Here is a 121,232-nt window from a genome sequence, read left to right on the forward strand (position 1 = left end):
AAACAGCATCGGTTTGATTCCAAACTGGTGTTGTTTCAATACTTCTCTGGTGTGGACATAATAGATTCCGGGCTGGTGTTAAATCAACACCGGAGTTTTTGTAGTGTAAGTCCGGTTTGTAAGGCATGCCTACATAATATCTTGCTTTGAAATCTGCCTATCGTAATGAAAGAAATGGTCATTTATTTTGACCAAAAATTGCCCATGAAGTAATTACGAAATTGACTATTTGAAGTGATTTATTCTACTGCGAGCTACAGTTCGTATACATACGAAAGTCCAAAACTTCACTTCTTCCATCATAACAAAGGATAACAGATTAACAATAACCAAGTTAAAAATTATTTTTCATTAAATGATTTTCTTTATTAGTTAAGCCAATATTTAACAACAGATTTTAAGAGATTATAAGAGTTCACAATGCAACATTTTTGTTCACAATTTTGATTTATTTTTCTCATCATAAGAGACAATTTTGCTTTAACTGTTTGATTGTGTTTAACATCATAAGATTCTTATTCAAAATAAAGAGAATAAAAGAACAAAGGTAATTCAAAATATTTGTTAAAATTCATTCAGAATATGCTTTTTAACATTTTGTGAATTTTCTTTCTTTTTGTTTTTACTAATGGTAGTACTCAATATTTGGTCCTACTCCCATCCAGTGGACATATGTGCATGGTGGAGCTACAATCGCAAAAACGCCGGTGTTAATTTAACACCAGCCTGAATGGTATCTATATCGGTCCACACCAGAGAGGTGTTGTAACAACACCTCTCTGGTGTTATGCTAACACCAATGTGGCATTTAAGCAACATCAATTAGTGTTAAACCAATATCGGTTTGATTCTTATCTGGTGTTGTTTCAACGCTTCTCAGATGTGGACCGATATAGATACCGGGCTGGTGTTAAATCAACACCGGAGTTTTTGCAGAAGACACAGTGGTGGTTATAATCTCCTTCAAACTTAGAATTAGAAATGGGGGCGTAAAAAAGTATATAAAAAGGTTATAACGAAGAAGGATATGGCGAAGAAAAAAGGTGTGGATTACAACAAAGTATGTTTGCATGTGCAGAGAGGCTTTGTAAAATGTGTTTTCCTATTCGTACCTTTGTATACATTTAGGGTATTGGAGGGAATTTATTTATGTATGTATTTATTTTTTCATTTATTTATTTTATTTATAGATATATACACATTGTAGCATTTTCAGTTACTGATCTAAACAATGAAATGAGTCCATTAATAAGTTGTTCGAAAATCAGCGTCTGATCAATATGGGGTATACTTCCTTGCCTTGAGGTACGCCGAGAGAACGGACTCTGTCTTGATGAATTTGTAGAAATTAAGAAGAGATGGATAAGGCATGAAGTAGTCTTTGATGTAGAAAGCGCCCTCGATGAAGAAATCCATGATATTAAATATTACTAAATCGGCGAGAGTGAGCTGTGTGGAGAAGTAAATTTATATTAAAATTACAAGGATTTTATAATCACCTTTGGAGACTAAGGTTCGAAGTATTTAATCTACCTGATAGAAATTTAGAATATGTATGTTTCACGTACGGACCACATAATTGCGTTTAATATAAGCACATTATCAATAAAAATGAATGTTACTTAACAAGTTTTCGATCGGTGTTCAACATAATCATCATCATCATAATCCACATCCGTTCTCCATGTTCCCCTTGTAAATTTATTTCATTGAAGGATTTCATTTTGGAAATGTATGATACACGAGCAGTGCAAAAAAAATAAATAGCTTGCATGCACAAATCTTAGCAATCATCATAGAACAGTATTTTACGATTGGCTGTATTGGCCACAATGTACAATAAATCGTTGAAAATCACGCGAACGATTACTGACTATAACCTTTGTGCACAGCAAAAACTGTAGTGTTAACCGGTGTACATAGAGGACCACACCAGTGTTAAATTGGTGGTGTTAGTTTTACACCTATAGGTGTTATTACAACACCTTTTGTTGTTACATTTACACTGTTTGGTGTTATGTTTAATCTCTAGGATGTAATTTTAACACCGCAGGGTGTGGTCCTTTACTAACACCAATTGGTGTAAGTTTTAACACCGCGGTTTTTACAGTGTGTTAGGGGACACAGGAATCGAATTCCAGACGTTCGTGTATGTCTAGTCAGACCACTCGGCCACTGCACCTCCAGCGGAGTTTCATGAAAGTTTTCAGTACTGACAGAGGCCAGTGCTCCTGAGCCAATAAAAACGAAGAATCCCACTGAAATGGCAATCACTGGTAATTAACTTTCATGAAACGTCACATGACCTCTAAACTGAGTATCCTTCACACGTAACATGGTCTTACCTTGTTTCCAACGTAGTATATACCTCCTGACTTGTGGAGAGATTCCTCGAAGAATTCATAAAATGGTTTGAGTTTTGTATCTCTGAGCTTCAGAAGACCAGCTACCTGAATCATGAATCAAAGGATATATCAAACCGAAATCTTCATAAATACGATAAAGATCGATGATGGTGGTGGTGATGATGATGACGATGATGATGATGGTGACGATGATGATGATGATGACGAAATTGATGATGACGGTGATGATGGTGACAATGGTGGTGGTGGTAATGATGATGACGATAATATGATGATGATGATGTTGACGATGGTGGTAATTATGATGATTATGATCATTTTAACGATAGTAAAACTGGTGGTGATGATTATGATGGTGGTAATGATGATTGTGATGATGATGATGATGATGATGATGATAATGATGACGGTGATGATGAGGATGATGATGATGATGATGACGGTGATGATGGTGACGATGGTGGTGGTGGTAATGATGATGATGATGATTATGATCATTTTAACGATAGTAAAACTGGTGGTGATGATGGTGATGGTGGTAATATTTTTTTTCCGGCCTCACCATAAGTTTTCTAAAGCAAGGGTAGCTCTGGGGAACTTTGATTTAAGGTACGCCTTCCAACATTCTCTTCTCTTAACGGATCCAGGGGGGCACATCCCACCCGTACCCTCCCCCCTTTGAGATGAATAAACAAAAATTAATGTAAATATGCCCTTTTTACACAAGTGTGCCCCCTTGAAAGTTACATATTTTAATGGAATATGTCGTCCATACACAAGTGAGGACCTTTATTTATTTTTTTATTTTTTTACTTTTGCTTGTAAAGTTTTACGTGGATGAAATGACCTTCAATTTTAGGTGAAAACCTTGGGAAAACGTGCCCCCCTGGAAAATCTTTGATGAGCCCCTGATTCTCTTACCCCATTCTTTCACTCTCTTACATAATATTATTAGTGTTATCATTATCATCATCATTATCATCATCATTAATTTTCTTAAGTCATCACGATTTCATGAATTTTTTAAGACTTAGGGGTATATAGGACGCTGGCACGATGAGTTAAAGCATGGACCTATTACAAGGAAACATCGAAACTTATACTTACCCTCTTGTCAGCATCAGGCTCATCAAATGCTGTTGCCATGGCAACCTCGAAATCGACAACAACTCCTAGTATTTCATCAATTGCGGATGATTCTTTATTGTTATTTCCATAATAACCTGTCAATGATCGATGGTATCAGAAACGGTCAAAAAGACATAAAAGGGAAGTCCAAATTGAAATATAATTGGTATTTTCTTGACAGAGGTTACACAATGAAATATCATTCATGTTTTTGGTAAAGAGGAGTTTAACCCAAATGAAAAATTTATGTTAATTAAATAAGAGAAGCTAATGACAATAAAATCAGAGGAGCTAATGATGTCCAATTTCGAAAAATACAAAATTAAAAAAGAAAAATTATTAAATTTAAAAGTTCTGAAATGCTGTAACTACTTGACCAATGGAAATTTCAAATTGTCCGTCATCAGCTGACATCATTATGCTGTATGATTTGTCAATAAAATATTGCTCTAAAATGATTTACTGAGAGTAACATTTTTGTTTTATTAGGATATGATTTTTTTTTATATAAGCTTTAGTTTAATTACCATCCAATGAGAAATCAAAGATGCACACGACAGAGAGAGTTTCCCTAACACTTGTCACAAACACTCACCGAGTTGTCACTTGAGTCTCAAATTGACAACTCGATGCATGAGACAAGATTCTTACTGCCTTATAATCTTGTCTTATTTCTAGAAAGCCTTCACTCACTTGTTTTCAGTATTTTTGCCCTGTCGCACAGATTATAAGGATGCATTCCCTCCTACATCATTCTTACCGAACTCTCTCGCTAAATAACGCCAAACTGCTCTACTCTGACTTAGAATTTTTCCATCGATTTCTAGGACGGGGAGCCGACCAAGAGGAAACCCTGTATTGTAATATAACACAAAAATGTTTGTAATACATTAATGAGAATGAAGATGGTAATTATACAGTATGACGAATAACAATGATAATGTCATAATGATAAAACATGATGATGTTGATAATGCTAATAATAATAATCATCAACATCATTATAATAATTATCATCATCATCATAATTATCATCATCATCATAACCATCTTCATCATCATCATCATTATCGTCATCATCATCATCATCGTTATCATCACCATCTTCATTATTATCATCATCAGCAGCAGCATCAGTATCATCATCATCGTAAATAATTGATAATCATCATTATCATACTCGGCATAATACCACTATAATAAGTGAAAGAATGAGAATGATGATCAGCACGATAACAACAGTGATTACGGTAATAAAATTGATGATAATGAATATGATAATGCAATATTAATAACAAAGCTAAAATCAAAGGAAGACGTTTTACCCGAACACAAGGCTTATTCCGAAGTGAATTAAAAGACTCAGAAACGTTCAACTCGGTCAATATTTAATTTCTTCGGTCTCATCATCATCGAAACATTAAAGGAGCAATAAATTTGTTAGAAAAACAAAGAAGTGATCCTTACTTGCTTTGTCGCCTTTAACTTTCAACCATTCTTGATCTCCATAGGCAAACCGTACATCTTCAAACTCTTGTCCTTTCAATGCAAAGAGCATTCGAGCTGGTTCACCTCGGGCACGTGCATCAAAGTATATTAGCTTGTAGCTGGGCATTTTGTTAAGATAATGATTCTAATACTCAAAATTCAATGAAATCTATCTTCTTGCAAATCAATGATAGTCTGACCGGAAAGGAAAACACTATTTCTATCAATTTAAAGGAATCTAACCTTTACTGAGCATTTTCTACTATCCAAATATTTACTCTCGAAATCAATTGAACTATACTATTGACTTTCAGAGATGTTGAGTAGCGATAGACCGTCGTGTTTGTGGAGTATGTACACACTTGGTTAGGCATACTTTCGAAATGATTGTGTTGGCCTATTATATCCTACTCTAAATAATTGAAAAAAATATGAATGATTAGAAGAAAGAAAGGATAACGCAAACAAAAAAGAACACCCCACCCTCTCTGACCCGTTCTACCAGCCCTTTGAAAAATAATATGACAAAAACTTGAGCTTGATTAACAATGATTTCTTGTGCGAAAAAATGCAAAATGCAGAAAATTTTGATGGTATATCAGTAGTTTCAAAATAACGGAGTAATCAACAAACAAGCCAATTAACACACCATCACTTACCAACGTCATTGTTGTTTTTTGTTAAATGGGAGGGGGTCAGTAAAGGATTCTACGAAAACTTCCCCTTCTAAGCTTGTGATAGCCGGTGACTTCGATATACACTGGGATGACCAAGCGAATGTTGAAACCAAGAAATTTGCTGACATGCTGAAATCTCATGACCTTCTTTAAAATGTATGTGACTTTACACATACAAGTGGGCACATCTTGGACTACATCTTATCTAGAAGCGATGAGGACATTGTTAAGTCAGTAGAGGTATCTACCTTCCTTAGTGATCATGCAGCTGTACACTGTGACCTTAAGATCTGTAAGCCCATATCAGGTCGTAAAGAAATAGTGTACCGGAAACTGAAAGCAATAGATCATGATGCCTTCGCTAAAGACCTCGACTCATCTGACCTCTTTCAGGAACCAGAGACTGACATCAACAAGTTGATCGATCAATACGACGGAACTCTTTCAGATATTCTTGACAAGCATGCTCCCGTTAAGCGTTGTGTTGTTGCCACACACCCGCCAAATCCTTGGTATTCGGAAGTAATCACTGAGGCAAAGAAGCTGAGGAGGAGGTTAGAAAGGAAGTGGCGAAAGACCAGACTTGAAGTGGATAGACAGTGCTTCAAAGTTCAACGCCAGGTTGTCTGGGACATGGTAAAACATGCAAAGGCCTCTTATTACGAGAAGCAGATCTCAGAGTGCTGTGGACATAGAGAAGTGTACAGAGCCATAGACAAGATGCTTCACAATCGCGTCAAATCTATTCTACCTACACATCGCAATGACCAAGAACTTGCGGAAAAGTTTTGCCTATACTTTTCCACAAAGATTAAGGACATTCGAGAAGGGCTTGATGCTGAAATGGTAGCTGGCACTAATATAATAACTGATCATTCTGCTGGGAAAGATGAACATCTTGACACCTTTGATTTGGCTACTGAGGAGGAAGTAAAGAGGATTATTAATAATTCTCCATCCACTTCTAGTTCACAGGATCCAGTTCCTACGTGGATTCTGAAAAAACATCTAAATCTTGTTCTGCCAAGCATTACACTTATCATAAATAAGTCACTGGAAACAGGCATTTTTCCCGATTCGTTCAAGGAAGCTGTTGTTCGTCCTATTCTGAAGAAGCCAAGACTGGACCCGGAAAACCTGAAGAATTACCGACCGGTGTCCAATCTCAAGTTTATTTCAAAAGTCTTGGAAAGAGTTGTAGCCCAGCGTCTTCAAGATTATATGGAACAGAATGATCTTTGTGAACCGCTCCAGTCAGCTTATAAGAAGCATCATAGCACTGAATCTGCCCTTGTCAAAGTTCACAATGATATCATTCAAGCACTTGACCAGAAGCAGGCTGTCTTCTTGGTCCTTCTCGACATGTCGGCAGCCTTCGACACTATCGACAAAGATATTCTAATCAGAAGGTTCTGTTCGATAGGCTTGACTGGATCTGCACTCGCATGGATTTCTTCGTATCTAAGCAACCGCTCGCAGATTGTTAGGATCGGCGATTGTGTGTCATCTGAAGCTGAACTTCCGTACGGAGTGCCGCAAGGATCCGTCCTGGGCCCATCATTCTTCAGTATTTATGCAAGCCCTCTTGCCAAGATTGCAAGATTACACGGCATCAGCATACATCTTTACGCAGATGACACCCAGCTCTACACACCGTTCGATCCATCGGATCCTTTAAGTGAGGCCTCTTCTAGACGTAAACTTGAAGCTTGTATTGATGATATGAGGGCATGGATGACAAAGAATAAACTGAAACTGAATGATGATAAGAGTGAATTTATGATTTTTGCCTCTAAAAGCCTGTGTGCTAAGGTCCGTAGTAAGTCAATACGCATTGGGTGTGTTGAAGTACAATCTGTGTCCAGTTGTAGGAATCTCGGTGTTCATTTTGACTCTGAGCTGTCAATGTCATCACACATCACAGCTACTTGCCGATCAGTATACTTACAATTACGTAATATTCATAGCATAAGGAAATCTCTGTCATCTAAAGTTGCAGCATCTGTGATTCACTCATATGTAATATCTCGTATTGATTATGGAAATGCTTTATTGTTTAAGATCACATCGTATCAACTTGCCAAGCTGCAACGTGCTCAAAATTCTGCTGCTCGGGTCCTCAGTGGAACATCTCGTTTCACCCATATCACTCCAATTCTCAAAAATCTTCACTGGTTACCGGTATCTAAAAGAATAGAATTCAAAATCCTACTCCACACATGGAAAACATTGCATGGTCAGTCTCCTTTATACCTTCAAAATCTAATCTCTGAATACATTCCCGTAAGAAATCTCCGATCCTCTACTAATAAACAGCTAAATGTACAAAGAACGAATTTAACTCTGGGAGAAAAGGCATTCGCCTCATCAGCTCCATCTCTCTGGAATGCTCTTCCACTGACGATCCGATCAGCAGAATCACTTGAAGCATTTAAAAAATACCTAAAATCTTATCTGTTTTCTTCTTATTTTTGTTAAATATTGTTAGCTAATTTCATTTATTCATGCACCCATACATATGCAAATTATTTTATCTGTAATTCCCAATCCCTCTGCGCCTCGGAATAGTTCACTAGATAGATGGCGCATAATAAATGCTGTGTTTATTATTATTATTATAGCAATAATTTTTAGCAATACTGGGAGTAATTCTGTGATCTAAAATGTGCAGAGTTAAGGTGAACTTTTAAAAATGGACTTAGACCGAAGGTGCACCTTACAGGATGTAGCAGTGGGTTGCACCTTTTAAAAGTGCCAAGTTTTTTTTCCTTGGAATATCCAAACTGCAAAGAGTGTCACTAAACCGACACCTCAATGGTTCAATTTTCCGAAACTATCTATTTCAGATATTAAAAGCAAGCACAGCAAGCGAGCAAGAAAAGTTTGTGTTAATGGTGAATTCAAAGCACATATGAAATAACCTATAAAATATTTATCATATAGCACTAGCGTACCTATGGGGGGGCTGACGAGAAGTTGAAGACTTTTTTTTGCTTGCTTGCTTGTCATTTTTTTCCCGATTTTGCCCCTTCCCCGTGTGGAAAATCCTAGGTACGCCACTGTCAATATAGGCCTACTTCGTGAAGACATCGTGAATTCTACCGCACTGCACTACGCTGCATGCTCATCTCGCCATCCTTCGTAGCAGTGTTATTAGCCTGATTGGATTAGATTATGTGACGTCATCTATCTATTCACGTGACCTCATGTCGAAGGCGCCATCGCTCATTGTGTAGCAGGTAGCTAGGCCTACTACGTGGTAAAGTATTGGGACTGCGTGGGGTTGGATTGTGGATGACTACTGCAACAATACGGGAGGAGAGACTCTTCGCCTTCCAGGCAGAGGTGACGCCAAATTAAAGTCATGGGCCTAATAACAAACGCTTTTGACATCTTCCTATGGAAAGGCATTATAAGCCAAAACATATCTACCTCTCCTGAAATTGAACTAACAGAATCCCCAGATATGTATGTATGATGTAATCATAATCAGAATATTTCGTCTCGGAATCTAGGTTAATCCAAGTTCATGACCTTCCCTCTTACCCCCCTCCCATCTTCTCCTCCTCCCTCTCTCCGATCTTCTCCTCCCTCTCTCTGTTCTTTCCCTATCCCCCCCCCTCTCTCTCACTCTCTCTCACACTTTCTCTCTATCTACACATTTTCAGAAAATATCAACCATCCTGGACTAAGATCCATATTCGTTTTATATTCTTTTGTTTTAACCAACCGTCTGTATGTCCACAAGCTTCATCCCATACTATTTATGAGGGTATGCCATTATATTAAAGTCCAAGTATTTTATGTGGGCATTCCCTCAATCTGTGTTTATCCCTCCTTAGTCTCTTCTCTTTATCCTTCATCTCCCTTTCTATCGATCTCCTCGTTCTTTCTATCCCTGTCTATCATAGCTTCACATATAAGAAGCATAGAGTTATTTATACCACTCTATGGTAAGAAGACAGTGATATGGATAACATCAAGGCACGCTCCAACTACGTCATGTACGTTGTCACTAATACTAGTGCGCGATGCGATAGTCAGTGCAAAATCGTCATCAGGAAGCTTCCACTCCATCTCAACCGGACGTTGTCTAGTTTCCTCTCCATCACTTCCATCTTATTCTGTGACTCTCTAATCCAATTCAAAGATGTCTACCTACAAACTGACGTATTTCGATGCCCGTGCCAAAGGGGAACCTGCCCGGATGCTTTTCGAACTAACTGGACAGAAGTATGAAGATATTCGGTATGATTTCGAGGGACAGGAGTGGCCACAGATCAAAGGGGACAGGAAAAGTATGACGTCATATTTTCATTTCATCTCATTTCATCAGTGCGAATGTGCATTATCATCCATTAGATAATCTATAGCTGTGTGTATGGTGTGCACTACTGATCGATAGCAAACAAGCTGTGTATCATTCTGGTGCTGACGTATCCATGTGTATCCTTGTATGATGCTATATAATTCTATATAGAGCTGACTTTTCTCAAGTACGCTCATATTTTTTACCACCATTCTCTGTTATGTGTGATTTTGTATACAAACTTGTGCCCACTGCTATTCATCGATATATCATGGAGCTATAGCTCCATGGATCATCATCGATATATTATCTTCGGCTTGAGCTTGGCAGTGGTGTAGCGGTTCTGACTCTCGCCTCAATCCGAGAGTCGTGTGTTCGAATCCCACCATGGCGTAGCTTCCTAGCTTGGCCAGGCGTCAATCCACACTTTGCCACTCTCACCCAGGTGCTTATTGGGTACCGGTAGTAAACAACCGTCATTGTGGCTGGGTGGTTAGTGTGTGCCTATAGCGGGGTGTTAAAAGCTATAATCTTGTGACCGGGTAATAATAAGTGTAAATCTAATTTTGTGATATATTTTGGCCTAATATTCAGAAAAAAGTATTAGACGTCACCCTTTTCCCTTTCCCCTCTCTCTCTCTCTCTTTAGTGGGGGAGGGGGTGTCGGGTCCAACAAGTAGTTTCATGATAAGATCGTGGGGATTCGTCGTGAATGTGATCACCGTTGGAATTCAAGAACACAATTCAATGCAATTAATGCATGGTTATCTACTTAGATTTAGATTTATTCATTTTCCGTTCACAAAGCACAACAAAATCAAACAATACATAGTCAAATTTAAAGTACAACATCAATCGAAATAAGGTATAAATAATGAGAACTAATGCAAACTAAAGTAACTTCGACTGTAATAAGTATATAGTTATATCATATAACTTATAAATAAATACTAGCTTGTCTCTTTGTTTGTTTTGTTTTATCATTTTGTTCTTTATTACAAACGTATGATATGAAGTTCGTTTTCACAATAATTATTTTATTTTGTATTTCAATAAAGATAAGTCCGGTTCCTAAAGAAGTACAGGTATCTTAGATTGTTGCATTCGTCTTCTAAATACAGCTCCGTCGACAAACATTTCACATTTGATAGGCCTATGTCGTTAAAAAACATCACTAATGACATTAAGAAGAAAAAAGTTCAAGGATTGTTTCAAAATATTGTAACAAGTGTTGACATTATTCATTTGCAGGAGCGAAATCATGATTTTGTAAGAAAGTGATGTGCATTACCATACACCGCAAAAACTGTGGTGTTAACCGGTGTACATAGAGGACCACACCAATAATTTTACACCCGTGTTTAATGGGCCGTGATAGTTTAGCACCTATAGGTGTTCTTACAACGCCTTTGGTTGTTAAATTTACACTCTTTGGTGTTGTGTTCAATTTCTAGGGTATACTTTTAACACCTCAGGGTGTGGTCCTCTATTAACACCAACTGGTTTCAGTTTTAACACCACACTGTTTTTTACATTGTATGCGAGTCCTTTCACGAAATTTGGAAACCTGCGTAACATGCAAATAATTTGGCAAATTGCGATGGGATGGATTTCAGCCAATTCTTTAATTAAGATGCTAATATCTTGAGTTTCTTTATCTGTTCATATCTAGGGTTCCCCCTTGGTCAGCTACCCGTGTTGGATGTAGACGGCAAGCTCCTGTTCCAAAGCAGGGCTATTTACCGCTTTCTAGCTCGTCGCTTTCCAGGTGGTAAGTCAGACTTAAATTTGTTTGCCGTAAGAGCATCGCCTCCGCCACCTCTCCTTTTTTCACACAGAATACAATCTTGATTTGATCTAGACGTATTCCTATGATATGATATTAAAAAAAGGAGAATACGATATTGGAGGCTAATGGAGGCTATAGGCCTATAGGGAAAATAAGTTTTAATGAGAGATGATAGAAAAAAAGCAGCGTTTTTTCTTAAGTTCCAAAATGGAATGCAAAGTGACAAGGAAAGACAATCATAAGAAGGCTTAAAAAGTTAGCTTGAAAAGTCGCAATTTAGCCTATCACTTTCTATGGCGTTTGACAATGTTGCAAGAGCTTTTTGTTCAAAACTCCATAATTATGACTGTTTTGTACACAAAATAAGTCACCGCTACTCGGCATGGTGCTACTTTACCGCTCAAGATAATTTGAAACAACATTCACTTAAAGACAAGTAGCAACTGTAGTAATTGAAAATGCACTCCACCCAGGTAGTCATAATGAATTTTCGCAAAAGCTGCGTACGTAGACGCTTTCTGGAACGTAGATAATATATTGACAAGTGCCCTCAGTGGTGTACCTAGGATTTTCCAAGGGGGGGGGCAAATTCGTCCGCCAAAATAATTGACAAGCAAAAAAAAAAAAGGTTCAAAGGAGGCTCGTCGGGGATCAGTTTTGACTCGTCAGAGGGGGGGGGGGAGTCTGCAACCCCTGCCCCCCCCCCTTAGGTACGCTAGTGAGTGCCCTTCATAAGAGCGAAGTCCTGTGAATCGAAACAACACCGTTTCGTCCGTGACTCTGGACAAAAGATATTTGCAATTTTCCGTCAGCTCCGAAACGTCGGATGAAGATACTGTTCCGACTCACCAATTTTCGACAAAGACTTCTCAGGTTTTCATTGCAGTATAGTTACTTGTATTTACAGTGCATAAATTGCAGCGTATAACACGTTAAAAAGAAATCTGTCAAAAATGACCAGCTAATAGGGTCAGCTGGATGCAACTGCATGTTATTCTAGTCGTATTTTACTAGAATTGAGTTATTTCTGACTAGAATATATGTCAGAAATGTGACTAGACTATCAGTTGCACCCAGCTGACTATTTGTCTAGTCAATTGATTGATTTGTTTTAAGAGTATAGGATTGATTCTGCGTAACAGTGTGAAAACTCCGTAATTATAATCAGTGGCGTAACTACGGGGGGGCATTAGGGGCACGGGGGGCACGTGCCCCCCCCCCCCCCCATCGGCTAACAAAAAAAAAACGGGGAAAAGGAGAAAAAGAGGGAGAAAGGAAGAGAAACGTAGTGGGAAATTATTGTTCATTATAATGTTATATTATAATTATGTAATTTTATATTATATTACATAAGAAACAATTTTTTAATAACTTCATGAAACATAATTTGCTCAGGGCCTATATCCTCATTATTCCTGGTGCTCGCATTGTCTGTTTAACGAGATATGTAATCCTGTTGTACTAAAACCTCCTTTTTTTCAAGTCAATATACACCAAATATATTTCCTCGCACTTCGTGTTATTATTGTTTTATTTAGTGATATATGCTTCTTTTTCATGACTACTTAAAAGATTTCCTGCCCGTGCTTACGTTCGCATTAGTGGATTGGTGAGATATATCTGCTCTCCATGGACTAAAATCAGTCCTTAAAATGTCTCTTTACTGATATGAATATCAAAAAGTTTCAGCTCGCGCTTCGCGCTCGCATCATTTGGTTCGTGAAATACGTATGATCTTATTGATTTCCTACAAACAAGCCTTAGGATCCCCCTCTTCGGGTCTGAATTTCCTAAAGTTTCAGCGCGCGCTGTGCTTCTTGTATTTAGATGTTATTCTAACAAATTCAGAAAGCACTTTGCACTCGCATTAGATGACTTTGGAGAGATATGTACATGTATACTCTTTATTAAAGGATTCCTAAAATATAGTCCTTAAAATCTCCGTTAGGGGTCAATATATACAAAAATTTCAGCTCATGCTTCGCGCTCGCATTGTTTAGCTAGACGGTACGAATCATGATAAGAAAAATATGATTATAATGTCACTTTTTATGTTTGAATGTCAAAAATTTTCAGTTCGCGCTTCGCGGTCGCATTATTTGATCATTGAGATACATATATGTTTAATGGCACTGTCCTTAAAATCTAGTAGTTCGTTAAACCTGGCAACTGAGCGCGCTTCGCGCGCTCATGGGGTTATTATTATTATTTATTTGACCAATATAAAAAGTACATACACATTGCATTAGAATGAAATTTACAGTACATTAACATGCAAAGAAATGCGGGAACGGCATGTGGGTAAGGGGGCACAAAAGCGAAATACATCACTGTTGCCCGAAGGCATGAGCCCCCACACATGCCGCTCCCAAGACATAAATAAAAATATATAAATACTCTTACACAAAATATACTCTTACACAAAAAATTGACTAATTTTTTTGCTAGTGCCGCCCCCCCCCCCCCCCCATGCCATGACCCACGGTACGCCACTGATTATAATATATGAACGTCAATGTTGTCGGTCTTAGCCAGTTGGAATGACTTGACCGCAGAGAGGAAAGATTGAACATTATTAATTGTTTAAGGGTAAGCCTGCCAGAATCCGACAGGGGTAATAAATTTTCAGACGTCGTTCCGATGACATATCTTGTGGGTATATAATAATAGGTAAATCTGTTTGTATCTTTACGATGTTGTGTAGATTACTATGGAAAGAACGATGATGAACGTACCCAGATGGATGTTTTTATGGGAATAGTAGCGGACATCGAGATCGCAGTCCTGCCAGCTTTCGAAACACCAGACGCTGCTAAAAGAGTAAGTATGTACATTATGAAACAATAATGCATGCAGAACGGTGATGAAAATAAACAAATTTTAGGGTAAAGTGGGGGATGGCAGAACCTTTTCCTCCGGACTACAACATGGCGATTTTAGACACTAAATTCCCAAATAAAGTAGACATCTTGTGACAGCTGGTATCATTTTCATTGATCATTTAGATAAACTAAAAATTATAGATAAGTATGTGTGTCTATTATTAGAACCACAACGCGTTATTAAAACAATCAGGACTAAACATTCTTGAATAGAATATGCTACACCTGATATGAACACCATAAAGGCAACATCCCTTAGTACTTCCGACGTTTATGTGAGACCTAACTTAAATTTTATTTTCTCTGTCTGAGAAGATGCGATGCTCTTGAGATGGTCTAGATGTGAAGTTAAAATGAGAAAAATGATGGTCAGACGTTTTAAAAAAAGTTGAATATGAATCAAATTCAAAATAATGCTCCTAACATATGAGATACTACATGACATGACCCCCACCTATCTCAGTGAACTCCTTAAATCAAAATCACCCACCCAGTCTTACAGGCTTCGTAGTTCCCATGACACAATGCTCCTCATTCTCCCACCAGGTAAAACAAAAATTACACTAGGTGACCGTGCCTTTATCATTGCTACACCCAAACTCTGGAATAGTCTCCCTTCCTCAATAAGAAATGCACCCTCTGTCAATTTATTTAAAACTAAACTGAAATCCCACCTCTTTCAAGAGAGTTTTTATAAATAAGTCACCTTTTTGTTATGTATTTTTTTAGAAATAATTAATCTTCACTTATTTTTCTTCGATTAATTTAGCAAACTTAAATTTACTTCTAAAATTTTTGCATATCCTGTTAATAATTGTTTTTCTGCTTATCTGTTATGTATTGTAATGCGCAGTTGAGTATATCCAAATAGAAATTGCGCAATATAAATTTACAATTATTATTATTATGTAATGGCACACCGATCGTTCGCGATTTTACCCTACACTGCAAAAAACACCGGTGTCGATTTAAACACCAACTCGGTATCTATATTATTGTCCACACCAGTGCAGTGTAAGACAACACCAGTTTGGTTTTGGTCTAACACCATATAGGACAACACCAATTAGTATCAAAACAGCATCGGTTTGATTCCAAACTGGTGTTGTTTCAATACATCTCTGTTTTGGACAGGGCTGGTGGTAAATCAATACCGGATTTTTTTATATTTTTTTTTTTTGGGGGGGGGACAGTGTACATCATTCAGCTCTGGTGGGATAATCTCGAATATCACTTATAGTGTGGAAACTCCTTGTTAATATTTTTTGTCAAACTTGCATAAAGTCACTTTATTGTTTAACCATTTTATGTTGTTAAATAGCAAATAACGACCTACCTAAGTTTGGAAGGATGAAGAGTCTTAAAAACAAACGTTTTCTTCTTGATGATGTAGGAAGCAGACCTCGTCAAGGTTAGGGACAGTACTCTGAAGCCTTCATATGAGTTCTTCTCTCAATCTCTTCAGAAAGCAGGAGGAAAATACTTCATCGGAAACAGGGTAAGATAGTATTTTGATTGGCTAGTTGTTGCTAGTCGGCAAAATCAATAAAATCATTTGGTGTGATCATAAGGTTTAGTGAAGGTGGCATTGACTGACCTTCAGGACTGTAATTTAGTTTCGATGTAAAAAAAAATATAGAAAAGAATGAAAATGTATATCCATAGTTGATTTGAAAAGAAACGACTACTATAGGTTCATTTAGAAAGGAAGATCTGATAGTCTTTGTCGACGGTTCCGCAGCTAACTTATGAGAAAATTAGGAAATTACTAATGATTTAAACTCGCTACATATACGTTTGAGCATAAAAAGAATGACTTATATTATAAAAACAGACAATAACAATTATGACTCAGATTGTAGACGTTCATTTTTTTTCGCCCTATCGATGCCGTTGAGATCAAGGTAGCGGGAATGATTTTACGGAGATATAATATAAAAGATAGATAGATAGATATATAGATAGATAGATAGATAGATGGATCGATAGATAGATAGATGGATAAAAAGAAATAGAAAGAGAGAAAGAAAGATGAAAGTAAGACTATAGATGGAAAGATAAAAAACAAAACAGACACGAAAATAGAAAGAAAAATAGAAGTAAAAAAATGAAAAGAAAAATAAGAAGGTTGATTGATTGATTGATTGATTGATAGATTGATTGATTGCAAGTTTGCAACAGATATATTATTATTTAAAAAAGTACAATATATCGTCCGTTTTTCCCCTAAAACTGTCCATGGTTGTAGTCACTGTGGAAACATACGTCACCCTTCCGTCTTCTCGTATTTTTATCATGTCTTACTGTCTTTGTTTTCATTTCAATCTTTCTCGTCAGATGACGTTAGCCGATCTGATCATCTTCAATCTCATCGATTTCTTCCTGGACAGCAGTGTTGGTCTGAAGACATATTTTGACCCTTACCCAGACCTGGTCAAGTACTACGAAACAATCAAGAATGACTCTCCTCTCACCGGATATCTTAAAACAAGAAAATACACCCCTTATTAAATCACAATTGAATAATCAGTACACTGCAAAAACTCTGGTGTTCATTTAACACCAGCCCGGAATCTACAATAGTGTTAAACAACACCAGTTTCGTTTTTGGTCTAACACCAGATAGGTGTTTATACAACACCAATTAGTATTAAAACAGAATCGGTTTGATTCCAAACTGGTGTTGTTTCAATGCTTCTCTGATGTGGACATATATAGATTCCTGGCTGGTGTTAAATCAACACCGGAGCTTTTGAAGTGTATGAGGGTGTGTCATAAAGATTTAGATGTAGATTTATTTAATTCCGTTAAACAAAGTAATATAATTGAAGTAACAGTATAAGTAGGCCAACATGTTCAAAATTATACATTCAGTTAAATGACAATTCATTAAAAAATACTGAAGATAAATTAACTGAAGATAAATTAACTTGCCAAGAAAAGCAGAACTTAGTTTAAATAGTAATTGGCAAAACCTTTACAACTAGAGACGGACGGACAACGAGCTTAAAATAAGCTACCAAATACCAAAAATATTCAAATATTTAGATATGACAATAAGTCGCACGAAACTGTTTGTGATACAACCTCCAGATTCGGATCGAAAATAGATAGTATTTAATCAAAAAGTAAAATGGAAATGTATGTCGTGTCATTAACGATGTAAGAAAAAACATATTTCCTTACCATCATGACTACAAACAAGTTTAAAACAGAATCATTGGTTAAACAGGGGTTTGCATGTTTGTTTGGTAAAATAGCAATTATTGTGTTTGATTCAGGAGCCGTGGAACATGGGACTGAGGGGGGGGGGGCTTCAGCCCCCAAAACGTTCATGGCCATCCTTTTTTTGCATGGTCACCCCCCCCCCTTTCAAAACCTTTCTGCAGCTTTTGAGACTTATCATCATTCTGACCAACAAATATGCGGTTTCATTTTAACCGGATATTTGACAAAAATTGTATTCAACCTTCTTTTAAAATGTATGTAGTAGATGCATGAATATCTTGTGTTGTTATTATGAGTAGCCATTGTACTGTAAATAAAAGCGCTATTAGATTTTTTTGAGGGGTTATACATGTATAACGCTGTTTCCCATATAAACCTTACAGTAGTTGTTTAAACAAGAGTTTAAAATCTTAAACAACCATGTTTAATTTTTAAGATATTTAATTTTCAATAAATTAAGCATGGTTGTGTAAACTATTTTTTACAACTACTTTGAGGTGAACATGGTTAAAAAAATCAATCAGCGTTTGAAGTGCTCTATACCAAAGTGGACATCTATGTCAGTTCTCGATCGAACATTCCATTCTTGTTATTTGATGAGTGAGATATTTAACTAAAAAGTCTAATGCCAGTATTCATTTACAAAGAAAAGATTGGGATCCCAATAGTTGACTTCCTCTTCCCCGTCTGTCTGTCTATCTCTCCCCTTCTCTCTCCCTCCCTCTTCACCCCGCCCCCTCTCTCTCCTTCTTCATTCCCATCTCTCTCTCCTTCTCTCATTTTCTCAATGGTTGTACCAATTTAGGCATTCCTACCATTGTATCTGATATATTTTTGTGGATTGAAGCAATAAATGTTTTAGAGTTTGTAGAATTTGATGAAGTTTCACCGTCTATTTTTGTTAAAGTTGAATTAAGAAGACGATTCAAAATATTGAGATATTTACATTAATAGCAACCTTACAACCCACCAAACACTAAGAGGTGATTCGACCCCCCATTTTCTTTTTTCAAAATAGTGAATTTGAACGATTTATCCCTACTCATTTTCCTCGACTCGGAGTTCGCTCCTGCAATGCCTACCGAGACGGGTGTTCTTTGACTGTGACGTCACCGGGGGTATCGTAGTAAACAATTGGCAGTGCTGTTTTGTGTACTATGCACGTACGCCTTCATATTTACTTTTGTGTCAAAACTTCATTTTATCGCTATTGATTTTATGTGAACGATGTTGAAAGGAAGTAATAATTATCATAAGACATATTGTCAATAATATGACCCTACATTGTTAAAACTGTTCTTCTTTGTAGCAATTTTAGACGATTTTAATGCCTTGTTTTCGTTCCGGACTGTGTCCGTGGCGAAACAATTGAATAAACTGCAGTTGAAGTTGTATTTCGAGCCGGAGAACTTGCAAAAAGGAAATGATTAAAATTATATTTATGGCCATACTATTATTCCAAATATGTAAATTCCCTCATAATGATACCATAGACCCTAAAGGAATAATTTCAAGACGAATAATATGAAATTTGACCAAGATCTTCTCACCAGTCGATAACGTAGCAGACGTGTTATCATGATATATTTATCCGCGTGTGACGCGGCTCTTGCAAAAAACACAGTTGGTTGCGGAATTGCTTTGTGCCGACCGGCCACCCGCTCCGGCGCAGCTAGCTGTCGAGCTGCCGGACCGCATACCTTTCATGCTGTCTTGAACTCACTTGCGAATTGCATATGTATGTTTGACGGTGACCTCTAGCGTAATTAAATATACATGTAGAAAACAACTCGGGAGGCCGAGAAGAATAGTAAGTTGATTCAAGATTGTTCTGTGGAATGAGCCATGAGTGGAAATGATCCACAGGATATAAAAATGGAGTCAAAGACAAAAGGAAAGAAGAAAAAGACGTCAGGGGATTGCTGCATGGTCATGAACTGCGGTTCGATCATAGAGATATATATGGGGATGGTCTGGGGGTCGACATACCAGAGCACTACCCCACTACAGTGCAGTACACTCAATGCCTGGGTGTACTTGAGTGTATTGTATATAGCATATAGGCATGCAGCGCGCGCAGAGCTGAGCTAGCCGCCGGAATTACTTTCCAGCTACTCACTTGATGGAACATCGTGATAAAATAAATGAGAAATAGTGAAAATATCATTCAATAACTCACTGTTTTCAATCTTTCATCATGATTTAAGAGTTCATGATAGTTATTCATACTGTTCTTTATACAGGTAAAGTAAAGATTTGTACATATGATTCCTATTTGTTTGATTTGAGTTGCTTTGACAAAAAATTGTAAAATCATCTTTCACTCTCTGCATAGCATTTCTGTATTACACCCAGGCACCTCTTACACTAAATTCCCTCCGGTGACGTCACACTCAGAGTGATTTTTCTGTACACTCGTCTCTCGGGCTCTGACAGGTGGCTAATTTCATAGACTTTCAAAGCAAAATATCGAGAAGGCAGAAGATTTTTGTGACATGCTATTTGTTTGAACAACTGATATATACTTTATATCATGTGTGGAAACCATATTTATGGAAACTCACCCCCTTCTTAATTCAACTTTAAATGATTGTCACGGTAATCCATACCTTCAAAACATATGGGCAGGAAAAACCAAGATGATGATAGTATTGTGATGATGATGATGATTACGATGGTGGTTGTGGCAGCGTTGATGGTGTCGATGGTGATGACCATGATGATGGTGTTGGTAGCAGTGAAGATGATGATAATGATGGTGGTGGTGGTTTCGGTGATGAAGATGATGGTGATGATGCTGGTGATAGTTGTGGTGGTATAGCGGTGGTGATGATGATGATAATAGCGATGATGATGATGATGAAGATAATGGTGGTGGTGGTGGTGGTAGCGATGATGATGAAGAAGAAGATGATGATGATGATGAAGATAATGATGGTGGTGGTGGTAGCGATGATGATGAAGATAATAATGGTGGTAGCGGTGTTGTTGATGGTGATGATGATAATGAAGATGATGATGATTATAGTGATGGTGGTACCGGTGATGAATGTGGTGATCATCAATAGTGATGACGATAGTTCTGCTGCTGCTGATAATGATGGTGAGCTCTGGGCTCCGTCACACAAAGATTAGCGATCAATCGCTAAATGAATTGACCAATCAAGATCAATGTTACACGCGCATGTGTTTCAAAATACTGACTAGGAACCAATCAGAAGTGTTCTTTCATTTTTGCAATTCATCGCAAACCTTTGTGTTACGGAGCCAAGATGTGTTTGCTCGGTGGTAGATGGTGGTAGATACCGTGCATGGGGCGCGTTGTGGAAGTTGTCAGCACTGTCAAACCGTTAGTTTTTACTGGCTGAGTAGTATCTCTGACTGCAACTGTCGGAGATACACAACTTCCCAGGTATTACAACATGTAGAAAGGGCTCACTCGTAACCATGAGTATAGTCTATACTAAACAGGTTGATGAAAAGGGAAATGGAATAGATTGAGTATCATGAATTGAAAGGTGATGAAGAGGAACCTATACAGATTCGTAAGATACGATAATTAAGTCCTCTAAGGCGGTAGCGGATCTAGCTCTTTTGCTATAAGGGGGGATTTTACCTGTTGACTTGGCCCAATGATAATGAGCTGATACACTCTAAAAAATATTCAGTAAAAATGCTCCGTGAGGGTAATTATGTATTCAACCAACACTAGGCATTTCTTTTGGGCATTTTTATTTATCCAGTGCATGTGATGAAAATTTTGCCTATTCTAAAGCAATTGCTGCTTATTTTTAACTTTACTGGACAATATGCTTCCCGCATTGGTTAAAATACTGCCCAAAATTGGTTGGACATATAACTACCCTCATGCTGCTTAAAATCTACCCAATATTTTTACAGAATACGTACGTGCGCCCACCCCCCAGATCCGCCACGGCTCAGTTCTCCTCAGTTGCACCAACCTCGTCAACAGGGAAAGGGTGTTGGAGTTAACCCGTAACCCCTCTCCTTCCTCCCTTATTTAGTATAAAGGGAACCCAAGGTCCAAGGAGGTAGGGGTTGAATCCCTGACCCCACACGTGATCTCTAGCATCTCTTCATTTTGTTGTATCTATATCCCCTATATGGCCCTGTGAAACTGGGGTGCTGCGGTATCACTGACCTCACACCTCACGACTGGTCCAAAATCTAATTTTGGAACCGATTTCATTTAGCTCGATTTGTGAAAATGTGAATGAAAGATATGCTTTCATTTGAGTTTGATTTATTTATTCACGGATAAAACATAAAAGCCTGCAATTCATCAAAAAAAGACTGCTTTTCAGCAAGGCCGTGAATTAGAATAAAATACAAGTTTAAAAACATTAAACATATTAATTGTAGAAAACAAACAACACAAATTGTGGGAGGGGGAACACAAAAATAAAGGAAAAGAAAATAGAAAGATGAATCATTTGACAAAACAACTAAAGCATTTGAGAAAAGGCATTTAAATTGGCGATTGCTCTTTTTTCTTGAGGCAATGAGTTGAAGTAATTTGAGGCACAATACAATGGGCTCCGTTTCAAAAAATTTGTACGAGGTTTTGGCAACTGGATAAATCTTTCTCTATTTCTTAATCGATACATAGTATCCCTTAGTGTTATACGAAAATGTAAAGAGTCAGGTAATAACTGATTTATTGCTATGAAAATTATAATAATAGCAGATTTTCTCCACCTTTCTTCTAGCCGGTCAACACCAACTGTAGGCCTATTGTACAATGCTTCTTTATTATACCGAGCATCCACTCCAAGTACAACACGAAGAGCTCTATTTTGCAATATTTGAAGTCTTTGCAAATCAGTGGAATTTCCATTCATCCAAATTATTGAACAGTAATCGAAATGTGGTTGAATAATTGTCTTATAAACCAAAAGGGCAGTATCATAGTCTATAAACGTTCTTACACGTTTCAGCAATTGAAAATTTCCATTTGCCTTAATCCTGACTTGATTGATTTGAGATTTCCAATTAAGGTTTTCATCAATTTGTACCCCAAGATATTTCAAGCATAATACCATTAATATTAATACCGATATTAGTAATTTACGTAGTGCTGACTTTGTACCAATAAAGATATATTTAGATTTGTTGACATTCATGCATAATTCTAGTCACAAAATTGAACATACGTATTCGAACGATGATTTTGAACATTACACAGTGAGATGTTCCATGTCTCAAAAATAACAAAAAATTCTACTACGTTTTATTCCCATATCGGGTTCGGCGAGCTTAAGGTGTGTTTAAAGGACAAGTCCACCCCAACTAAAAGTTTATTTAAAAGAGAAAATTCCAACAAGCATAACACTGAAAATTTCCATAAAAAATCGAATACAAAATAAGAAAGTTATCACATTTTACGGTTTCGCTTATTTTAACAAAACAGTTCAATTCAATTTCTTTTATTTCATTTTCAACAGAACAAAGTAATGTGGTCGAAATAATTACAATAAACTTATATAGAGACAAAATAAATACACATTCTGGTCGGTATGCAAATATGGAGACTGATGGCGTCATTCACACACTATTTCTTTTGTATTTTATTATCTGAAATATGAAATATTATAATTTTCTCCTCATTGTCAAGTGAAACAACAATTAATTCCTCTCTGAACATGTTGAATTAATATTGTTTAATACTATATATGGTCCAGTGAAGTTGTTCCGCATTGTCAAATTTGTAAAAAAAACATGAAATATTGTATAATTCAAACTATAAAAAAAAAATAAATAGTGAGTGAGGGAAATCATCGACTGTCTCATGCCACTGAGTTGTGCATATCACTGTTGTGAAAAATAGGCGAATCTTTAAATTATCATAACTTTCTTATTTCACATCCGATTTCGATGAAATTTTCAGTGTTATGCTTGTTTGATTTTTCTCTATTCAAATCAACATCTTTCTGGGTGGATTTGACCTTTAACCATTGACAGCACCCCCTGGAAATCAAGGAGGCTCCAAAAAAAGTATAAATTTAACCCAAATCATTTTCATTTTATAGTGAAACCTATGTTTTTTTTATTGCTTGTTAAATAAATTTTGCTTCCAGCACCCCTGTTGAAAAATCTTTCCCAGGGACCTGCATGTCTATCATAACTGTATTGTCCCACGTCCGAATAGGATAAGAAGAAGTAAACATCGATATAGGGTAATGTCAATAGTATTCGACGTTTGCATTTCACGTTCGAACAATTCGGCGAGAGGTCAAGTCCCAAGTCCTCAAGTACAATATTTTGTGCGCGATATTTTCAATGTTCAGTGCAGTCGTCTTTGGGAGTATATATCATCTACCAGTACCTCGATAACACACAGTCTCGTCTCGTTATCATCTGACGCTCTCTGCTATCCTCTTCCCCTGATTTCTATAATCAAATTAAAAGATGTCTACCTACAAACTGACGTATTTCAATGCTCGTGCTAGAGGGGAACCTGCCCGGATGCTCTTTGCTCTGGCTGGACAGAAGTATGAAGATATTCGGTATGATTACGAGGGACAGGAGTGGCCTAAAATCAAAGGAGACAGGAAAAGTATGACGTCATATTTTCTTATTTTTCTATGATATATATCCTTCAAAGAATAATTAATTGCGTGATCTGAGTCGAGTGGCGTGCAATTGTTATACCTAATAGCAAACAAGAAGTGCAGTTATAATTAATATTCTACATTTCTTTACACCCCTTCCAATGCTGTGCACGTTATCTACTTGCCCGGGGGGGCACTCAGTACATAATGCATAGTGGGTATGTGCCGCGGAGGGGACCCCCATTTTCACACTCAAATTTCCGTTCCAAGGCATAGCATTTTTGTCTTATTGAGAAAAAGAACAGAGAAAGCCGCTCCAAGGCATAGCATTTTCTTCTTATCATGAAAAGGGAAGAAAGAAATCCGCTCCAAAGCTTCGCATATTTTCCGTTACGGTCGCATTGATCTGCTACAATGAGCCGCAATTTTGGTGAAAAGCGGCCGCTGAGCGATGTCCGACCATTGCCGATGTGCTAGCGCACCCGGCGCCCGTGCTGCCAGGCTAGCTACATGCACGTATGCCCGTTCCATAGGGATGCATATACGCACTCACATGCAGGCGACCCGTTCCAAGGACCCCGTTTTCACAAACAATTGTAGTTCCGAGGACCCTCCTTTTTACAATTAGCCCGCTCCAAGGCCCCCGTTTTTTGTCTCCCGCGGCACACCCGGGGTGTGACACCCCCACCACTTTTTTGGTCGAGTGCCCCCCCCCCCGGTCTACTTGAAAAAGCAAAAATGCTGAGTAATTCTATTCGGAGCAGTACATTGCACTTTATTTACAATAACGTATTTGAACAAGATTTCTATAAACATTGAGATCATTCGTGAATACGTGCACGAGCTCACTGTTCATGCTGTTGGAAGTCAACAACGTTAACAACTGTGAATTGAGTCAAATCAATTTCATTTCATTCGATCAGTAGTTCACAATATCCTATTAAAAATGAAATGACAAAAATGGCACATTTGTGTTTTCATTCGTTTCAATTCAGTGACTAAAAAAGTTGCTTTAAGCCGCGCATTGTTGAGGGGGAGGGGGGTCAGCATTGGCGGCGGAAGCCACAAATTTTAGGAGGGGACAACCCAAAAAATTTTGCAAGGAAAAAAAAAATGTTTTCAACCCAAAATTTTAAGAGGGGACGTAGGAAAATAAATTGACAAGCAAAAAAACAAAAAAAAAAAAAAAAAAAAAAGGTCATCAACAACAAATTTAGGGGGGACCGTCCCCCTCCTCAAATTTAGGGGGGGACACGTCCCCCCTGTCCCCCCCGCTTCCGCCGCCTATGGGGGTCAGGGTCAACAAGTCCGTATATAAATGAACAATTCCCGGATAACAAAAATTAGTTTTTATCATCTATTTCATACAGCAGTGCACAGTGGCGTAACTACGGGGGGCATGGGGGGCACGTGCCCCCCCCAATCGGCTGACCAAAAAAAAGGGGAAAAGAGAAAAAGAGGAAGAAAGGAAGAGAAACGTAGTGGAAAAGAAGACATTATTGTTCATTATAATGTTATATTATATCATAATTATGTTATGTTATATTACATAAGAAACATTTTTTTTCATAACTTTATGAAACATAATTTGCATAGGGTCTATGTCTTCATTGTTCCTGGTGCTCGCATTGTCTGTTTACCGAGATATATAATCCTGTTATACTATAAAACCTCCCGTTTTCAAGTCAATATACACCAAACTGCCAAATGTATTTCCTCGCACTTCGAGTTATTATTGTTTTATGTACAATAGTATGCTTCTTTTTCATGACTACTTAAAAGTGATGGCCCCATTTAAGGTCTTAATATAAAACATTTCCTGTCTGTGCTTACGTTCGCAGTAGTGGCTTTGTGAAATATGTCTGCTCTCCATGTATTCCTAGAATCAGTCCTTAAAATGTCCCTTTTTCTGATCTGAATATCAACAATTTTCAGCTCGCGCTTCGCACTCGCATCATTTGGTTAGTGAACTACGTATGGTCTTCGTGAATTCCTACAAATAAGCCACATGCCCCCCTTCAGGTCTGAATTTCCTAAATTTTCAGCTCGCGATTCGCGCTCGCAAGATTTGATTAGTGAGATGGGTATGTTAATCATGATTACAAGTGCTTTATGTGCATGTTTAGATGTAATTCTAACAAAATAAGCAAGCGCTTATGGGCACTCGCATTAGATGACTATGGTGAGATGTGTATACTCTTAATGGATTCCTAAAATATAGTCCTTAAAATCTTCCTGTTTGGAGAGTCAATATTTAAAAAATTTCAGCTCGCGCTTCGCGCTCGCATTATTTAGCGAGACAGGTACGTATCATGATTACAAAAGACTGATTATAATGTCCCTATTTAGGTCTGAATATCAAAAATTTTAAGCTCGCGCTTCGCGCTCGCATTATTTGACCAGTGAGATACATATCCGTTTAATGGCACTGTCCTTAAAATGTCTCTGTTAGGTCAGTATACCTGGCAACTGGGCGCGCTTCGCGCGCTCACGAAGTGACTCAAAATTTTTGCTGGTGCCCCCCAATGCCGTGACCCACGGTACGCCACTGGCAGTGCACTTAGAATTTATTAATATGCATTTAACTGATCGCGCGATATCGTTTTCCAGGAGATATTGGTCATTTAAATTTTAAAATCTCACAATGGAGTTTATAGAGACACTGGAGAATTCCCTCAGTAATAACCACTCAAATAAATTCATGGTCGAAACTATTTCGATTTTTATCATTCCAATATTTGTCATGTATACTTTTGATTTCTTTCTAGGTCAAAGATGTTCTTAATTAGCTTAAACACTCAAACTTTTTATTCTAAATTTTGTTTACTACATGATAATTCAGGAATATCGGAAACATAAAATCCAACCTCCAAAACTAAAATAAACCATAATCCTTATTTGCATTATTCTGAACCTAAAACTCTATTACAATCCGAACTCAAACCCTATATGCCCTCTGAGATATTAAAGAGGAATAAAACCTTTGGAACAAGTTAGTTTGTGTCGAAACAGAAAAAGCAAAGAATAAGAACAAAGAAAGTTTGAGAAAAATCAGACAAATAATGAGAAAGTTATGAGCATTTGAATATTACAATCTCTAATGCTATGGACATCCTCCCATTGGCAACGCGACAAGGATGTGTGATGTCACTGATGAACAACTTTCCCTTTGATGGACTATGAAATACCCTCAAAATGTGTCTTTTTGCTTTTTTGTATGGTGATACAAACTCTTTATCCATGATGTATTCTTTAAAAATCTGTATTACATGCCCTCCTATAGAAAGAATACATGTTCTATTGATAGATGTAATAAAAGAGGCAATTTAAGTGAAATATGTACTTAAGTAATGGGGAGAGTTGTTCAAGAGTGACATCACACATGTTTGTGCATTGCCAATGTGAGGATCTCTATAGCATTAGTGATTACAATATTCAAAAGCTCATAACTTTCTCATTACTTGTCCGATTTTTCTCAAACTTTTGTTGATCTTTTTCTTTGATTTTTCTGTTTTCACACAAGCTATCTTGGTCCAAAGGTTTCATTCTCCTTTAAGATCTGAGCAAATGTCGCAGGAGCAAATGTCACAAATCGCATTAAAGGACAAATCCACCCAAACAAAAAGTTGATTTGATCAAAAGGGAAAAAAACAAGCATTACTATAAAGGAAAAAAAATCATCAAAATCGGATGTGAAATAAAAAAAGTCATGACATTTTCAAGTTTCGCTTGATTTCACAAAACACTTATGCACATCCCGGTCAGTATGCAAATGAGCAAACTGATGACGTCAGCACCCACTCACTAGTTCTTTTGTATTTTATTATAAGAATTGGGAAAATTTCGATTTTTCTTCTCATTGTCATGTGAAACAAAGTCCTATTCCTCACTGAACATGTGGAATTCCATTATTAATGGTTAAGTCAACCAGAGCTTAATGTCAAATTGTTATGTAAAATTTGAAATATTGTATAATTCAAACAATAAAAAATATCGAGTGAGGGATATCATCGACTCTCTCATATTCATATCCCTGAGTTGTACATATATCAGTTGTGTGAAATATAAAGCGAAACTTAAAAAATGTCATAACTTTCTTATTTCCGATTTTGATGAAATTTTCAGTGTTATGTTTATTGGATTTTTCTCCTTTTATTTAATCAACTTTTATTGGGGTGGACTTGTCCTTTAATAAAACAGTCCAAATTCAGACTGGGGATACTCCTTATTGCGAAATAAATGTTTTTAAAAAATCACGTAATAAACATTTTGAGAGCCGTGTACCATTGTTGATTTTAATGTTCAAATCAAATATTATAGAGTACTCTCACTAGCTGTCTGAAGACCGTAACGTTCAATAATATTTTAAAGAATGCAAAATCATGATCCAAAACGCAGTATTACAAAAACATATTTATACCGGTAGGCATAAGTGAATGGAACTGTTTATCTCAAATTACTCGATCTGCTCAATCATTCATAATATTCAAACGACTTCTGAATTCTTAAAAATATTCCCACGCCATTTGTATCTTATTTGTAAAATTTGTTCTCGCTTATATCAATATGTAATCTTAATGTTAAATTAATTATTATATGTTACAAGTAACGAGTCTGCAGAGTGTGATGGGTGTGTGTGTGGGTGTGTGAGGGTGGGTGGGTGCTTCTGTGTGTTTGTGTGTTTCTGATGAATCTGATGACGGCACAGAGGGTTGGGATTTTTAAAGATTTATTTCTTGTATATTTTGCATATCATTATGTACTTTATAATTTGTATGTATTTGATTAACAGGGCCCGATTGCAAACCAGCTTTTTATCTTTGTTAATGTTTTTTATCGTGTATAGCTGAATTGGTTACCCTGTATTAAGATGTGAAATAAATAAATAAATAAATCTTTTATCTGTTAATATCTATAGGGTTCCCCCTTGGTCAGGTACCCGTGTTGGATGTAGACGGTCAGCTCCTGACTCAAAGCAGGGCTATTTACCGCTTTCTAGCTCGTCGCTTTCCAGGTGGTAAGTCGGACAGTGAATGGCATGTTTAGCAGTGAACTCACTGTATATTCTTTGCTTAAACTTTCCACATTATCTTTCTAAGTTGCAGCTTGTCTAATTCTTAATTCAAAACATTATGAGAAAAATTTCGCACCAGGGGCGGCGGAGCGAAGTTGAAAGTGGGGGGCACAGGGAAAAATGCGCCTTTTATTTCGAAAAGGGCACTATCTTAAATGAAAGAAAAATAAAGAGATTGGATTTTCGTTTTAAAATGTCAAAATTTTGCTCTCTTGCTTCGCTCGCTCGCAGCTTCTTATAGATTACATGTGATACAACATATCTAGCCCCTCAAAATTGTTGGCTCATTACACCACTTTAGGTAAGTCTGACTTACCTAAAGTACCTCTGTATGCCATTGCTTATCTACCCTACTCACATGACTCATGAAACTTAAGGCACGTAGGATTATTCTTACAAGTTTTTTTTTCCTTCATAAGTAGTAGCAAACAAAAATTAGAATATTGTTTTCTTGTTTGAAAGGGGCACTCGTTAACACATAAAACGGGTCCTTCTCAGTCGAAACGGGCACAAAACGCGTTCATGAGGGGCACTTCTCTTGGGTAAAATATGTAAGAAGGGGCACTGATACGAGAAAGGGCACCTATTAGAAAGCAAAGGGGCACTTGCTTATGACAAAAAAACGGTCCTTATCAGGTGAAAGGGGCACAGAACACGTTCGTGAAGGGCATTTTTTTTGGGGGGGTCAAAGATTGGCACTGATACAAAAAGAGCACTTGGTAACTCCTAAAACGGGTCTTCCTCAGGTGAAAAGAGAATAATTAAAAGTTCATGAGGGGGAATTTTTCTTGCGTAAAAAAGGGCACTGTTCGCAGTGCTTGGAAAAGTGTGGGGGCACTGTGCCCCCCAGGATCGCCGCTCCTGTTTCACACAACAGGTAAGAGCTCAGTGCCTTCAAGACAATGAAGTTACGTCAGGTACACATAATTCACATCTTAATTGGGTTGACAAAAGGGCAAAGTGGATAAATATCTTGCTGATGGAAATCACGCCGTGCTAACATTGGCTAGGATTCGAACCCACGCCCTTCTGACTGAAATACCAGTCAGAAACACCAGCCCATTATGCCACCGCGTACGTAAGCCTACACATGCAGGCCCCGGGGGGGCCACTTCCATTCACGAGTGGATACCATGCGCGACCATGGGGTCTCGAAAAGCACCCTAAACACGTAATTTCCATATTCTGAAAATGCACCCCTTAACAAGTATTGGGTTGTCAAACCCTACCCTTAACAAGTATTGGAAACAAAACGATAATCTTGGAAAATATTCCCTGAAATGAACCCCTAAACAAGTACAGGAATGTTTTATTGTTACGGGTCCTTCGGTCGTCGGCTTTACCTTGTTTGGTTTAGTACGACCCCACCTTCTACACCTCTCGCAAATCGGACTCTAAACACGAAGTGTTGGGGAAAAATGGACATCCTTTATAAAACATTTTAATTTTGTTTTATCATCCCCGCAAATTCGACCCTAAACACGTAATTGTCCTAGCGAAATAGATACCCTTTTTTCATTATTTTTGTGTTTTTGACACCCTTATCACGTTACGTACGTAACGTGCCCTATCGTGAAAAAGACATCCTTTTACGTGTTTTTTTGGTCGCGCATGGTATCCACTCGTCAATGTAAGTGGCCCCCCCCCCCCCCCCGGGATGCAGGCTTATGTATTGTGGCGGCGTCAAGGGGTCAATAAAGGGGAAGCTCACCCTGACAAAGGTTTATTGTTAAATACCATAAAATATGATAAACACAGAGATGAAGGTTTGAGAAAAAAAATCCATCAAAGATTCAAAAGGTTATTAGAATTTTATTTTTTTGTTTGTGATGTCATATGCGAGCAGCATCCCATCTTTCGTGTATTCCAAATAATCAATGAAATGTCATTTTGTCAAAAAAAGAGAAAATAGTTGATATTGTACCGTCAGTATATCAACAGACAAATTATTTGACACCCGCTGTAAGAAAACAAATTTGAGTCATTAGGGATATTTTAAAAATTGAAATTTATGCATGTTATGTGACATCACATAATTATTGAGCAGCTGCTCGTTTATGACGTCACAAATCCAAAACTCTGAATTCGTATGACTTTCTCAATGATGGATTTTACAAAAACCTTCATCAATGTTTCATAATTTTTTTCTTGTATTTTTAGAAGCTTTTATGCAGGGTGAACTTTCCCTCTGTGGCTTATACCGTGCACTGCAAAAACTCCGGTGTTGGTTTAACACTGTCAGTCCACACCAGAGAAGTATTCATTCATTTATTCAATTTTTCCAACTAGAGTAGTATTGAAACAACACCAGTTTGGAATCAAACCGAAGCTGTTTTAATACAAATTGGTGTTGTATAAACACATTTCTGGTGTAAGATCAAAACGAAACTGGTGTTATTTAACACTAAATCTGGTGTGGACATTTATAGATTCCGGGCTAGTGTTAAATCAACACCGGAGTTTTTGCAGTGTGTGTGTGTGGGGGGGGGGCGTAAGCCTGTTTATTATATCATCGATGTTTTGTAGATTACTATGGGAAGAACGATGATGAGCGTGCACAGATAGACGTCATCCTTGGGATCATAGCGGACATCGAGATCGCAATCACACCAGCTTTCGAGACACCAGATGCTGCCAAAAGAGTAAGCATGTACTATGGGGAAAATACATATAATAATTACAGAACTTTAGGGAAATGTAGGGACAACGGAAACCTTTTCCTCCCCACCTATCATAAGAAATTCCTATATGGTGATTTATTAAAACTACAAAGAAATATTTTCATTGATATTTTCAATAATATTGGGGGATTTCATTTGTATTATGTCCGATTTCCTATGGGGGGGGGGCTTCCTGAGCAGATTGTCTCTGTTGTGCCTTGACCAGTTCGTAAAACGAGATAAAATTTGAAGCCATGCACACAAATACGAAAAGACTGCATTTAAAGGGATGGTTCGGGTTGAATATTTATATGTAAATAAATATAGTAAAATTCACAGAGCAAAATGCTGAAAATTTCATCAAATTTATGCACATCGTCATCAATATTCATTAGATGGACTGATGATGCCACATCCCTATTTCCTTTTTCTTATGTTATTACATGAAATTATAAAAGTTTCATTGTTCCATACATGTGTAAATGATGTGTATCCATTATGGTGAAATAGGTTGCGGTAATAAATAACTAATACACTTAATCAGTTGTCAATCCATTTGTTTTAGTTCTTGGTAAAAAAAAATTGAATAAACCTTATTTCATATAATAAAATACAAAAGAACAAGTGTGGATATGACATCATCAGCCCACCTAATGAATATTCATAAAGACATGCCTAGAACTGTCTCACCGGAATAATGCAAATATTTAAAATTCAATAACTTCGTATTTGTTATACGATTGTGATCAAACTTTCAGCATTTTGCTTTGTGAATTTTACTCTATTTATAGACTAGAAATATCTCCAGCCTGGACATTCCCTTTAATAATTCCCCCCCCCCCCCTACAAGATGATGGAAATGAAAAAAAAGCGGATCGTTTGCGATTTTACCCCTCACCTGCTCCCATGTTTCAAAATTTTATTTCTTCAAATGAGGATAACTCCTTGTTTGTTTGATCAGATTGGTCAGATTTTCACAAATTACATTTGGCATTGTTTCGCATTTTCATCATTCATCGTTATTAATTTCAATCATCATTTCCCTCTTACGAAAGATTCTCACACCATGATGGTGACACTCCCTCCTTCCACTTCTTATACCGTCTTGAGCATCCTTCTCGTTCAGGCACTGACATCTTAAAGGAGAATGAAACCATTGGAACAAGATAGCTTGTGTGAAAACAGAAAAATTAAAGAAACAGATCAACGAAAGTTTGAGAAAAATTGGACAAATAATGAGAAAGTTATGAGCATTTGAATATTGCGATCACTAATGCTATGGAGATAGCAAATTGGCAATGCGACAAAGATGTGTGATGTCACTTGTGAACAACTCTCCCCATTACTTTAGTATATATTTCACTAGAATTGCCTCTTTTATCACATCTATCCATAAATCATGTGTTCTGTCTACATGAGGGCATGTAATACATATTTTTTAAGAATAGATCATGGATAAAGAGTTTGTATCATCATAAGAAAAAGCAAAAAGAGACATTTTGAGGGTATTTTCTAGTCCACCAAAGGGAAAGTTGTTCATCAGTGACATCACACATCCTTGTCGCATTGCCAATGTGAGGATCTCCATAGCATTAGTGATTGCAATATTTAAATGCTCATAACTTTCTCACTATTTGTCCGATTTTTCTCAAACTTTCTTTATTCTTATTCTTTGATTTTTCTGTTTCTACACAAGCCTATTTGTTCCAAAGATTTCATTCCCCTTTAACTGCTTTCCTTCAACACCATACATATTTTGGTCTTTCGTTTCCTCTCGTGCCATCAACTTCCATATATCCAATGCTCCTTTATCAGCACTCCATGCCCATCCATCTCAAACTACTTCTGTTCAATTATCAATTCATCAGTTCCATGGTCCAGATTTGTGGAACTCTCTACCAGAGCCTGTTAAACAATGTTCGTCTCTTCATTCATTTAAGGCAAACGTTAAATCTATGTTATTATCAGAATACTTGAAGTAAATTTATGTGTCGTATCCTTTATATCGTGAATTTATTCCTCCTTCGATTTAGTCATTACCAATATCTTCATCATGACCACCATCATCTCCATGGCCTTCATCATCATCAACATCATCATCATATCACCGTCACCCTCAGCTTTATCATCTCCATCTTCATACTATAATATTGCATGAATTCATGTTTCGTATTTGAAAATATATGCCCATTCTGCTTTATAAATGTATTAATTAATTCAATTAGTATAAGTTTGGGATTGTCATTTTTTTTTCAAGCAATCTGCTTTAAGGACAATCCTTCTCCTGCAAATTGTGAATATCATATAGTTAATCATTTTTGTCTGGAGTTATCTTTTTAGTACTCTTTATTTATGATTCATGCCAAAAATGCTAACATATTTTGTTTATTATGTTATGAAAAATGTATTATACAAATGTTATGGATGCAGAAGAAAACAATAAATCAAATCAAATCAAAATCATCATGAGTTAGGAAGTTCATTCGCCTTTAAGATGAAGATCGGGTTTTTTTTTCTTCTTCTTGATGATGTAGGAAGCGGAATTTGTCAAGGGTAGGGACAGTACTCTGAAGCCTTCATATGAGTTCTTCTCTCAATCTCTTCAGAAAGCAGGAGGAAAATACTTCGTTGGAAACAGGGTAAGACTGTCTGTCTCTTGATTAAATTGTGCAAGAAATGTGCATTTATCGATCTTCTCTATGTAAATGTACAATAGATAGATAGATAGATAGATAGAAAGACAGACAGATAGATAGATAGATATATAGATAGATAGATAGATAGACAGACAGACAGACAGATAGATAGATAGATAGAGAGAGAGAGATAGAGAGAGAGAGAGATAGATAGATAGAGATAGATAGATAGATAGATGAAACGAAGTTCAAATGCAATGTATTAATAAAAAAGGTAAAAAAGATATATGATTCATTAATATAAAGATTAATCTTAACTACAAAATGAATTACCAAGAACTCATCATCCTTCTCAAACCCACCATGTTATCACTTCAATCTTTTTTTTGTCAGATGACGTTAGCCGATCTGATCATCTTCAATCTCATCGATTTTTTCATGGACAGCAGTGTTGGTCTGAAGACATATTTTGACCCTTACCCAAACCTGGTCAAGTACTACGAAACAATCAAGAGTGACTCTCCTCTCACCGGATATCTTAAAACAAGGAAATACACCCCTTATTAAATCACAATTTAATAATCAGTACACTGCAAAAACTCTGGTGTTCATTTAACACCAGCCCGGAATATTTAAATATCTAGATATGACAATAAGTCGCAAAAAAACTGTTTGTGATACATCCTCCAGATTCGGATCGAAAATAGATAGTATTTAATCCAAAAGTAAAATGGAAATGTACGCCGTGTCATTAACGATGTAAGAAAAAACATATTTCCTTACCATCATGACTGCAAACAAGTTTAAAACAGAATCATTGGTTAAACAGGGGTTTGCATGTTTGTTTGGTAAAATAACAATTATTGTGTTTGATTCAGGAGCCGTGGAACATGGGTCTGAGGGGGGGGGAGCTTCAGCCCCCAAAACGTTCATGGCCATCTTTTTTTGCATGGTCACCCCTCCCCCCCCCTTCACAACCGTTCCGCACCTTTTGAGACTTATCATTATTCTGACCATGGACCTACTAGTCTGACGCATGTTCTGACCAACAAATGTGCAAGTTTCATTTAAACCTGATATTTGATAAAAAATTGTATTCAAGCTTCTTTTAAAATGTATGTAGATGCGTGAATATATTGTGTTGTTATAATGAGTAGCCATTGTACTGTAAATAAAAGCGCTATTAGATTTTTTTATATAACGCTGTTTCCCATATGAACCTTACAGTAGTTGTTTAAACAAGAGTTTAAAATCTTAAACAACCATGTTTAATTTTTAATATATTTAATTTTCAATAAATTAAGCATGGTTGTGTAAACTATTTTTTACAACTACTTTGAGGTTAACATGGTTAAAAAAATCAATCAGCGTTTGAAGTGCTCTATACCAAAGTGGACATCTATGTCAGTTCTCGATCGAACATTCCATTCTTGTTATATGATGAGTGAGATATTTAACTAAAAAGTCTAATGCCAGTATTCATTTACAAAGAAAAGATTGGGATCCCAATAGTTGACTTCCTCTTCCCCGTCTGTCTGTCTGTCTGTCTGTCTGTCTATCTCTCCCCTTCTCTCTCCCTCCCTCTTCACCCCGCCCCCTCTCTCTCCTTCTTCACTCCCATCTCTCTCTCCTTCTCTCATTTTCTCAATGGTTGTACCAATTTAGTCATTCCTACCATTGTATCTGATATATTTTTGTGGATTGAAGCAATAAATGTATGCAGAGTTTGTTGTAGAATTTGATGTAATGAAGTTTCACCGTCTATTTGTTTTATTTTATGATTGTCAGGGTAATCCCAATAATTTATTATGAATGGCACATTTTAACTAAACCTACAAAACATATAGGCAGGAAAACCCGAGATGATGATGATACTGGTAGTTGTATTGTTGACGATGGTGTATGGCGATGATGATGGTTATGATGGTGGTGTTGCTAGCAGTGATGATGATGATAATAATGATGGTGGTGGTAGCGGTGATAATGGTGGTGATGGCAGCGGTGATGATTAGGATGTTGGTGATGGTAGCGGTGATGATGATGATGAAGATAATGGTGTTGGTTGTAGCGTTGATGATAATGAAGATAATGATGATGGTGGTAGTAGCGATGATTAGGATGGTGGTGGTAGCGATGGTGATGATGAAGATAATGGTGGTGGCGGTGGTAGCGATGATGATGATGAAGATAATGGTGTTGGTGGTAGCGTTGATGATGAAGATAATGATGATGGTGGTAGTAGCGATGGTGATGATGAAGATAATGGTGGTGGTTGTGGCAGCGACGATGATGATGATGAAGATAATGGTGTTGGTGGTAACGATGATGATGATGAAGATAATGATGATGGTGGTAGTAGCGATGGTGATGATGAAGATAATGGTGGTGGCGGTGGTAACGATGATGATGATGATGATGATGATGATGAAGATAATGGTGTTGGTGGTAGCGTTGATGATGATGAAGATGATGATGGTGGTAGTAGCGATGGTGATGATGAAGATAATGGTGGTGGCGGTGGTAGCGATGATGATGATAATGATGGTGGTTGTGGCAGCGATGATGATGATGATGAAGATAATGGTGTTGGTGGTAGCGATGATGATGATGAAGATAATGATGATGGTGGTTGTAGCGATGATGAAGATAATGGTGGCGGTGGTGGTAGCGATGATGATGATGAAGATATTGGTGGTGGTGATGTCAAGTGAAACAACAATTAATTCCTCTCTAAACATGTTGAATTAATATTGTTTTATACTATATATCGTTCAGTGAAGTTGGTCCTCATTGTCAAATTTGTAAAAATTTGAAATATCGTATAATTCAAACTAACCCTTACCCTAACACAAAATAAATAGTGAGTGAGGGAAATCATCGACTGTCTCATGCCACTGAGTTGTGCATATCACTGTTGTGAAAATTAGTCGAAACTTAAAAATATCATAACTTTCTTATTTTACATCCGATTTTGATGAAATTTTCAGCGTTATGCTGATTTGATTTTTCTCTATTTATTCAAATCAACATTTTTATGGGATGGATTTGACCTTTAACCATGAGCAGCACACCCTGGAAATCAAGGAGACTGCAAAATAAGTATAAATTTAACCCAAATCATTTTCATTTTATAGTGAAACCTATGTTTTTTTATTGCTTGTTAAATAAATTTTGCTTCCAGCACCCCTGTTGAAAAATCTTTCCCAGGGCCCTGTCTATCATAGCTGTAATTGTCCCACGTCCGAATAGGATAAGAAGAAGTAAACATCGATATAGGGTAATGTCAATAGTATTCGACGTTTGCATTTCACGTTCGAACAATTCGGCGAGAGGTCAAGTCCCAAGTCCTCAAGTACAATATTTTGTGCGCGATATTTTCAATGTTCAGTGCAGTCTTCTTTGGGAGAGCTAGTACCTCGATAACACGCAGTCTCGTCTCGTTATCATCTGACGCTCTCTGCTATCCTTTTCTCCTGAATTTCTATAATCAAATTAAAACATGTCTACCTACAAACTGACGTATTTCGATGCTCGTGCTAGAGGGGAACCTGCCAGGATGCTCTTTGCTCTGGCTGGGCAGAAGTATGAAGATATTCGGTATGATTTCGAGGGACAGGAGTGGCCACAGATCAAAGGAGATAGGAAAAGTATGACGTCATATTTTCTTATTTTTTTATGTCACTATTATCCATCAAAGAATAGTTAATTACGTGAATGAGTCGAGTGGCAATATCTCATAGCAAAAAGATATGCATTTTGTTAGTTATAATCTATTTAATGCTACATATCTTTAAACACCTTCCAATGATGTGCTACTTGAAATAAAAAATGCTGAGTAATTCTCTTCCGATCACTATGTGTGCAATTTATTTACAATAACGTCTTTGAACAAGATTTCTATATAAACATTTAGATCGTTCGTGAATGCGTGCACTCACTGTTCATGCTGTTAATGGAGTCAACAACGTTAACAATTTCATATTGTGAATTCAAATCAATTTCATTTCATTCGATGATTTTCGATCAGTCATTCACAATATCCTATTAAAAATGAAATTACAAAAATGATCGAAATTTGTGTTTTGGTTCGTTTCAATTCAGTGACTATAAAGTTGCTTTCAGCCGCATGGCTATTTTCATTTTTTAGGGGAGGGAGGGGGGGGGCAGGTTCAGCAAGTTCGTATACAAAATGAACACGAACTCCCGGATAACAACAATTATATTTTATCATCTATTTCATACAGCAGTGCACTTAGATTCATTAATGTGCATTTAACTGATGCACGCGTTATCGTTTTCTCGGAGATATCGGTCATTCAAATTTTAAGATCTCATAATGGAGTTTATAGAGACACTGGAGAATTCACTCAGTAATAACCACTCAAATAAATTCATGGTCGAAACTATTTCGATTTTTATCATTCCAATATTTGTCATGCATACATTCGATTTCTGTCTAGGTCAAAGATGTTCCTAATGAGCTTAAAAACTCATACTTTTTATTCTAAATTTTGTTTACTGCATGATAATTCAGGAATTTCCGAAACATAAAATCCAACCTCCAAAACTAAATAAACCATAATCCTTATATTTGCATTATTCTGAACCTAAAACTCTATTGCAATCCGAACTCTATATAACCCTATATGCCCTCTGAGATAAGATCGGAGCAAATGTCACAAATCGCATTAATGGACAAATCCACCCAAACAAAAAGTTGATTTGATCAAAAGGGAAAAAACAATAACAAGCATTACTATAAAGGAAAAAAAATCATCAAAATCGGATGTAAAATAAGAAAGTCATGACATTTTAAAGCTTCGCTTAATTAAAAAAAAACAGTTATATGCACATCCCGGTCGGTATGCAAATGAGGAGACTGATGACGTCATCCAATCACTATTTCTTTTGTATTTTATAATAAGAATTACGAAAATTCGAATTTTCTCCTCATTGTCATGTAAAACAAGTAAAACAAAATTGTATTCCTCCCTGAACGTGTACAATTCCATCATATTAGCTCAAGTTGTTCCTTCTTGTCAAATAATTATGTAAAAATTGAAATATTGTATAATTCAAACAATTAAAAAATCGAATGAGGGACATCAGCGACTCTCTCATTTTCATATCACCGAATTGTAAATATAACAATGTCATGCCTTTCTTATTTCCGATTTTGATGAAATTTTCAGTGTTATTCTTAGTGTTATTCTTGTTGGCTTTTTCTCCTGACCTTTTATTCAAATCAACTTTTGTTGGGGTGGACTTGTCCTTTAATAATAATTAACAGTCAAAATTCATGCAGACTGGGGATACTCCTTATTGCGAAATAATTTTTTTTTTAAATACGTCTAAAAATTAATAAATATATTTAGAGAGCCGTTTACCATTGTTCATTTTAATGTTCAAATCAACGGTAAAGAAATCTAATAGTCTAGAATACTCTCACTATCCGAAGACCATAACATTCAATAATATTTTAAAGAATGCAAAGTTTTCTCAAGAAGTCATGATCCTTTATCTTTTAATATCTAGGGTTTCCCCTTGGTCAGCTACCCGTGTTGGATGTAGACGGTCAGCTCCTGACTCAAAGCAGGGCTATTTACCGCTTTCTAGCTCGTCGCTTTCCAGGTGGTAAGTCGGACAGTGAATAACATGCTTATAGCAGCAAACTCACTGTATATTCTTTTCTTAAACTTTCACATTTCCCCCATTATCTCTTAAATTGCAGCTTGTCTAATTCCTAATTCATCCATTATAAGAAATATTTCACACCAGGGGCGGCGGAACGAAATTGAAAGTGGGGCGAGGGTTAGAACACGTTCGTGAGGGGCACTTTTCTCGAGTAGAAAGGGGCACTGATACGAGAAAGGGCACCTATTAGAAGGTAAAGGGGCACTTGCTTACGGCAAAAAGGGCCCTTCTCAGGTGAAAAGGGCACAGAACACGTTCGTGATGGGCATTTTTTGTTAAAGATTGACACTGATACAAAAAATGACACTTGGTAACTCCATAAGCCTACATAGGCTTATCATTATGTGTTGTATTGGCGTTTATTGTGAAAAATTGGTGAAAGCTTGAGAAAAACCCATCAAAGATTTAAAAAGTTATTAGAATTCATGTTATTTTATATTTGTGATGTCATATGCGAGCAGCGTCCCATCTTTCGTGTATTAAAAATAATACGGTAAATGAAATGTCATTTTCTAAAAAAAAAAATGAAAATGGTTGTTACTGTAGCTTCAATATATCAACAGACAATTTATTTGACACACGCTCGTGAAAGAAAACAAATTTGAATCAAAATTGAAATTTATGCATGTTATATGACATAACATTATTGGAGCAGCTGCTCGTTTTTTACGTCACAAATCCAAAACTCTAAGTTCCAATGACTTTCTTAATCTATGATGGAATTTCCTCAAATCTTCATCAATGTTTTATAATTTTTTTCTTGTATTTTTAGAAGCTTTTATGCAGGGTGAACTTCCCCTCGGTGGCTAGCTACCGTGCACTGCAAAAACTCTGGTGTTGGTTTAACACCAGCCCACACCAGAGAAGTATTGAAACAACACCAGTTTGAAATCAAGCCGATGCTGTTTTAATACTAATTGGTGTTGTGTATAAACACATTTCTGGTGTTAAATCAAAACGAAACTGGTGTTATTTAACACTTATCTGGTGAGGACAAATATAGATTCCGGGCTGGTGTTAAATCAACACCGGAGTTTTTGCAGTATGAGTGTGTGGGGGGGGGCGTAAGCCTGTTTATTATATCATCGATGTTTTGTAGATTACTATGGGAAGAACGATGATGAGCGTGCACAGATAGACGTCATCCTTGGGATCATAGCGGACATCGAGATCGCAATCACACCGGCTTTCGAGACACCAGACGCTGCCAAAAGAGTAAGCATGTACTATGGGGAAAACACATATAATAATTACAAAAAAAAAACCTCTTTCGGTAATGTAGAGATAACGGAAACGTTTTCCTCCCGACCTATCATAGGAAATTACTATATGGCGATTTATGAATACAACAAAGAAATATTTTCATTGATATTTTCAATAATGTTGGGGGATTTAATTAATTCATTTGTATTATGCCCGATTTCCTATTTTGGGGGGCTTCCTGAGCAGATTGTCTCTGTTGTGCCTTGACCAGTTCGTAAAACGAGATAAAATTTGAAGCCATGCACACAAATACGAAAAGATTGCATTTAAAGGGATGGTTCGGGTTGAAAATATTTATATCTAAATAAATATAGTCAAATTCACAGAGCAAAATGCTAAAAATTTCATCAAATTCATGCACATCGTCATGAATATTCATTAAATGGACTGATGATGTCACATCCCCATTTTCCCTTTTCTTATGTTATTACATGAAATTTATAAACGTTTCATTTTTCCATACATGTGTAAATGATGTGTATCCATTATGGTGAAATAGGTTGCGGTAATAAATAACTAATACACTTAACCAGTTGTCAATCCAATTGTTTTAGTTCTTGGCAGAAAATCTTTGAATAAACCTTATTTCATATAATAAAATACAAAAGAACAAGTGGGGATATGACATCCAGTGGCGTACCGTGGGTCATGGCATTGGGGGGCAACAGCAAAAAATTGAGTCACTAAGTGAGCGCTCGAAGCGCACCCAGTTGCCAGGTATACTGACTTAATAGAGACATTTTAAGGACAGTGCCATTAAACGGATATGTCTCTCACTGGTCAAATAATGCGAGGGCGAAGCGCGAGCTTAAATTTTTTTTATATTCAGACCTAAAAAGGGACATTATAACCAATCTCGTGTAATCATGATACGCACCTTACTCGCTGAATAATGCGAGCGCAAAGCGCGAGCTGAAATTTTTGTAAATATTCACTCCCAAACAGGAAGATTTTTAGGACTATAATTATTTTAGGAATCCATTAAGAGTAAACACATCTCACCATAGTCATCTAATGTGAGTGCCAATAAGCACTTGCTTATTTTGTTAGAATTACATCTAAACATGCACATAAAGCACTTGTAATCATGATTAACATACCCATCTCACTAATCAAATCTTGCGAGCGCGAAGCGCAAGTTGAACATTTAGGAAATTCAAACCTGAAGAGGGACATTTTAAGGCTTGTTTGTAGAATTCACGAAGAACATACGTAGTTCACTAACCAAATGATGTGAGCGCGATGCGCGAGCTGAAAATTTTTGATATTCAGATTAGAAAAAAGGACACTTTAAGGACTGATTCTAGGAATTCATGGAGAGCAGACATATGTCACCAATCCACTACTGCGAACGTAAGCACGGACAGGAAATGTTAATATTATTATATTATTAGACCTATAATTGGGCAATCACTTTATGTAGTCATGAAACGAAGCATACTATTGTATATAAAACAATGATAACTCGAAGTGCGAGGAAATATATTTGGCAATTTGGTGTATATTGACTTGAAAACGGGAGGTTTTAGTATAACAGGATATATATCTCGGTAAACAGACAATGCGAGCACAAGGAACAATGAAGACATAGGCCCTGAGCAAATTATGTTTCACAGTTATGAAAAAAATGTTTCTTATGTAATATAACAAAACATAATTATGATATAACATTGCCTACCTAATATTCATAAAGACATGCTTAGAACTGTTTCACCGGAATAATGCAAATCTTTAAAATTCAATAACTTCGTATTTGTTATACGATTGTGATCAAAATTTCAGCGTTTTGCTTTGTTAATTTTACTCTACTTATAGAGATAGAAATATGTATCTCCAGCCTGGACTACCCCTTTAATAATTGCCCCCCCTCTACAAAATGATGGAAATAAAAACGGATCGTTTGTGCGATTTTACCCCTCACCTGCTTTCATGTTTCAAAATTTTATTTCTTCAAATGAGGATAACTCCTTGTTTGTTTGATCAGATTGGTCAGATTTTCACAAATTACTTTTGGCATTGTTTCGCATTTTCATCATTCATCGTTATTAATTTCAATCATCATGTCCCTCTTACGAAAGATTCTCACACCATGATGGTGACACCCCCTCCTTCCACTTCTTATACCGTCTTGAGCATCCTTCTCCTTCAGGCACACCTTGGGCCCCGCCTTGAAATGAGTTACAATTGATCCGATCAATCGCAACTATGGACGGCCAGCATCAACATTTAAAATACATGTTTGTTCAAAATATTTTCTAGCGATGGTGTATATTCTTTCATTCATTGTTTTCTTGAAAATTCCCCGTGCTTCGTTTGTTTACAAAGGACATTGTGCAAATTTCCTGTGGAAAAAAAATTATGGCACGGATGGATTTCCATAGAGTTGCGATTGATTCGATCAGTCATAACTCTTTGTAAGAAGGGCGCCTGCTCATCCTTCATCACCATGATCACCATCCATATTATCTTTGGTCTTTCGTTTCCTCTCGTGTCGATCTACTTCCACATTCAATGCTCCTTCCTCAACACGCTGCCCATCCATCTCAAATGACTTTATTCAATCCGAAAATCATCAATCCATCATAAGTTAGGAAGTTCATTCGCCCTTAAAGATGAAGAGTCGTTTTTTTTCTTCTTGATGATGTAGGAAGCCGACCTTGTCAAGGCTAGGGACAGTACTCTTAAGCCTTCATATGAGTTCTTCTCTCAATCTCTTCAGAAAGCAGGAGGAAAATACTTCGTTGGAAACAGGGTAAGACTGGCTGTCTCTTGATTAATTTGTGCAAGAAATGTGCATTTATCGATGTGATCTATGTAAATGTACAATACAGAAAAATAGATAGACAGATATATAGATAGATAAATAGATAGAAAGATGATAGATAGATAGATATATAGATAGATAGATAAATAGATAAACAGGCAGATAAATATATAGACAGGCAGATAGATAGATAGATAGATAGATAGATAGATAGTTGAAACGAAGATCACATGCAATGTATTAATAAAAAAGGGTAAAATATAAGATTCATTAATATAAAGATTAAACTGAATTACAAAATGAATTACCAAGAACTCATCATCCTTCTCAAACCCACCATGTTATCACTTCAATCTTTTTTTGTCAGATGACGTTAGCCGATCTGGTCATCTTCAATCTCATCGATTTTTTCATGGACAGCATCATTGGTCTGAAGACATATTTTGACCCTTACCCAAACCTGGTCAAGTACTACGAAACAATCAAGAGTGACTCTCCTCTCACCGGATATCTCAAATCAAGGAAAAACACCCCTTATTAAAATCATATTTTCTGTCATAACGTCTAAAGCAGATTGAGCGAAAGAGTTGAAGTAGAAGAGTGAAAAGGGAATGATTGATAGATTGGTGTAGAGAAACGCCGAAAGGGCCTAGCTATTGTCAGCTAGGATGGGGGGATATTTCCTATCATTATTACAAACGAAAAACTTTCGCTCAATATTGGCTAGAATCTGAGCATGCATGTATACGATAAATCTATTAAATGCAATTATTCTATAAAAAAAACGTGGTAACATTGGTCATTAATCATTATCCCTACATAACCAAACGTGAATTTTTGAAGTCAATTATTGAGGAAAATACACAAGTCTTTAAGAATATTTTTAATTGGCTTCCATTTTGGATATTATAAGTGTGTGTTACCCAAAGGGAAGCTTGTATATTGCATTTCGTGGCGGCACTAGGATTTTTAAATAGGAGGGCAAGTGGGGATGGGGGGGGGGGCAAAGAAGATTTTGGGGAGCAGAGGTAGACAATATTTTTTGTTGTTGCATGTTTTGCAAAAATAGTGTGTAAAGTATGAGCTGAATTGTTAATATACTGAACTGAAAAGGGACCTTTTGACGACTGTTTGCGGTTGTTCATAAAGAAGATAGTCAGTGATAATAATTAATGCAAGAGCTGAAAATTTAGATATTCCGAGCTGATAACAGGACATTTTAAGCCCCTTTTGTAATCATGAATAAAATGGTTATCTAACTAAACAATCGATGTGAGCGCGTAGCGCGAGCTAAAGATTATTTGATATTCAGCACCCTCTTGACAGAATACATATCTCGCTAAAACAAATATTGAAAACTTGAATAGCGAGAAGAATAATTTATGTATTTTCAAAAACTTGGAATTGTAAGCCCTATGTTATACTACTGAGCAGATCATATCTCACTCAACAGAAATTGCAAGCGCGAGTGAAATCTTGACTTTTATTCAATGACCTGAAAAATTGTCTAATTTTCATTCTCCTGTCTTAATTTCATTGACTTTCCTACTCCTCTAGGCTTTCTTTTTCTTCCTCCCCTCCTTCACTTTTCTTTTTCGTTTCCCCTTTTACATCTTTTTAAATTTGTTTTTTGCTCCGGCAAGAGGGTGGCCGCGTTTGGAGGACACTCCTGAGGGGGGAGGGGGCATCCCCCTCCCCTCAGGAGCGCCCGGTGCCACCGGTTATTGCATTGGTGTCAAAATATAAATCGTCACTTTTTCTGCCTAGCAAACATGCAGAAAATATTTGGTAGGTTTGTATTCAAGCTTTACTGAGGGGCTTGTGTAATAATGACGAGTAGCCTTAGTTTTTCTCAATACTTAATCTATGAATTGAATATGTAAGTTCACAAACATTCCTCTTGTGGTGAGCTGGAAAGCTTTCATAAACGATATTAAAGCTTGGAATCTGAATAGATCAGACTTATAAAATACAAAGGGAATAAAACACAAATACCATTAAATCTCAATTTTGTTTTTTCGTTGTATTTGATGTGATATATAAATTTTCTTTCACCCCACCCCCGCATTCTTCTCACTCTCTCCTCAACCCCCCCCCCCCCCCCCCTCTCGCTTTCTCAATGATAGTATCATTTTAGCGCTTTATTCATATTTTTTGGCTGACAGGTAGATATTGGCTGGCTGAAAAGCATCGTTTCTATGGTACGATCCACAGATATAGTTTAAATATCGAATAATTTAGTATAGAATGAAGAAATAATTGTCTGTATGAAGTTTGATGTAATAAAATGTCGAATTCAAAGCAGTTCACTCTCCGACTACAATGATTTAGTAAGAATGACAAATTCAATGAAATTACAAAATGGGCGGTAAGACTATATACCATGTATACGATGATGATGTTATTAATGATGAGAAATTATGATCCTGCTGCTGATGATACTGACAACGATGGTGACAACGAAGACGATGATACTGACGACGATGGTGATAATGAAGACAATCGTGATGATGGTGGAGATGATGATGATGATAAAGCCGATGGTGATCATGACAATTTTGACGAAGATGATGATAATGAGGATGACGGTGACGATGTTAGTGAATATGATGATGATGATGGCAACGGTGATGATGAAGACGATGATTATATTTGGTGATGATGGTGGGAATGATGATGATTGTGATGATGAGGATGACTGGTGATAATGATGACGATGCATGACGAGGATAACTTGTGATATCGATGATGATTGTGATGAGGGTGACTGGTGATGATGAGGATGACAGGTGATAACGATGACGATGCCCGATGATGATAATGATTGTGATGAAAAGGGTGACGATGCATGATGATGAGAGTGATGATGAGGATGACCGGTCATAATGATGATGCCTGATGATTGTGATGATGACGATGATGATTTTGATGATGAGGGAGACTGGTGATTATTGAATGAGAGTGAAAGCAGTAATAGGATAGTAATGACAATAGTGGTGATGATTGCAATCACGTCAACGATGTTGTCTATTACGATGATTATGGCGACACTGCTGACAAGAAAGTTCGAGTTCAAGACTTTGGTAAACTAATTGAAAATAATGTGGTACAAAATGACAAAAACTTCAATGTTATGGAAGATTGATAAAAAAAACCCCTCATTATTGGGACTACCTTTGTCTCAGAACAATTATGAAATCTTCAACAACAAAAAAACAAAAGAGTAGTACTGGAAGATACACTTTCACCAAAGATCTTTATTTCAAGACACCAGCGTGCAATACAGCATATGAATACTATACTATAAAACACCAGAATGTAATATGACATAAATATTATACAGATATTGACTGATGGGGTGTGTAATATAAACATTCTTTGGACCGCCGGATTTGTATTTTCCCGAAGCGCGCGCAGCGCTGAGGGAAAATATCACGAGGGAAAATAGAAATCCTTTAGGCGGTCCAAACAATTTTTTTTTACACATCCCATTAGTCAATATCTGTTATATTAGATAGCCTCTAATGATGAAGATAAAGTTAGGCCTAACGATGCGTGCAGCCTGTTTTTTGTGACATTCACAGTGATTGATTGAACTGGTATATATCTAACGTTAGATCTATAGATATCTAAGTAACGTTAGTCTAACGCAGTGAATGACCTTTTTCTAATCTAATCAACATTGTTTGTTTAGGCCTAGCCCTAGATCTAAATCTTAGTTCGAGTCCAGGTCCAGGACCAAAGGCAGGCCGATAATGCATGGTAACATCTAATACACAAGAGGGCGCCATACACGTAGAAAAATATATTCATGGACCGGTTGGTCAATATATTCATCGAAGATGGACCGGCTGGGGAAATACATTGATTTCAATCATATCACGTGACGCACTATGGACCAATCGCGCTTGGCTATCTGTCTTGGCCATCTAATATTAGTCTATATAAAAACACCAGAATGTAATATGACTTAACATACGTCTATATAATCTATTCCAAAACACCAGAACACAATATAGTCTATTAAAAACACCAGAATGTAATATGACATAATATAGTCTATTAAAGAACACCAGAATGTAATTTGACATAATATAGTCTATTCAAAAACACCATCTGCAATATGACATAATAGAACACCATAATGTATAGTATAGTATAGTGTATTTCAGAACACCAGAATGTAATATGACATAATATAATCCATTTCAAAACACCAGCATGTAATATGACATAATATAGTCTATTTAAAAACACCAGCATGTTATATGACATAATATAGTCTATTTAAAAACACCAGCATGTAATATGACATAATATAGACTTTTTCAGAACACCAGAATGTAAAAACATCTAAAAAAAATATATATAGATTATTTGAAATACCAGCAATCTAATGAAACCAATTTAATAACCTGAAAAAAGAAGCGATTAATATATTGCACAACAATAACTGGACCAAAAATAATTGTGCAGCCAATAGAAGGAAAACAAACCAGACAATAGTATGACATACAATAATACAATTCTACAAAATAATGCACCAAGCAAGATTTATTAACACAAATATATTTCAGCCAACCTGTACACTCCCTCCAAATGAGAGGAATACAAAATAAAACACCCTGTAAACGAATATATATGCAATCAAAGTTCCAATTTACTGTGCTACCTGTCATATAAATATCAAAATATATAATCGAGATAAGATTACACCTGCTGCTAGGAGACCAAGAGAAAAAATCCTTAAAAAGAAAAATAAAAAGTAGAATATAACCAAAAAATCTATACTCTTATTCTGTAATTTTCAAATGGCCTTTGGTCTACACACCTCAATGCGACGATAAAAAAGTGAGGTAGGCTTTATACGTGCATCGCAAACTGAAATACATGTACCACAAAATAAAAGATATATATATATTGCGCTTCCATTGCTGTAAGGCAGAATTTTTGCCATAAGCAAAACTGAAATTGAACCCAAGCTTAACCCTTATCCTAATGATCATAATTCAGAATAAAAAAAGTTGGAGTGCCTCTGCATTACCTGCATTGCCTGCATCACGCGATTCAATATAGTAGCAGTGCTGACTTTGAAAATGACTATGAAGTAATCACAAAAACCACCATTCATATAATATGGTACTACGTTCATTGACCCTATATAATATTTGACCTTGATCAAGTGACCTACGACTTGTGCAAGATGAGCAATGATACTGGATTACCCCTTTGTCCACACTTCATTAACTATATCCATAAACTTCCAAACTTATGATGGTAATTCAACAATTACAAAGACCTTAAATGACCTTCAACCTTGGTCATGTGACCCGAAGCTCACACAGGATGTTCAGTGATACTTGATTACTCTTATGTCCAAGTTATAAAGAACTAGGTCCATATATGGGAAATATGATTATTACCCATATCAGACATCTGGGGCCTGTTTCATAAAGAGTTACAACTGTTGTAACTTTGCCATTATGGAAACTACTATAAAAACCTTGATTTTGATTGGCTGCTGAGCCTTGTTACCGTGGTAGTTGCCCATGACAAAAAACTTCCATTCGGGACACTATACCCAAGTTTCCTTTCTCATCAATTCTCTTCTCCAAGTATGACAAACCGTGTAACATGCCCAAAGCAAGCAATTTAAGTATCAAAACACCCGTTTCTTGACATCGGTCCGAAGAAAAAGAGCCCGGCATATACAGTCACAGCAGGGGGCCACACACGATGGGATGCATGCGCAGCGCTGAGCTCGGTTTCTGCAAAACATGCCGTCATTTTTATTCGCTTACTTTCCTTATTTCGAGGTCGATTTTCTTCGTTCGAAATTGAAAATGGACTAACATTGGATTACTGAATACACTATGCCTTTGAAAACGTGATTTAATATCAAATACAATAATTTCATTCTGAAGGTCCTACTACAGGCAGAGAAGTCTTACGTAATAGCACAGCTGTTGTTCATCTTTTGGTCCTTTGCTCAACGCTCATATACTGGCCTGTGGAGGTCAAATTACCGTAAGACAGCGGGGATTACCCCTGGATTGCCTGGCCAAGCATGGGTGATAAGGGCTTGGAAATGATATTTGGGAGATCCAAACGAAAAATGGGGTATAACACCGCAGTTTGCAATCTGAACTGCGGTCTTTATCCAAAGGGGGGTTTGACGTAATGCATAATGGCAAAGTTACAACAGTTGCAAGTCCTTTATGAAATGGGCCCCTGAGCTGGTAATTTTCAAAACTGTATTGGCCTAGTTGTAATGATTTTGCTGTGTCTCGGCGTGCAAAGACAATTCTAAATTATACCTTTGTATTTTCTGTGGCCTCGCATCCGGACATCTGAGTATACATAGAAAGAGATGCACATCATATTGATCAATGCAGCAATAATATGTCATTAGATAAACCAACCATAGATATATGTATTTTATTCTAAATAACCTTCAGCAAATGAAAATCTGACATTTCAGCAGTAATTTACATATCTATATGTATAATAACAAATTTGAAATAAATACAATGAAATAAAATATGATACACAATTAATGATTACTTCCAGTTAGCCTTGGAAACAGAAATTATTGAAATACTAGTTTCAATGGCAAAGATCAGATAAAAAGAAATTATTGATCGATTTACCTAACTTTTTAGAATATTTTAACATTTTCCTTCTTCAGGCAAAAATACACCCCCCCCCAAAAAAAAATAGAGTCTTTGGAAACAATTTAACCTTAGTATATACAGTAGTAAAGATGGTATGAAAATGTTACATAATAATGCTATAAAAGTTACAAACAATATTAAACAAGCCTCAGTTAACTTGGCAGTGCATATGATAATGATGAAAAACATTGCTAAACTAGTACTTGTCTTCACCATAACTATTAACTACAACCCATTCAGCCTTGTTGCATTCAGTGGAACAAAATACTTGTATGACAATGATACAGAAGCCTTCTGCTACCCTACCGTACAAACAGAAATGCATATATGAAAATAGCACAAGATATTACGTAAACCATTGCTTACAACTCATTTAAAGGACATTCAGCGGTACATATTGACAACGGTGCAGAGATTTTTAACATACAAAGACCTATTTAACCTTTGGTATATACAGGAATGTGTATTAACAATGAAATAGAAGATTGCCGATCTCTTTGGATACATACAAAAGTACACAATATGAAAGTGATACGACAGATCAATAAAACTGTGGCTGAATCAGCAAAATACTGCTTTCAAGATGTTGATTAAAGATATAGCACAAGCTTTCTGAGGTGCAATTACATGAAATTGAATTCAAATTATTCAGGCAACCCACTTTACTGTCAGCAAGCTAGATTTCCCAGTCGGGGAAGGCGGGGTAAGTTGAGCATAGGGGCAAGTTGAGCCACCAGCCCCAGGCCAATAATGAATGAGTCAGACATTGTGGTGGTGTCATGTATTGATGACCCATAGCATAACCCCTAACCCCACCACATTATTTTCCACTTTGAAACAAAAAGTAGTTTTTAGAGGGAAAAGTATGAATTTCAGCCAAAAAAGTAAAAAAGAGTGTGAAATAGATAAGTACTTTATTCACACACACGTCTTTAAATATAGTAAAGACATGATAACAACATTGTTAGTCCAGGTATGGATCTTCATTCTTGTCATAGTCTTTTATATGATAGATGCATAATAAATGTGTGGATACAAAATTATCGCACTAAGTTCGGACTGGGGTAAGTTGAGCCAAACAGCATGGGGCAAGTTGAGCCATGGTAATTCTTATGGTAATGTATCTTAAAAAATAAACAAACCATAAAATTCGATTGAAATGCAGGTTGAAAGGAGCAAATTTACATGACTGCTCTTTTCCTTTTACATGTTAGTATTTATAGAGAATTAGCAAGTGAAAAGACTTTAAACAAAAAATTGACATGCTGGTTCTCCCCCCATACATTTTGTACGTAGTTTTTGTGGCTCAACTTACCCCAGACGGTGGCACAACTTACCCCATATATGGGGCAAGTTGAGCCATTTGACATCGGTTTTTTCAAAGGTCACGATGACTTTCAGTGTGGGAGTAGAAAGTTATATGTAGGTGAAAAACATTTCCCAAGAATCAAATTTAAAGGCAAGGTTCTTATTTCTACAATAGTACTAGTCATATCATTTCTAACATGCAAAATGCAAAAAGTGTCACAACTTACCCCGCCTTCCCCTATATATCACAAATTAATATCTAATCCGTTTCTCATTAAGTTTTTATGCTATGACATTCTCACAGCAAACTGAGTTTCAGAATTCACAGTAACTGCCATCCTGTATAAACATCAGTTACAGGAGTGGGAACAAAATCAGACGAATTGTGTTCGCTAAACTTGATCAATAAATACAACTTTGATAAGTGATTGCGATTTCATCATGGACAATGATTCAAGCTAAATGACCTCCAAAAGGCTAGCAAACTGCTGGCCGTAAAAGCAATTGTTATTTCATAATGTGTTCTGCCTTTTGTGCCTTTGAATTTTCAGTTATGCAAATCTTACAATGATACATAAGTTTACCTGTTCAGTTATGCAAATCTTACAATGATACATAAGTTTACCCAGTTCATTTATGCAAATCTATTTATGATACATAAGGTCGACCTATTCAGTTATGAAAATCTATATATGACACAGAAGTTCACCCTGTTCAGTTTTGATAAGTGATTGTTATTTCATCATAGACATTGATTCAAGGTAAATGACTTCCGAGAGGCTAGCAAACTAATAATGAAAGCAAGTGATATTTCATATGTATTCCGCCTTTTGTGCCTTTGGATTTTCAGTTATGCAAGTCTTACAATGATACATAAAGTTCACCAGTTCAGTTATGCAAATCTAACAATGACAACAAAAGTTCACCCTATTCAGTTACGCAAATCTATTTATGACACATAAGTTTGCCCTGCTCAGTTATGTACATCTTACAATGATACATAAGTTCACCCGGTTCAGTTATGCAAATCTTACAATGATACATAAGTTCACCCAGTTCATTTATGCAAACCTATTGATGATACATAAGTTCACCATGTTCAGTTATGCAAATCTTACAATTATACATTAGTTTACAATGTTCAGTTATGCAAAAGTATTTATGATACATAAGTTCACCCGGTTCAGTTATGCAAATATTTCAATGATACATAAGTTCTCCCTATTCAGTTATGCAAATCTTACAATGATACATAAGTTCACCCGGTTCAGTTATGCAAATCTTACAATGATACATAAGTTCACCCAGTTCATTTATGCAAACCTATTGATGATACATAAGTTCACCATGTTCAGTTATGCAAATCTTACAATTATACATTAGTTTACAATGTTCAGTTATGCAAAAGTATTTATGATACATAAGTTCACCCTGTTCAGTTATGCTAATCTATACAATGAAAACATAAATTCTCCCTATTCAGTTATGCAAATCTTACAATGATACATAAGTTCACCCGGTTCAGTAATGCAAATATTACAATGATACATAAGTTCTCCCTATTCAGTTATGGAAATCTTACAATGATACATAAGTTCACCCTGTTCAGTTATGCAAATCTTACAATGATACATAAGTTCTCCCTATTCAGTTATGCAAATCTTACAATGATACATAAGTTCACCCGGTTCAGTTATGCAAATATTACAATGATACATAAGTTCACCCAGTTCATTTATGCAAACCTATTTATGATACATAAGTTCACCATGTTCAGTTATGCAAAAGTATTTATGATACATAAGTTTACCCTATTCAGTTATGCAAATCTTACAATGATACATAACTTTACCCTGTTAACTTTGGTATAATAAGAATTGCATGGTAATTGTCAAGAAGATCCCATCACACTTGACCAAGTATACTTTGGTGTGGTGCAGAAAACTAATAAAAAAACTTGTCTTTAAGTACTCAATGACTTGATCCCAGACCTAAATTTTGTTAACGTCTGATTATTTGACCCCTGACCTACTTGCGTTTTGGTGACAAATAATGAATGAGCTTACCCAAGATCTGATTTCGGTCCTCAAAACAGTTCTCACCTTGTGCTACAGTACCCTAAAATGACCTCTCAACCTGGACCTACATGTATCTGTGTTTGGGTACCCTAAGATGACCTCTCAACCTATTTGTGTTTGGGTACCGTTAGAAGACCTCTAAACCCTGACCTTTTTTGTGGTTGGGATTTCTAAGATGACCTCTTTACTTTGACCTATTTGTGTTTGGGTACCGTAAGATGACCTCTGAACCTTGGTCTATTTGTGTTTGGGTACCCTTAGATAACCTCTTATCCTTGACCTATTTGTGTTTAGGTACCCTGAGTAGAAATATGTAAGAGAGAGTAAACAGTATGATCATGATGCAAGATAGAGCTACATGATTCTGCCATAGATCCCATTCAGATATTGATATATCCAAGTCAGACAAGTACTCCTCTCCAGTGATACTGTCAAAGGAAAGAAAAACAAAACAAAAGGCATTAATTTAACCCAAAGTTTAACTTAAAGGACAAGACCACTCCAACAAAAAGTTTATTTGAATGAAATGAAAAAATAAACAAGCATAGTACTGACAGTTTCATCAAAATGGGATAAAAGATAGGAAAGTTATGACACTTAGTTATTATTGTCAAATGTGTAAAAAAAATGAAACATTGTGTAATTCAAACAATTAAAAAAAATTGAAATAGTGAGGAACATCATCAACTGTCTCATTTGCATTTGACTGAGTTGTGCATATAACTGTTTTGTCAGAAATAAGCTAAACTTTAGAATATCATAACTTTCTTATTTTAGATCTGATTTTGATGAAACTTTGAGCATTATGCTTGTTAGCTTTTCTCTTTTGATTCAAATCAACATTTTCCTGGGGTGGACTTGACCTTTAAAATCTGGTCTAAAATTGTGGTTTAACTATTGATAGCCAATTGTGACACATATCAATTGGTACGGGTTCAATTTACTAGCTCAATTTCTCACTCAAAAAATAATTGTTTGAGAATGATAACTAGCATAGTTTTATTTACCATTAAAGAATGGGAAAAAAACATAGGAAATATAGGCCTACAATGTAAAAAAAATGAAATTTTGACATTTTCAGCTTCCCATAAGTTTGGCTCAGAGTTAGACATGGCTTGACCTAAATTAGACTGGTGAGCTGATATTCACCCCCCCCTTTCAACATTTTCTTGATAAACATGTAGAGGTTAAATAAAAAAAAATCAATTTGGGGCAAAGAATGTTATATGGAGCAAAATGACTTACCAACTATCTGTTATATTGCTTCGACAGAATGTCAAGCCTTTGAATTCATTGATACTCAAAGCCTGAAATATCATAAGAACAATGATAACAACAATAATAACTTAAGTGTATTTAAGATGATGACAAGGATAATACTATTTATCATGATGGTGGTTATGATAATGCCGATGATTGAGTGGTGTTGGGCGGCGATGATGATAATGGTGCCGATGGTGATGAGGATGATGATGATAATGATAATAATGAAAATGATAATGAAGATGATAGTAGTGATGATGATGATGATAGTAATGATGAAGATGATAAAATATTTGTGCTATCATGACGAATTTGAGATCAACAAATGTCATGCCCCTTCATCCCATTGCTTTGTCACGAGGAGCTGGAAAATATTTAGGTGTCGTTTTTTCCCGAAAAATCTTCACATTTTAGACAAATTAGAAATAAAAACTCGACAAAAACATTTCATATTTGTGCTAGTTACTTCTCAACACAAACATTTCAGGGGAGCGTTTCATCAACATTTTTGTCCGACAAGTTGTCAGATCTGACAACTTTCCCTGATTCTGATTGGCTGACAGGTACTGTTCCTATGGTAATTGTCGGATAAAATCCTTTCATGAAACGCTCCCCAAATTACAATTTTTGTTCAGTGGTGACATATGATAGAAAATGTAATATAAATCATAGATATGACATTTATATATTTCTAGGAAACAATGTTTTAAAATATAATAACAATAGAATACATTTAGCACAAATGTTAATTTTTATTCTTCAAAGAAAATTCCACCTGAAATATACTTTGATCCCAACGGCATCCCAATCATGGAAAAGAGCTTAATATGCTCATTCATTTGATACCAAGCGAATAAATTTCACTGAATTCCATGGGTGTATCCAAATTTGTCTTGGTAGTATTAATATTTCTGAAAATATAATCAATTTTATGATGTTTGGAAAGCGAACACAGTTCACTGAATTCCATGCATGTATGTAAACTGTTGGCCTAAACTGTATGTCACTTACATTGACAGAGTATCTGATGATACTGAAATATTTCACCCATTCCAGCCAATCGGGTATAGAAGATGTATTAACAACAACACCTGCAAACACCTAATAAGGAATTAACAAACAAAGAAATTAAAGGCAGTTTTGACTGGAACATGTTTAACGAGATACAGTGAACTACAAATCTTCTCCCTGGTCCATTTCATAAACTTTGTAATAAGAACAATTTTGAAATAACAGTTAAAAGCTACTGAAATCCTTCAATCTGATTGGCTGATAGTAAATTTGTATAGAAATTTGAATTTGCTATTATAACAAGTCTTTTTTTTAACAGGACCAAGGTGGGTGTTTCATAAAGCTGTTCGAAAGTTAAGAGCGACTTTAAGAACGACTGGTGAACCTTTTATATGCGCTAAATAATCATAAAGGAAGAATTAATGGTGAATGTCATTTACCACAAGAAAAGTTAACCAGTCATTCTTAAAGTCACTCTTAACTTACTCACAACTTTATGAAATGGCCCCAGGTGTTTTAAAAAGTCAGACTTAATTTCGCATTGACCTAATCAAATTTTGACCAATTATGAACTTTCCAAGGTAAATGCTTGATAAGAAGAATCGTAATCTGAAGATCATAATTTAACTTTAGATAGTGCAGAATTAAATGACTGAAAATCTGATGTTATTCCAATTGTTTGTAGAGTAGTTTACTTTGCCAAGATCAGAACCAGCATGCCTCTCTTGATATTCATCCAAAAAGATAGCAGTAAGGATACTAAGGAATATTTCTTAGATACCTTTTCAGCATTTAAGATACATGTATCCTTGAGTAGTGGTAGAGCTTATTACAAGGAATGAATAACATTGCATATTCTTGCTTGTACGGTAAGGTCCCCTAAGTCTATGCAGGGCCCCTCGTCTGCGCATACACATGCAATATGTAGAAAGATATTCATTAAAAATCTGACTCAAAATAATGGAAAAATTATGAATTTCTGGCATTTCATGTGACGGCCTCAAATGCATCCTTTTTAAATCAAAATTCCTGAATCGTCTGCAAAGTGAATGGGTGCACAGAAACGGGGCACCATTGTTTTGTTCAATATGAAAATGACTGGCCGAGGTTTTTCCAAGAAAATCATACATTTCTCCCAAATTTTTATGTGACGTTTGGCATGCTTTATACTCATAAGAATATAAGGAACATTATCAACTGAAAATTTTCTTGAAATTAAAGAAAAATCATGATTAATATTTATCTAAATTGTTAGACCCCCTTTAATATGGCAATATTCGCCATGTGATAAGCCATGCCAAAACCAACAATATGGACTTTTCGCATTTACTACGGGGAAACTCTCCAACGCACCAATTCCTATGAAAATGCAAGTCAAATCACAATGGAGAGTTGAGAAGCTTTTGTCGTAGTTGGTGGACCGAGACAGCATTGGAATCTCTTGACTCTGGACGATGACATATTTGCAATTGTTCATCCGTTGCAATCATTCCACCAACTTTTGACAAAAGCGTCTCAGCTCTCTATTGTGATTAATTGCATTTTCAAAGGCACTGATGCGTCGTAGAGAGTTTCACCACAGTAAATACAAAAATGACATACACTGTATTAAGTCGACGGGGAAGATTCTCTGTATAAAACAGCCCAAAGAGTAATTTGGTTTTCAAAACTACAATTTATCAAATTAGCTTATATGAAAGAATAGTTCTGTTTCTTCATATTGTCAAAAATTCCAAGTTGTAAAGTTAAATGCAAGACAAGATACACATGTAAAGGTTTGCTCAACACCACAATATTTGGACTGCTTTGAAGTTTTCCAAGATTGCAATGTGCACAATTTTAGCAAGATTCTATAGATAGTAAGTGTACTTACAAACATGATGATATTTGATGCAGCTACCAGACTGAGACCCACACTCACAATGCCAACCTTGATTGAGATAAGAAAGACCAAGGCAGTCCCACAGAATGTAACCAGTATCAATGTCAAGAGAAAGATGAAGAATGCACCGGCCTCGGCTCGAAATCCTGAAAAAAAAAATGTTAAGGAGCCATTTGGAAAAAAAATCACAAGGGCAATCGTAGAGCCTTGTGGCCCAGTGGATTAGTCTTCTGACTTTGAAACAGAGGGTCGTGGGTTCGAATCCCAGCCATGGCGTAATTTCCTTCGGCAAGAAATTTATCCACATTGTGCTGCACTTGACCCAGGTGAGGTGAATGGGTACCCGGTAGGATTTGTTCCTTGAACGCTTTAGCGCCTATTAATATGGCAACTTAGCTACAGCAGGGGTAAAAATATGATACCACGAATCAAAGCGCAGTTGAGTATATGCACACTAACTGCGCTATATAAATTGACATATTATCATTATCATAATATTGCCCTTCACCCCACGGTGGCCTCCTCCATTGAATAGTGGATACCAAACATGTCAAAAAATATACAAGTTAAAAGGGTATCTATTCCAGGACATGGCACATTACATACCTTATGTTAAAAAAGGGGGTCAAAATCATTGAAATGCAGAAAAAAAGGTACACTTTTCGGTAGCAAGTACTTGCATGATAGGGTCCGATATGTGAGGATACAACATAAGTAGAATACATTTTTGAAAGGGTATACTTTTTACACCAACATTAGATGTTTCGGGCTCGGGTTACCCCCGATCCGATTTACTACTACTGATATATCCCTGATACTCGATCCTTGCAAGTGAAATGCCCAGGAAGGTTAAAAATATACACGCTGGGATTGAGTAGAACAGCTCAGTAAATTTTATCAGAATGAGATAATTCAAGTAAATTGAGGAGTATGTCGCCTGACATGAAAATTGGGAATAGGTATCACAGAACAAAGAGAAAGATGGTGTCTGAATTCAGAATAAAAAATAAACATACAAGTTGAATTTCACAGTGGTATAAAATGAAAAAAATGATAATATAGGATTTGTATAGCGCACATGTCCACCTTGCTAGGTGATCCAAGGTGCTCCTCTATTACCCCGGCTAAGCTAGTCTACCGATTCTGTTGAGCACAATGTTTTGAGGAATTTCTTCCTGCCGGTACCCATTTGCCTCACCTTGGACGAGTGCAGCACAGTGTGGATAAATTTCTTGCTGAAGGAACTCACGCCATGGCTAGGATTTGAACCCACGACCCTCTGTTTGAAAGGCGAGAGTCAGAACCACTAGTCTATGACGCGCCCAAAAAAAATATACTTGAGTCACATAATCACGAATTAAATTGTTATCAATTACATAATAATTCATAATCAACTTAATTAATAATAAGTTGTATACAAATTTTACAATTCAATGTCATGCACTCTCGGAAAATTTGATGTTGCCAGATACTTCATGAGGATTGAGTTTTACAATATTTAGCAGAGGTTTCAATATTTAGAAGAGAATGTTCAAATACTGGAATTGGTTGTTTAATATACAATTAATGCACATTTATGAGTGTGTTATGACGATGCAGCACACTCGAGGGTATTTACAATTATGCGAAAGCAAGAGGCGCTTGCGCCGAGTGCTTTTGCATAATATTGTGAATGCCCGAGAGTTGCTCGCATCGTCACTAACATCACGAATCATAAAATGTGCATTGTTTTATAAAACGGGTCGGCAAAATGATTTTTTTTCATGGAAATCTTGTTCAAATCCCTCCAACTTGTGTACGATCGCACAGACAAAGAGATCACAAGACTGTCAATTATGACATCACAGGCGTATCTACTATGCGCGCCTAAGTAAGCGCGTCAAAATCCTAGCCAGCCTCTTTTACTGAAGGCGTATCAGTTTTTACGTGCTATTGGAACTAATGCTGCACAAAAAATGCACAGTGCTGCACGAAAAATGCACGACTGGAAGGTTGCGCATAATTAAAGCATGAACACGTGACTTGAATACGCACTCACCATTGGCTACATCCTTGAACCCGTTTTATAAAGATTGATATTGCATGGGATAATAATAACATTGAATGATCTGAGTTGATATCTGATGAAGAAGAAAAAATCATACTGAAGTCATATCATTGCTAATAATAATAATAATATGGTCGATTTATATAGCATAGCTACTATAATTGCATAAACTTTACTGCGCTTGATACTTGGCATCATATTATTAACCCGGCTGTAGCTGAGCCGTCATATATATGCACTAACGCATTCAAGGAATAAATCCTACCCTGGGTCGAGTGCAGCACAATGAGGGTAAATTTCTTGCTGAAGGAAAGCAATCACAATAAAATATGATTGAATAATAAATTGATTCACAATCAACAAGAAACACAAAGATAGAAAGATAGATAACTTACCTATCATCCAGTAATAGATAAGGGCAAAAACTACCGTGGGAAGAATCCTCATTGGTACCAAATCACATAAGACCTTAGAGATGAAATATGAGGAAGTCCGATAGAAACCGCTTCCCGACTCATGGCTGATGGAAAACAAATACAAATTATTTTCAATAGAACAACAAATGCAGATATGAATGCCAGTTGTGGTTACAATTTCCAAAATGATTTTGAAAATAATCCAATAAAATGACCACCCACATGTCTCAATATATGAATAAAAATAATATGTGACACAGGATACTGGAAGAAGTTGTGTACTAGTTGAGAGCTTAGCAAAATAAGCATGGCATGCCAACCAAGTATCTAGGGGATGTTTCATAAAGCTGTTTGTAAGTGAAGAGTGACTTCAAGAACTCGTGAACCTTTCTTACGCATTTGAAAATTCCTTTCTTACGCTCTAAATAATCACCAATGAAAATTTCTTTCTTACACTCTAAATAATCACCAATGAACATTTAATGGTGAATATCATTTACCACTAGAAATGTTCATATTAATGGGGTGTGCAAGAAACTTGCAATCAATCACAAGTCTATTTTTGGTCCCTAAATCAATCATATGTCTTCCAGTTAATTGCAAATTAGCGATTGATTGCTAATCTGCTCCTTGAAAAAAGAAGTGTAATCCAATTTTTCCTACAGCTAACATTGATCTATCAGTTGTAAAATTGCAACAGAATATTTGCAATTGATCGCAAATGTTTTCTTGCAACACCCCCTTAGAGTTGCTCTTAACTTACGAACAGCTTTATGAAACAGCCCTCTGGTTTTTTTTCCAAACATTGATACACCTTCACACATGGTCTTTATTTAATGGCATCAGGTTAGATTTCACAATTTAACAAAGTTTGCACAAGTGGGGGCGTTGTGGTGATGACTTTCGTCTTTCAATCTGAGGGATGAGGGTTCGACTGCTAGCCATGGCATGTTTTTATATATTTCTTTTGCTCATCACAATTTGACAGTCAAATCAAAAAGGCATTGAGTCATACATGAAATGATTCTTATCTATCATTTACAGAAATATCATCAAACTTTAATAAGAATCTATCCATCTCATATCAAGTATGTCTAAATATTTACACACAGAGAACATTGATTAATAAAATATTGGAATCATGAAAAATATATATTCTACCATCTTAATAAGTTGCATTCAAGCAGCTAACAGAATCTGTTATTGATTGCACCTGGTACAGGGAGAAATGATTTTGTTCAACTCACATGAATATTTTACGTTCATCTACAAACAGTTCCAAGGCACTGATATTACTAAAGACCATGAAGATACTTGCAAAGAAGAAGGAACCAGTTCTAAACAATAAAAGACAAAGGAAACAAAAGAAAAACATCATTATTGTGATGGCCTGTACTGACCACACAGAAACGTTGTGAGCGCTACTAATGTTTTAACAGAGGCCCTGTTACAACTGGTAATGTGGCAGTGATACCTAATGATGTTACAATGCATTACTTAAACATTGAAATCAATATATTGGCCCCTATTTTGAACTCGGGCTTAAATAAACCCTGGTTTAAAGTTGTGGTTTAACTAAGGAGAGCCAATGGTAGCACAAAACCCTAACAGTACACATTCAATATATTAACTCATATGACACCCAAATTGTTCATAATTGTCTGGGAATGATAACTGAAGTATTTTCTTCATATGAAAGCGAAAGGAAACAAAAAAGTAAACATAAGAAATATACAGTATAAACAGAATTTTTGAACTCTTGGCTCCCCATAATTTTAGCACAGAGTTAGACCGTAGTGTTAGTTAAACCTGACTTCAGAATACAGGCCATTGACGTCACAATCTGGAAGATGTGACTGGGCTTACTCTAACAATGTATCTGTGCGGCTGGCACTCTGTGATTTGAGGGAAGCTTGCCATGAAAGATGTATAATCCCAGTCTGTTTTATCTGTTTCTATGGTAACTATTGGACATATGTACCTATCCACCTATCAAAATCAAGGAAAGGATCTGACATTGTTACAAAAAAAAGTCAGTCTGGGGTTTATAAGGCGTCTTCTACACTAAAAGTAGACCACGTACAATCATTCAAATTACATGTACAGACAATAATCTAATTGAAATGAATTAAAAATATAATTGTACCAAATACCTGTTTTGAGTGCCAGCTGGAAATGACGTGTCCACCTGGAAATACACCATACCCATTATTAACGCAATGAAGGACGCCATTACCAACTAGGAGGAAGAAAAGCAAACAAAAACACGGTAAAAGAACATTTTCACAGAAAACTGTTAGAACGGTTTATTAATAGAGAATAAAAACTGATGGAAAACTTCAAATGATTAAAGTGCTTGATTTTGTAGCATAGTATCTGGAAAAAAACTGATATTATCTAAAGATGTGAGTCCAATCATGATGTCACATGACTCACTATCAAAGCACACACTCTATGGGACACAAAGGCGGCGGAAGCAAGGGGCCTATCCCCCCCCCCTAAATTTTTTTGTTGATAACATTTTTTTTTTTGCTTGTCAAATTTTTTGTCTCTGTCCATCCTAAAATTTCAGGTGGACCCCCCCCCTCCATTTTTTTTGCTTGTCAAATTTTTCACCTGTGTCCATCCCAAAATTTCAGGTAGACCCCCCATAAATTTTTTTGCTTCCGCCGCCAATGATGGGACATGAAGCAATCAAATATTGCTTCAGATGCAGGAGCCATATCTTAACCTGGGTTCTTGGCCATCCATCTCTTACAACATGAGCACCCATAATGGTCCAAAGCTGTGCAGACAACCTTGTGACATCACCTACTCGTTTCTGCAGGCTTCTTCAGACTAACCCTGACTCGCCGTAGATGGGGTAGTATCGGCAGCGCGGAAGTCTGTGACAATGAGAATGTACATAGTAGAAAGTTTATGTTGTCCAGTGGCTCTGTTCATGTGAATGGCCTTCCTGATCCATCTTGTGTATTAATGTCATCTCTAGCTTGGATCTGGCTTTTTTCCAATTTATTGAGTGGTTCCTTTGGGCTACATGTTCAGCAATAGCCGACGGTTTACTCGGCCTCCTTCTTTCTTGATCCTGTGAAGTGTGCTTTGCTTAGAAGAGTCTCTGCTTCTTGTTTGCGTTCAGCCTTTCTTATCCCAAAGGTCCTTGCAGTTTCACTAACTTTCTACTACCAACACTCCCATTCTCACTAACTTCCGCGTTGCCGATACTACCCCATCTACGTCCCGTCAGCGCAAGTCCGACGCCTGCAGAAAAGAGTACGTGAAAGCTCACAAGGTAAAAACCAAATTGATTGTGGAAAGATGAAAATTTGTTTGAACTGAATTCTACCCCTGGGGTCCGTTGCAGAAAGAGTTGCGTTTAAACGCAAGTCCAAAAATCAATCGCAAATCCAAAATGCACACTGTTGATTGGTTAAAAATTAAGTTGCGCATGATTTTTAGAGTTGCGATTGATTGCAACTCTTTCTGCAACGGGCCCCTGATGAATCTCTTTATGGAAACATTTATGGTTTTCAGGGGGTATAAAAAATTCAGAAAGTATTAGGTTGAGCTTACCGGTACAACTGATACTTGAATACTCCTTCTATAATTGATAGCAGCTCTTCTAGCTACCACAGAGACCTGCAATAAAACAAACCAGACTATAGACTCACTATGCTATATGTATATATGCAAGGGAGACAATAAACAAGATATGAATATGCAGATACTTTATGTTAATCAGCACACAATCAAATTGATTTTTTATGTAAAATGTTTAAGTTTATTCAATAAAACACATCTGAAGTTTATATCCATCACACCATACTGTTTTGGGGCACATGCATTAATTTAATTTGGTGATGATTGGAACAGTGATATGCACTTTTAGGAGAAATTACTAAAACTTAACCTTATTTTAACTGGGCTATTTGACGCGCCCCCCCCCCCCCCCCCCCCCCGATCTCCGTCGCTGACTGCGCGATCACCGCGAAAATTTGCACAGGCATAGAGCCGGATGTAAACTGCAAAACTGTATAGTAAAATTTTCAAAAAATTAATTGTTTATATTTTTATTAATTAATAATGCAAATAAGCATATGAAATTTGCCCAAATTTTTTATATGTTTTTGCCTTTAACTCTATTTATATAGCTAGTAGAATGCAAATTTTTGGTGAGAATTTTTACATTTCTAACAAAAATTGCAAACATACAATCAATTTCAAATGTATTTTTTTTATTCTTATGTATTTCTTTGGTTTTTTTTTTAAATTTTGTTTTTTATTTTTCCTCCAATGAACTTTGTCGGGATCCATTTGCGATGATAAATAGCAAAAAAAAATACATCTATTTAAACTCACAAAAGTAAAAATAATCATACATTTATGCTTTTGGGCTAAAAGCACTATTTGCATTGACTTAGTGCTCGGAATCAAGTTTTCAAGCAATTTTGGGTCTTGACATGCACCAACAAAATGTTGCCGAATTTCGTAACCGCATAACCAAATGTCGCAAAGTTAGTCTAAAAAGATGCACAATACTCGAAAGTAAAAAGTCGGCGAGGGGCGTGGTCAAAAAATTTCGCGCAACGGCTTAGTGAAAACATTTGCACGCAAGCTTAGTGACGATAGGGGGGGGGGTAAAATTGACACCCCCTGTCTAATAAGGGTTAAGATAGACTTTTTTTAATATTAACCAACCTGAGTAAAAAATCCTGATGCATAATCATAGTCTGGGAGAGTGATAGTTCCAGGGTTGTTATCATGAAGTTTAATGATCTCTGCTGCTTTTGCTTCTACCTCATGAAAGAAACGAGAACTCTTATAACTCTTTGTGAGATCCACTGTAGCAGCGTTCATGTTGTCCATTTCAGTGGTGGCCACGCCTTCCTCCAGCTTAGCTTCTATAATGAGAAAGGAAGATGATTTATAATCTAGGGGTGTTTTTGCTAAGTGAAGAAGGCTCCAGTCTCTGAACCACAGTCTTTGAGACTCCCCAAAATTTATTTAAAGAACTAAATATCTTGCCTATTCAGAAAATGACTATTCTTAATTCACTAATATTTATGTATCTAATCAAAAACAAAATGATTCCTCTAAAATTTTGCAATATATTGATATTCATTCATAATCATAATGTCAATTCCTATTCAACTCGCCAGAAAAATCAATTTCATCTTCCCAAATTACGTTTAACCTCGTCATTAATATCTCTTTCCTACGATGGTATCAAATATTGAAATAATTTACATAAATCAATCCAGGAAAGTACTACTTTATCTAGATTTAAAAAACTCTGTAAAAAACAATTACTTAATGAAATATATGCTCCTTGTTTGTATGTATGTGTGGTCCTGTGTGTGTGTGTAAGGGTGTTTGTAGGTTGTGTATGTATGTAAGTATTTCTTGATCGATTATTTGTTAATCTATTCTGTTGACATTGTTTTCATAATGTATTTTATATATTTTATGTAAAGGGCCAATATTCACAAGCTTCGGCTTCATTTTGGTCCTAACCATCTCATGATATATGTTTTGTGATTGATTTTATATTGTATATTGGTGTAACAAATGAACATGAACAAATGTAACACGACCCATGGCACTTTTTCTATATCTTTTGTTGGAGCGAAGTTTTGGAATAGTTTGCCCAAGAGTATTCAAGAGAAAAGAACACGGTCTGTATTTCATAAAAATATGAAAAATCACTTGATTAATGAAGTTTGATGATTAATATGAGTTTGGAATAAAAAAAATCAAAGAAATTTGTTTAGTAGAGTAGATACATTGCACTTTGATCATTTTGGGGAATCATTCTTGACTAGCCCTTGTGCTAATTTTTGGTACAAAATCACCCATACCATTTATAATTTATGTTCATGCATATGATAAATTTTTATGGTGATTTGCTTCTTGTCAGGTGAAACTGCATCAAGACAAACCACATGATGTTACTCTTTCGTATTATAGGCTGGTATCGCATGGGGTATCATATTATGCTTTTATATAGACTATGCTCATGATACGTTATAAATTGCATTTATAGGATTCATGTTATATAAATACATTCTTGTAAATATGTATTATAAATATATTCATTCCTGTAAATATGTTAATGTTAATTAACTCAACTCAAGGTCTGGGATTCAAATCCCGCCATAGCAATCACATCCTTTGGCAAGGCATTTATCTACATTTCCACCTTGGTGTAATAAATGGGTACCCAGAAGGAAAGAATTCCTTGAATGCGGTCAAGTGCCCGATTAGGGTAACCATGCTAAAGCCAGGGTAATAGTAGGCAGCACTTAGAAATAAAGTGTTATTTTGATAATTCCATGCTGATTGTGAATATTGACACCTAATTCCATGCTGATTGTGAATATCGACACCTAATTCCATGCTGATTGTGAATATCGACACCTAATTCCATGCTGATTGTGAATATCGACACCTAATTCCATGCTGATTGTGAATATCGACACCTAATTCCATGCTGATTGTGAATATCGACACCTAATTCCATGCTGATTGTGAATATCGACACCTAACTCCATGCTGATTGTGAATATCGACACCTAATTCCATGCTGATTGTGAATATCGACGCCTAACTCCATGCTGATTGTGAATATCGACGCCTAACTCCATGCTGATTGTGAATATCGACGCCTAATTCCATGCTGATTGTGAATATCGACGCCTAATTCCATGCTGATTGTGAATATCGACGCCTAATTCCATGCTGATTGTGAATATCAACGCCTAATTCCATGCTGATTGTGAATATCGACGCCTAATTCCATGCTGATTGTGAATATTGACGCCTAATTCCATGCTGATTGTGAATATCGATGCCTAATTCCATGCTGATTGTGAATATCGACGCCTAATTCCATGCTGATTGTGAATAACGACGCCTAATTCCATGCTGATTGTGAATATCGACGCCTAATTCCATGCTGATTGTGAATATCGACGCCTAATTCCATGCTGATTGTGAATATCGACGCCTAACTCCATGCTGATTGTGAATATCGACATCTTATTCCATGCTGATTGTGAATATCGACACCTAATTCCATGCTGATTGTGAATATCAACACCTAATTCCATGCTGATTGTGAATATCGACACCTAATTCCATGCTGATTGTGAATATCGACGCCTAACTCCATGCTGATTGTGAATATCGACACATAATTCCATGCCGATTGTGAATATCGACACCTAATTCCATGCTGATTGTGAATATCGACACCTAATTCCATGCCGATTGTGAATATCGACACCTAATTCCATGCTGATTGTGAATATCGACACCTAATTCCATGCTGATTGTAAATATCAACGCCTAATTCCATGCTGATTGTGAATATCGACACCTAATTCCATGCTGATTGTGAATATCGACACCTAATTCCATGCTGATTGTGAATATCGACACATAATTCCATGCTGATTGTGAATATTGACGCCTAATTCCATGCTGATTGTGAATATTGACGCGTAATTCCATGCTGACACCTAATTCCATGCTGATTGTGAATATCGACACATAATTCCATGCTGATTGTGAATATTGACGCCTAATTCCATGCTGATTGTGAATATTGACGCCTAATTCCATGCTGATTGTGAATATCGACGCCTCATTCCATGCTGATTGTGAATATTGACGCCTAATTCCATGCTGATTGTGAATATCGACGCCTAATTCCATGCTGATTGTGAATATCGACGCCTCATTCCATGCTGATTGTGAATATTGACACCTAATTCCATGCTGATTGTAAATATCAACGCCTAATTCCATGCTGATTGTGAATATCGACACCTAATTTCATGCTGATTGTGAATATCAACGCCTAATTCCATGCTGATTGTGAATATTGACACCTAATTCCATGCTGATTGTGAATATTGACACCTAATTCCATGCTGATTGTAAATATCAACGCCTAATTCCATGCTGATTGTGAATATCGACACCTAATTCCATGCTGATTGTAAATATCAACGCCTAATTCCATGCTGATTGTGAATATCGACACATAATTCCATGCTGATTGTGAATATCGACACATAATTCCATGCTGATTGTGAATATCGACACCTAATTCCATGCTGATTGTGAATATTGACGCCTAATTCCATGCTGACACCTAATTCCATGCTGATTGTGAATATCGACACATAATTCCATGCTGATTGTGAATATTGACGCCTAATTCCATGCTGATTGTGAATATTGACGCCTAATTCCATGCTGATTGTGAATATCGACGCCTCATTCCATGCTGATTGTGAATATTGACGCCTAATTCCATGCTGATTGTGAATATCGACGCCTAATTCCATGCTGATTGTGAATATCGACGCCTCATTCCATGCTGATTGTGAATATTGACACCTAATTCCATGCTGATTGTAAATATCAACGCCTAATTCCATGCTGATTGTGAATATCGACACCTAATTTCATGCTGATTGTGAATATCAACGCCTAATTCCATGCTGATTGTGAATATTGACACCTAATTCCATGCTGATTGTGAATATTGACACCTAATTCCATGCTGATTGTAAATATCAACGCCTAATTCCATGCTGATTGTGAATATCGACACCTAATTCCATGCTGATTGTAAATATCAACGCCTAATTCCATGCTGATTGTGAATATCGACACATAATTCCATGCTGATTGTGAATATCGACACATAATTCCATGCTGATTGTGAATATCGACACCTAATTCCATGCTGATTGTGAATATCGACACCTAATTCCATGCTGATTGTGAATATCGACACCTAATTCCATGCTGATTGTGAATATTGACGCCTAATTCCATGCTGATTGTGAATATCGATGCCTAATTCCATGCTGATTGTGAATATCGACACCTAATTCCATGCTGATTGTAAATATCGACGCCTAACTCCATGCTGATTGTGAATATCGACACCTACTTCCATGCTGATTGTGAATATCGACACCTAATTCCATGCTGATTGTGAATATCGACATCTTATTCCATGCTGATTGTGAATATCGACACCTACTTAAATGCTGATTGTGAATATCGACACCTAATTCCATGCTGATTGTGAATATCGACATCTTATTCCATGCTGATTGTGAATATCGACACCTACTTCCATGCTGATTGTGAATATCGACACCTAATTCCATGCTGATTGTGAATATCGACACCTAATTCCATGCTGATTGTGAATATTGACGCCTAATTCCATGCAGATTGTGAATATCGACGCCTAATTCCATGCTGATTGTGAATATCGACGCCTAATTCCATGCTGATTGTGAATATCGATGCCTAATTCCATGCTGATTGTGAATATTGACGCCTAATTCCATGCTGATTGTGAATATCGATGCCTAATTCCATGCTGATTGTGAATATCGACGCCTAATTCCATGCTGATTGTGAATATTGACGCCTAATTCCATGCAGATTGTGAATATCGACGCCTAATTCCATGCAGATTGTGAATATCGACGCCTAATTCCATGCTGATTGTGAACATCGACGCCTAATTCCATGCTGATTGTGAATATCGACGCCTAATTGCATGCTGATTGTGAATATCGACGCCTAATTCCATGCTGATTGTGAATATCGACGCCTAATTCCATGCTGATTGTGAACATCGACGCCTAATTCCATGCTGATTGTGAATATCGACGCCTAATTCCATGCTGATTGTGAACATCGACGCCTAATTCCATGCTGATTGTGAATATCGACGCCTAATTCCATGCTGATTGTGAATATCGACGCCTAATTCCATGCTGATTGTGAATATCGACCCCTAATTCCATGCTGATTGTGAATATCGACGCCTAATTCCATGCTGATTGTGAATATCGACGCCTAATTCCATGCTGATTGTGAATATCGACGCCTAATTCCATGCAGATTGTGAATATCGACGCCTAATTCCATGCTGATTGTGAATATCGACGCCTAATTCCATGCTGATTGTGAATATCGACGCCTAATTCCATGCTGATTGTGAATATCGACCCCTAATTCCATGCTGATTGTGAATATCGACGCCTAATTCCATGCTGATTGTGAATATCGACGCCTAATTCCATGCTGATTGTGAATATCGACGCCTAATTCCATGCTGATTGTGAATATTGACGCCTAATTCCATGCTGATTGTGAATATCGACGCCTAATTCCATGCTGATTGTGAATATCGACACCTAATTCCATGCTGATTGTGAATATCGACCCCTAATTCCGTGCTGATTGTGAATATCAACGCCTAATTCCATGCTGATTGTGAATATCGACGCCTAATTCCATGCTGATTGTGAATATTGACGCCTAATTCCATGCTGATTGTGAATATCGACCCCTAATTCCATGCTGATTGTGAATATCAACGCCTAATTCCATGCTGATTGTGAATATCAACGCCATAATGTTTCAACAAGAAGGAAATCCATCTATCATCATTAAGCACTCGTTTGACCCATGGTGGATTTTATTTTTCAGACAAATTGTCTGTCATAATGATTAAGTTATGTCTTTCATGTATATTCTATCTAGGTGTTCATGAGCCATAACAGTTATTACCCTTGAACTTTAAAGAAGAGGCACCATTGACATTTCTGAAAATACTATTGTAAGTATATTGGTTAACCCATTGCACATCTGTAAGAGGTATACATCAGAGTTGTGGAAGCATTGGCATAACAATTTAATGGCAGAGTCCTGAGTCGTAATCTACTAAAATAGTTACGTATATTTGTCTTTCTTTATTAAAACAAGTTACTCATATTGCGATTGTAAATATTTCCATTGTACTTTTTATACAAATTTTGTTTGGAACTCACCGAGTTTGACGGATGAATGACTGTCGGGGTCTCGTTCTATTGAGGGCGCTGTGCTTGAGTTCTTGATAATCACATCAAGAAAGAAATCAGGTGGATTATTGTGGGCTTCACATTCCAAACCTGAAAAAAAGTGAAGAAAGGAAGTAATTGTATCTCAAATCACAACAATTACTTGGGGGTGTTTAATTGCCAGCTGAACCCTGCCCTGACAATTTCAATGATATTCTTTTGATTTGCTGAGAAGCATTATTAAAATGATAAATGAAAGAGAAAATGAATTAGAAAATGAAAATGAATAGAATATTTCACATTTCTTATAACAAAATACAAAAGAAATAGTGAGTGAGGTCATCACTCCCCTCATTTACGTACCAACCAGGATGTGCATATAACTGTTTTGTGAAATTAAGCAAAACTTTAAAATGTCATAACTTTCTTATTTTACATCCGAATTTGATCAAATTTTCAGTGTTATGCTTGTTGGATTTATCTCTTTTTATTCACATCAACTTTTTGTCGGGGTGGACTTATCCTTCAATAATAGCTCTTAGAATTCTGAGAACTTGTTGTTATTATGAGATAGGGAAAATCCTTTTGCAATGCCTGAATGGCATAAGTTGAGGACCATATCTGACCCTGAAATTTTGACTAATGATAAATTGATGTGAAAGCTTTTTTATAAAATCACACACCCCAAGACATCCCCTAATCTCCCATTCATGATATTAACCCTATCTAGGCCGGGGGGGGCCTCGGAGGCCCCCCCCCTCAACAAATTGTGCGATATTTTCACCGCGCAAAATTTTTTGACCGCGCCGCTCGCTGACTTTTTACTTTCAAGTCTTGCGCAACTTTTGAGACCAATTTTGCGTCACCCGGGTACGTGGTTCCGAAATTACGCAACATTATGTAAGTGCATGTCAGACCAAAAATTGCTCAAAAACGTGATTTCGTGTACAAAGTCAATGCAAATTGTGTTTTCAACCAAAATTCATAAATGCATGATTATTTTTAGTTTTGCTGGTCTAAATGTAATTATTTTATGCTTTTTATGATCACAGAAGAGTCCCCAACAAATTTAATTGAAAAAACAATGAAAAACAAAAGGTCAAAAAAACAGAGAAATACATAAGAAATTGCAAAAAACAATATAATACATAAGAAAATGATTTGATATCGCAATTTTTTTCATGTACACTTGCTAAGAACAGCACAAAGAGTTTCTATACCAAGAATTAGTACATTTGCAGCTTTATTAAGGGAGTTAGAGGAAAAAGTATGATTTCGCATACTAATTACGCATAAATTAGCATAATCACGTAATAGCAATTCGCATGAAATAAATTACTATACGATCTTGTAGATTATGTCCCAGGCAACCGCGTGCCAATTTTCGGCGCGATCGCGCGGTCGACGGCCGAGATCTTAGGGGGGGCCTGGGAGGCCCCCCCCCCCCGGCCATATGAACTCCCAAAATACCCCGGCCTAGATAGGGTTAAAGGACACGTCCACCCCAACAAAAGTTTGGTTTGAATAAAAAGAGATACATCGCTTGATTCCTCCAGGAACATCTATATGTGGAACTAGCATTGCATAAAACTATAGGATTCAGCCAAGTTGGTCCCTATTGTCAAATCTGTAAAAAATGAAATATTGTGTATTCTATTTTTATTCAAATCAACATTTTTCTGGGATGGACTTGACGTTTAACACAATACAAAGAAACCCCCTTTTTTACTTATTTGTGACTTTATGATAAAGGTCGAGATGAAAGAAAGAATGATTACCGATAGAAGAAAAGTAGTCAATAGAATCATCAGCTGAACCATGGTACACAGTCTCTCCCTTTGATAAGAGATGAAGCGTGTCAAAGAGTTGAAATATAGTGAACCTCGGCTGATGAATGGAGAAGATGATAGCACGCCCTCGTTTGGATAGTCTAATAGATATCAAAATAAGAGATAGCATAATTATTCCTCATCCTCCTACTTGTCATTATCATCCTCACCATCATCACAATCCTCAGCTTCATTATTATTTTCTCATCATAATCACCATCATCATCATCGTCATCCTCTTCTCCTTCATGATTATCATAACCACCATCATCATAATTATCATCATCATCATCACCATCATCATTATCATCATCATCACATCATCATCCATCATCATCATCATCACTATCATAACCATCATCACCATCATCATCGATCATCATCATCACCATCATCATCATCACTATCACCATCATCATCATCATCATCATCATCCTCCTCTTCTTCTTAATCATGGTGATTATCACCACCATCATCATTATCATCATCATCATCATCATCACCATCATCACCATCATTATCCTCATCATCATCCTCATCATCAAAACTGTCATCACTATTATCATCACCATCATCACAATTATCATCATCATCATCATCATCACCATAATTATCATCATCATCATCATCATCACTATTATCATCATCATCATCATCACCATCATCATCATCATCATCACCATCATCATGCTTCTTGTCTTCTCCCCCTCATCATCATAATAAAAGAGTTTACATACACAGCAAGTCGGCTCATGACAGTGTAAGCAGTGTTTGCATCCAGTCCAGTTGTTGGTTCATCTAAGAACAGAACAGTTGGTCCAATAACGAGCTCCATCCCAATGTTGGTCCGTTTCCGCTCTCCCCCGGACACGCCACGTATGAACATGGTCCCAACCTACATGTACAACACAACAACCAAATCAAGTGTTAGTGAATAACTACATACATGTATGCAGTTCACATTTCTTCAAATATAATTTTGAATTATTATAGAAATATGATTGCCTTTGGAGAAATAAGGTTCAGGTTGTATTCTGCTTCCTAGTGTCATGTCATGGGTGAAATTTTGTCAGCTTTGAATTATTTATTTGATACACCATGTATCCTCTCTTCACTTGTATTTCCTTTCCTTCCCTGTTTTTTCTTCCTTTCTCATCTTCCCTCTTCTGTTATATCTCCTCTATCTTGCATGGGTGTTGATTGGTGTTCCTGGTGGAGGGGGGGAGATGACTGACACAAATTTTGTTCTTTCTGACGTATCTTTTTTAGAGGGGGCAGTAGCATTGATAGCAATTAAACAAAATCAACAAAGTCCAGACATGGTATAGGCCTAAACAGCAAATCTATTTTTTTATTTAAAAATATATCCATAAACTGTCTATTAGATATTTTAAACACTTTAAGATTTTGTTGCTCATTCCCATACATCCCAAATATGTCAACTAATGTCCACTCCTTCAAATTATTTTTATAAATTGCCTTTAAATACAGTCACAAGATGATTCTGTTGTTTAGATAAGCAGAGATTCTGAAACTTCAATGTTGAGGTAAGGAGCATCAAAATTATTGGACTCTATCTTCCTCCATCTCCTTCCTCCATGCCCACTCCCTTTCTTCCCCTCCCTCCATTCCTTCCTCCCCTCTCCCCTCCCACTACCTCATTTCATCCAATCCCTCCCTCCTATTCTCCTCCCTTCCTTCCCCTCCATCTCCTCCCTCCCTCTATCCCTTCCCTCTCTCTCTCTCCTCCCCCTCTACCTCCGTCCATCCATCCCCTCCCTCCCTCTATCCTTTCCTCCCTCCATCACCTCCCTCTATTCCTCCACCTCCCTTTCTCCATCCCTTCCCTCTACCTCCATCCCTCCATCCCCTCCCTCTATCTCTTACCTCTCCTTCCTCCTTCCCCTCCCTCCCTCCCCCAACCCCCTCCATCCCTTCCCTCTCCCTCCATCCCTTTCCTCTCCTTCCCTCCACCTCCCTCCTCTCCTTCCCTCTCCCTCCCTCTATCCTTCCCTCTCCCTCCCTCTATCCCTTCCCTCTCCCTCCCTCCACCTCCCTCCTTCTATCCCTTCCCTCTCCCTCCCTCCATCCCCTCCCTCTATCCCTTCCCTCCACCTCTATCCCTACACCCCTTCCTCCCTCTATCTCTTCCGTCCCTCCATCCCCTCCCTCCCTCCCTCTATCCCTTCCCTCTACCTCCATCCCTACACCCCTCCCTCCCTCTATCCCTTTCCTCCACCTCCATCCCTCCATCCCCTCCCTCCCTCTATCCCTTTCCTCCACCTCCATCCCTACACCCCTCCCTCCCTCTATCTCTTCCGTCCCTCCATCCCCTCCCTCTATCCCTTCCCTCCACCTCCATCCTACACCCCTCCCTCCCTCTATCTCTTCCGTCCCTCCATCCCCTCCCTCCCTCTATCCCTTCCCTCCACCTCCATCCCTACACCCCTCCCTCTATCCCTTTCCTCCACCTCCATCCCTACACCCCTCCCTCCATCTCTTCCGTCCCTCTATCTCTTCCGTCCCTCTATCCCTTCCCTCCATCCCCTCCCTCCCTCTATCCCTTCCCTCCACCTCCATCCCTACACCCCTCCCTCCCTCTATCTCTTCCATCCTCTATCTCTTCCGTCCCTCCATCCCTTCCCTCCATCCGCTCCCTCCCTCTCCCTTTCCTCCACCTCTATCCTACACCACCCCTCCCTCCTCTATCTCTTCCGTCCCTCTATCTCTTCCGTCCCTCTATCCCTTCCCTCCATCCCCTCCCTCCCTCTATCCCTCCCTCCACCTCCATCCCTACACCCATCCCTCCCTCTATCTCTTCCGTCCCTCTATCTCTTCCCTCCATCCCCTCCCTCCCTCTATTCCTTCCCTCCACCTCCATCCCTACACCCCTCCCTCCCTCTATCTCTTCCCTCCATCCCTCTATCCCTTTCCTCCACCTCCATCCCTACACCCCTCCCTCCCTCTATCTCTTCTGCCCCTCTATCTCTTCCGTCCCTCTATCCCTTCCCTCCATCCCCTCCCTCCCTCTATCCCTTCCCTCCCTCCCTCTATCCCTTTCCTCCACCTCCATCCCTATACCCCTCCCTCCCTCCCTCTCTCTTCCGTCCCTCTATCTCTTCCGTCCCTCTATCCCTTCCCTCCATCCCCTCCCTCTATCCCTTCCTCCACCTCCATCCCTACACCCTCCCTCCCTCTATCTCTTCCGTCCCTCTATCCCTTCCCTCCATCCCCTCCCTCCCTCTATCCCTTCCCTCCACCTCCATCCCTCCATCCCCTCCCTCCCTCTATCCCTTCCCTCCATCCCCTCCCTCCCTCTATCCCTTTCCTCCACCTCCATCCCTACACCCCTCCCTCCCTCTATCCCTTCCCTCCATCCCTCTATCCCTTTCCTCCACCTCCATCCCTACACCCCTCCCTCTCTCTATCTCTTCCCTCCCTCCCTCTATCCCTTTCCTCCACCTCCATCCCTATACCCCTCCCTCCCTCTATCTCTTCCGTCCCTCTATCTCTTCCGTCCCTCTATCCCTTCCCTCCATCCCCTCCCTCTATCCCTTCCCTCCACCTCCATCCCTACACCCCCCTCCCTCTATCTCTTCCGTCCCTCTATCCCTTCCCTCCATCCCCTCCCTCCCTCTATCCCTTCCCTCCACCTCCATCCCTCCATCCCCTCCCTCCCTCTATCCCTTCCCTCCATCCCCTCCCTCCCTCTATCCCTTTCCTCCACCTCCATCCCTACACCCCTCCCTCCCTCTATCCCTTCCCTCCATCCCTCTATCCCTTCCTCCACCTCCATCCCTACACCCATCCCTCTCTCTATCTCTTCCCTCCATCCCTCTATCCCTTTCCTCCACCTCTATCCCTACACCCCTCCCTCCCTCTATCTCTGCCGTCCCTCTATCTCTTCCGTCCCTCTATCCCTTCCCTCCATCCCCTCACTCCCTCTATCCCTTCCCTCCACCTCCATCCCTACACCCTCCCTCCCTCTATCTCTTCCGTCCCTCTATCCCTTCCCTCCATCCCCTCCCTCCCTCTATCCCTTCCCTCCACCTCCATCCCTCCATCCCTCCCTCCCTCTATCCCTTCCCTCCATCCCCTCCCTCCCTCTATCCCTTTCCTCCACCTCCATCCCTACACCCCTCCCTCCCTCTATCCCTTCCCTCCATCCCTCTATCCCTTTCCTCCACCTCCATCCCTACACCCCTCCCTCTCTCTATCTCTTCCCTCCCTCCCTCTATCCCTTTCCCCACCTCCATCCCTATACCCCTCCTCCCTCTATCTCTTCCGTCCCTCTATCTCTTCCGTCCCTCTATCCCTTCCCTCCATCCCCTCCTCTATCCCTTCCCTCCACCTCCATCCCTACACCCTCCCTCCCTCTATCTCTTCCGTCCCTCTATCCCTTCCCTCCATCCCCTCCCTCCTCTATCCCTTCCCTCCACTCCGTCCCTCCATCCCCTCCCTCCCTCTATCCCTTCCCTCCATCCCCTCCCTCCCTCTATCCCTTTCCTCCACCTCCATCCTACACCCCCCCTCCCTCTATCCCTTCCCTCCCCTCCATCCCTCTATCCCTTTCCTCCACCTCCATCCCTACACCCCTCCCTCTCTCTATCTCTTCCCTCCATCCCTCTATCCCTTTCCTCCACCTCTATCCCTACACCCCTCCCTCCCTCTACTCTTCCCCCTCTCTCCTTCCCTCTATCTCGTCCCTCTACCCTTCCCTCCATCCCTCCCTCCCTCTATCCCTTCCCTCCACCTCCATCCCTACACCCCTCCCTCCCTCTATCCCTTCCCTCCATCCCTCTATCCCTTTCCTCCACCTCCATCCCTACACCCCTCCCTCCCTCTATCTCTTCCGTCCCTCCATCCCCTCCTCTATCCCTTCCCTCCACCTCCATCCCTACACCCCTCCCTCCCTCTATCTCTTCCGTCCCTCCATCCCCTCCCTCCCTCTATCCCTTCCCTCCACCTCCATCCCTACACCCCTCCCTCTATCCCTTTCCTCCACCTCCATCCCTACACCCCTCCCTCCATCTCTCCGTCCCTCTATCTCTTCCGTCCCTCTATCCCTTCCCTCCATCCCCTCCCTCCCTCTATCCCTTCCCTCCACCTCCATCCCTACACCCCTCCCTCCCTCTATCTCTTCCATCCCTATCTCTTCCGTCCCTCCATCCCTTCCCTCCATCCGCTCCCTCCCTCTATCCCTTTCCTCCACCTCTATCCCTACACCCCTCCCTCCCTCTATCTCTTCCGTCCCTCTATCTCTTCCGTCCCTCTATCCCTTCCCTCCATCCCCTCCCCCCTCTATCCCTTCCCTCCACCTATCCCTACACCCATCCCTCCCTCTATCTCTTCCGTCCCTCTATCTCTTCCCTCCATCCCCTCCCTCCCTCTATTCCTTCCCTCCACCTCCATCCCTACACCCCTCCCTCCCTCTATCTCTTCCCTCCATCCCTCTATCCCTTTCCTCCACCTCCATCCCTACACCCCTCCCTCCCTCTATCTCTTCTGCCCCTCTATCTCTTCCGTCCCTCTATCCCTTCCTCCATCCCCTCCCTCCCTCTATCCCTTCCCTCCCTCCCTCTATCCCTTTCCTCCACCTCCATCCTATACCCCTCCCTCCCTCTATCTCTTCCGTCCCTCTATCTCTTCCGTCCCTCTATCCCTTCCCTCCATCCCCTCCCTCTATCCCTTCCCTCCACCTCCATCCCTACACCCTCCCTCCCTCTATCTCTTCCGTCCCTCTATCCCTTCCCTCCATCCCCTCCCTCCCTCTATCCCTTCCCTCCACCTCCATCCCTCCATCCCCTCCCTCCCTCTATCCCTTCCCTCCATCCCCTCCCTCCCTCTATCCCTTTCCTCCACCTCCATCCCTACACCCCTCCCCCCTCTATCCCTTCCCTCCATCCCTCTATCCCTTTCCTCCACCACTCCATCCCTACACCCCTCCCTCTCTCTATCTCTTCCCTCCCTCCCTCTATCCCTTTCCTCCACCTCCATCCCTATACCCCCCCCTCCCTCTATCTCTTCCGTCCCTCTATCTCTTCCGTCCCTCTATCCCTTCCCTCCATCCCCTCCCTCTATCCCTTCCCTCCACCTCCATCCCTACACCCCCCTCCTCTATCTCTTCCGTCCCTCTATCCCTCCCTCCATCCCCTCCCTCCCTCTATCCCTTCCCTCCACCTCCATCCCTCCATCCCCTCCCTCCCTCTATCCCTTCCCTCCATCCCCTCCCTCCCTCTATCCCTTTCCTCCACCTCCATCCCTACACCCCTCCCTCCCTCTATCCCTTCCCTCCATCCCTCTATCCCTTTCCTCCACCTCCATCCCTACACCCATCCCTCTCTCTATCTCTTCCCTCCATCCCTCTATCCCTTTCCTCCACCTCTATCCCTACACCCCTCCCTCCCTCTATCTCTGCCGTCCCTCTATCTCTTCCGTCCCTCTATCCCTTCCCTCCATCCCCTCCCTCCCTCTATCCCTTCCCTCCACCTCCATCCCTACACCCTCCCTCCCTCTATCTCTCCGTCCCTCTATCCTTCCCTCCATCCCCTCCCTCCCTCTATCCCTTCCCTCCACCTCCATCCCTCCATCCCCTCCCTCCCTCTATCCTTCCCTCCATCCCCTCCCTCCCTCTATCCCTTTCCTCCACCTCCATCCCTACACCCCTCCCCCCTCCTCTATCCCTTCCCTCCATCCCTCTATCCCTTTCCTCCACCTCCATCCCTACACCCCTCCCTCTCTCTATCTCTTCCCTCCCTCCCTCTATCCCTTTCCTCCACCTCCATCCCTATACCCCTCCCTCCCTCTATCTCTTCCGTCCCTCTATCTCTTCCGTCCCTCTATCCCTTCCCTCCATCCCCTCCTCTATCCCTTCCCTCCACCTCCATCCCTACACCCTCCTCCCTCTATCTCTTCCGTCCCTCTATCCCTTCCCTCCATCCCCTCCCTCCCTCTATCCCTTCCCTCCACCTCCGTCCCTCCATCCCCTCCCTCCCTCTATCCCTCCCTCCATCCCCTCCCTCCCTCTATCCCTTTCCTCCACCTCCATCCTACACCCCTCCCTCCCTCTATCCCTTCCCTCCATCCCTCTATCCCTTTCCTCCACCTCCATCCCTACACCCCTCCCTCTCTCTATCTCTTCCCTCCATCCCTCTATCCCTTTCCTCCACCTCTATCCCTACACCCCTCCCTCCCTCTATCTCTTCCGTCCCTCTATCTCTTCCGTCCCTCTATCCCTTCCCTCCATCCCCTCCCTCCCTCTATCCCTTCCCTCCACCTCCATCCCTACACCCCCCCTCCCTCTATCCCTTCCCTCCATCCCTCTATCCCTTTCCTCCACCTCCATCCCTACACCCCTCCCTCTCTCTATCTCTTCCCTCCATCCCTCTATCCCTTTCCTCCACCTCTATCCCTACACCCCTCCCTCCCTCTATCTCTTCCGTCCCTCTATCTCTTCCGTCCCTCTATCCCTTCCCTCCATCCCCTCCCTCCCTCTATCCCTTTCCTCCACCTCCATCCCTACACCCCTCCCTCCCTCTATCTCTTCCGTCCTCTATCTCTTCCGTCCCTCTATCCCTTCATTCCATCCCCTCCCTCCCTCTATCCCTTCCCTCCACCTCCATTCGTACACCCCTCCCTCCCTCTATCTCTTCCCTCCATCCCTCTATCCCTTTCCTCTACTCTATCCCTACACCCCTCCCTCCCTCTATCTCTTCCGTCCCTCTATCCCTTCCCTCCATCCCCCCTCCCTCCATCCCTCCCTCCCTCTATCCCTTCCCTCCACCTCCATCCCTACACCCTCCCTCCCTCTATCTCTTCCGTCCCTCTATCCCTTCCCTCCATCCCCTCCCTCCCTCTATCCCTTCCCTCCACCTCCATCCCTCCATCCCCTCCCTCCCTCTATCCCTTTCCTCCACCTCTATCCCTACACCCCTCCCTCCCTCTATCTCTTCCGTCCCTCTATCTCTTCCCTCCATCCCCTCCCTCCCTCTATCCCTTCCCTCCATCCCCTCCCTCCCTCTATCCCTTTCCTCCACCTCCATCCCTACACCCCTCCCTCCCTCTATCTCTTCCCTCCATCCCTCTATCCCTTTCCTCCACCTCTATCCCTACACCCCTCCCTCCCTCTATCTCTTCCGTCCCTCTATCTCTTCCGTCCCTCTATCCCTTCCCTCCCTCCATCCCCTCCCTCCCTCCCTCTATCCCTTCCCTCCACCTCCATCCCTACACCCTCCCTCCCTCTATCTCTTCCGTCCCTCTATCCCTTCCCTCCATCCCCTCCCTCCCTCTATCCCTTCCCTCCATCCCCTCCCTCCCTCTATCCCTTTCCTCCACCTCCATCCCTACACCCCTCCCTCCCTCTATCTCTTCCGTCCCTCTATCTCTTCCGTCCCTCTATCCCTTCCCTCCATCCCCTCCCTCCATCCCCTCCCTCCCTCTATCCCTTCCCTCCACCTCCATCCCTACACCCTCCCTCCCTCTATCTCTTCCGTCCCTCTATCCCTTCCCTCCATCCCCTCCCTCCCTCTATCCCTTCCCTCCACCTCCATCCCTCCATCCCCTCCCTCCCTCTATCCCTTCCCTCCATCCCCTCCCTCCCTCTATCCCTTTCCTCCACCTCCATCCCTACACCCCTCCCTCCCTCTATCCCTTCCCTCCATCCCTCTATCCCTTTCCTCCCTCCATCCCTACACCCCTCCCTCTCTCTATCTCTTCCCTCCATCCCTCTATCCCTTTCCTCCACCTCTATCCCTACACCCCTCCCTCCCTCTATCTCTTCCGTCCCTCTATCTCTTCCGTCCCTCTATCCCTTCCCTCCATCCCCTCCCTCCCTCTATCCCTTCCCTCCACCTCCATCCCTACACCCCTCCCTCCCTCTATCTCTTCCGTCCCTCTATCTCTTCCGTCCCTCTATCCCTTCCCTCCATCCCCTCCCTCTATCCCTTTCCTCCACCTCCATCCCTACACCCTTCCCTCCCTCTATCTCTTCCGTCCCTCTATCTCTTCCGTCCCTCTATCCCTTCCCTCCATCCCCTCCCTCCCTCTATCCCTTTCCTCCACCTCCATCCCTACACCCCTCCCTCTCTCTATCTCTTCCCTCCATCCCTCTATCCCTTTCCTCCACCTCTATCCCTACACCCCTCCCTCCCTCTATCTCTTCCGTCCCTCTATCTCTTCCGTCCCTCTATCCCTTCCTCCATCCCCTCCCTCTATCCATTTCCTCCACCTCCATCCCTACACCCTTCCTCCCTCTATCTCTTCCGTCCCTCTATCTCTTCCGTCCCTCTATCCCTTCCCTCCATCCCCTCCCTCCCTCTATCCCTTCCCTCCACCTCCATCCGTACACCCCTCCCTCCCTCTATCTCTTCCCTCCATCCCTCTATCCCTTTCCTCCACCTCTATCCCTACACCCCTCCCTCCCTCCCTCTACCTCTTCGGTCCCTCTATCTCTTCCGTCCCTCTATCCGTTCCCTCCATCCCCTCCCTCCCTCTATCCCTTCCCTCCACCTCCATCCCTACACCCTCCCTCCCTCTATCTCTTCCGTCCCTCTATCCCTTCCATCCATCCCCTCCCTCTATCCCTTCCATCTCCGTCCCTCCACCTCCATCCCTCCATCCCCTCCCTCCCTCTATCCCTCCCTCTCTATTCCTCCATCCAATCATTACTGCTCACCTTTGTATCTTTGCAGTCTTCTAATCCAAGCTCAGTTATGGTTTCATCCACTCTTTCCTTTTTTCCTTCTGAGATACTGTAGAAGGAAGCCTTAAGGCAGCAGAGAATGCAAGATTCTCTCTCACCGTCAGTGTTCCCATGACAACATCATCCTATACAAATAATAAAATTATAGATTATTAATGGTCACCATACTGCACAAATTACAATGATATAAGTGCAATGTTTAATTACAGCTCCAGACTATCTATAAATAAAACATCTGAATTTTTTTACGTTTGGTTTTCTTAAGTTGGAATTTAAACAATACAAATCCTGTCATTGCAATCTTGAGCAGGTTTTAACCACAGTGAAAGCATACTAAGATTAATCTCTCAACAATTTACATAATGTAATCTTAAATGTTTATACATAATATCTATATGTAAATCAAATTGTTAAACAATGCATTATTAGTCTCCGGACTACATAATTGCACCAGAAAATGGATTGATAGGAATGTGAGATTACTATACCAACAATTGTAGTCAAAGATTACATTGTTGTTCCAGAAAACAGATTTCAAATCTAAGACAAATATTTGTTTGTGATATCATGGTATGTAGGATTTTGTATTATAGTAACATTTTGTGATATTTGTGAGACAGGGGATAGCTATGCACATGACCCACATTAACATATATCATGTACAGAATTTTACAGTCAACCTTGTATTACTTGCTAATTTGTTATAATTTATTTTCCCCTTTCCACAGAGTTCTTTTATTTTGAAAAGAAATTCCATTAATAATCATGGTGATTCCTCCCTTTCAAATAGTGTGGTGATAATCCAAATTCCTTCAGGAAACATATTTTTATGAGAATATGGCCGGGGGGGGGGTATTCTGGAAAGGCTCATAATTTTCCTCAAAGTTACCCATATGATGGAGCACTAATGGACCGCCCAATTTGTATTCTGAAGCGCTCAATTAACTCCTTTAGGCCACTCCCCTACTAAGCAAAATTGGCCAATCAAACGTGCTCTTACAACATAAAATTTTCTAGCAGCGCACAGTGTCTCTTCACTTTGCTGGCTCGTCACAAGCTTGTATACAAATATTTTTTGCTGGGAAATAATGCTAAAGTCTTTGCATCAGAGATTAGAGGTTCGTCATGTTGTTAAAGTTACCTGTTGTCTTGTCCCATTCTCTCTCAATATTTTCTTGTACTTCTGTTGGCTTTGATTTTTTTTTCAATTTCGAACATGATTTTCACATCCACCTATTTACATCCATTTGTAGCTTTTTTTTTCTTTTACAATATTTCATTGCAACTGTCTCGGGGGAGGAGGGATTCTTCTATAACATTAATTCCTGCTGATTTTCATAATAATAAACTTTTCATTTTATTATATGGGAAACCTTGATGAGACTTAATGGACCTTTTATCATCATCTTTCCCCATTGGAAAAGTCTGCTAATTGAGCGCGATGAGACTTTTCAGAATACCAGAAGTCTCGTAACTGCTCACAGAACTCTTCGCGCAGTCATAATGTGTACTATTTCAAGTGTGTGCAACGCACCCCTGCCGAATAAGGATAAGGACACGTGAGTGCCTTTTCAGAATACCAAAATGCTCATTGAGCGCTAATTGACCGCTGATTGAGCTTTCAGAATACCGCCCCTGATGTAGAAGGTACCTGGACAACATATCCTGAGCAGCACTTGAAGTTCCTTGGGATGTCATTCCCATTAATCAATACTTCTCCTCGAACCCCCTCCTTCTCTTTCCTACCAGCCAGGATGTCCAATAAACTAAAAAGAAACAAGACACAAGATGGCTTATCTCTAAACTCATACAGGGCTCGAATTAACAATTTAAAGGGGCAAGGCCATTTTTTAAAAGGGCACTTAAGGGAAAGGGCAGGCAGTTTTCACTTTATGGGACATCCAAGGCCACCAAAGAAAGGGCATCAATAATAAATGCACTTTTCAATGGGGCACATGCACTGGATTACCGCAGGGCACCACGGCCACAGCAAAAAAGGGCAGTTATTTTGGCCTTAAGTCTACAAATATTTGAAAGGGCATCAAGGCCATTTCTGAGGGCATCTAAGGCCATGGCCTTGGATGGCCTTGGATTAATTCGAGCCCTGCTCATATATGCAACAAGTGATTTGGTTTCCATTAGTTAGCAAGTTACCAGTATACAAAAAGTACCAAAAATATGAGAACATAGAAGGTAACAAATATAACAGAAAGCACAAAGAAGAGCAACATGTTAAACATATGAGTACTATTTGGGATTTTGAATCTTGACTTTGAGCATACAGGGGCCGATTGCACGAAAGGGTCTTTCAAAGGACCGTCTTTCGTGTCGCCCATCTTTTATGATACGCTATAGGCGGGGTGTTTCTGAAATTTATGATAAAGAATAAGATTCGTTTGTTTGCTTTTAAATCAAATTTTATACGATTTCATGATATATCACATCATTTTATAAACAAATATTTTGTTTAATTTAACGGACGAATGAAATATGTTTGCAAATGATTTATTTAAAATGCGTTTCACATGGCGCATCATAAAAAGGCAACACGAAAGACGGTCCTTAATTCATTCTGTTGAATCTGATTAATGCCAGAAAGTTCCTCGTCATAGAGTATTTTTTTCTGTGATTCCATAGGATGAGATATCATAGAGTCCATATGACCTTGATTCCATTTCAAATAAAAATAAAAATTCATCATCTGTGTCACCTTAAAAACAACTTAAGGACAATATTCTTCAACCCTCACATTCATACGCTGCACATTAAAACTCACAATTAATTTTTATGGTAGATAATCACAAATCTTATTACTGAACTTCCGTTATGGCCACACTTGTCATCTATATAGTTTACTTAAGATCCCATCCCAGAGAATGGAGACTGAAACTTTGCAAGGATACATCTTACGAACAACTTAAAGGGGAATGAAACCTTTGGAACAAATAGGCTTGTGTAGAAACAGAAAAATCAAAGAATAAGAATAAAGAAAGTTTGAGAAAAATCGGACCAATAATGAGAAAGTTATGAGCATTTTAATATTGCAATCACTATTGCTATGGAGATCCTTCCATTGGCAATGCGACAAGGATGTGTGATGTCACTGATGAACAATTTTCCCTTTGGTGGACTATAAAATACCCTCAAAATGTCTCTTTTTGCTTTTTCTTATGATGATACAAACTCTCTTTCTATGATGTATTCTTAAAAAATATGTATTACATGCCCTCATGTAGAAAGAACACATGATTTATGGATAAATGTGATAAAAGAGGCAATTCAAGTGAAATATATACTAATGGGGAGAGTTGTTCACAAGTGACATCACACATTTTTTGTCACATTGCCAATTTGCTATCTTCATAGCATTAGTGATCGCAATATTCAAATGCTCATAACTTTCTCATTATTTGTCCGATTTTTCTCAAACTTTTGTTGATCTGTTTCTTTGATTTTTCTGTTTTCACACAAGCTATCTTGTTCCAATGGTTTCATTCTCCTTTAAGGACAATATTCTTCAACCCTCACATTCATACGTTACACATTAAAACTCACAATTAATTTTTATGGTGGTGGATAATTACAAATCTTATTACTGAACTTCCGTTATGGCCACACTTGTCATCTATATAGTTTACTTAAGATCCCATCCCAGAGAATGGAGACTGAAACTTTGCAAGGATACATCTTACAAACAACTTAAGGACAATATTCTTCAACCCTCACATTCATACGTTACACATTAAAACTCACAATTAATTTTTATGGTGGTGGATAATTACAAATCTTATTACTGAACTTCCGTTATGGCCACACTTGTCAATCTATATAGTTTTAATACTTAAGATCCCATCCCAGAGAATGGAGACCCCTGAAAGACCTCTGAAAGACTGAAACTTTGCAAGGATACCCAGCAGTATCCAAGATCACTAAATCTGTCGGTCCCTAGAATCTCCAAAAATTCTCCAAAGAAATCTGAAAGACTGATTGATACTTCTAGCCCCGCTGGACTTTGACTTAGTCCTATAGAAATCTTTCAGTGGTCTTTCAGAGATCTTGAATTGTAAATGAAAAAATTGATCTTTTGGTAATATTTCTATGGCCTTTCAATGATCTTTCAATTATCCTTGAAATCAAAATTGCTCCTAATTGCCCTGCAAAACAAAGTTTTATTTCTTCCTTAAATGTGGAAGTACCATTGTTTTAACATTTTAAAGTTCAGTCATGTTGGTCCTCATTGTCAAATCTGAAAAAATGGAAATATTGTACAATTCAAACCTTAAAAAACAAAAGAAATAGTGAGTGGGGCACATCTCAACTCTCTCATTTGCATGATACTGAGTTGTGCAGATAACTGTTTTGTGAAAAATATGCACAATTTTAAATGTCATAACTTTCTTTAACATAAAATTTTGATGAAATGTTCAGCATTATGCTCATTTTATTTCTCTCTATTGATTCAGATCAACATTTTTCTGGGGTGGACTTGACCTCTAACACACTACAGGGACCGCAGAGCGATTTAAAAAAATGGAAGGGCTGACCATGCAAAAAATCATAATCATATGGTAATTTTTACGTTATATACATGATTTTGGAAAAAAGAGGGGGGGGGCTGAAGCCAACCCCCCCCCCCCCGCTTCCACTGCCCCTGCACTAGTGAATTACTAGATACACACCAAGCTTTTTCCATGTCCATACAATGAATGGAGCTACTGTGTATACTAGTATTAGACTCCCCTCTCTCTCCCTCCTGCTTTCTATACTCCTCTCTCTCTCTCTCACTCTTTCTGTACTCATCTCTCTTTTTCAATTCAAATCAATCTTTTGGGTTTCTTGTGTATTGTGTATAATCAGTAGGTCCATGGTATTATGTGGTCAGTCGAAAAGAGAAGCCAGACCAAGTTCTGTTTGTATGTCCTAGTAATTCCTAATTCGTCTATTCCCAGATTTTCTACATCTGTACGTCTTACAGGCAAAAAGATGTGCAACATTAATGTTCCATTCTTTGACATTGTTTTGAAATTATTCACTGAAGACAATGCCGCAATATCATTATTATGCTCATTGCCATATTGCGGTTTTTACAGCTGGCCAAAATATGCATGCAGCCCTATGCTACACTATGGCAGGTGTTGTTCTGTCCCTGATTTGAATGCAGAAAATAATTTGACAATGAGATAACTCCACTCTTTTTTTAGATGATGTACTCTACATGTAGTACACAATAGAAATCTTTGTATTATAAAGGTAACTTATCGCTCTCAACCCAGAAAATAAGATCGCATTGATCAATCTGACTTTATCAAAAACTGTAGATCGATCAATGCCATTTACTGTGTTGAAAGCCTTCAATAAGTTAATTTGTAATATAGTGAAATTTACCCAGCAACCCTTTATCGTTCCAAAACTAATTATGTAATCATCCTTTATAAAGCTTCAACAATCGATACAGCCCCGTTGCCAGGGTTCCCAATTATTTAGGGGGTTTGATTCCTTCTCTTCCTTGTCTGAAAAATTTGATTAGCAAATAAGAAAAAAGGTCGACCAGCAGTCAAATTGTCAAGTATTTTGCCCCAAGAAATAAAAAATGTTTTTGTGCTTTATTTTTCTTGCTTTGTAAAATGAAATACTGTTTTCAATAAACTCATGATTTTTTGGTCAGCACCAGGCCCACACTAAAATAGTCAGCATTCGGTATCAAACTACATCGCAGAGCGGCGCCACTTTTACAATAACCCATTCAAATACTAGTACTAGGGCACATATTGCAATACACGTAGCAGCATCAAAGTAGCACCGGTCTGGTGCGGGCTATTTTAGCACAAGACATTCATGAACTCAAAATTTTATGACTTAGCCCAGGGCTGGTATATGGAGGGGTTCAATCAAACCCCAGCTACATGCTCGTGATATAATCTTTCGCACCTTTGACCTACATAACTTAGAAATATCACAACTTTAACTGAAAGAGCTTTTGTTGTATGGGTGCATCCAAGCATCAAAACAAAACATCGTACCACAATGTGCCAGACAGATACACTATGACTATGCAAAATTACAAATAGTACTAGTTTACTGATCAATCCTTTATTTATTCTCATGTTTGTTCCTTTCTTGGGTAGCTGAGGACTCCATTAATCTGCTATTAATAAAGAAATACTTGAGAATTCAGTTTGCATATACTTTTTCTAAAAACTCTGAAAAGGCAATAAGTGTTCGGAATTTGAACCACAGTAAAACAGCATCTATTAAGCAGGCCCCTTACACACAGATACTTGGGTGGTCATATTGGATTCTGTAAAAAGTCACTTTGAGATCGTTACTACAACTGGCATTTACCTTTAAAAACAAATTATAATAGAAACTGAATAGAAGAAATACTGTGTACTTTGTGCCTAGGGTTTCAGAAAGCTTTTTGTAAATTTAATACGGGAATAACTGGTGAACCACTCGTGTGCAACTGTTCGTCAGATTGTCCGTCAGTTATCATCAGCTTAAGATGAATTTAGATCTTTTTAGATCAAAGTTCTCAAAATTTGATATTCATAGATGTGCACTGCATTTTTTGGTAAAACAGGGAAATGTTGGAGTACATGTATCTGATTTCACAATAGAACAAGTGACCAGCTGCTTGTAAAGTCATGATTAACATACAAACAACTTCATAAAAACAGCCCATGAGAAGGTGGTGTACTTACGATGTTTTCCCGCTCCCAGTGGGTCCTAGGATGGCATTCATTCCACATCCAAACACTCCCCTAAAATATCAAATTACAAAGAGAAAAATATTTATATCTAAAGCAATTATATTACTCAAATCACAATGAATCTTTTCACATTGGCTGATTCAGAGTTGGGTATGGAGGCATAGGTCAAGATTATGACTAGCTGTTCGGCCCTTTCTGATTGGCTGATTCAGAGGTGTGGGGTAAGGGGCAAAGGTCAATGCGATGACTAGCTGATCAGCCTTTTCTCATTGGCAGATTAAAGAGTCCTGAGAAGGTTAAGGAGGTCAAATTCAACTCAATGACTAGCTGCTTGGCCTTTTCTCATTAGCTGATTAGGGGTCAAGGTAATCATTAGCCACTGGACACTCCTCCAATTTGTTCAATTTTTTTTTTGGGGGGGGCCTAGGCCCTACCTATAGATACAGTCAGGAGTTTGTAAGAACCCTTACTTTATTTTAGTTGAATAAAGCTTTTTACATGTAAATGGCTGTCTATCTTGACAGCCAATCACAAATCATAAAGCATCCTATGTCTTTTTTCAGTTCTATCCCAGCCATGTTGTAATTTCCTTCAGCAAGAAATTCATCCACATTTTGCTGCACTCAACCCAGGTGAGGTGAATAGGTATCTGGCAGGATTAATTCCTTGAATGCACTGAGAGCTAAAGCCGGGGTAATTATAATAATAATAAACAATGTGGCTCGGAACAGATTATTTCTAGATAGATGGTGTTATATAAATGCATGCCTATTATTATAATTATTATTTGACTATATACTGTATGTTTTGTTCTAGCGTTCTGTTCATTCATACAATGTTACTCTGATATTTAGTGCATACATTTCGAAAAGCTTCAGTACAGTATGTCTGTTTTTAAAGCAATTTCCTGACTTTACCTTAATATTCTGTTCATATACCCCCTTTTCTTAGATGACAGATGGTGTAATATAAAAAGCAAATAATAACGTTTAGTTGATGAAACAAACTCCTCGGTGACTAATATGAACAGATGGTATATTTCATCAGCTTCACTTCATAAAGTTAGCTTCCTCCTAATTCACCTCAGAAATAAATTGTCATCAGCACGTTCACAAACAGTATTTATTTGCTTTAAAATAAAGTTGAAAAAAAGCAATTTCCCAACTTTAGCTTAATATTCTGTTTATAAATATGCCCCCTTTTCTTAGATGATAGATGGTGGTATATAAAGCAAATAATAACGTTAAGTTAGATGAAACAAACTCCTCGGTGACTGATATGAACAGATGGTATATTTCATAAGCTTCATTTCATAAAGTTAGCTTCCTCCTAATTCACATGAATTGTCATCAGCACGTTCACAAACAGCATTTATTTGCTTTACAAAAACCTGAAATATCCTTCAAATTTCAACCCAAAACCTGGTGCCTGGAGTTCATAAGTGCCGGATATTGTAAACCAATAAACTCTTCAAAATTTCAAGAAATGATATGTCAAAAGGAAAAGCTTCTACATAATAAATTTCAGAGAAATTTCAATAGAAAATGCCATTTCAACTTCTAATCAATATGCAGGTTTGTACCAGCATTTCCCACCATCAGGAGGTACAATGTAGTTCATCAATTTAAAATTTGAAGTCAGGGTCACTCACCACATAAACTAAGACCATGGCAAGCCTAGGAAGCAGCTGTACAGTGTAAAGTCTACATATTTTTTTTTGGGGGGGGGGTATTCTTGTTGTCTATTTGAACGGAAAGGAAACTCTCAGGAAATATACAGTTTAATGAAAACTAAAGAGAGGATAGAGAGAAGCAATTTCAAAACAGTTTTTTCAAAATTGGTTACAAAATGAGAAAGTTTGGAAAGGTCTCAATTTACATTCTATGGCGATCCTCAAATTGGCATTGTTGAATTTAAAGTTACAAATGGCTGTTTCATTATTAGCTATTCGTAAGTTAAGAGCAACTTTACAAACGATTGGTGATCCTTTCTTACGTGCTAACTAATCACCAATGAATATTTAATGGTGAATATCAATATCACAAGAAAGGATCACCAGTCATTCTTAAAGTCGCTCTTAACTTACGAACAGCTTCATAAAATGGCCCCCAGGTCTACTACTAGTCAAACTCTCCATTCACAGGTGGTTTTGAATCAGGGTTCAACCCATGGTTTATGCAGTCTGCAGATATCATCGATTTCATCCATTTCATCCTTGCATAATTCAGCCTATACAGTGCGTCCCAGAATAAACGAAACCGAGATTGATCGACGATGTATCATAACTTATTCTTCATCAAATTTCATAAATGACCCATCATTTTAAACCTTAGGGTCTCCTCATTCATTTGAAGAAATCTATATAACCCATACGTCACGCATGAATACGTAAAAACAATTTAAGGAGATATTGACAAAGCATTCAATAATAAATGCGCACTTTGGCCACAAATTGACTTGTTCTGAAGTTCCACTGTTCATATGAATAAATAAAAACAAACAGTAGACTCATTAATATGTCCAGTAGACTCATCAAGGCTGTATAACCTTAGTAACAAGCATGATTCTTTGATTTTTCTGTGTTTGCACAAGCTGTTTTGTCCAGAATGTTTCATTTTCCTTTAATGGAGAATGAAACCTTTGGGACAAGATAGCTTGTTGTGTGAAAAGAGAAACATCAAAGAAACAGATCAATGAAAGTTTAAGAAACATTAACATGAATAAAAAGAAAGTTATGATCATTTGAACTTTAGATCATTATTGTAAAGTAGATCCTTCCATTGGCAATGCGACAAAGATGTGGGATGTCACATGTGAACAACTTTCCAAGTTACTTTTGTAAATATTTCATTTAATTAAAACTGCCTCTTTATCACATCTATCAGACGATCATGTATTCTTTCTCCTTTCCTTTGCTTTAAAGGAAAATGAAACCATTGGAACAAGATAGCTTGTGCGAAAATCAAAAAAAGTTTGAGAAAAATTGGATAAATAATAAAGTTATGATCATAACTTCAGGTCATTATTGTAATGTAGATCCTTTCATTGGCAATGCGACAAGGATGTGTGAACAACTTTCCCCATTACTTTTGTATATATTTCATTTAAACTGCCTCTTTTATCACATCTATCAGTAGATCATGTATTATTTCTATAAAAGGGCATATTGTAATACAGATTTTCAAAGGATACACTATGGATAAAGGGTTTGTATCACCATAAGAAAGAATAGCAACTGAAAAAAGAGACATTTGGGGGGTATTACATGTACATGGTCCATCAAAGGGAAAGTTGTTCACATGTGACATCACACATCTTTGTCCCATTGCCAATGAGAGGATCTCCATAGCATTAGTGATCGCAATATTCAAAATATTAATGCAATAACTTTCTCAATATTTGTCACAATTTCCTCAAACTTTCTTTTTAGATCTTATTCTTTGATTTTTATCTTTCCACACATGCCCATGCAGTTGTTCCAAGGGTTTCATCCCTCTTAAATAGACAAGTGTGTGTACTCACGTGATTCCTTTTAAGATGACCTTTTCTTGACCTTTCTTGCATTTCTGCCCAATATCTACTGTGTATTGAAGATTATGACAAGAAATTGTGGTTCCTTGGTCAAGGGACATATTCTAAATGAACAAAGAAAGAAAAGATACAGGCATGATTATCATTGAAAATTCACAATGAACCCCAGCAAAAAAAATCAATTAAGAAACAGGTAAATGAACAAATAAATTATTAAATATGTCAGTAAGTAAATGAAAGAATACATGAATGAATAAAAGAATCAATCAGTCAATAAGTAGGCCTATACTACATGGAGGTTGTATCTTGAAGCCGAACAATGTATTGATACATTACCTTCATAATTATTGATTTGTAAGGTTTAACACATTTTCTAAAGAATATATATATATATAAGTTTACTGAGTTAACCCTAAAAGGAATGGGCTATTTGAGATGTATTGAGTACTGGGGGCTTGAGAGATCGGAAGGGAGGGGGGCCATGATAGCCCCCCCCCCTTCTGATCTCTGTCGCCACTTGCACAATTGCATCGAAATTTGGCATGCACATTCTTTACCACAAAAACTACAAGCCAGTAAAAAAAAATTCTGAAAATAATTCATTCATTTATTTTGAATAAAATGTGCAGATTCATTCATGAAAAAATTATTTACACAATTTCCCAATTAATAACACCCAATTTCCCTTCAAATTAATCATTTTTCTTCCCAGATGTCATCTTGAAATCTTAAAAGAAAAATTGTGAAAGTCAAATTTTTCCTCTTTTTGTTTTAATATATGTTTTTCATTGTTTTTTCAAAGGGAAATTTTTTTAATAAAAACCATTTAACAACTAAATTAAACAATAAATTAATTCAGCAGAACAATTAGAATAAAAAACAATCATCCTTTTATGAATTTCATCTCCCCTAGGCTTTGTACACAAAGTATATAAAAGGTCAAGTCCACCTCAGAAAAATGTTGATTTGAATCAATAGAGAAAAATCAGACAAGCATAATGCTGAAAATTCCATCAAAATCAGATGTAAAATAAGAAAGTGAGGACATTTTTAAATTTCGCTTACTTTTCACAAAAAAGTTATATGCACAATATAGTCACATGCAAAAGAGAGAATCGATGATGTCCCTAACTCGCTATTTCTTTTGTTTTTTATTGTTTGAATTATACATAAATTTTTGCGGATTTGAAAATTAATACCAACTTGACTGAAACACAAAATGTTAAACAATGGTAATTCCACATGTTCAGGGCGAAATAAAACTTAGTTTCACAGGACAATGAGGAGAAAATATGAATATTTCATATTTCATATAATAAAAAAAAAGAAATAGTGAGTGAGTGATATCATCAGTTCCGCATTTGCATACTGGCAAGGATGTGAATATAACTAATTAGTGAAATTATTAAAGCGAAATTTAAAAATGTCATAACTTTCTTATTTTACATCCAATTTTGATGAAATTTTCAGTGTTGTGCTTGTTGGAATTTTCTCTATTTCATTCAAATCTACTTTTTGTTGGGGTGGACTTGTCCTTTCATGAGATATTTTCGGCATGACATGGTCTCATAAAAAGTGTACGACTTTGTGACATTTTGCGACTCTATCTTTTTGTGTTTCGGAAATATCGCGCAAAGCGTTGATGGGAGCTATCATGCCCTCCCCCTGTTCTTTTAGGGTTAAGTTCATGAAGTTTGGTTTATTTTTTGTTGTTGTTTTATCATGCAGTCATTTTCAAATGTTGCTGATTAATGGTAAACATTTCATCCAAAACGGCATTTTATAATGACCTGGGCAATGTTTATGCCTTTTATTCATTTACATGAAGGGCAATCATCCTTCACAATTCTGTTCTTATCTGTTGCCAATCAGTTTGCCAAAGGGGGGGGGGCACTGCGATTTTACAAAATGAATACCACGCTGACATGCTCATATGCACTTTCAAAATAGACCCTAAAATCCTTCACTCTCACAGTAGGCCTATGGTACTTCAGTACGGTACCTTAAACAAGTATTATTGAATATCGAAAGGAATTACCCATCGTTTACAAAGGAGTTGAGACTCCCTGGTCTAAAATGTGAATTCAATCATAACTCAGTTTCAACAATATAAGAACTAGGAATCAATAAAGAGGTCTTCATAGGCCTGGGACTTTCAGGTATTTTTGTCTTCGGGTACCCGCGGTAATTTTCAGGCGGGTACCCGAAAATCATGTCGCATGAAATATGACTGGTGGTGTGGAACGACCCCATAATTGGCTAGAAATACTAGCTAATGCTAATATAACACTATTAAAAACACAATACTTTGTTCATAACCTTTTCTTTTTTTTGATAATTTGTTCCTTCATTGGCACCATAACGTCTCAAACTCTCAACCGCAGACACGCCAATTGTCCTCGCCATTGCGGAGGATTGCTGTACAAAATTCAATGTTTCTGTCTTTTATGTACTGGTATCTGATTCACTGCATTACAATAGTTGGAACATACACTACTTGAGTGATTTCAAATACAATGGCCAAAGGTGTGTTCACACTATATGTATGTACTGGCCTGGCCTGGCACAAGTCAATGATTACATCTCCCCTTCCTCAAAGAAAGTTTTACAAACATAATTGCTTAACAAATTTTCATGAACCTTTAATTTTGTTGTTTTGGACCTAGTACAGTATTCAAAATTACAAACTACATAACTTTCAGTTTCTTTTCTTCTTTTTTTTAACAATATTGCTTAATCTCAAAACTGATTGCTTTTCGATCTAGCAAAATATCATCACTTTCAAAACCTTTTTTAGATTATCATTTTAGTTTAAAACGTTTTGTCTATATGTATTAAAGGGGAAGTTCACCCTGAAGAAAACTTTGTTGCAAAAATAGCAGAAAAAATAGTAAAAAATATTGGTGAAGGTTTGAGGAAAATCCGTTAAAGAGTAAGAAAGTTATTAGAGTTCAAAGTTTTGGATTTGTGACGTCATAAACAAGCAGCTGCCTCATGTGTTATCAATATAAAATGTATGAATTTCAAATTTTGTATGGTTCCTGATGACTTAATTTTGTTTTCTTTTCATGATCGGGTGTGAAATGATTTGTCTATTGATATACAAAAGTTACAGTGGAAACCATTTTCAATTTTCTGAGAAAATGACATTTGATTTTTTACCATTCTCTATGTAGGAATGCTGCTCGCATATGATGTCACAAATCAAATAATTGAAATTCTAATAACTTTTTAATTACTTGATGAATTTTTCTCAAACCTTCGGCAATATTTTTTATTATTTTTTCTGCTATTTTTACAATAAACTTTCTGTCAGGGTGAACTTCCCCTTTAAACTCTAATTTTAAAACTCTTAATATCTGTATCAATTAGGTACCAACTACCTAATATCGGTATCATTTGGATACTTCATCGACTTACTTGTCAAAGTCTGCCACAGAGAAAATAGTACAGGTACATGCCTTGATTTTCTCCCATTTTTGCAAATGCACTTGTGTTCAATTAACCCCAGGCCCAGAAGCAGTTATCTGAACTTGTCTTGGCTAGAAAAGCTTCAAAATGCTGCAGCTCATCCAGGGAGGCCACAAAAAGTTCTGTCGCGATACCTCTCTTAATTCTTTCAAAATTCATAACAAAATGGCCAATCAAGACTGGGGTAGAAGGAGAGAACTTTTCATTTTTTTGACGTTCCAGTCTGTGCCTCGAATGTCAGGATACTGCCACACGATAGACCTTCATCCATATATATAATCGTGGTAAGTGCATAATTTCTGTTTTCACAATTTTCTTTCCAAGTTATTGAGACCACAATCTACCCTAGTCCCATGTCTATTTCTAAATTCGCAGGCCGGAGCTCCCTGGGTTAGCGAAAAACTTGTTTAGGGGGTTATTTTGCACACAGAGAAAAAACTTGTTTAGGGGGTGTTTGGATATAATTTGGCCACGAGTGTGTACACAATCTACCCTAGTCCTATGTCTATGTCTAAATTGGCGGGTTGGAGCTCCCTGGGATAGCGAAAAACTTGTTTAGGGGGTGTTTTGAAATAATTTGGCCATGCGTGTGTACAGCAATACATTTGACCCACCCCCCCCCCCCCGGATACACACACACTCGATTTCTGCTTAAAAAATTGACGTAGTAAAGCCATATTTTGGAATTTGGTTTCCACTACACACTCTCCCATCATGTTCTAGACTATTGTTCACTGCTACCACCATGCCTGTGGGGAATCTACAGGTAGGATTATGGTATGCCAATGTTGTACTGAGCACACACTTTAAATTCATTCAAATATCACTTTTGTGACCAAAATTACTTATTTACATACAGTTGCATTTTAGTTTTCATTGGTAACATGGGAATAATTTTTGTATTCACCAGAGCGCTCAAAAACTTGAATTTTGGGCATATTCTTGTGTACGCCCTCTATTGGTGGAAAGTAGTATGGCAAGAAAATTTCCATTTTTTGATCTCTATTTTTAATTAAGAAAAAAAATGATTTAAAGAATCAGTTTTAAATAAGAGCCAAGTTGTATGAATAATAGGTGTAATGGAAACTGTCAGTGTAAAAAATCAAGCAACTGCCCCAAAGAAAAAGAGAAAATAAGCCAAACATTGCCACCCTTATTTTGCCACACATGGAGACATAACTGAGAACAAGGTTATATCATAACCTTGTTCATTTGAATGAGTGGTTTTTATTACCGTACTTAGTTATTATTTTGAACCTTCTCCATATTTCATTTTCAATTTTGGGTAGCTGTCGAAAAAGGAACTCTTACCCTCTGACCCTCAGCCCTAGCTCTGCCCCCGGGGGCACTCGACCAAAAAGTGGTAGGGGTGTGCCGAGACAAAAAACGGGGGCTTATTGTAAAAAGGAGGGTCCTCGGAACGGGCTTTAGAACTACAATTTTGTAAAAACGGGGATCCTTGGAACGGAACGCCAGTGTGTGAGTACGTGCGTATGCACCCCTATGGAACGGGCATGCGTGCATGATGCAGCTAGCGCGGCCTCCGCCGGGTGCGCTAGAGCAGAGAAGATGGTCGGACAGCGCTCGGCGGCCGCTTACCAAAATTGCAGCAGATCAATGCGACCGGAACGGCGTAAAGAAAAATATGCGAAGCTTTGGAGCGGATATCTTTCTTCTTTTTTCTCGATAAGAACAAAATGCTATGCCTTGGAGCGGCTTTCTTTGTTTTTTTCTCAATAAGACAAAAATGCTATGCCTTGGAACGGAAATTTGGGTGTAAAAATGGGGGTCCCCTCCGCGGCACATACCCACTATGCATTATATACTGAGTGCCCCCCCCCCCGGGGCTCTGCCTCTAAACGGTTAGGCTTTAGCTCTTCACCATTGCACTACTACTACAAGGCATCAACGCATTCACCGGAACTCACATTCAAGTCACCCCGCATCCATCGGCTCGCAATCTCTCACAAATGCCCAGAACTACGGCTACGGCAACGCTACGCACAATTTCCAACCAAGTGATCTCGATTTAGTCGTAGGGTATTGAGCTAGATTCAATTCTTTTTAGAATATCAATTATCAATTCTATCTACTTACCGGGTCTTGTGCACGGATCTTCTGAATAAAAATTAAAAATATTGAATCATAAGTCAAGAGCGAACAGATGTTCGGATGTCAAACTTAACTTCAAATCGTATGCAGGAGATCCATATCCGGAGAAACATAAACATCTAGCTAAAATCGTAGCGCGGCTATTGGGCCTGGCTAGCTAGGCTAGCTGCTGGGCAAAGGGATTGGGCCTGCGCTGCTAGTTGCCACGCCCACAATTCCAAAAGGGAAATCCCGAGAATTTCAAACGATGATTGGGGGATGGGGGTTCCCAAACCAGAAGATTCTTGGGAAGTATTTGGAAACAACATGAGGATGCAGTGGCATACCACATGGGGGGTACGGGGTTGGCACCAGCAAAAAAATTGAGGCAATCAAAAATTAGTGGACGCGCGAAGCGCGCTCTAGAGCCAGGTATGAGACATTAATATTTTGAAGGACTGTGTATAGCGAGTATTCACGGGGGGGGATTCAATTCATGTTTATTATATAAGACATTGTAAAAACAGTACGAAGACTGACATATACAAAGTAAACAGAATAAAGGAAAAATACATGAAATGAAAACAAAAGATAATCAAACAAGAACATCAGAGTAGAATTATACATGTTAATATTGCACTCGAGGTTCATACACATTACATAAATATCATCGATGGGGGATAATGCCATATAAATAAAGAGAAAAAAGAATGAGCGAAAAAACACAAAAATATTGGGATATGTTGATTGATTTCATTGTAAAGAGGGAAAACACTGTTGTAAAACAGCAGAAAGAGATTAGGACCTACTTTTACACACGCATGTTTTACTTTATACAAAATTCCTATGTCTATTCATCACCATTTCTGCACTTCATGATGCTCCTTCCAGGGGCAGGGGCCGCGGAACCGGGGGGCTGGGGGGGGGCTTCAGCCCCCCCCCCCCCACTTTTTTCCAAAACCGTGTACAAAAACGCAAAAATGACCATACGATTGTGATTTTTAGCATGGTCAGCCCCCTACTTTTGGCTCAGCCCCCCCCCCCCACTTTGAAAACCGTTCCGCAGCCCCTGAGGGGCTCACTTTATTCATCATCCCAGTATAGCTTCTGTATGAGCTGCCATAGGGATTACTACATCAAGTATCAAGTAAACAATATACAAACATGAATTACAATTTAGAAATACATAAAATACTTAGTAACTCATACAAGAAATATATTACTTGTCAATAAGAACGATACTCAGAAATGTAAGAAAAGAAGTTTCTGCTAAGGTTAAAGTGGTTCATATTTATGAACATTTCTTTTTAGAATGTCGCCGTGTATTTATACCATGTGATATTACCTTACTTCAATGAGAATGAATAAATACCTAATAACAGAGATAAATTTAAACCAAATATTGATGTCCAAACATTTACGTTTCCCTAATGTCGCATATTTACTTATTCTTTGTTTTTTTTCAGTGTTAGTCAAAATACAAAGGGCCAAAATATGGAGCCCTAACATATATGGTGTAGGCCTAATGTAGGTCTATAAAAAAATAAAAAAATACAAAAAAAAATCGCTTTTCAGAGATAAACTTCACAATTTTTAAAATACGTTTTTACCATAACTATGATACTCATGGCAAGATTTGAATCTCATCTCTAATTTGAAACCAACAGCTGAGCAAATCGTTTACCCATGGCAGATTACAAACAATAAATGTTAAGGCATATCGGAAACGATTGGCGCCCACAGTGTGAAGTAAGATTGCAACGAAAGTGAAAACTCTTATTAGCCCACTAGCTTTCTGAAATTACAATATGTTGATTTTTTTGGAGAGGTTCACTATCTTTTTGAGCACCACTGTATATCTGTACGATATATTCATAGTAAAATTTTATTTCATTTACAATTATATCTAGGCTTATATGATATATGAATTTCAATATAATGATAAAATTATGAATTCAATTTAAAGGTCAATAATTAAGTCCACCTCAAAAAAATCTTGATTTGAATCAATAGAGAAAAATCAGACAAGCACAATGCTGAAAATTTCATCAAAATCGGATGTAAAATAAGAAAGTTATGACATTTCAAAGTTTCGCTTATTTTCAACAAAATAGTCATATGAACGAGCCAGTTACATCCAAATGAGAGAGTAGATGATGTCACTCACTCACTATTTCTTTTGTTTTTTATTGTTTGAATTGTACAATATTTCAATTTTTACGAATTTGACGATTAGGACCTCCTTGCCTGAAGCACAAAATGTTAAAATAATGGAATTCCACGTGTTCAGGGAGGAATGAAACTTCATTTCACATGACAATGATGAGAAAATAAAAATATTTCATATAATAAAATACAAAAGAAATAGTGAGTAAGTGATGTCATCAACTCTCTCATTTGGATGTAACTGGCTCGTTCATATGACTATTTTGTTGAAAATGAGCGAAACTTTGAAATGTCATAACTTTCTTATTTTACATCCGATTTTGATGAAATTTTCAGTGTTATGCTTGCTGAATTTTTCTCTTTTTATTCAATTCAAGTTTTGTTGGGGTGGACTTGTCCTTTAAAAATACATGCATGTATTTTAGTGCATCATGCATGACCAAGTAAGATGTAACGTGTCACCAATAAGGACGATTGCAATAATACTCAGAAATATATGAAGTTTATACTTAGCCTGTAAATAGTTAATTTATCAACAAAAATTTTCAGAACATTACATTGTATATATAACATGTGAGACTCCAATGAGAACCAATAAATGCAAGAACAGAGAAAGATTTGAACCGAATATTGATGTCCAAACAGTGACGCATACATTCCAATTCTTTGTATTTTCGTTGGTTGTTGAAATATAAAGAGCCAAACTATGAGACCCTAGCATATAAGGTTTGGGCCTATGAAGGGTTTAAAAAAATCTTTATTTGATGAGTATCATATGTATATATATTTTTTTTCATTTTATGTAAGATTGTGTCCGACAGTGTGAAGATTGCAATGAAAGCAACAACTATTTTAGCCCACTAGCTTTCTAAGTTGTTGATATTGCATTATATCCCAAAAATTTTTGGTATAAATGCATTGAATTTGAACCAGAAAGGCTGAAAGGTGTATGTATATACAGGTATGAGTATATGGTATTGTGGAAATATAATTATGTAGATATCGAAATTTGTATAGTTCAATGCATGATAGGCCTATTGTGCACAACTGATGGTGGATGGTCATTATATTTTATTACCTTGAAATTATAAATAAATTTCAGTATATTACATTTAAATCGTAGACAAGTACCAGTATATAGTCAAAATTATGACATTTCCAATTCTTGCAAGAATGTTACTTGACGTAGAATATATCACGCGTGACTATCAACACAGGAAATTAATATTGATGACATAAAATTTTAACCAAATATCGAGAATATTAATATCCAGACATTGACTTTATGGCTAGATCACCATGATACTATTTCATTGTCGTTGAAATAATAACAATAATGGTAATACTAACGATAATAATTGTAAACAACCGAGCGATTTCTATAAATGCTCATTACAATACTTAAAAGGTGATTAAATAACCCAAATATACAATTAAGTTTTACGGGAAGAGGGAAGCCATGCTGTCTCGTCAAATTATATAACAAAAAGTGACTTATTTAGGACCCTATTGATACTTTCTTTAAAAAATGTGTTTTTAGTTTTGGTTTGAACAAGGGAACACATGATGCATTTCTTGTTGAGGAATGGAGACTATTCCAGAGTTTGGGTGCAGCACTAACAATTATGTATAATCTTTGGAAGAAATTGAGGCAATGAAAAGATAAACATAATAGAATATAGATTATCGATGACATAACATTGTGAATATATTATGTTTGCATTATTTTAACTTAATGAATACATACAAATCACTCCAGCACATGACTGCTATAAAGGTGAAAATCTTTAACGCTATCTATGTCAAGTTCCTTTATTGCCTTTTATATTTTGAAAATTGTGTATGTATGCTTATGCTGAAAATATGCGAAATGAAGTATATCCCAGTACATCGCAGCTGAATATTCTATTGAATATATTAATATGTACTTTGTGTAATTATGTCACCAACGAAATTAATCAAAAATATCGCTCAACAATTATCGATGATACATCATGAATATGTTCTGTCGGAAATTGTTTTACCGAGGATCAAAGCGGATAATAAATCCACTTCTAACTTTTGACATATTCCTGTGTTGCATTGTATATAAGTGTGATATGTCCGTCCAGTTTGCAAGAAGTCGAGATTTTTTTTCAGTATAATATATATCGCATAGATAAAAGGTGTAAATGAAATTACAAATTCGCTATGTGGCCAGGTGAGTAGGGTCCATGTAAATACATTATAAGGGTGTTCACAAAACGATGACAGAAGACTGAGGACGCGTATTCAGAAGACATAATATTCAATTTATAAAGAAAAATAGATAAAAACTACACTTTTCCCGGAGAACGCTATTTAGTGAAGTACATGTAAAATGAATGTTAAAGAGTTAAAGAAAAAGTTGTTTTTTATAAGATTATACACACCTAATACCATTGCACAAATCAAGACCGAAAACCAAAGATCGCCTCTGGGCATGCGTTAAACAACTTTACTTTAAAGGACAAGCCCATCCCAACAAAAATTTGATTTGAATGAAAATACAAACATCCAAGAAACATAACACTGAAAATTTCATCAAAATCGGATGTGAAATAAGAAAGTTAGGACATTTTTAATTTTCGCTTAATTTCACAAAACAGATAATATGCATATGTAAATGAGGATTTGATGAAATGTGAAATATTCTAAATTTCTCCTCATTTGTCCCATGATCCCCGGTCAAGCAAGGGTCCGCATGCGAACTTTGTCGGTCTCGACGTTTTGTAAAAAAAAAAACGAATCGTAAATAATAAACACACAATAAATGTATTTGCCAGCGTTACCTCGTATATCGCTGGCAAATGTTGTTTATACGGCAATAAGTGGTGAACACTTATTGTTCTCCGGCATGCGTGACGGAATTATTCAATTCCGTTGCGCCGAAGGTGTTTCATTTGAATATGAAAAGAGGGGATGCGAGATAAGGGTGTGGTGTTGTCGGGGAAGTCATTCTAGCCTTCCAAGGACCGCACACTAGCACGTTATTTGATATGCAGTTCTTTTTAAAGAGTGAATTAAAAAATGATAATTGGTAGGAGACGTTGTTACATCAAAGTTTAAGTTGCGATGGCCATAGGGTTTTTTCAGAGTTTAGTGCTGATTTAGTTTTATTTCTCTTTTTTTTAAACCCGGGCATAATTAGGGCCCGGGGGGGGACCACTTCCATTCACAAGTGGATACCATGCGCGACCATGAGGTCTCGAAAAGCACCCTAAACACGTAATTTCAATATTGTGAAAATGCACCCCTTAACAAGTATTGGCCTGTGAAACCCTACCCTTAACAAGTATTGGAAACAAAACGATACTCTTGGCAAACTTCCCTGAAATGAACCCCTAAACAAGTACAGGAATGTTTTATTGTTACGGGTCCTTCGGTCGTCGGCTTTAACTTATTTGGTTTAGTACGACCCCACGTTTTACACCTCGCGCAAATCGGACTCTAAACACGTAGTGCTGGGGCAAAAAGGACATCCTTTATAAAACATTTTAATTTTGTTTTATCATCTCCTCAAATTAGACCCTAAACACGTAATTTTTCGAGTGAAATAGATACCCTTTTTTCATTATTTTTGTGTTTTTGACACCCTTATCACGTTACGTACGTAACGTGCCCTATCGTGAAAAAGACATCCTTTTTACGTGTTTTTTTGGTCGCGCATGGTATCCACTCGCCAATGTAAGCGGCCCCCCGGGAATTAGGGTTAGGGCATAACAGTTTGATTAGTTATGACTTCACATGATTAATGTTAAGAGGTATAAAAATATTATATATGTATGATTCTCAGACAGAATTTTTTAGAAGTTGTTTTCATACTTTGAAAAATGAAAGTGTTGATAATTTTGAAATAAATGCCGTATCTACGTGCTAGTAGCTCGGTAGCTCGGCAGGCTATATCCCAAAAATAGTGTATATTTTGTTATTTTGTCAGAGTGACATCTGAATGTGATGGTTGCTATGGGTGATATTATGTGGTAAACGATGTTAGGATGAACTGATCTACCTACATAGTTTAGTGTATATAGGGTCTTTGGGCAAAGACTAGATGAGATCTGAATTTGCGCAATACGTGCCTTCTCTTTATGAGTGTATTGATCCCACTGCAAATGTCGGCTATGCATTGTGGATACTTCGTTTTATTCCGCTTGGTGAATGATGCCGGGGTTCGAAGTTCGAACCTTGGTCGTTCCACACGCGCCATCCGACAATTTTCATCTTAACTCTCATGATTTTTGTTTCATTTAATCTTAAAGACTTATCATAATCAAGATTTGTTTGATTGGTTTCAGGCTGTTTGTTTCATCGCGAGGCTCTTTATAATTATGTGAGGCGCGATAGCTCAGTCGGTAGAGCGGGAAATTCGTATTCCGGTGACCCGGGTTCGATTCCCACTTGGTGCGCTAGTGCCCTTTGGTAAGGCATTAATCCTCAGTACCAGGTCCTTCGGAGAGGACCTTAAGCCGTCGGTCCTCTGGTTGCTTGCTAACAAGCATTCATGCTTTCTTAGCAATCAGGTACAAAAAAATCACCACCAATACCAATACACGCAAACAAAGCTATCTATCATTACCCCCTTTGCAACTCGAAATTTTCACAAGTCAAAATCTATAAAAAAAGAAAAAATACCTCCAAAATAGGCCTAATCTTGACGAAAGGACAATAGGCTGTAAGGCTGTACTATGAAAAAAAAGAGAGAGAGACCAGCTAAGAAGCGATCTTGTATATGACGCTGATCTCTTGAGCAGAAGGCAGATATCATAGGAATGTAAAACAGAGATTAGGGGTGTAAGCAGAGATTATTTTGATTTCAATGATGTAGTCATTACCAAAAAATGACTGAACGAGATGAATGGGGGTGGGGATGCACCAAAGAATACGATACAACAGAATATTAATGGGGAAAGGGGAAGTTAATAAGAACGAAAGGAGAAAAAGAAGGGGGGGTCATGCAGAGGTGGCAGGGGCCGCGGAACGATTTTAGAAAGGGGGGTCTGACCATGCAAAAAAATCACAATCAATTTTTACGTTTTTGTACACGGTTTGGGGAATAAATAGTGCGGGGCTGAAGGCCCGCAGCCCCCTCCCCGGTTCCGCGGCCCCTGGGTGGGTGGGATCTGTGTGATTTTGAAATTATTCGAGGTTTGTTGGGAATAGGAGGCAACAAGTTGTTGTTTCTTTGTTTTAAGTTTGAATGTACTTAAGCTTAAAGGACATGTCCACCTCAATAAAAACTTGATTTGAATAAAAGGAGAAAAATTCAACAAGCATAACACCGAAAATTTCATCAAAATCGGATGTAAGACAAGAAAGTTATGGCATTTTAAAGTTTCGCTTCATTTCACAAAACAGTTATGCACATCTCGGTCGGTATGCAAATGAGGAACTGATGACATCATCCACTCACTATTTCTTTTGTATTTTATTATATGAAATATGAAACATTTTTATTTTCTCATCATTGTCATGTGAAATGAAGTGTCATTCCTCCCTGAAACACTTGGAATTCCATTATTTTAACATATTGTGCTTCAGGCAACGAGGTCATAATCGTCAAATTCGTAAAAATTGAAATATTGTATAATTCAAACAATAACATACAAAAGAAATAGTGAGTGAGTGACATCATCGACTCTCTCTTTAGGATGTAACTGACTCGTTCATATAACTACATTGTTAAAAATAAGCGAAACTTTGAAACGTCATAACTTTCTTATTTTACATCCGATTTTGATGAAATTTTCAGCATTGTGCTTATCTGATTTTTTTCTATTGATTCAAATCATCATTTTTCTGAGGTGGACTTGACATGTAAGCTCTCTATTATAGTCTAAGAAATTAAAAAATTCATTGGGGCAGTGAATATGAAAGTCTTCTGTGAAAGTGCCGCTGCGGGTACGAGTCCTTTGCAATAACGCAGGTGATAGTTTGTTTGGTTGCATGGGTATGATGGTGAGTTTCACAATTTGCTCGAAATATAATATTGTTAAAAACGAAGGGTAATTCGTGGTTTATATCCTGGCACATCAGTATCTCAAGATGTAATAGATAAATATCATTAATTTTCAGGGTGTTTGTAAAAAAAAGGAAAAGAAAAGAAAAAAGAGAGACCGTCTGTATGGTTTCTAAAATGAACCCTATAATCCGCACTGGGGGGGGGCTGCTGCCTTGTCCCTAGGATCCACCTGCATCTTTTTACATCCATTTGAAGTTTTTTTTTTACCAGATTCACGAGATTTGATTGATTTTTTTTTACATTGGCCTATATTCACAATTTTGTGAAAAATAGTATTTGATACTTTTTTGTGCCATCTTTCTTTTATCAAATTCTTTCTTTTTTATTTGATTTACCTTTGCCTGGTGCATTCCTCCACTCCACTTCCTATCCTTCCCTTTCTTTCCCCTTCCTTTTATTTCCCCTCTCCCTTTCCTTCATTCAGTCATTCTCCCATGAATTCCTTCTCTTCTCAGGGTTGATAGCCTTATTACCCAATGCCTTCCGTTTCTCCTCTTCCTTCCTTCCATCTTTCTTTCTCTTTCGCACATTTTCTTCCTCGCATTGACTCCCTCTTTTTTCCCTTCCCCTTTCCCTTATTTTCCCTATTCATTTATCTCTCTCTGTCTTTTGCGATTTTGCCATTCCTTCTCTTTCATGTATTTCCCCGAGCTCCCTATGCACAAACTATATTGTTTGGACGCAAGATGGCAGTAATCTAAATGATGTTTCTGATAGAGTGACGAAGAAGGTGAGCTGATTGCAAATTCACTTGAAAATAATTGTTTCTCTACTATGTAGAATCTAGTTGACATTTTGATGACTGCAGTGGTATATTTACTACCTAGATATTTCATTTGAGTTGTTAACCTAAAGGGTTGAGGGTGGCAAAGTGTGCATTGACGCTTTGCCCAATGACGCTAAGCTGAGTTGAGATTCGAACCCACGACCCTGAAAGCGAGAGTTGGAACCACTACACCACTGCTCTTCCAGTTATAGACGTAATTGAGGACTCTCCATCAACACGATGAAACATAATTTGATAAGAAAATGATAGCAAATTGAATAGCATGACAACGGGGATGATGTAGAGAGCTGCAGAAGAGAAATAAGCACGCCGAGCTTGAAATGAATGACTGAAGTAAACCAGACTTAAGTTTTTTTTTCAAGCTTACGGGCAGGTCGAGAGAACGAAGTGATGATGGGAAATCAAGTGTCCCCAATCATTAAAATCTGATACCCTCACCTCAAAAAAGTTCTCAGACACCAGCCCTCCTCTCAGAAAAAGAAGCGAATGAAAAGAAAGGAAAAAAAACATTTAAGAGAGGTTATGATAACATCAATTTTCAATTAGCATTATTTATCCAACACACACACGCTTACATGTTTGTAGCGTCAACCGTGGACGGTAAAAAAAAACTTCATACATTCGTAATTCCGAAGCTTCGTTATTCCGAAGGTTCGGATTTTACGAAGGTTCGTTATTCCGAAGGTTCGTTAATCCGAAAACGAAATGAGATTCGTAATTCCGAAGGTTCGTTAGTCCGAAAACGAAGTGATTAAGAACTTTATTTCGTTGTCGGACTAACGAACCTTCGGAACAACGCCACAAATATTCGGATTAACGCACCCTTTTACGTTTTCAGATTAACGGACATCGAGGAATAAGCAATTTTCGTGTTTCGGAATTACGAAGTGTAACCATTTTCCTCTGTCATAACGTAGGAAAGCGGGGACACTTACTTCTGAAAAGATGCACTTCGCATGCAAGGGTCACATGACTGTGTGTGTGTGTGTGTGCTGTGTGTGTTGGCTATTTACTGCCAACCGTGGACATTAGGGGTGCATACAACTTTAATACCCCCCCCCCCATGTTTCAATGTTTCAAAGTATGAACAAAATAGAGAGGGAACTGAATAGTTCAATTAAGCTTATCAGTCAGTTCAGAAAATGTATATACGAGATATATTTTTGATTCATTGTTTAACGAGTCTTTTGATGCAATTCATACGGTTAAAAATGCATACACCATCCAGTAACTGGTCCGCATTTTTCTTTATAGTACAGTTCAGGCTATCGGTCATTAGACTAGACCAATTCTGGGAAAAGAGGCCTATATAAACTTTAAGAAGCATTTTGGGGTAAAATTTGGAAACTGGACTATTTCACACAATTCAAATATGCTGAATCTGATAAGATCGGTTCCCAAGCTAATTTCTCATGTTTTGACCACCTAATTTGCATAAACAAAATGGCTGCCAAATTGACAATTCAGAATATTATTTTGAAAATGTTCTTTAATTATATTTGCTTTCACAGACATAAATACTGCAAAATCCTGCAACCATACATGAACCTTTCTGGAAAATTTATTATTTTTGCTTGTGGCTAATAAATTATGCAAATTTATGCATATTTTGGATCATTATGCTATAATTTGATAATTTCAGCTCAAATGTTTATATTTTTGGTACAAATAGTATTTGCATCATTACAAATAATTGTATGACCCTTGAAATATAATATCACAGTGAATAATAATGTATTTTTTTAATTTCTCATGTATTTCTTTGTATTTTGTACTTTTTTGTACATGTTTGTTATGGGATCTGTCAAGGTATTGATTATCACTGGAAGAAAATAATCAGCTTCAATGATTTAATTATGTAATCACTTTTTTACATTTTTTATTCGTATATATCCATGGGCATAAACAGATGCACCCACTCCCACATCTGTATACAAAGGTAAGATTCCTGCAGGGAGTGCCTTCCCGTTTTAACGCACACTGGTGGCGATCCAACGAATTTCAGGAACCGATCAGTATTCGAGCGAGTGTCACTATTAATTGCATAAATTTTTTTTATAAAATGGTATCTTGAATTATGATATCAATCAATTTATTCATATTTACAATTTCAGATGATGAATTATTAAATTTGGATCATAACAGTACTGTAATTCTCAACTCCTAACAGTCAATCAGTTGCATTTAATATCCTTTGGAGTAGTTATGTTCCCCTACCGACAGAATCTGATCACACATACATGTATATATATTTAATGTGTTTTTGTTTAGCAAAATGAAGTGAAAACAGAAATGAGATGTTTCTGTTTCTGTTTGTGGTAAGTCCCGTAGGAACTCGGTATTGGACTTCATTAACAGATTTTGCATCTCTATAATATATCTTTTCCAATGCAGTACTGCACCTGTCCTATCAAGGTTTGTCGCTTCATCCAACTTAGAGGCATTCAGCTTGATATACACCTTTACCTTCGTGGTGTTGAGTGATCAATGTCAGCTCGACTTGTTGTTCCATATTTCATTGATAGGGCAGCCTCGTATTATAAAATTCATCTCTAATAAAATTGTTGAAATCAAACCAATTTGGTGCAAGTATTCTGCGGAGGCAGTTCGTATTGCAGGCATCGTGTTTGTGTTCTTGAGATATGTCCGATTCTCATGTCACTGATCTATAGAGAAACATAAACTTTTGTCTTGAGAGAGAATCTGCTGTCTGACCAGATCTTGTTTCAGGTGTTAAAATGCTCTGAGTGCACCTTTTTAATACCGCAGTGAATCGTGTAATGTCCCTTTGGCAATTTATCAAACTTCCAATATTCAAACATCTTCATATCTTCATAAGATAGACTATTTCTAATTGATAACGAAGATATCTTTCAGAGGATGGTGGGTACCTGACATGTTTGGCGTTCCTGTAGGTGATTATTAATCAATTTCTTTTGATCGGTATTAAACTCAACAGCATCCAATAGCTTATAAAGCTCTGATAGGCATGCGAGTCTGATATATCACCATCAAAGTCTAGGTCGAGAATTTTGTTCGATTGTAGAGCCAGGATGTCTCTTTCTATGAGGAAAACAGTTGCCTAAGTTATTTTTAACTTGACAACCGGTTTTGATACCACTGAACATTCTTTTTGTAAGACTGACAGTCTGTTTTGGAATTGATGATTCTGCACTCCAATGGCTTTCCATTACCTTGCCAACAGAACTGTATTCAAGATTCAAGATTCAAGAAATTTATTTCATTTCCAAAACAAATATAAATCGAATGCAAATACAAATCAAAGTACGAATACAAAAGAATTTTTAACTTAGCATAATTATATAACAAACGCTTGTATGAGCGTATATGGAAATGAGGGGATCCACTAAAAAGCATTGCTTGTAGAGCGTGGATCCCCTATAGCTAGTTGAATAAATAATTTATATAAAGCAATTAAGACAAGACAAAGCAATAAAAATTAAGTAAATATGGAAATTCATTCGGCTGAACGAATATACAATATCATAAAAATGGGAAAGTAAAATGTGATAAATATAATAGGAAAAACTATTTTAGAGTAAGAAAGGAAATGATAGCAAAAATGGAAATAAGGTGACAAAAATATGGGACATGTATTATCAAAGACACACACACATACAGACACGCGAACAAAGAAAACAATATAGTGACATATTAGAGGATGGAGGAGAGAGAGAGAGAAAAAAGAATTAGGCTGACCGATAGAGGAGAGGGAGAGAGAGAGAGGGGGAGAACAAAATTTGAACATGGATCAACGAGAGCGCTAGCATGAAAACACAGATTTGGGATTGATACCCGGGTGATAAAGGAAAATTTAGTGTTAAATACAAGATGGATACAAGACAATCAGGACCTACAAACAAATCAACTTCGTTTGTAGGATACTAACAAAAATACTTTTAATTTTCTCTTAAAGGAGTTAATGGAGGGGGCCTGTTGAATATCATTGTGGAGAGAGTTCCAAAATTTTGGGGCTGTAAAAATGAAAGTACTTTGAGCAAAAATAGTTCTTAGCATTGGTAGATGAAAGTGATCGCCATGTCTGGTAGGATATGTATGATAACTGTTATTTTGAAGAAACATATCGTGGAATACGGAGGGAATCATGTCGTTTTTATAGTTGTACATAAACTGTCCTAGTTGAAATAAATACAAGTCTTGGATTTTAAACAAATTATATTCGAGGAATAGCGGGTCAGTGTGAGAACGGGGATGTGAAAATGAAATGATACGAAGAGCTTTTTTTTGTAGTAGTAATATTCTGTTTAGTAATTTTTTGTGTGTATTGCCCCAAACCAGGATTCCGTAGTTGAGATATGGTAATATAAGAGAAGAATATAGAGTTAGTAGAGAGGTAACAGGAATAAATGTTTTTAACCTATTTATGATGCCTATGTTACGAGAGATGGTTTTGCAAATATTGTCAATGTGACATTTCCAGGAGAGTTTGTTATCTACATGGACACCCAGGAATTTGATTGACGAGACACTTTCCAGCTGAATATCTTCAATACATATATCAAGAGGCAACGAATCTATAGTATTACTGAATACCATGTATTTGGTTTTTTGAAGATTGATTGATAATTTGTTAGCTCTAATCCAACTCAAAACTTTAGTTAATTCATAATTTATTATTTCAGCAAGAGTAAGCGGATTCTTGTGGGAAAAAAATAAATTTGTGTCATCCGCAAAAATAATGAAAGATAGAATACTGGGTGCTCTGCTAAAGTCATTTATATACAAATTAAAGAGGAGTGGTCCCAGGATACTTCCTTGCGGCACACCACAGCTAATATTGCACATATTTGAGGGGTGATCATTGAAAGAAACAAATTGTTTTCTGTTGGAAAGGTAGTTCCTGAACCAATCCAAGGCCTTCCCACGAATACCATAATGCGAAAGTTTATGAATGAAGCTGCATATGAAGCTGTATGAAGCTGTATTCATCACTGGTGTGCAGTATCCTGTGACTACCCTTTGCTATGGAGTTCTTTGAGAGTCTGTCCTTGGTCCCTTACTCTTCAAACTGTACATCACTCCTCTTGGCTCTACAATGTGGCTTCATGGTCTTGGTATAAACTTCTATGCTGATGTCATCCAGCTGTATACCTTACAGTTGATCCAAAAGTTAAAGAAACAGAGGTTCGTGCAGCTGCTGTTGTTGGTGCTGCCATTGAGGATTCGATTTTGGATGAAGGTCAACTTCCTGGAGCTTAACGATAAAAAACGAAGTATCTTGTTCTTTCATCTCCATATATGCGTAATTATTATGACTACAACTCCAGTCTTAATAGTTTAGGAAGCTATATATCTCCATTATGCAAGGCTAGATCTCTTGGCGTAGTCTTTGATAAAACAATGAGCATGAAGAAATGCACATCAGATGTCTGCCAATTGGCATATTACCAGCTCCACAATATTGCTGAGATCAGACATTGTCTTACATGAGGTGGTGCAGAAAATATCATCCATGACCCAATAATGTCTAGACTGGACTTCTGCAACTGTCTACATGCTGGTTTTCCTTCATCAGGCATCCCTAGCACTTTTTAATCATAGGACGCAGTGTGAAAATTTGTTCTGTATTGGGCAGTGACTGGGCTGGAAGCCTCCTCGTTTCACCCATTTTTTTACCATGGAGCTAATCTGTATTTAGCCCCATGTTTTTATAATTTCCTCTTCTGTATTCAGTATCATTCTGTCAAAGAATCTTCCAAGGCAAGGATTGGATAGAAGCTGTGGTTTTCAGTTATCACTTTGATGGTTGACTTGGGGAAAATGTATCGTTGCCAAATAAATGAATAAATCGGTAATGACATAAAAAAAAATAGTAAGTGATCCAGTAATACAGACCCTTTGCATTTATCACAAATTGTTCTTTGGTTTTTGTTTGTTTGTTTTATTTCCGTAATCAGATAATAAAAAAATATACAATATACAAGAGAGATACATACAATAACGGAGGATCACCCAATTCAGCTGTATTTGCAAAATACTTCTGTTCTTCCTTGGGGTTAACTGCCATGATTGTAGTTCTGATGGAGCTGAATCAAATGATATAATTTTGCTACAAGGATGTTAACAATGTACTGATATTTATATCAGATTGATAAACTACACTGCTTAAGTCACACATTTATTTGATTATTAGATCTGTTATAAAACATTATGATATTTCTTTTTCAAGAAATTTAATTTCAGCATGATTAAAGGGTTTACAACTCCTAAACTGTTCTTTTCATACGGGTTCATTGAATTTGGTAATTGGCATGATTATAGGATAGACATCAAAGTGTTTTTATATTGGGCATGTCTACTATACGATGCAAGTATATTACACTCTATATACAGGTGTGGGTGTGGGAGCGTGGGTATGGAAGCATGTGTGTGTATTTGTTCCTGAGTACAATTAACATTTGTGGCAAAAGAAGTTTATCAAATGATTCAACCATTGAAGCTTAATATTTGCCTGACATTGATATAAATTTTTTAAAGATCTCATATCAAACAAATCCAAAGCAAATGGCAGAAAATACAGGAACATAAAAAAATATCAAAGAACGATAAAATACATAGAATGGACTTAAATATTTATATCTAAGGGCCAAACAATTATCTTGATGATACAAATGCTATTCGTACCCCAAATAATAAACTTTTAGGTTTAATTATCAAATTATAGTATAATATTGCAAAATATGCATAAATTTGCATAATTAATTAGCCGAAAAACAGAAATAACAAATTTTCCCGAATGGTACATGTTAAGTATGCAGGATTTTGCAGTATCCATGTCGATGAAAGCGAGTATTATAGAAGAATATTGTAGAAATAAGATTTTAAATGGTCAATTTGGCATCCATTTTGTTTATGCAAATTAGGTGGTCAAGACATAAAAAATTTGCTTGGGACCGGTCTTATCAGATTCAGCACATTCAAATTAGGTGAAATAGACCGATTCCCAACTTTTACCCCAAAATGCTCCTTGAATTAAATTCTCCCAATATTGGTCTTGTCTACATTACAAATGGGCCTTTAACATCAACCATAACAAGCTGGGGGCGTTCGGGGGGGGGGCTCTAAACACCCTAAAATTTTCAAAGAAAGAAAAATAGGGGAGAAAGAGATATTTTCTGGTACAAAATAACAAACAAGTTTGACTATTTTTTTTGCTAAGGAAGAGAAGAAATCAAACGAGTTTGACTATTTTTTGTCAAGTTTTCCAGCCAAGGAAGCGAAGGAATCAAACCCCGTATTGAAACCCTTGGTTATTGGGCTCCATAAGTTTGGTTTAGGCCATGACCTTCCAGATATGTATTTTTTCATGCTTTTTAGACTCCGTGCAATTTAATTTACAGAGGCAAATTAACAAATATTGTGTTTTTACTTAAATATGAAATAAAACAGATAGAGTGTGTCATTGTTAATGCAAGGCATGACGAAAAAGTTTTGTCAGATGTGTAGGTCGCAATAAAATTGTAATGAGGCGTGAAGGTTACCTCAATATGGATGGTTGCATATTCCTAGAAAAAACAAGACAGTTTTCATACTATGTTTATTTCTCCAGAATATACATATGAATAAGCTTCCGTTGACTGGAATTTAGATCCGCTTGAGAAATTTCTTGTGAATATGTATGAAATCGTTTCCAACAAACGACAGAAACGCAGGGACAAGGCAGGCGGGATTTAAAAAGAAAATAGAAAAAAAATCAAGGGGCCGGCCGGCGGGGGCTATAACCAGTGGGCTGGATTATGCATGAGAAAAAATAAATGGTGTATCCTTTTTATGACACTTTTTCACGTATCACTCTTTGCAGGACAATTTCATTACGCTTCTGACCCCTTCCTGAACCTATATTGAATAAGATGTTATTACGAACCACGGGGGGGGGGGGTATATGACTGCAGGCGCGGATCCATGGGGGGGGCCGAGGGGGCCTTGGCCCCCCCCCCCCTTCGGCTAAAAAAAAGAGAGAGAGGGAAGGAAAGAGAAAAAGGGGAAGAGGGAAAGAAAAGAAGAAAAAGAAGAAAGAGAAAAAAAAGAGAGGAAAAGGGGGGAAAGAAAAAAAGAAAAGAGAGAGAGGAGAGGGGGAAAAGAGAGAGGGGGAAAGAAAAGAAGAAAAAGGGAAGAGGGGGAAGGAAGGGAAGGAAAAGAGAGAGGAAAAGGGGAAAGAAAGAGAAGGAAAAAAGAGAGGGAAAGGAAAAGGAAAAAAAGAGAGAGAGGGGAAGAGGGGAAAGGAAGAGAAGAAAAGAGAGAGAGAGGAAAAAGAGGGAAGAAAAGGAGGAAGAGAAGAAAAGAAAGGGGGAGGGAGAGGGAGGAAAAAAGAGAAGAAAAAAGAGAGGGGAAAGAAAAGAAGAAGGGAAAGAAAAAAAAAGAGAGAAGAAGAGCGGAAAGAAAGAGAAAAAAAGAAGAGGGGGAAGGAAGAGAAGAAAAAGGGGGGGAGGGAGAAGAAAAAAAGAGGAAAAGGAGGGAAGAGAGAGGAAAAGGAGAAAAAAGGAAAGAGAGGAAGAGGGAAGAAAGAAGAGGGGAAAAAAGAAAGAGAGAAAGGGGAAAGAAGAGAAGAAAAGGGGAGGGGAAGGACGAGAAGAAAAAAAGAGGAAGAGGAGGAAAGAAAATGATGTTTGGACCAAAAGGGCGCTGAAATGATGTTCGAAGTGATGTCAAATGCTGTTCGAACTGGGGACAGAATTGATGTTTGAACTGGGGGGGGGGGCGAACTGATGTTCGACGTAGGGGCGCCAAATTGATGTTAGAACTAGGGGCGCCAAATTGATAATCGAGCTAGGGGGGGGGGCAAATGGTATTCGAACTAGGGGCGCCAAATTGATGTTGGATCTACATGTAGGGGCGCCGAATTGATATTCGAACTAGGGGCGCCAAATTTATGTTAGACCTACATGTAGGGGCGCCGAATTGATATTCGAACTAGGAGGGCGCCGAAATGATGTTCGAAGGGATGTTAAAATGATGTTCGAACTGGGGGCGCCAAATTAATACTCGAACTGGGGAGGGGGGCGCCACTTGATACTCAAACTAGGGGGGGGGGGGGCGCCGAATTGATGTTCCCAACTAGGGGCGCAAAATTGATACTCGAGCTAGGGGGGTATGATATTCGAACTAGGGAAGGCAAATTGAGTTCGAAGGGATGCCAAAATGATGTTCGAACTGGGGGCCGAATTTATGTTCGAACGGGGGGGGGGGGCGAATTGATGATCAACCTACATGTAGGGGCGCCGAATTCATACTCGAACTAGGGAGGGGGGCCGAATCGATGTTCGAGGTAGGGGGCGCCAAATTGTTAATCAAACTAGGGGGCGCCGAATCGATGTTCAAACTAGGGGGCGCAAAATTGATACTCGAGCTGGGGGGGGTATGATATTCGAACTAGGGAAGGCAAATTGAGTTCGAAGGGATGCCAAAATGATGTTCGAACTGGGGGGGACACCAAATTGATGTTGGACCTACATGTAGGGGCGCCGAATTCATACTCGAACTAGGGGAGGGGGCCGATTCGATGTTCGAGGAAGGGAGCGCCAAATTGATACTCAAACTAGGGGGCGCCGAATTGATGTTCAAACTAGGGGGCGCAAAATTGATACTCGAGCTTGGGGAGCGAAATAATATTCGAACTAGGAAAGGCAAATTGAGTTCGAAGGAATGCCAAAATGATGTTCGAAATGGGGGCCGAATATGTTCGAACGGGGGGGGGCAAATTGATGATCGACCTACATGTAGGGGCGCCGAACTGATATTCGAACTAGGAGGGCGCCGAAATGATGTTCGAAGTGGGGGCGCTACATTGATACTCGAACTATAGGGAGGGGGCCGAATGGATTTTCGGGGTAGGAGGCGCCAAATTGATACTCAAACTAGGGGGCACCGAATCGATGTTCAAACTTGGGGGCGCAAAATTGATACTCGAGCTAGGGAGGCGAAATGATATTCGAACTAGGGAAGGCAAATTGAGTTCGAAGGGATGCTAAAATGATGTTCGAACTGGGGGCCGAATTGATGTTCGAACGGGGGGGGGGCAATTGATGATCGACCTACATGTAGGGGCGCCGAACTGATATTCGAACTGCCGCCTTGTTGTTGGCTCATTGTTCCATATATTGAAAGTTTGAAATTCCTTGGCCTTGAGGTTTTTAGGCCTTGGGTTTCCATGCCTTGGCCTTGGGGAGTAAAGCCTTGGTCTTGGGTATTAAAGCCTTGGCCTTGGAGGTTTGAGCCTTGACTTACAACACTGATGGATATATTGACAGATATTATTTACAGAAATTTTGAAGTTTACTTGCACACACTAAGAAATAAATGTTCAGAATTGAACCCCGAAAGGTTGATGCAAAATCAGCACCCTATGGATTCAAAAATTGAACCCCTGATTTGGGGTTCAAAAGTTGAACCCTGCGGTTGGGGTTCATTTTTGCACCCTGCGGGTTCAAAATTGCACGACTAGGGGTTCAATTTGAAATTTAGGGGTGCAGTTTTGAACCCCAACCGCAGTGTTCAATTTTTAAACATAATTCTAGCAGGGCCTACTCTGATGAGAATTTAAACGAAATTGAAAGCATCAAATGGTTAAAATAGAAATCGATCGAGTTTCCCGCTCGCATTGATTATTTTTTAAAGTGATATTACATTATTCATGAACACATCATTAAAAAACCATTATTCAATTGCCTCTTCTTCATGCATAGGCGGATCCAGGTGGGGACCCGAGGGGCCCGGACCCCCCTATGGGTAGAGCAAAAAAAGGTGGGAAAGAAAGAAAAAGGAAGGAAAAGAAAAGAGAAAAAAGGAAAGGAGGAAGACGAATTAATAAAATAAGATGAGAGGAAGACTTGGACAAAATATTTCATGTCACTATATAAAATTTTCGCTTGCGCTTAGCGCTCGCATTGCCTGTTAAGTGATCCACATATCTTGTTCAACACGGAGCTTAAATATCAAGTTTGGAAGTCAGTATACAAAACATAGTTCTCCTTGGAAATCGAACTTTCATTAATTTTTTTTAATTTATATATTGATTTTTAAAAAGTGCTCTGTAAAAATGTCAGTTTTATGGTCTGAATATTAACATTTTCCAATTGCGCTGCGCGTTCGCGAATTGTGATGTAACAGGTACCTATTATTTTCATGTATTCCATAAAGTTTTCAAAATATCCCTTTTCAGGTCTGATTGTCAAAACGCATCAGCGAGCGCTGCTATGCTTGCATTTCTGATTGGCGGGTTATGTATGTCTCAATATTGATTGTATAACAAACTACTTAAAATCCCCTTTTCATGACAGTTTATCAAAAATTTCGGCTCGCGATTTGCGCTCGCATTAATTGTTAAAATATATAAACTAATTAATGATGCATCCTATTCATAAATAAAAAGGTGCTTGAAATGTTCAGTGTTCAGGCCATAATATCATCAGATTCCGCGCCCTCATTATGCATTAATACTAATATATCAATTTGATAATTAAATTGTCACTTTTGTGTTATCTCGCGCTTAGCAAGATGAATAGGAAGATATATAGTCATCATATTCATATGATAACATGTCCTAAGGATGTCAAGGTCCTATGTCTCAAAATTAAAGTAATAATGAAACATATCAGCTCTTTATCAAGTGCGATTTATATCCACCTTACAAGTTTCCTACAAAGTGTTTGAAATATCAGATCGGAATATCAAATATTTTAAGCTCGCGCTTCGCGCTCGCTTTTATTTTCATGATAAAAGATTGTTTAGAATGCCTAGATTCTAGGTCTAAATCTGAAACACGCGCGCGCATTTTCATTCTGTTATCCAGTTTCATATCACAATATCCAAAAATTCTGCTCGCCCTTTGTGCTCGTATTATTAATGTAGGAAGATCCCCTTTCTCATCCCTTTCATGATTTACAAAACATGAATAGAGAATCCCGTTCAAGGTCGAAATCTCGACTTTTTTTACGTTCGAGCTTCGCGCTCGCATAATTTGATTGTGAAATATGTAATGTCTTCATGGCTAAATGCAAGCAGTCCTTAAAAGGCACTTTTCGATCAGTTCAAAACGTATACAAACATTTTCTGTTCGCGCTTTGCGCTCGCATTAGTAATGTAGGAAGATCCCCTCTTTTTCATGATTTAGGAAACATGAATAGAGTGTCCCGTTCTAGGTCTAAATCTAAAATTTTTCCGCTCGCACTTTGCGCTCGCATAAGATTGTTTAGTTATACTGTATAGCTATCCTGTTCATGATTACAAAAACTGATTAAATTTTTCCATTCTTTATGTAGAAATGTCAAAAAATTTCAGCTCGCGCTTCGCGCTCGCATTATTTGATTGATGAAATATGTCATGTCTTCATGGCTAAATGCAAGCAGTCCTTAAAAGGCACTTTTTCGATCAGTTAAAACGTATACAAACATTTTCTGTTCGCGCTTTGCGCTCGCAGTATTAATGTAGGAAGATCCCCTCTTTTTCATGATTTAGGAAACATGAATAGATTGTCCCGTTCTAGGTCTAAATCTAAAATTTTTCCGCTCGCACTTTGCGCTCGCATAAAATTGTTTAGTTATACTGTATATCTATCCTGTTCATGATTACAAAAACTGATTAAATATTTCCATTCTTTGCGTAGAAATGTCAAAAAATTTCAGCTCGCGCTTCGCGCTCGCATTATTTGATTGATGAAATATGTCATGTCTTCATGGCTAAATGCAAGCAGTCCTTAAAAGGCACTTTTCGATCAGTTCAAAACGTATGCAAACATTTTCTGCTCGCGCTTTGCGCTCGCATTAGTAATGTAGGAAGATCCC

At 38.0% G+C, this 121,232-nt stretch overlaps 4 protein-coding genes, 1 long non-coding RNA gene and 1 pseudogene across 5 annotated transcripts; 4 read left to right on the top strand and 2 right to left on the bottom strand.

Annotated features, from left to right (window-relative positions):
• Positions 1–979: 979 nt before the first annotated feature.
• On the bottom strand, positions 980–5,469 carry LOC121432256 (glutathione S-transferase 1-like). Its single transcript, XM_041630115.1, has 5 exons — positions 4,962–5,469; positions 4,255–4,347; positions 3,474–3,589; positions 2,346–2,450; positions 980–1,449 (listed from the first exon to the last, which is right to left on the bottom strand). The coding sequence occupies exons 1-5, from the start codon at positions 5,107–5,109 to the stop codon at positions 1,276–1,278; spliced, it is 636 nt and encodes a 211-aa protein (XP_041486049.1). The 5' UTR covers positions 5,110–5,469; the 3' UTR covers positions 980–1,275.
• Positions 5,470–9,592: 4,123 nt separating this feature from the next.
• LOC121432056 (glutathione S-transferase 1-like) lies at positions 9,593–17,243 on the top strand. The gene is made up of 5 exons (XM_041629883.1): positions 9,593–9,957; positions 11,641–11,739; positions 14,462–14,577; positions 16,033–16,137; positions 16,977–17,243. The coding sequence occupies exons 1-5, from the start codon at positions 9,810–9,812 to the stop codon at positions 17,148–17,150; spliced, it is 642 nt and encodes a 213-aa protein (XP_041485817.1). The 5' UTR covers positions 9,593–9,809; the 3' UTR covers positions 17,151–17,243.
• A 6,861-nt stretch (positions 17,244–24,104) lies between these two features.
• Positions 24,105–36,356, top strand: LOC121431899 (glutathione S-transferase 1-like). Its single transcript, XM_041629679.1, has 5 exons — positions 24,105–24,444; positions 29,358–29,456; positions 32,040–32,155; positions 34,708–34,812; positions 35,203–36,356. The coding sequence occupies exons 1-5, from the start codon at positions 24,297–24,299 to the stop codon at positions 35,374–35,376; spliced, it is 642 nt and encodes a 213-aa protein (XP_041485613.1). The 5' UTR covers positions 24,105–24,296; the 3' UTR covers positions 35,377–36,356.
• Positions 36,357–38,148: 1,792 nt separating this feature from the next.
• Positions 38,149–45,694, top strand: LOC121405592 (glutathione S-transferase 1-like). The gene is made up of 5 exons (XM_041596522.1): positions 38,149–38,456; positions 40,345–40,443; positions 41,603–41,718; positions 44,414–44,518; positions 44,898–45,694. Exons 1-5 carry the CDS (start codon positions 38,309–38,311, stop codon positions 45,069–45,071), a joined length of 642 nt encoding a protein of 213 aa, XP_041452456.1. The 5' UTR covers positions 38,149–38,308; the 3' UTR covers positions 45,072–45,694.
• Positions 45,695–52,686: 6,992 nt separating this feature from the next.
• LOC121431866 lies at positions 52,687–54,185 on the top strand. Its single transcript, XR_005972165.1, has 2 exons — positions 52,687–53,174; positions 53,434–54,185. It is a non-coding gene; the product is annotated as an uncharacterized LOC121431866 (long non-coding RNA).
• A 137-nt stretch (positions 54,186–54,322) lies between these two features.
• On the bottom strand, positions 54,323–99,563 carry LOC121431865 (annotated as a pseudogene).
• Positions 99,564–121,232: the final 21,669 nt, after the last annotated feature.

This window comes from Lytechinus variegatus, chromosome 18, assembly GCF_018143015.1.
Source record: "Lytechinus variegatus isolate NC3 chromosome 18, Lvar_3.0, whole genome shotgun sequence".
Lineage (NCBI taxonomy): Eukaryota > Metazoa > Echinodermata > Echinoidea > Temnopleuroida > Toxopneustidae > Lytechinus > Lytechinus variegatus.

Bases quoted from the DNA above. Each gene is read 5' to 3' on its own strand.
- LOC121431899 (XM_041629679.1), top strand. From the start codon at position 24,297: ATGTCTACCTACAAACTGACGTATTTCAATGCTCGTGCTAGAGGGGAA. The intron at 24,445-29,357 runs GTATGACGTCAT...TAATATCTATAG, and splicing joins AATCAAAGGAGACAGGAAAA to GGTTCCCCCTTGGTCAGGTA. The intron at 32,156-34,707 runs GTAAGCATGTAC...TTGATGATGTAG, and splicing joins CACCAGATGCTGCCAAAAGA to GAAGCGGAATTTGTCAAGGG.
- LOC121432256 (XM_041630115.1), bottom strand. From the start codon at position 5,109: ATGCCCAGCTACAAGCTAATATACTTTGATGCACGTGCCCGAGGTGAA. The intron at 2,451-3,473 runs GTAAGTATAAGT...TTCATGATTCAG, and splicing joins AGCCTGATGCTGACAAGAGG to GTAGCTGGTCTTCTGAAGCT. The intron at 1,450-2,345 runs GTAAGACCATGT...TTCTCCACACAG, and splicing joins TATACTACGTTGGAAACAAG to CTCACTCTCGCCGATTTAGT.
- LOC121432056 (XM_041629883.1), top strand. From the start codon at position 9,810: ATGTCTACCTACAAACTGACGTATTTCGATGCCCGTGCCAAAGGGGAA. The intron at 11,740-14,461 runs GTAAGTCAGACT...GATGTTGTGTAG, and splicing joins AGCTCGTCGCTTTCCAGGTG to ATTACTATGGAAAGAACGAT. The intron at 16,138-16,976 runs GTAAGATAGTAT...CTTTCTCGTCAG, and splicing joins AATACTTCATCGGAAACAGG to ATGACGTTAGCCGATCTGAT.
- LOC121405592 (XM_041596522.1), top strand. From the start codon at position 38,309: ATGTCTACCTACAAACTGACGTATTTCGATGCTCGTGCTAGAGGGGAA. The intron at 38,457-40,344 runs GTATGACGTCAT...TTTAATATCTAG, and splicing joins GATCAAAGGAGATAGGAAAA to GGTTTCCCCTTGGTCAGCTA. The intron at 40,444-41,602 runs GTAAGTCGGACA...GATGTTTTGTAG, and splicing joins AGCTCGTCGCTTTCCAGGTG to ATTACTATGGGAAGAACGAT.